The sequence below is a fragment of the Marmota flaviventris genome, chromosome 11 (assembly GCF_047511675.1).
Source record: "Marmota flaviventris isolate mMarFla1 chromosome 11, mMarFla1.hap1, whole genome shotgun sequence".
Lineage (NCBI taxonomy): Eukaryota > Metazoa > Chordata > Mammalia > Rodentia > Sciuridae > Marmota > Marmota flaviventris.
This window is the reverse complement of record NC_092508.1, coordinates 89,735,951-89,880,129: the sequence shown is the minus strand read 5'-3', so window position 1 is coordinate 89,880,129 and position 144,179 is coordinate 89,735,951. Positions and strand designations below refer to the sequence as shown.

The following is a 144,179-nucleotide window of genomic DNA, read 5'->3' as shown; positions in this document are numbered from 1 at the left end:
TAAGGAATGGCTAAAAATCATACATTGTGTTTAGGAATAAGCAAATTGCAAAAGATTGTAACAAACTTAGCTTTCAGAAAGAGGTAGGAAAGTAAACCAGATTATAATTCAAAAGTTAATAGCAGGTACAAAAAAAATAGATGAAAAATATCAACATCTCATGCAAGAGACTAACATTAGTGAGAAGAAAGATTAACCCCCAAAAATCAACACCACAAATGAATACAGCCTATTCTAAGCTATTGGCTTTAAATTTTAAAAAGAAAAAGGAAATAACCCTTCATCTTTTAATCACCATTAACTATTCCTTTTGAGATTAACTTAATCTCAAAGACACCTTTGTGAGGACTCTATTATCATCATTCTAGCACCAAAAAGTCATCAAATAACTGGGAGGGGATAGCAGAGATTTTTTTTTAATGCATATACCAAAGTATGCAGAAGAGCATTGCTAAAGGTTAGGTGGTTTCAATCAATACTGCATGTACTCAGCTGATGATTAGAAAGTCAAATTTTAATTAGAATCCTTATGGATTTGAAAATTCTTAATTATTGTTACAGTTTTATCCTTTACTAAATTTCACTCTTTTCAAGCACAGTAGAGCCTTAAGTCTCTGGTGCAATGCAGGCAACCCTTGCAATTCATTAAGAAACGTTTTCTCTCAGAGAGCTTAGAAGTGTCAGAATTTATGAACATACAAACCCATTTGATTTGATTTGGTCTCTGGAGCATGTTTGCTAATGCACAAATATTATTCATTAATGTGCTAAGGGTGTTCACTAAAGCTGAGCTGTGGAATTACCTTAACTTCAGCAGAAAAGTGATCATTCTTTACAGGTCAAGAATGTTGACTATGAAAGTCCTCTTGTGGTGTAGAACTGCCCAATAAATAAAATAAATGTTACTCTTTTTGTTATTGTGAATGGGAAAATTATTAAGCTTGCATATTTTCCCTTGGAAATATTTTATTGTGCGCATGTAAACTGATTAACTTTTAAATTCTTCTTATCATTTCTACCAAGAAGAAAAATATATACTCAGTACATACTCTCTAGCAGTAAGAACTTTGATTCTGTCACATGGTTTAGTGCTTAGGAAATAACCATAGATTTCTTACTTTGTACATAATAAGATGAAATATATTTCTCTCATAAGAGAAACTCAGAAGTTTCCATTTTTAGGGATGGAATAATACTATCCTGGTCATATCATCTGGGATCCAGGAGCCTCCATTATTATTTTTCTGCCATCCTGAGAATGTTCTCTTGACTAGTAGTTCATTACATTCACATTCCAAGTAGTAGGAAGGACAGAGATGGTAAAGAGAAGTATATATTTTCTTTCTTTCTTTCTTTTTTCTTTTTTTTACATTTATAGTCTATTGAAATATCTTGTTTTGAAAGTGTGTATTAAAGTTCATGCAGTCTTTCTTTTGACAGTCTCTGCTTCTTCTAAAAATTTGTAAAAATTCTTTAAATACACTGGAGGAGTCAACTGTGTGGTATATGGACTAAGAATAGCTACTCTACTGCTATGGCTTATATTTTTACTTTCTCTTAAGGTTATCATTTAGAAGTTTAAGGCACCAGGTTTAGTAAAGTTTTCTTTATCAATATCTCCCAATTTAGCTAATATTATTTATATCCTATTTAAAGAACCTTTGATTTTTTATAAACTTGAGAATATTATTATATTTCTGTATAAATCATTAATTATTTTTCCATTTAAATAGATATGTGATCCACTTAAAACTGATTTTATTTATGGAGTGAAGTAGGGATAGGGATTCTATTTTCTTCCACAAGAAAATTCCAATGCAAGAGCATTATTAATTTACACCATTTTTGTACCTATATATTGCAGTGTTAAAAAAACAAGTAACTGTTATAAGATGAATTACCATATCCATGTGGATCTGGCTTGTTTCAAGGCCCTTCTATTTCTTTGGTTTATTGGTATTTTTATATAACAATATTACAGTGTCTGAATTACTGTAGTTTTTTTTGTTTTTTGTTTTTTTGTTTTTTTTTTTTAACAAATCATGGTTTCCGTAGTGCAAGTACTTCAGCTTTGTTCTTCAAGATTGTCTTGGCTGTCCTTAGTTCTTTATATTGCCATATAACCATAAAAATAAATTTGCCAACTTTTAAGAATTTTTGGTAGGGATTTTTATTGACACTGTACTGTTAAATCTTTGGGATGTTGGCATGTTAACAATATTGAGTCTTCCAACCCATGAAAATATCCTCCCCCAACTTTTTTTTTTTTACTTTCTTTATCTCAATGATGTTTAAGGTTTTATTTTTGTTGCAAGATTATTTGGTATAGATGCTTCCTATTTTGCATGGGAAATTTAATAGCTTTATATCTTATGTAATAGGAAATAGTATAGTTTAAGATTAATTTTCCTATTTGTGATGAATATATAGAAAACAATCAATTCTCTATTTTAACAACATGTCTAGTGATTTTGCAATATTCCCATACTAATTGGTTTGGATTTTTAACATGCATTATTATGTAATCTATAAATAATAACGGTTTTATGTTATCTCTTTTGTTTATTATTTGCTTCACATTGTGTTTTTATCTTTGCAGTGTACAGTTCTGGAATCTCATATTCAAGATGAATAGCTGTGTTGATAGCAGGTGTCCTTGGTATTCCCATTATAGGGAAAAGCTTTAAATATTTTACCATAAGTATAAAAATACACATTTTTCACTGAGACTGTTAATCAGATTAAAGAGTTTTCTTTGAATTTAATTCAATGAGTGATTATAATGACTAAATATTTTAATTTATCAAACAATTATCTTTTATCTGTTAAGATAATCTTATAACTTTCTCTTTGAATCAATTATAGTTAAGTACACATAAAATAAAATTTACTATTGTGACTATTTTAATGGTATGGTTTTATGTAATTAATCACACTCAATTATACAACCATCATATCCATTCATCTCCAGAACTACACTCTGTACCAATTAAATACTAACTGCCCATTCTCTTTTGTGGTTATTGTGACCAATGTTCCTACAAACAGGGGTGTGCAAGCATTCATTTTCATCCCTGCTTTCAATTGTTGATGTACATATCCAAAAATGTAATAGTTGGATCATGTGATAAATCTGTGTTTAATTTTTGAGAGTACCAGCATACTACTTTCTACAGCCACTGCACCATTCCATTTATATCTTTACATTTACTTATTTTTTAAAATAACAACTTTAATTTTTTTTTGTTAAAAATATCATATTAAATATTCTAATGGTGTGTTTGTCATTGTAGTTTTGAATTATAATTTTCTAATGATTTGTGTTTAGTGTCCACTTGAGCTACTATAACAAAGTATCATAATGTGACTACCTTATGAACAATACACATTTATTAGTCACAGATGTGGAAGCTAAGAGACCCAATATCAAGGCATGGAGAGGTTTAGTGTCTGATGGAGACCCACTTTCCTTATTCACACATGGTGCATTGTTCCTATGTCCTTGCATGGTGGAAAAGAGCAAAACATCTCTCTGAGGCCTCTTTTTTAAAGACAGTGATCTTATTTATGAGATTTCTGTTTTCATGACCTAATTACTTTCCAAGAGACCCCTTTCTAGAAACCATCATATTGGCAATTGTCAGGAAAACATTTAACTGTATATGTGAATGTTTATTTCTGGGTTCTATTTAATTTCGTTGATGAACATATGTGTTTTTTATATTCTGTGTCATAATGTGTTGATCACCATAGTTTTGCAGTAAGTTTTGAAATCAGAAAGCGTAAGATCTCCATCTTGGTTTTTTTCAAGATGTATTTGCTATTCAGGGTTCTTGAGATGTCATATAAATTTTAAGACTAGGTTTTTAATTTTGCCAATTATTATTGGGAATTTGATAGATAGTGCTTTGATTTATAGAACATTTCAGGGAGTTTTGACATCTTAGAAATATTAACTCATTTAATCAATAAATATATTTTATCTTTCCATTCGTTAGAATCTTCTTTAATTTCTTTCAGTAACATTTTATAGTTTTCATTTTAAATGTCTTTATCTACTTGAATAAGTTTTTTGGGGATGCAAATCAACTCAAGATGGCACCTGGAAGTTTGCCAGGAGGAGTGGTTTGTGAAGCAACGCCAGGGAGCCATTAAGATGATGAGGATTCCTTATTGGCTGACTGCTGTATCTAGATGATGTTAATTGAGTCAAGCTGTATGTAATTAATTAGGTATATATACCTCTGCTGCCCAGCAGAGAAAGGGCTCCCACTGCCTTGGGTGCCCACTACTTTGAGTTCTCACTCAGTTCCCGCTGAGTTCACTTGCAATAAAGTAGTTCCCTGTTTCAACCTTCAAGTTGCTTGTCACCCCCTGGATATTTGGCCCAGCAGCCGGACCGCGGCATAAGTTTATTGAATAGTATTTAATATTTTAATGCTATTATAAATATTATTTTTTTATTCCCTTTGTTTTGAATTGCTCTTTGTTATTCTGTAGAAACACAACTGATTTTTGAGTGTCAATTTTCAATCCTCCAAAACTTTTGAATTTATTTCTTAATTATATTTCTTGTTTTCACTACAGCTTCAATCAAACACAATGTTGAATACAAACAACATAAGTAGACATCCTTATCCTCTTTCTGATCTTAGAAAATAATGTCAGTTTCTTGTCATTGATTTTGATGTTGCCTGTTGACATTTTATATACTACTCATATTATGGTTGGTAGTATTTTTCTAATCTTCATTTGTTGAATGACTTTATAATAAATGTGTTAAAATTTTGTTAAAGATGAGATTATTATGTTAGTTTTTTCACTTTATTCTGTTAATGTGTAGTACTACATTTATTCTTGCATGTGCTTTGAATTGTTCTTGCATTCTAGGAATAAGTTTCACTTGGTTATTGGTGTACCTTTTCATATACTTTTGAATTTGATTTGCTGGTATTTTGTTGAGAATTTATATCGGCATTTGGTATAGGTATTGTTACACAATTTTTTTCTTCTACCTCTTTGCATCTTCTGTTGATTTCCTCTAGTGAATTTTTCAATTCAGCTGGGTATGTCAGCTCCAAAATTTCTGCTAGGTTCTTTTTATAATTTCTCTTCCATTGTTGACATTCTCATTCTTATTTATATTATTTTATTGATTTCTCTTAGTTCTTTGTGTTTTCCTTCAGCCCTTTGAGCATATGCAAAACAATTATATTTGATTTTGTCTAGTAAGTTTGATGCATGTATACCTTCAGGAATGGTGTCTATAGACATACATTTTCCCTTAACTTGGGACATGTTTCCCTGTGTATTTTCATGTCTGTGATCTTTTGAGGGATATTTAGAAAAAAAAAAAAAAGCAGTCATTATCCCATTCCTTGCAAACCATTATAAAAGACCTTTCCTAATTAATGGGCCTCTGAGCTTTTTCAATGATTCAAGGTGATGGCTTAGGGTTTTTGCAGGTCTTTTATGGGCAAGTATCATATCTGGGGATGTGTGGCTGCTTTTTATGTCTGTTTTGTTTGTTTTTTGTTTCTCTTGGATGTTTTTTACTTAATTTCCTAGTCTTACTGCAGCTTCTTCTCAGCTTTAGTTGTTGTATTGTGTCCCGCTGTTCATAGTGTTTTAACCCCAGTGTCTGCTGACATATGTTCGTTTGTAGCCTTCCAAAATTCTCATGTGCCCACAAAACTTCCTCAATGACTCCATTTTGAGAGGTGAATTATGCTATTATCCTCTGTCTTTGATTTTGACTGTGATACATCAGGGAGAGGTAGAACAAAGATTTTTATTTAAAGCCTTAATATTTTCTACTGTTTTGCATGTGGATAATTTTTTTTTCTGAGTTGGACATTCACTTCATTACTTTAGACCTTTGGTTTCTAGAACTTCTATGAAGATGTAGGTTCTGAAAATATATTTTTGACACTTACCTCTAGATAAGTATTACTCAATTCAAACCAATTAAATCTGTAGCTACATATATACAGTCCTAGGTATTAGTATGAGTTCTTCAGAACTTCATTGGTGATTCTAAATGTTTATGCAGAGTTGAAAAACATTATTATAGTCTTGGTAGGTTGAGAGAAGTGCAGAGTACTAGACTAATGATAACAGTTTAATTTATTTATGCTTTGCTGGGAGCCATTAGCCAAGTAGGTATGACAATTTCCTTGCCAGCGTACCCCATGTTGCTGACATGTTGCAGTGACATTGAATGTAGGTGACCTTGCTCAAGGACCAAGGCAGATTAGGGTGTTCCCGGTTTTAAGATAATCGTGTTTAGGGCGTTCCCAGTTTAGGTTCCAGGTTTAAGGTTTAAGATTATTGCTGCTGGGAATAGGGCGTATCCTGCTGCCTGAGTTCCCCTTGAGTTCTCACGGGATTCAGACAGTATATTTTGGAGATAGAAGCCCAGTGGAGGTGGATTTGGGCCGAGAACGTGGATTTGGGCAGAGAACGTGGATTTCCCCAGAACGTGATTGTAGACGGCTGGTGTGAGTTCGGGAATAAAGAGTTGCTGTTTGAATCTACAAGCTGTGTGGTGGCTCGTGATTGTGTGCCCAGCCAGACTGCGGCATTTGTGCCCAGCCAGACTGTGGCAATGCTTTAAAAATTTAATGACTACAAAGATATTAAAATGATTGAATGGATTTTTTAAAAAATAGAAGCTGAGAGTAATGTCAGCACATTGGCAGATTAGGAGGCTCTAGACAACCCTTTCTCATGGAAACATACAATAAAAAGCTGGCTTTTTGCCTTAGTCTCTTGTGGTTGTTTTCTTTTGATAATACCTGTCTAGCACCACCTGCTCCATCCGTAAATCGTGAATTGATGTTTTGACTCCAAGAGGAAACTTCAACCAACCTCCATTCCAGATTCCAATGTTCTTCTATTGTTGACTTTGCAACCTTTAGGATATATCTCCCTAGAGGGGAATGTGACTGATTTGGGGGTTCTTGTCAAATTCTAGTCACTCAATTTGTTATTGCTCTTATTTCTGGATATATTCCACCTCTTCCTGTCTACTAGGATACCCACAAGGTATCCTAATACATAGAAATAGGTCTAGTTTTAGCTATTTGCATCTTTTGTCTTTCTTTAGTCTCTTTCATTACCTCAGCTATTGTCTACCTTGGCCCTTTCAGGTTTCTGAAATCATACAACAATGTATATGGTATATATTCAGGTAACAAGAGTTACATATCATTAGCTGCCAATAAAAATTTATTTTGCATCCTGAAATTTCACTCACTAATCCTTCATGTGATCATGTGAAAAATAATGACATAAAAATCTACTATAAAATAAACACTATTAGTATAATACAAACTCTAAGAATAAGTTAAATTAATATTAACTTGGCCAAAGCTAATAAAAAAACCCAATTCCAGATTTTCTTTGATATTCTTTCTATTGACTTAACAGTTCTTTGTGCTTTCTCCTTTGAAGTCTGTTTCAAAAAAACTGAATGAAAGGACTATGAGCACTCTGAATTAAACATGTGAATAATCACATGCAGCTAATCACTTTTGCTGTTGATGGTATAAGTGGCCAATCATGCTGATAATTAGATACATGCAAGTGCAATTAGGCAATTATTAATGCAATATCTTACACAATACTCTTTTCTAGATGTGTCTAATTATATTCACAAATGATGGCATGGCATGCAAATTTACTACCTTCCTGGAAATAAAGTTAAGCCTAGTAAAGAATGCATACTATGAAACTTCAGTCAATTTTCAATTATAGTTAGGATTATTGAAGTAACAGGTTATTAGGCAGAAATTATGAATGTAAAGCAATATTGATTATATAGATAGATGGTACAGCTGTAGCTATAGCTATAGATACATATCTATCTTTCCTGTATAGGAGATCAATAATGCTGAATAACAGTGGAGTGATTTAGAACCAGGAATCCCACATCTGTATTATTTCTCCAGTTGTAAGAGTCAGAGTCAGAATCTGACAACCATCAGTACCACCAGCCTGCACACACACACATATGCACACACACTAGATGGATACATCCTAAGCAGAATTTCAGTGGTTTTTCTCCAAAATAAAACTATTCAGGCAGAATTGAAAACTGACTCAAAGTAGCAAGAACCACCTGGCAATTTAATGTGCTGTACTTTCCAAAAGAATCAAGTCTTCTAAAGAATGTGAATTATAATTAAAAAAAAAGAAAGAAAATGCACATCTAGGGTGAAAAGGGACTTTCTGCATTATGCTTAAAGTGAAATATTCTAACTCTATTAGTTTTTTTTGTGTATTCTATTTGTTTTGAATTCATGAGCTTTGAAGACTAGAAAACTATGCTCTAATATAGGCTGTGCCCATGTCACTTAACAGCTAATGAAGCTTAAGAAGTCATTTTCTTTTCATGAACTATAATTTCTTCATCTGTAAAGCATGAATAATACTGCCTACTTTTAGAGAATTTTTAAAGATCAGAAGCAACATACATAAATTCTAGCACAAAACCTGGAAATAATTGTTTTTATAAGTTATAGTTATTATTCCCATTATTATAACAATTTTCTTCCTTTTTGTATTTTCATTTCAGTTTTCAGCTTAAGGATTTTCTCCTGATTCATTCCCTCCTTTTTCATTCTGAAATGGAATCTCTACTATATAAAGAATTAGAAGACATGAACAATTAACCCTGTAGTAGGTACCCTACTAGAATGGCTCTCAATGACTTCTAATACCTGGTACACAGTCGACAAGGTAATCCTTTCTTTTTTAAATGTCAGCAAGACATAGTGACTCGCCTCTAATGCATTTAATATGTAAAAGTTATAGGATGTCACTTTCTAGATTAGGGTATAATGAGCCAACCTCATTTTGTACTACACTCCTTTTCCTTGAGGTTTGCTCACTCTAATGAATCAATCTGGGATATTGGCAGCTGGTCCATGGAGTATTCCACATAGCATACAGGAGGGAGACTTCAGACCAAGAGCTCATGAGAAATTGAGGCTTCCAATTCAACAATGTGTAAAGATTTGACCCTTGCTGACAACCACTTGACTGAGCTTAGAAGTGAATCTAACCACAGTTGAGCCTTAGAAGGTATACAATGTTTGACAATACTTTTATTCAACCATGTAAGAAGCCCAGAATCAATGGACTTGAACCATCCCTGACTCACAGAAACTGAAATAATGACTGTTAATTAGTTTTGGGGTAAACCATTAGATTTTAGAGTAGCTCAGTGTATAGCAATAAATAACTCATGGAAATCCACTTATACCATATTTCCCAAACTGCTCTATTTGTAATTCATTTTCTCCTGAGTGTTTAAAAAGAAACTACCTTTTATGGTTAACATATCTTCTTCCATACAAATGTTCTTTTCTATTCTGATATTTTCTTTCTTTTCTTTTTAATCTGCATCTAGAGCTTGAACCCAGGGATGCTTTGCCATTAAACTACATAACCAGACCTTTTTTATTTATTTATTTAGTTAGTTTGTTTTTGAGACAAAATCTCATGAAGTTGCTTGGGTCTGCCTAAGTTGCTGAGACTGGCCTTGAACTTGCTATCCTCCTTCCTCTGCCTCATGAGTCAGCAAAGGTCTTTTTATTGCTATTTTATCTCTATCTTAATTTCCAAAAAAAATGTTTAGGCACTATTTTTCTTCAAAGTATATGCCAAATGAAAGAAAAGATATTTTATGTTTCAGTAGGGGTATAAAATAATATATTTGAATAAATAAATTATGTAATAGAAAATAATTTTGAGCATCTAATTCTTGAAAAGACACTTCAGAAATATGAATAAAAATTAACTGCTTCTTTTCCCATGGAAATTACATTCTAATTAGGAAAATAAGATCTATATAGATCAAAAGTTTACTAATGTTCCAATGTAATGAATGAAACATGGGGTGCACAAACAGCAAGCAATCTAGAAATAAAGCAGAGAAGGCAATTTCCAGGGGGAGGAAGAGCATGCTGCATCTAGTCCTTTGAAACTGTTAGAACTAGGAATTAGCACAATTTTTATAACTCTGCTTCTGCCAATATCAGTGCAATATTCCTAGATCATTTCATCTCTGATTATCTATTTCACCATGGGTAGCATCTCATTTTACTTATGAATCTATAGAATGCTACATAAAGTTCAAATAGTTTCCCTAAAGTTAGCAGCAGGGTTAAAATAGACTAAGGTTCAGAACCATTAAATAAATAGGAATAAGAAATAAAGTCAACCATTTATTTTTTAATTAGCTTAAACAAAACAAAACAATCTATATCTATTATATTCTGTGTTTAATATTGCATAGATACAATATCAAAATTATAATTTGTTTTAAAAATTTTTCTTCACTTTTCAATAAGTTGTTTTTAATCATTTCCATGTTAAATTTCAGAAGACTTATAAAATATCCAATCAAATAAACATCTTTATTTGCTGGTACTGATGAAGTGTTCCTAGTAAACAATCTTCTATTATAAAATTGTAATGTTTTTAAAGAGAAATAGTTGAGAAGGATGTATAATACCACAGAATTATGACACTTTAAACAAAAAGAAATAACTAATAAAAGCAACTTGAAAACATAATAAACACTCAAAAATTCCTGCCAGATTTAGAAGTTTGGAGGCTCTTTATTAAATAACTTTAGTAATATCATGAGACAGAATTCGGAATTTAATGGATTAAGAGTGAATAGGAGGTGAGAAAATAGTGACAATGAGAATAGACTGTTTTTTAAAAAAAATTAGACAAAAAACACAAAGAAATATTTGAATATTGGTTATTGGAAGATATTCATAAGTGGATTAATGAGGAGGAGAGAGCAATGTCTGGGAGAAACTCTAAAGCAAAACTAGGAAGTACAGTCAGGTATACAAGAAAGAGAAAAGCAGATTGCCCTTGAAAAGTAGGGCTGCTGCATCTTCTGAAGGTAGAGAAAAGCCCTGCAAAGGGGACATTTGAAAGTGTGGTTGTATGAGGGGGTGTTGTATTTGAGAAGAATAACATCTTACCACTTTTTGCTTTTCAGAGAGGTAGAAGATGAACAGATGTATTGACCAAAGTCAAATAAAAGACATCTGTGGCTTAGAAGATGCACACTATATATAAGCTGTAAACATGTAAGGCTAACAATAGGCTTTTTGTGCTGTTCCATTTATAGGTACTCAGTATCATTACCATTTGTACTAAAAGCTACACAGGTAATTCATACTTGTAATTTCTTATTTACATAGAATATGATGACATTGAAGTGTTTTGTCTGATAAAAAGTTTGCTAACCATTGGTCTAGACTGAGTTCTGGATAGTCAAAGCCAGAAAATTAACTGTATATTGGTCAAGTAACTACTCTTGATTCAGGTTATCCTATGAAATGATTTTTTACATCTGAAATAATGTAAAATTATTAGTTGCTTTTATCTTTTGTGATATAGGCATACAGTGAGATAGAGGCTGAAGTAAATGGAAGACTCCAATATAAATGTCATTATGAATTTATTAGAAAGTTATTTCTGTTTTAGGTTGGGGGTGAAAGGGTGTGTTTGTCACATATTTTTTATATCAGAATGTACTTTAATGTCTATCATGAAAACATTTGCTGACCTTTAAATTTTGTATTTCAACTTCTTATATTCATGTCATTTGGGGGGGTAACAGAAAAAAAATTATTAGTTATGAATAGAAGAAAATTTGAGACCTGTAACAGCCTCAGAAATACCATAGTTTATGTTAAAGAAATTGACACATTTTGTTAAGTGGCCCATCAAATGGGCCTTTCCTAAAATCAAAGCAAGCATTTTGCATATGACTGTAGGTTAAAAAATAACTATACTTTTAAAACAATTGTAGAAATATTTTATTTTTTCAAATAATTTGTCCTGACATACAGGTGATGTCAGAGGTTATTCACGTAGTAAGAGACAATATGTGCACAAAAATGTCTTGGGTCCAGAGTTATGAAATGGGAATTTGAGGCTCAGTTCTGACATTTACTAAATCTTTGGTCTGGGGCAAGTGATTTAACCTGAGTCAGAATTTCTTGATTGTGAAAAAGGGATAATGTTTATTGCCCAGGAAGATTGTGTAAAAACCACAATGACATATATTTCTGAAAGTATTTGTTGAAATGTAAAACACTGTAAAATATCACTTTTATGTGAAGAGATCAATAGGAAACAATTCATCTGTAATCAGTGTGTTTCTGTACATTTCTGTCAGTTTGAAATCTCTTCATCCTAGGTTATATGAAAGTCCATGTATGTAGGTAGGCCAAGATAAAATTCATGTGAGACATAATTTGTTTTTCTATAATGCAAAAACGTTTAGGAAATGGTCCTATCAGTTAAGATAATGTAGGCTGTTGTTTTTTAGTATCCCTTTTCCATTTATGATTTTTTGAAGAGGGTACAGGGTATTTAGCTGTTATTTAACAAAGGGAGGATATATGAGTCATTTATTATTTAATTAAAAGAGTATATTACATATACATCAAATATTCTGTTAGTGCAATCATTGTAGACATATGTTCAGAAGGCACTGGTTATCCGTTGTTTGGATAACAAATAATAGTTATTACTATTATTATATACTACTAACAAAATAGTAATAACTGTTATTGATAAATTAATATATTTCCAGTGTTTCACTACCATGTTTAATATATATCATATATATGTAAATATACATATATATTTATATATCATTGATATATTTAGCATTTTGTTTTTATCCCCATGGGACTGATTCCTTAGGGTTTGATTCCTAGATAGCTGAACATGCTAGTTGTTTATACTTCAAACCTTTAGTTTCATTTACTTATTTTTTAAATCATGTCTTTAAAAACAATGGATTGATAGAATAAATGTACCATAGTAGGTGATCTCACTTCTAGGAAACTGTATTCTTTGTAAATATTCAGATTAGTTCATTCATTTGAAGTCCCCCAGGATACTCAGAACAGTATTTCAGAGAGAGAAAGATGGCACCTAATATTTTGAAATAAGTTCTTTATCAATTTAAAAGATTGGTTCATTCCCAGTGCTAAAGAAGTTGGTCTTTTCCAATGACTAAATAGAAAAAAAAATGGTGTCATGGCAGGGCTTATAAAGTTTCCTCATATGAAATAGATCATTTCAAGGCTAGTTGGACAAATGATAATGTAGGCAGAACACATCTACAAATTGGATAAACAGATGGACTTTTATTGCTGGAAATAATTTGTTCTTGGAAGGAACATCTAACACTGGTGACTGTCATATTCTGACAGCAGAGTGACATTTGGGATTGGAGTCAGAACTGATCTGGCACATTTCTGAAAGATGGAATCCCTGAAGCAAATGAGGATCAATTATTTATTAAGATAGCAAATTTAGTAAATTATTTATTTCAAATCACATTTACTTAGTTTTATTATTCATTCCTAAATGTATTACCTTTTATAAGAAATAAGTACCTGAGACTTCAGGTACTTATTTCTTATGAAAAGGTACTTGTTTATACATTAGATAATTGTAATGTCAAATGACTACATTCAAAAGCATTTCATTACAGTAAAAACTGTAGGCTGGGGTAAAAATCTGATGTCATGTGTTAATGCCCACTTAAAATTGATCTGAAAACTTCAAATTCTAGATAAACATAACACTATTGTTTACGTGTTTATGTTATGAACAATTTGAAGTTAGGAGCTACTAACATATTCCATATGGTTTATTTGTATTTTCCAGTGTTCACCGCTGATATCAATTATAGATATTCAGAAAATCTTGATGGTTGATTGACAAATTACCCCACCATGTTCAGTTATTGCCAAACTTGTCCCATTTTCTCTTTAGTACATGAGCTTCTTTGAATTCTGAAGTTTTAATGAGAATGATCATTATTTTAATTTTCTATTCACTCAATGGCCATGTTTTGAAAGTCCACAATGAGCTCAACACTACAAATAACTCAATACTGCTAACACTGCAATGGCAAAAGATGAATTGGCACTCTAAGATTACAATGTAGTAGACAAATGGCATGTTCTATGAAGTCTCAGAGGATGCAACCAACGTATTTATGACAGGTACTTAAATTGCAGGTGAAGGTAGTAGAGGGGAGGGTGAAGAGTCAGAGACATAATTAGACAATGTGAGAGACAAGACAGAATGGCTTTGAGGAGTAACAATGAAACCATTCAGCAAATACACCCATTAAAGATGTTTTATGGCATCAACTTGTATCAGGCACTATGACATAATTCAGAGCAGCAGTGGTGAGCAAGAAAGATACAGTTGCTACCATTGCAGACTTTGCAGTGAAAAGGCCTAAGTGTATGGTCTGGTTGAAACAGAGGACTGAGGCAAGTAAATGAGGTCAAGAGTGGCAGGCCTCACAGGATAAAATTCCCAAACGTACCAAATAACTGGACAATGCTTGATATAATAATAAAGGAAAAAAATCAATCTTCATAATATCTTTAAGTAACTTAATTTACTTGAAATAACTACACATAGGAAAGTCACAAATCCTTTATTGAACACCTACAATATACCTGATATTTTCTCAATATTATCTCCTTACCTATTTTTAAAGTGACCATAAACTTTATTTTGCAAATGAGGTCATTAAGATTAAGAGTTAATAAAATCTATAAAGATCAGATTACAAGTGGATGGTTAATTAGGAATTCAAAACAAGATTGCCATGTTCTAATGACTCTTGGTCACATGCATTTAGAATAAATCTTTTAAACCAAAAGGAAAAGAGAAAGTGATGAAAGTTTTGTCCTAAGATTTTGTGTTTCAGCACTTGATTAAAAAAATACAATGTAATAAAATGGAACTGCAAGAGTGAGAATTCAAGAGAAAAAAATAGTTAAATACATTTGTGGCTTTAAGAAAGTGCTTATTGCTTTTTAAAATATAGATGCTCAACCTGATTTTCTGAGCAAAATCTTCTCAGTTTCTATTACAGATTCCCCCTTCTGAGCATAACTCATTACACAACCTGTGCTTATTATAATTTATAGATGCCCATAGCTCCAGGACGGGAATGACCTCTGTCAATACTGTATAAATAAGACATAAGGCTGCAAGGATTTTCAAATCAGGAATGAAATTCTTTCAGGTGTTTTGCTGAAAGAGTGTCAAATTATAGTTTTATTTATTAAAGATAAAATAGTTTGACTAACATAAATGTTACCAATATATTATCTGTAAAAACAAAATCAGTGTCTGGAGTAAAACTGAAAAGAAAGAAAAGAAGAAGCACTTTTGAACCTTATGAAGAAATATCTCCCCTGGTTTGTGCTGGGAGAAAGTCAATAAAAGTTCAAACGATAATGTGATACTAAATCTCAATTACTCTTTGTGGTACCATTAAAACTATTACATAGTTTCATTTATTTGGGAAAGCATATTGATGGTTCCTCCTTCTTGGTTTTAGTAGTTACCTACTGGGGAAGCTGTAGAAAAGGCTATCAATTATTTCAAGGGTTTTGTTTAACACATTTTTTCTTTTATCAAGTGGTGACTTTGTCTACCATGAAACAGGAACCTATAGTTAAGCCATTTGGACAATGGAATGTGCAGCATATGAGCAATTGATAGAAAGCTCAACTAGTATGGATCAAATTAGTATAAAATAGTAGGTGAAAAATTTAAAACTTAAATATTAGACAGTTTTTTCTTTCCAAAAATGAAAGGTGATCCAATTTAAGCATTATAAACTGGGCATATATGAATTCCAATAATTACATTATACATGTAATTGAATATTAACTTATAGGTTGTTTTTAAGAGTGTAGTCCAAATTAATTGATGACTTGTAATGAGCATGAGGATCCTCAACTGCAGAAGGAAATAAAAAAAAACAGGCAGACAAAGCTAGAGAGAAGGTAAATAAATTTCTACATTGCTAAGATATTTTGCTTTATTATGGGGTGGGTAGAGAAGGACAAAGGGGGAGAGGAAGTAGGTAAATTAGAACATCTCACCTTAGAGAGCTTTATATATGATACAGCAATAGAATGGATAGATGTAATATAACAGATTTTCTTTATTAAATTTTAATTGCTAAGGAAAGATTTGAGGCAGTTAATATATTCATCATCCATAATATAAGTAGTATTATATTTTAGTTTCTATATTTTTAACTGGTTGTCTTAATTAACAATGCATCATTTATAACAGAAAGTGGAATAAAGACAAATATAAATACATTTCAGAGTCCACTAGAAAAAGAAATTTTTCTTTTGAAAATTTTTTCTAATAGGTTATAAGGTTAATAACACATTTTCATTATACAAATAATGAAAAATTTACATGAGCTAAAAACTAATTGTAACATTTTGTATCCTGTCCTAGAAATAACTATTATCAACATTTTGGCAAAGATTTTCTCAGATTTTGTTTCTTACATATTATTAATTAATATTATTTTTTATTTAATTTTCTTTATTAGTTTCATTTTGTGAGATAAGGGTCTCAGTCTGATCTCCTATTTCAAGTGATTTTCCTGTCTCAGCCTCTGAAGTATCTGGGACTATTAAGTGCATGTCATTACATACGGCTCTTTGTGAATATTTTTATAGGACCAGAAAATATGTTTTTCTTTACTAAACCACTTATCAAGAACAACATTTCTATGTTATAAAAGTCCTTGTGATTAGTATTTAATTTATAAATTAATCACAGTTTTTTTAATTGTTATAATAAGAATGAGAAAATTTAAATATCTAAGAGAGCAACAATTAACTTAAATCTCTGAATTACACAATAGCGGCCTGTGTAACAACCATAGAATCCAAGTCCAGCCTGATGGGTCCTAGGATTAATGTAACATGAAATAAAAGTCACAATCCTATCCAAAACTAATTCACCTCTTTGGGGAGTAAACAATCCTAAAAAATCAGAGTAAAGATTTTTTAGAGCATTCCATGTATCAGGCACATAGACCTCAGGGCAGCAGTTGTGAATGGGAAAAACATAGCAGCTCATACCTCCCACCTTCACAGTTCAAAGCTCAAAATTTACAATCCAGTTTAGCAAAAGAATTGCTGCAAATAGAGGAGGCAAGGGGCACTTAGCTTCAGATGTTCAAATTCTCAAATTCTGCCCTATGATTACTACTTTGCTCCACTTAAATATCTAATTTTGTATATTTGGTTTGATAAAAAAAAAGTTTACCATATTTTTCAAATCCATTTGTCAACTGAAGTACATTTGAGATATTTCCATTTTAGGGTGATTATGAAATCAGCTCCTATAAACTTTTATACACAGTTCTAGTGAGATTGTTGGTTGATGTGGGAAATGATGTTTTACTTTACAAAGGGACCATAATATTATACACCCTCTTAGGCAATGCATGAGAGTTTTATTTGCTCCACATCCTGTCTGTGCTTGGGACTATCACTTTCTTTAGTTTTGCTTTATTGTTTTAGATGTTCTAGTATCTATAAAATAATATTTCATTGTAATCTAATTTTCCTATTATTGATGATTCATGATGCTGAGCTTAATTGACAAATGGATTTGAAAAATATGATATATTCACACATGAAAATATTTCTTAACAATTGAAAACAAAGTATTGATACACACACACTATGGTTAAATCTCAAACATGCTTTGTTAAGGAAAAAAAAAAAAGCCAGACTTCAACAATTCCATTCAGATAACATTTTGGAAAAGATAAAACTACAGGGAAGAAGAACATATCCTTGAATGTTAGGTTGAGGGATCAGGAGAAGGATTTACTGTAAGGAGCTTACACAGGGCAATTTTGGTTGGTTGGTGGTGGAAATGGCCTGTATCTTGATTGTGACAGTAGCTGTGCTTATTTAAACTCATTAAACCATGTACCAAGAGGAGTATATTTATTCTGTGTAATTATAAATTAAAGTATGAACAGTGCGGGTAGAAAGCAGAATTAAATATAGAATAATCATAAAAATTAATTCAAGGGAATAAAAAAAAAAGAAAGTTTACCAAAATTAACCAGGATATGGAATAATTAAATACTCCCACTTTACCCTATAAGAGGCAAAGTAGATAGTACTTGAAATTTTAGCCAAAGTAATTAGACAAGAGAAGGGATACACAAATAGAAGGGATATAAATAGAAATGGAAGAAGTCAAATGATCACTGTTTCCAGATGATATGATCCTATATTTGGAAGCTCCAAAAAGTTCCACCAGAAGATTTCTAGAGGTAATAAGCAAATTCAGCAAGCAGCAAGATATAAGATCAATGTACAAAAATTAATAGCTTTTCTATGCACCAGCAAAAAATTCACTAGGGGTTGGGGGTGGGGCAAGAGAAAAAGTAATCATAAAAATCATTTGGGAATATAAGAGGCCCTAAACAGTCAAAGCAATCCTTAGTGAAAAAAAAAAAATGAAGCTGGAGGCATCAAAATATCAGCCCTTAAATTATACTGGAGTTATAATAACAAAAACAGAATTGTATTGGTACCAAAACAGACATGAAAACCAATGGAACAGAAGACACAGAGACAAACTCACATAAATATAGTTATCTTATACTAGACAAATTTGCCATAATCATATATTGGAGAAAAAATAGCCTCTTCAACAAATTGTGCTGGCAAAACTGGAAATCCATATGTAATAGTTTGAAATTAAAACCCTATCACTCATCCTGCAAAAAAGTTAACTCAAAGTGGATTAATGACCTACACATTCGACCAGAGACCCTGCACCTACTAGAATAAAGTGTAATCCCAACTCTCCATCATGTCAGCTTAGAAACCAAATTCCTCAACAAGACTCCTAAAGTGCAAGAAGTAAAATCAAGAATCAATAAATGGGATGATGTCAAACTAAAAAGCTCTTCACAGCAAAGGAAATAATCAAGAGTGTGAAGAGAGAACCTAAAGAATGGGAGAAAATTGTGTCCACCTGTATCTCAGATAGAGCATTAATCTCCAGTATATATAAAGAAGTCAAAAAACTTAACACCAAAAAAAAAAAATAATAATAATAATAATGCAATCAGTAAATGGACAAAGAAACTGAACAGACACTTCAGAAAAGAAGAAATATAAATGGTCAACAAATATGATGTTCAACATCTCTAACAATTAGAGAAATGCAAATTAAAACTATACTATAGTGAGATTCCATCTCACTCCAGTTAGAATGGCAATTATTAAGTATACAAATAACAATATATGTTGGCCAGAATTTAAGGGAAAGGGTATATCCATACACTGCTGGTGGGAATGCAAATTTGTACAATCCTATGGAAAACACTATGGAGATTTCTCAGAAAACTTAAAATGGAATCACATTTGACCCAGTATCCTTCTCCTAGGTATACAGCCAAAAGACTTAAAATCAGCACATTATAGTGACACAGCCATATCAATGTCTATAGCAGCTCAATTCACAAAAGCTAAGCAAAGTAACCAACCTAGGTGTCCTTCAACAGATGAATGGATAAAGAAAATGTGGTACATATATACAATGCAATATTACTCAGCCATAAAAAAGAATGTCTTCATGACTTTTACCAGTAAATGGGTCGTCCTTCAGATCCATCTTATGCTAAGTAAAATAAGCCAATCCGCAAAAACCAAAGGATAAATAATCTCTCTGATATGCAGATATAAACAGACAATAAGGGCAGAGGGATGGAAGAATAGAAGTTCAGTAAATTAGACAAAGTTTCTGCAAAGCAAAGGAAACTATTAGGATTGTGAAGAGAGAGCCTATAGAGTGGGGGAAAATCTTTTCACACTAGTCTTCTGTTTGAGGATGAATATCCAGAATAAAGAACTTAAAACTTCAAATAATCTAAATCAGTAAATGGAGAAACAAACTAAACAGACACTTCTCAAAAGAAGAAATACAAATGACCAACAAATATATTTTTAAAAGTGTTCAACATCTTTGTCAATCAGGAAATTACAAATCAAAATTACATTGAAATTTCTTTTCATTCCACTAAGAATGGCAGTCATTAAGAATACAGATAATAATAAGTGCTGGTACAGCACGCTTGTAATCCCAGCAGTTAGGGAGGCTGAAGCAGGAGGATCTCAAGTTCAAAGCCATCCTCAGTAAAAGCAAGATACTAAGCAACTCAGTGAGACCCTGTCTCTAAATAAAATACAAAATAGAGTTGGGGATGTGACTCAGTGGAAAAGTGGTTCTGAGTTCATTCCCAGTTCCAAAAAAATAAAAATAAATTAATTAATGCTGGCAAGGATGTGGAGAAAAAGGAAAACTTACAAACTGTTGGTGTGATTATAAATCTGTACAAACAGTATAGAAATCAGTACAGAGGTTCTTCAAAAGTCTAGGAATGAAAACACTATGACTCAAACTATCACTCCTCAGTATTTATGCAAAAGAATTAAAGTACACTATAGTCATATATGCATTCATACCATGTTTATAGCTACACAATTCACAATAGTCCAATTATGAAACCAGCCTAGGTGTCCATCAACAGATGAATGAACAAAGAAAAAGTGATACCTATACAAAATAGAGCTGAAAAGAAGAATTAAATTATGGAATTTGTAGGAAAATGGATGAAATTTGAGAGCATTATGTTGAGTGAAATAAGCCAGATTCAGAAAGTTAGGGTTCATATATTGTCTCACATATGTGGAAATAATAGAGGAAAAAGTAGGTGATAATAGAAGGGAGAGTAGTATAGTAGAAGAAGGGAAACATGAGAAGAAGGAAGAGAGATAAATGAGAGGTACTGGGGAATAAAATTGACCAAATTACGTATATGCATGTATGAAAATGTAAAAACAAATCCCACTATTATGTTTAATTGTAATGCACCAATAAAAATTAATTTTAAAAACAAACTAATAGTATTCTCAACTTAGTGGAAATTTCTGCCTTTCAAAGTTGGATGATTAAAACTGAAATATGTCTTTAAAAGTTAATAATACAAAATGCAAAAATCTAGTAGTGGATACATATATGTTACAAAATGATAAGAGTAATTGTCTCCAGGATCAGATAGTAGGCTTAATATTCTTTGTATACTATTATCTTTAATGTTGAATTTAATCATGCTTTGAGTTGGTATGGCTATACTTTTCTTTTTATTGTTTCAATATCTGTTTTACTTTTGAAACTGAGAATTCAATTTCTTCATTAATTCTAAAAATTTCTTAACCCTAACACCTGCATTAGTGCCAAAACAAATAACCATAAACTAAATAGTTTAAAATAATTGAAATTTATTTTCTCACTGTTCTGAAGGTCAGAAGCATAAAATCAAAGTATTAGTGTGTCAGTTCCTTTTGTTGAAATACATGCCACGCCTCTCCTCTGGCTCCTTGCAGCTCTTTGGTTCTTGATATTCTTTGGCTCAGATGAATCACTCTGATCTCTGCCTCTGTCTTCCCATGATCTGCCTTCTACAAGAACAGCCACAACTGGATTGAATGGTCCATCCTAATCCAGATGATCTCATTTTGGCGATCCTTATTGTAATTACATCTGCAAAAAGGCTTATTTCAAATAAGACAATATTTTGAGATTCTTAGTAGACTTATCTTTGGGGGAAGTGAGACATATTTAACCACTTCACATTTTCTATTGAAATATTATCTCTTCCCCCATTCTATAGTTGTCCTCTAGAATTTCAGTTAAGCATGCATTAGATCTTTGCATAGTATCTTTCCTGTCTCACAATCTGTCTCATAATTTCTATCTTTATATTCAGGATACTCTGTTTGACTTCTTCACATATGTATTACTAGCATTTACTGTTTATCAACTGCTCTGGACTTTGAGAAATAATTTATTCAGCTCATGGTTCTGGCACTTCGGTCTGTGCTCAGGTGGTTGGTACTCTTACTATGTGCTGGGCTTAGCTGAAGTAAAGTAAGTGTGCTGATGTATCTGTGATGCATTGCAGGGCCTGTTGCCTACTTTGGGATATGCCTGGAACAGTTCTTTCATCATTCATCATTTCAGCCTGGACTTATTTGTATCATGAAAGTATAGTTTGGAGAGCATGAAAAGAAGTTTTGTAATGCTATTTTGAAATCTGAATTTGGAACAAGCTTTCTGTGGATTCATTGACATACTGTTGGCTAAATCAAGTCACAAAGCCAAAATTTTATTCTTGTCAATTTTTAATTTCAGTGATCTTACTTCTCCATTTATATAAATTGCACTAAAATATGTTTCAAAGTTGTATCATTATAGGCCCTTTCATACATCATGTTTTCAATTCCATTTTTAATGGTTGTACACAAAGTCATACAACAAAGTGCACATAATTCAGTATTTTGGGGGTTTTCCAGGTCGTGCTATTATATAGATATACTGTAATATGTTTATCCATTCACCTTCTGAATAACATCTTCAGTGTTTCACATGAACTATTATTTTTTGCATTTATCTGTGTTTGGTTCTGGGATTGAAACCAGGGCTTCTCATATGCTAGGCAAGTTCTCTACCACTGAGCTACACTCCAAGCCCCTAGGTCTAATAATCTTTTTAAATGCTGCTATGTATGTCCATATTCAAATCTTCATATGAATATATATGTTTATTTGTATTTGGCTAAATACCTAGGAAATAATGGCTAAATGATGATTGATGCATATTTAACTTTTAAGAAAATAGAATGCTTTCTTTATAAAGGGTTGTATCATTTTGCATTCTGACTAGCACTATAGGGAGCATTCTAACAGGTGTGTGTTTGTCATTCCATAAAGACCGATTTCACTGAATGTCTTATTTGCTTATATCTATGTTTTTTTTTTTAGTAAAGTGTTCCAGTGTATTGCACAATTTTGTGTGGATTGTTTGCTCTCTTATTACTAATTTTAAACACTTCTTTATTTGTTCTTCATATACTTTATCAAAATATTATTTTCAATGACTTATGTTTAACCCCCACCATTCCTATAACTTTCCTTCTAGTTAGCTATTCTGTTTGTTTGTTTTCTTGGCAATACTGGGGATGAACCCAGAGGCACTTTACTACTGAGCTACATCCCCAGCCATGTATATATGTGAATGATAGGGTCACCTTAAGTTGCTAAGCTGACTTTGAACTTGATATCCTCCTGCCTCAGCCTACCCAATCACTGGGATTACATGTGTGCACCAATTCTCATGGCCTTCTAATTTATATCTTAATAATAATTTTTGAAGAACAAAAATTCTTAATTTTGATGAGGCATATTTTACATTTGTAAATTTTTTTGTTTTGGTTTTGGTGTTATATTAAAAAAGTTTTGGTTCTGCATATGAAGTGCTTGAAAGTTACCATTTCATGTTAAAAGCAAACAAAAATCTAAACACACTGAACAATAAAAAATATTCTTAGAGGACTGGGGGACTAGCTCAGTGGCAGTGTTTTCTTGGCATGTATGAGATGCTGGGTTGTTCCCCAGCAACACACACACACACACACACACACACACACACACACACAATCTTCTTAGTTCCATAAGAGAAATGAAGTCATAGGCAAAGCCAATACACCCCAAATTAGAGAAACAAACAAACAAACAAAAGATACAGGGAATCCCAGCACATCATAATGGAAAACCCTGAGAACTATATGCCAAGGTAGAAGAATCTGAAGTATAATTAGTGTATTGCTCAAGAACAGGTGTGCACAAACCTGAATGTAAAAATCTCCAGAAAGACTCAATCATCAGGGAGGAAGTCCCCACACTTTTGTGAATTTAACCTCCAGGAATTCAACCAGTTTCCTGTAACAACTACTGGAGAAAAATCCTCTTATACTGAAAAATCAAAGGTGTTGGAAACAAGAAGAAAGACAATCCTAGTTATAAGTAAGAGAGAGAGAGAGAGAGAGAGAGAGAGAGAGAGAGAGAGAAGGAGAGGGAGCATACTTGGTTGAATTGAATTCTATTTGTGTCCTGGTGTTCTCTGGAAGGTAGATCCAGTGAGGAGTTAATTGATTAATGGCTTGGCTCCTAATGCATATAATAAAATTTGAAAAAAAATAAATAAATAATTTCAAGATGAATTTTTAACCAAAGGGGAAGCAGAATTAAATATTTGAAAAATTTTCAGCCTACCCATATTGAAAAGAAAGATGTATGTTTAGCAGAGAATAAGGGTGTAAATAAGGGCACTATTTAATAAGGAGTTTGATATGGAACTCCCACCCCCAATAGAAGCCAGGTTCTGTTCATTAAGGTAATAGAGGACTGATCCTAGAGGCATTTCAGTAATGATTGAGGCTTCTCCCATCACAGGTCCAGATTACCCAAGGTCAGGGAACAGAATAATTTCAAAGTTATGCTCCCTGAATTCCTGCACAGTGCTCCATGGGTGCCCCAGTTGTGGCACATGTCATTGTACATTTCTCTAAATCCATAGAATGCACCAAATTACCAGTTAGCCCTGATAAAGTCTGTAGAATTTGGTGATAATAATGTAGTATGTATTTTCATCAACTGTAACTATTATATCCCTCTTGTAGGAGATATTCATAATGTGGAAGGCTATACAAGTGTGAGCACAGGGAATATATGAGAAATCTCTATATTCTCCTCTCAAATTTTGCTGTGAAACTTACGCCCTTCTTTAAAAAAAAAAAACTTTAAAAATATAGAGGGCTAAGAATGTGTCTCTGTGACACATTTCCTAGCATGGCAAGGCCTTTAGTTCAATTCCCAGCACTGAAAAAATGAACAAATGATTGAACAAATGAATGAATGAAAAGATATGTTAGAACATCCCATCACCTCATATATTTATTTATTTTGTTTCTTTTTTTTGTATATACTACATATTCTTTATCCACTTGTCTACTAAGGAACATGGACACTGGCTCCATAACTTGGCTATTGCAAATTTATTTTATTGATTTTATTATTATTTTTTAAATACTCTACAACAGTGAAATGCATTACAATTCTTATTACACATATAGAGCACAATTTTTCATATCTCTGTATATAAAGTATGTTCAATTTATGCCATTATACATGTACTTTTTTGCATTTCAATTCCTAATACACATATATACCACAATTTTTCATATTTCCGTTTGTATATAAGGTATGTTGACATCCAATTCAAGTCTTCACACATGTACTTTGTTTGTGTTTCTTTTCAGTGATTCTCCCACTATTCTCATCCTTGCCTGTTTAGAGGTAATGAATATTCTGATTTCTATAAACAACAAATAGTTCTTACTGTTGTTAATCTTTATATAAATAGAATTATATACTACCCCCAAAATTTGCCTAAACCATGGCCACAAAAATTTTCTCATATAATTCATTTCAGAATTTTTATTACTCTACCTGTAATTTTAGATCTTTGTTCTGTTTTTAGTTAATTTTTATATGGTGTAAGTTATGAAATCAATTTCACTTTTATTATTGCATCTGACTATCTGATAGTTCTGCCATTTGTTGCAAAGTCTATACTTTGTCTACAACATTGATTTGATTTATTTGTTGAAAATCAATTAACTATTTGAGCATGAGTTTACTTCTTATCCTCTAACTTTATTCTATTGATCTCTTTTTTGTTTTATAACACTGTACAATCTTTATTACTACAGTTTCCTATAATCAATCTTGAAATCAAATAATGTAAGCTCTCTTTTTCCTTTTCAAAATTGCTTTCACTATTTGTAGGCCATTTACAATTCTTTATGAATTTAAATATTTGTAATTTTCTACAATAAAGACATCTGTGATATTTTAGTGCTATTACTTTGAATCTGTGGACTAATTTTGTGAAAATTGACATCTTAACAATATTGCAGTTTCTGATCCAGAAACATTGAATAAGCCTCCAATAATTGTGGCTTTCCTGAATTCTTAATAATATTTCCAGGGTTTCTGTGTATAGGTTTAGAGCATGCTTTTTTTTCCAATTTACTTCTAAATAGTTCATACTTGATTTTATATAAATTATATTTTAAACATCAATTTCTTTTTGTAACTATTGTACCTAAAATGGAATTAATTTGTGCAAGTTAGTTACATTACTAAACTCATTTATTGTTTCCAATAGGGTATTTTTTAATTTGTTTTATTTTTGTAAATATCACAGGATCTTGAACAAGAATTATCGTATTATCTTCAAATAGAGAGATTTTTGCTTTCCATGTGTATCTTTTATTTCTTATATTGATTTCTCATACTGGCTAGAATATATTTATTAAACAAAACTGGAAGGAGAAAGCATTTTTGCCTTCTTCCTTACATCATGGAAATTAAAAATTATTTTTTAATTAAAACGAATTTTTTATAGGCAGCTTTGAGTTTGGTCTTATTTATTTATGCAATCTGAAAAGATGTGCTTTTTAATTGTAATCTTATACTCCCATATAGTTTATGATTATTGATGTGGCTGATTATAAAATTTCTTCCTTATAATTTATTTTCTAATGATTCTGTTTTTTCTTTTTCATTTTTGCACTTTGTCATATTTGGGGTGAATTGCATAATATTTTTGGCATTGTCATATTATTTGGTGCTTTAGGTTGAATGGTCTACATATTCTTTTCATCAAAATATATATTTAAGTGATTATATGCCATTTCATGTGTGGTATAAGAATCTAAGATCTGTACACCTATATTTGTTCTAGTCTTTGTGTTTATCTCATATAACTTACTACTTTATATGTTTTGAATATTATGTTGTTAAAGTTTTATCAAATATTGCATTATTTTATTTTTTCTCTGTAGCTTTTTTGAGGTAAAATTGAAGTACAATAAAATGCACATATTTGATATATGCAATTTGATCAATTTTGACATGTATTTAATATAAAAAGTATTTCCATTACTTTTTTAAAAAATGAAATTATGCAAACTGTGTTTCCTACATGATCTATTACATGAGAAATCAATCACCTTAAGATATATAGAACCCCACCCCCACATGTTAGCTACTTCAAAATTAAATGGCACACTTATCTCAGAGGTAAAGGAAGAAAGGACAAGAAAAGTAAATGAAATAAGGGATAATAAAAGCTTAAAATATCAGGATCTCTGGGATGAAATAGTATTCAGATGAACATTTATAAAACGTACTTGTATCAGAAAGAAACTAGAATAGCAATCAAATTACTTTCAAATTATGTAGTAGGAAGGAAAATAAATAAGAGTAGGACAGGAAACATGAAATAGAGAAGAAATAATATAGCTAAAATTTGATAAAATCAAACAAGTCTAATCATAAAAAGGAAGAACAAGGGAGCTATCAAAATAACCCTAGAGAGGTTAAAAATATATTAAGGTAATATTACAATTATATGCCAAAAAATGTGATAGCTTACATAACATGGTCTATAGTAGAGAAGGATCTGTGTGCTGCTGAGAAGAAAGTGTATTCAGTCACTGATGGATGAAATAGTCTTTATATGTCTGGTAAGTCTAGATTATCAATTATATATGTCTGGTAAATCTAGATTATCAATTATATATATAATCTTAAATTTGGTCTTTTCATGTTATCCCGTAGTTTTTGGTATTAAGGTCTGTAAACAAGTCTGGATGGCGCCTGGCATTTTGCCAGAGGGAGGGATTAATGTTAAAGTCTGTAAACAAGTCTGGATGGCGCCTGGCAAAATGCCAGAGGGAGTAGTTTGTGAAGTAACACCAGGGAGCCATTAAGTGTGGAGATTCCTTATTGGTTGACTGATGTATCTAGTTTATGTTAATTAGATAAGCTGTGTGGAATGTATAAATACTGCTTCTGTCCTGCAATAAAGGGCTCCTACTCCTGCTGTATCAATCTACACAAGTCGTTCCTCACCCTCTGGTTATTTTGCTGCAACCGAACTGCGGCATTTTGGAAGTTCTGTTCCTGGTTTCTTAACATCTTCTCACCATGCTCAACTCTATTTTCAAGATTATATATATATTTTTTGTAAATCAATGGATGTGTAACTGATGTGATTCTGCAATCTGTATACGGGGTAAAAATGGGAGTTCATAACCCACTTGAATCAAAGTGTGAAATATGATATATCAAGAACTATGTAATGTTTTGAATAACCAACAATAAAAATTAAAAAAAATAAAATAAAAAATAAAAGCAAAACAAACAAAAAAAGATTATATATTTTGTTTTCATTGACTGATGTTCTGTCTTCCAAGTGGTGTAGTCTGTTGGTGATACTTTCTATTGAATTTTTAATTTGGTTTATTGTTTTTTTCATTTCAAAAATTTTTGCTTTTTTTCCCCCCAGAACTTCTGCCTCTTTATTAAAGTGATGTTTTACTTCCTGTATTTTCTCTCTGATTTCATTTCTTATACTATACTTTCCTTTGCAGATCAATTTAACTATGTATATTCTAAACTCCTTCTCTGAGGTTTCTTCCACTGTGGTGTTGATGGATTCTGTTATTGGAATATCTTGGTTTGTTTGGGATGATTTGTTCCCCTGTTTTTTCATGTTGTTTGTGTGTCTACCCATCTAACAGTATGGATCAGAGGCAGTAGAGTTTCTACCCTGTGGACTTATAGTGTCTGTGAAGATTTCTAGTACCTCACTATTTAGGGGGAGACAAACAATAACAACAAATGCAAACAATATAAAACACTAAACCAAATAGGTTCTACTATGAAGTCTATAATGTTAATTATCACAATAAATAGAAATGATATGATCAGTTGTTGCCTACAATAAAAACAGCAAGTTTGCAAAAGGATTTATAATTCCAAATGATGGAGAGGAAGAGAACAGAAGTGCTGTAGGATGTGATGATAATGAGGGAGAAGGAGGGAAGAAGGAGTTAAAAATTAATTAAAGGGTGAGTGAAAGAACAATAGAGACTGGCTGTTAGCAGAAGAAAGGAGAAAATCAAGGGAAACAGGAGAAAAATATATATGAAGTAAAAGTTTTTAAAAAATTAAAAATAAAAATAAAAGGATACAAAACTAAAATATACTAATCAAACATCCTAATTAATAAAAAACTAATCCATGAAAAATAGCTGGCTTCAAAAAGGCTAGAAATGAGAAAAAAATTATGAATATGTAAAAATGTCCATGTAACATTAAGATCACAATTAAACAGAGAAATAATTTTTTTAAAAAATGTCCATGAAAAAAATTTCTTTCCATTGAAGTTCAAAAGATTCTCAATTTCTTTTCTCAGCAGTTGTCTGGAGTGTTTTCCCACCATCTGGATTGCTGGAGTGAAAGAGGTAATCCTGTATGTAGAGTTCCTGGAGACAGGTTTAGCCAGGCTCCAGGATCTTCACTAAATGCTAATTGGTCTGGAAATTTTAAATGAGCTCACCTCCAGCGCCCAGTACTTGTTGGTCCATGATAGAAGACTGTACCCAGGGATCTCTCCAGGGTTCCACTCATATGGCGGGGGACCCAGTTCTTAGTCCCCTAAATCATCTTTGGATCCCACATTTCCTGGTCTTGGGTTCAGTTTCCAAACAATCTCTCTCACCCCTGCCCTTCCAAGTTCCCGGCCAGATGTGTCTCTCCCAGCTGTTCCTGTAAATAGTTTGATTGGAGGGAGAAGTGGGTTTCCATGACCAGTTGTCCCCTGAGTAACCCTCTCTCCATGCTTGATTTTCTCCTGGTCACTTAAGCACACTCTATGTTGTGTGTATTTCCTGGGCCTGAATTTGGGGCCACACTTGAATTTGCCAGGAATTGGATCCCTCAGCTGCCAGTCCAAGCACTGTGGATGCAAAATGGTTCCTCCGAGTAAGGCCTGAAAAGATGATAGCTTCTTTTCCCTCACAGGGATATTTTGCAATGTGTCTTTCAAGTTTCTTTGGCATTGACCTTGATCTCTACATGGCTCTATACCCAGATATGCCTTGGGCCTCCCAAACATGTGGGTTCCTTTAATTCCCTTATCTCTCTGCTATGCTCATGGAGGTACTTCTTTGGCTGGTGCTTCTGGGCTGGCAGCAGCAACAGCAGCTGTGCCACTGGGGATTAATTTATTATTTTTTTATATCCAACCTCCTGTGTCCCTGGTCTGCTTTGAATGTCCAATTTTAAATTCCAATAAAGTCCCCTCACTTTTTTTTTTCACCCACCTTGCTGAGAAGCTGCCTAATCTGCTTTCTGGGTTTCACTCCACAGAGTAGGCACTTCCATGAGTTTAATGGCATTTAAATAATAAAAACTACTTTTCATATTTGCTGAAATACTCATCATTTTTAGAGATTCAGATTTCCATTGGGTGTTAATTTTTCTCTTAAAGACATAATTTCTTATAGTTTTGATAGCAATGGATTATTTAAGGTGTATGTGCCTTTTTTGTTTGTTTTGTGGTGTTGGGGATTAGAACTCAGGGCCTTATGCATGCAAGGCAAACACTCTACCAACTAAGCTATATCTGCAGCTCTGAAGTTATATGTTTTGGAAAAAGTCTTTAGTAATTCTTGGTTTTCGAGTAATGATTTCATTGGATATAGAATTTTTGGTTGACATATAAATTTCACTTTGTATACTTTAAAGATATTGTCCCACTGCTTCCTGGATTCCAATATTTCCTAAAAGTGATTTGCTTTCTTTTATATTTTGTCTTCTATATGGAATTGGTCTTTTTTTGTTCAGCTGCTTTGAACGCTTCCTTTTTGTTATCAGTTTTAAGAAATTTGATTATGATATGCATACATGTAGTTCCTGGCTTGGGAAGTTTGTTGACTTTCTTGGAGAGAGTTTTTAAAGTTTAAAGTTTCTCTACTGTTTGTTCTTTCAACCTGTCACTCTCCATTTGTGGGCACCAATTAAACACCATTTGACTTCTTGGATTTATTCCACATTTTTCTGACATCCTGGGTGATTTTTTAAAAGTTTTTTCTTCCTCTTTGTGTTTCACTTGTATGTTTTCCATTAATATACTGAGTTCATTAATCTTTTCTTTACTAACTAACTTTCTATTCCTCCTACCCACTGTGTTTTACACTTCAGATATTGCATTTCTAAGCTCTAGAAATTCAATTTGGGGTTTTTTTTTTTTTAAATAAATAAACAAAAACAACAACAAAATTCTTTTGTCCATACTTAACTATGATCAATTTTTCCTCTGATTTTTAAATGTGAAATAGGTGCATAATGAGTGATGAGCTAATTTTGCCATCTGTTCTTACTAGGTCAATTTGAAATAATTATGTTTTTTCTCCTTTATGATAAAACCATAGTTACTTATGTTTTCTATTAGTTTTCAGTGATTATGACTTTTATCATGTTGATTGATGCATATATTTTTATATGATGCATATATTTTATATTCACAAATGTTCTTGAGTTTTTCTGTGAGACTTATCTAACTAGGAATATTTTTTCAAGTTTGCTTTTGAATTTTGTTAGGTGGTATTAACATTATTCTATTCCATCCTAGGGGTAATATTTTTTTCTCACTACTCAGTCAAAATTATTTTGGGTACTTTATCTGTTACCCATAAATCATTAGGCTTCCCACTATATTTATTGGAAAACCATGACTATCTTTGGCCCTATTTGAATTTCAGCAATAGTTCCCTAAAATCCTTTTGTGAGGATCATGTTGACTCAGGCACTGATAAGTACTCATAAGGACTCAGATAAAAAAAAAATCTGAATATATCCAAAATTTCACTGGGCGACTTTTACTTCTTTATTATTGTGTACTTTGCATCCTTCAAATTCTGATTTCTCCAGATACCCATTTCTGTTCCCTTTACTCAGGGAGAGTGATGAACTTATCCTGGTCTTTCTCTCTCTGCACAGAAGCCTGAACATTCTCTACAGTCAGTGATCTGGGCAATCATAAAGCTTACTTTGTTTCTTGGCTACAAAGCACTGCTGTTTTTCATTGTCTGATATCCAATGTCATAATGACAACTTTTCCATATTTGTCTGGATATTTTTAGTATTTTTCAAGTAGGAGAGTAGATTCAGTCCCGTTTATATTTATCAGCAATGGAAGTCTTCATTTTTTAAGTGAAAACATACCTTAGAAATTTTATTTGTAGTGTATATCTTATAGTTTATATATGTAAGGTCTTTAGTGGTTCTCATTCAGTTAAGTACCATTCTATTTTCTGCTTTGAGATTTTTGAGTCTGTGATTTTCTACTAAAGAAGCACTGTTCTAAGGAGTCTAGGTTAGGGGATGTATCCTTCTGGAAGAGATTTTATTTTCCTTCTGCTAGAGTTCCTAGTATTTAGCAATTATTATTTTTTTTTAATAATTTCAGACAAGTTGCAAAAATAATTAACAGACTTGTATTTTCCCCTCACTATATTCCCTAAAAATTAATATATTAGTTTTTCTCCCTTTAGATATATGTATATATGTGTTTACAAAAACTCATCTGAGTTTAAAAATATAAATAAGTAAATATTAGTTTACATATATATAAATTTGTATGTGTCTGTAATTTGATTTTTTGACTTGAGGTTTTCTAAACTACATATGTATTCCTTATTTAGTCTGAACTCCTTCTAATTTCACACATTTTTCCAAAAAGTCTTAACTAAAACAAAGGAAAAATTTACATTATTTTGCTTTGAGGTCTCATTGGTGTGTGTTTTATGGGCATTATTTTCTTCAGCTGAGGATGTTATGGTTGAAGAAGGATGGATACATGTGATTTTGATGGACCCCAAGCATTTCTCCTTTCCTCAAGTAATGATAAATAGCCATAGCTTAAGGTTCCTGGTATCAGTACAGGTCAGTAGAACAGATATAGTTACAGTCCTTGCTTATCACTTTGGTTTCAGTGTTCTTTTCATTTTTGCCCTTTATAGGATTTATTCAACTTTTTGAGAACTCTGCGATAAATTTTAAGATATTTATTCAGCATTTCTATATGTTTAATAGTGCATGGTTTATTCAGAAAAAACAAAGCTGCCATATTGCCAAAACATTTTAAATGAAAGTCTTAAAGGTATCATTTACAACTATTCTCTGCAATATAATTTTGATTATTTTTATCATGAATCTGGAGAACAAAAATTAGCTAGAATTCATCAACCTGTTATATACTCTTCCTCATGAAGCACTGATGAAATCAATATACGTGACTTTAAGTGGCATCAATAAATAATTTTGCTAATAATCTTCCGCAACAATTAAATTGAGTCCTTGTTCTGATATTATGAAGATGAATCCTATCTTCATCTATAGACGTTTAGTTGTTTTCCAAACATTAAAGTTATTATATTTTTAAAGTTTATTGTAATGACACAATTTTGTATACAAAACAGCTAACAAATTATGAATATCTGAGCAACACAGTAAAGAAAATGAATGCTTAAGAGATATTTGATACTGAGAAATGGGTAAGTAAATTATTCATAATAATGTTGGTTATTTTAGAAAATGGATTTTTAATGGAAACAAATTTGGGGCAATGCCAACTCTAAAGTATTTATTGGATATGGCATAATTTGGCATTATAATCATTTTGCTCATACCCCATGTACTCATTGTTCATACTTAGTAAGTAAGAATGGTGTTAGAATATTTTGGCTTCCCATGTGATCTCCTGCAGAGTGAGTCAGTTGGTCAAAGAAACCACAAATCTCATCTTCTTCCCAGTTATATTTTTATAAGTTATAAAATTAGCTTTCAATTTTGCATTCCTTTTTATGAGCTTGGCTACTCTGAAAAAATATGGGAAATATTGGAAGATTAAGAAAAAAACCTGAAGCAGTGTGAACACATAGACTCTGGGATGTTATAGATACCTCCAGCTAGTTAGCCACTTGCTGGATGACTCCTATGCCTGAGGGGTAAAAGTAGCCATTTATTTACACCATTATTCATTTAGTCATGCACCTTCAATTCATCCTTGTGTTTAGTCACTTATTCATTCACTGAACAAGAACTTACTCTGAATCTCCTATATATTTAGCTCTGTGTTATTTGCTAATGATAAAGAGAAAAATTGTTATTCCCCTCCAGTTAATTTTTATTAGGAGGAAGGGATATGTGAAGTGCATAAACATAACCTTGCATTATAAAAGCAAAAATTGAAAAATGGATAGTATTCAGAGGAATCACAAAAAAGAGAGATGAGTTCTAGTTTACTCTGTTTAAAAAAAAAGAAAAAGAGGGAATGTGGATTTGCAACTCTCAATATCTTTACTTTTTCATTTTCTCTGAAATTGTATTCATGGTTTTGAGAGGGTTAGAATTGATCCTGGGCATATATATTAAAATGGAAGAATTTATAAATAAGTAACAGTTCAGTGAATAAAAAGGTCTTACCATGATAGCAATAATTTTAAGAGTATTTTTTGTTTAAAAATATGTTAGAACATTTATGTTTAATGATTTTAATCTTTAAAATATGTATACTATAGAGATCAATTTATCTCTTTGTATATGTGCATATGTATGTATACATTAAAATATCATGAAGAAATAATATTTGCTTTCTCAAGACAGTAAATTTCTGCTCAGTAATTATGCAATAAAATAAAGGGATCATAGAAATTTAATAGGCAGATTGGTTATTAGCTAACACTTTGGATTTCCACAAATGATAAGATCTCAAACTACTCATTTGCAATTTAGAAGTGTTCTTTCCAAAATTTGATTGCCTTTGTAAATATCTGACCACATGTTAAGAATTTTGAACATTCATTTATACTTTAATGCTACTGAAGAAATATATAATGTCTTCCTAATAAAGTCCTTGAAGGTCTTATAAATTTCACTCTAATGGCTGATACTGAGAAATAAAACAGTAATCAATTGCTTTAAAATGTTTGACAGAACTGACTAACATGAATTCTGTGCACATTCTTTAACTAGTTTATTGAGGGAAATAAAACAAAAATCAACACATGATAAGTATGTTCACTCAAAATCTCAAATTTTGAGGTGTTTGATTTTGTTCATCCATCCTGAGCATTACCAATGTGTAGTGCTTGGTAATGTAAGAAAGAATTTGACATAAGCCTATTTCATGTTGAATTAAATATGATAATTCATGAATTCAAATGACAGAACCAATGTATAAAGCAAAGGGATAATACAGAAAACGGAGGGACTAATTATTCTTGATAGAAGATAATATTTGTGAATGAAGTCTTGCTTGAACTGGATTTTGATTACAGATAGAAATTGATGAAGTAAATGGGGGTAGTGAAAAAGAATATTGGCTATAAAGTGAAGTAGAATAGCACATTTCAGAAGCATATAATTCAATGTCTTGAAATGCAAGGTGAAGGTTTATAGGAAGTGGTGAGGGACGAGTCTGAATACATACATATATATATATATTTGGATTCTGCAGGGTCATGTGACCCACACTATTGTTTTCCTCATAAGGAGAGTGGCAAGCCAGAAATTGATGTAAAAATAGTTACAAACAAACACACAATAATTTTTGATTGAAGAAATAAGTTATATAACTTATATTTCTAAGAGAAAACAGAAAACAGTTAAATCTTCTTGAAGTCATACAAATTTTAATTTTGGATAGAGCCACAGAGCCACAGGAGTTTTCAAGTCCAATTCCCATTTTGTGCAGATAAAGAAAGTAAAGTTCTTAGAAACTTAATGAGATTTTTCTTGAAGTTGACCACCAACCAGGTGCATTTCACTGGACTGGAATACAGTTGTCCTAATTGAAAGTCCAGAGTTGTTTGGAGATTCCAAATTGCTGTGCCTTGGGAAGATTGTTGTAAAATGTCAGGTCTTGGCACTGCTTGGTCCCAGCCATCATTTCCTCATAATGGCTTTTGTCTTCAGCTTTCATTAATGTCGCCTTTTAGGTTTCCTTGTCTTTTAGATGAATATTTGACATATGCTTTGCTAATAGGAATAACATTTGGTATTTATGTGGCTTCCTTTAATCTGAATCTGATTGAAAACAAAGTGAAATCTCGTGACTATCTACATCCCAACTCCAACACTAAAGTCCAAATACAGAAAACCTGTGCATTGGCAGAGGCCCAAGACTGAAGCAGAAGGAAGTGCCAAAGGTCTTATGACAGAGTCAAGGTTTTTGGCTTATCTGTGAAGGAAAATTAACACATGGGCTTTAAATGAAAAATACACCATCTTCATGCAAAATGCAACCACATTAATTATAAGGGTAAAGTCTATTCATATCTTATTTCAGAAGGAGGTGGGTTATTTTTCATTCTGGATGTACTGATTGTTATTCAATAACCTTGCTGGATTTTGCCCTTAACAACATTTATCAACTATGAGAGTTGCTCAGAAAATAAGTTTATAAGGTTAATTGCCAGTGCATTATGCAGAATGCAGAAAATGTGATGGTGGCTGAATATTCTACTGGCGTGGGAGAGACTATTTCAAAGGACTCAACTCTGATTGTTTGTGACACTTTGTATTTTTAATTAGGAATGGCTGTTCTCCTACATATGTGCTTTCTGAACAAGATACATGCTAAAATTCAGCTTTTTTCAAATCACAGGGTTTTTTTTTTTTTTTACCATGAAACAATCAAGATTAATTTGTTGAGTTGATGAAAAATGGTAACACCTAAAAATTTTAAATTGCTATTTAAGAAATGGGGGTTTCTACCAGTGTAAGTAGACTTGATTTTTAAAATATTCATATTTGTGCTTCTGAATGTGTTTGTGTGTGTGTGTGTGTGTGTGTATGTAATTATATGACAATAATAGACTGCTCAATTCCCTCAAAGATGTGGATATGCCATGGAGTGCATTGGCTATGGCTCACAGTTTTTCCCCCTGGTATTTAAATGAAATGTATGCTTTGAATGTTTTTGAAGTACATGATTAAGATATGAGCATCAGTCTGTCTACTTCCTGAGATTCATGAACTGAGTAACTCATATATTGAATAAAACAGCATGGAAAAAGAGAACACTCTGAACAGAAGCTTATGTCCACACAATTAAAATTGTATGGCCACTATTAACATCTATTAGTTAAACTTAACAAATTTGATTGTTCAACCATAATCTCAGTCTGTTATACTATTGGACATTCATTTCCACAAGCAATAATCAGCCATTTCATTTGTTTTTAGAAACTGAAGTTAAATGAAAACAGACCAAAAAAGAGGATTCCTTTTTGACATTTTTCTAGTCCCAGGAGAACTGGAGGAATCTTAGGTAGCCATAGCCACAAATTCTTGGACAATATGAACCCTGTCTACTTCTCTGACCCTTTCTGTTACCACTGCTCCCCCAGTTCACCATGTTCCTGCCATACCAATCATCTTCCTGGCCCTCAAACATTCCACACTTCTATTCACTGTACGGTATTTGTTCTTGATGTTTCCTCCACCTGAATAATCTCCCTTCAGGTCTTGAATTTCTAACTCCTGGTTGTCATTCAGATCTTATTAAAAAACAACCTCTCCTCAGGGAGGTTTTCCTCATAATTTAATCTTCAAAACCCCAGTTCTTAATGCCAATCACTTTCTTTTCTTTTTCTTTTTCTTTCTTTTTTTTAGTACTGGAGATTGAACCCAGAGACGCTCAACCACTGAACCACATTCCCAGTCCCTTTTTGTGTTTTATTTAGAGACAGGGTCTCACTGAGTTGCTTAGGGCCTCACTAAGTTGCTGAGGCTGGCTTTGAACTTGAGATCCTCCTGTGCTTCTGGGATTACAGGCATGCACCACTGCACCCGGCCACCAATTACTCTTTCTCCCTTCACACTTATTTCACTCATATCATAGTTCTTAAAATTATCAGAGAGTGCCTAATTATATTTCTGTTTACTTGACTATTGTCTCTCTTCTCCTTAAAATGCCAGGAATTTGTGGTGCTTAGAAATACAATATGTCCATGATTTAGAAAGATAATAGTTTTAAAAGAGTTGGTTAAGTTGAATAAAGAACAAAGGAGAACTTTTCATATTTTTCCAAAATGAATACATTGAATATGCATTTATTTCCTGCATTGATGGTTATGAAGTCAAACGTCCACAGATGTCAGGCAAATAATGTAAGTGTGTGAAATAGCCGAGGTATAATGACAAGTAGAGATTAGGAGGAATTAATCAAGATTGACACATTGCCTAACACTCCTCATTTAAACTCAGCTCTAATTAACTCTTAGTATGATGGGTTTGGACCCACAAAAGCCGTATTTTATATTAAAATTTTAACTCTTAATGTTTGTCAGGTGTTTTTTTTTTTCTTTAACACTTATTGGCAAAAATAAACTTTATATATATGCTATATAAATCTCTTTTGCAATCTTCCCTATAAAATTCAATGTGACAGTTGGCAGACTATCAAAATATTCTAAGAAATTTGGTAAGAAATGCCACCTCATATAAGGTATGTATTACCTGGCATTTGCATTCAAATTCAGTGATAAAAGAAACTAAAACATAATAGTAATTTGAATAAAACATAGATTTTTGCCTCATAATGAGATAGTATGTTGACTTCTTGGAGTCAATTATCTAATACCCTTCAACTTACTTGATTTACTATCTTTACAAATGAGTTCTACCTCATGTTCTCAGCGGCTGCTTTAGGTCCAGCCATAAGGTCTGTATTACAACACACAGAAAAAAAAAAAAAAAAAGATGGAAGAAAAGTTGTAAAGAATGTCTGTCACTCAACTCTAAAGAATTTTTTTCTGAAATCTGTTATATACAATTTCTATATATTCAGTTATATATTCAAATATGTGTACTGAGAGAAATTGGATATAAATACATATCCTATTTTTCATTTAGCCTCCAGGAGGTGGTACTTACAAGGTGCCATTCCAGGAGATGAAGAAATACCATGAGTAAGACTAAAAATATCTGCCCACATGAAATTTATATTCAGGTAGAAAAAAAGATAAAAGAAGGAGGTGGAACTGAATTGTATGTTGTGACATACATGGGTCAATTTATCCAGTTATATACCATAACATACTTTGCAACATCAAGGTGGAAAGCACAGAGTAAATTGTTGAAATTAACCAAGTGGGAAGTGTGGAGGGGCCATACCTGTAGTACAACTACAAAGGTGATTTTGAGTTGGAAGCAGTGGTACACAGTGGTCAGTGAAAAAGAGCAGATGTTTGAAGTCTTTGAGATCATGGTTCTCCTTGTAATATCAATATTTGTCTTTTAAAAAATACCTCAAACAGACTTTTTGGGACAACACATCTTTATTTTTAAAACTTTAATGTTAGTAAGAAAAAAAAAAACACACTATTTAGAGTTATAGGATCACAGAACAAGTGGATGGTCTTCCTAGTCTCGTGTTCAACAACAAATACAGTCCCATCTGGCCTCTGCAGTTTCCATCTCTGCTACTGAAAGATTCCCTATACTGTATTCATGAGGACAAGCTTTAGCATGCTCAGTGTCTGTGACCTACAATTTGGCAAGGCAGACAGCCATAGGGTGAAAAGTCATGTATTTTAAAAGCCCAGCATCTTTCAATCTTGAGGGGGAAAAAATGGTGCAAATTAGACCATATGCCTGTTCTCTGAATGTAATTATTACTGGCTCTAGCTAATGCTGCCTGAGTCGCAGATACAACTAATGAAGATCTATGGCCTCAGTTTGCACTGAGATCCTTTTTAATGGTGTAACCAAGGATCCATATCAGAAAGCAGGAAGCAACTTTAACTCTTTTTGTTCCAGATCATAAAATTTAGTAAATATCTTGTATATTGTATGATTTGTAGAGAGGTGTGTATATATCTCTAGATGATGGGTTAGAAGTGAAGTGAAGAAAAAGCAAGTCATTTCTAAGGGATATCAGGCTACTGTTTAGACTGACATTGTCATTCACTTTCCCAGAATGGCTACTTGTTATGATATTGCCTTGGCATGCCTTACAGATTGTCAAATCTCAAAATAGAAATATTCAAATGGGAAAATCCATCAAGATAAAAAAAACTCATATTCTGGGATAAATGGTTTTGCAACCTAGGAATGAGCCATTTTCAGTTGCATATCAACAGAGAAGCTCAGAAAACTGAAAAAAAAAATGGTCAAAGGCATCTGGTTGTTTAGAAGAGGTACATGTATTCACCTTTCTTGTGATGTTGAAAATGCTTCGAAGTTTCTTATACCTTAGTTTCCTCATTTATCAACTGAATATTGCACTTCAAAAATAGTAAGACCTTACATTTGTATAATGCTGAGTCTCTAGCAAGAATAATAAATCTTTCAATTCACTTTTGTTTTTGTTTGCCTTCGTAACTAATAGAATTAGAAATATAATTCCCTAGGAAAAGAGGAGTTTTCCCACACAAATTATCCACCACTGATATTGTTTCACACTTGTTTTGCCTAGAGCTTGGGGGAGAAAAGAAAGATGTGTGCTTATGCCATTTTATAGAGTTAAAGCTGTTTGATATATGAGGAGAGGAGTAGATTGGAGATAAAATGTGAAAGGTCATCAAAAAATGACTGACCCAAAAGGTAGTCAGCTACCTTTTTTTTTTTTCCTCAGCTTGGCTTGGTGAACAGAAAAGCTAGTTAGAAATATTTCTATGAATTAGAGCACAGAATCACAAAATTTGTATTAGTCACATGAAAACAATCGCCTGATGCAAATCTTCATTGAAACTCTTTAATTTCAATATATGTTAACTCATGAGAACTAGAAACCATTTGGCAGGGAACACTCTTTTCTAACCATCTTAATGTTTTCCATCCTCAAAAGTCCCTTTAAAAAGTACTTAGGATATGTTTGCGTTAGAAAAAAAGAAACATCTTTGCTGCAAGGTCTTCCTGTCTCAAGCTATTGCCCCCTTTCTTCTTATCTCATCTTAATTTCTCTACTTTTCATCTGGTTTCTGGCTGCACACCTCCACTGAAATATACTCATTAATCTCTCTCTCCCTTTTTATGCTTTCATCTTTAGTTTGTGCCTCTTTCTTTCCTGGAGGACCAGTAGCAATTTGAACTTGAAATATCCTTCTTTATTGAAATTCTTTTCTCTCTTTGCTTCTGTGGCCCTGGACAAAATCATTCACCTTGTGCTTCTTTGGATAATTTTTTCTGTCTCTTGGGGTGACTTGCCCTCTTCTTCCTCCTACATTTAGTATTTCTTACAACAGATATCTTTTGACATTTGAAGGTTAGGGCTAATTTTCCTAAGACTGATTCTCTCCTATGGGCTACTGTAATGCTTCGTGGAAGCTGCTGCACTGAAAGCTTTATGGGGTCAGTCCTGGAAGAGACGAGCAGGGTCACTTGGAAGAGACCTGAAGGGCAATGGTTCTGCCAGGACAAATCCCTGTAACCACAGGTCATGAGCCTCATGCACCAAGGATGCCTGCAGAGGGGAAAAAGACACCCCCACAAACAGGTACCAGAGAAACAGATCCGAACTCCACTACCGTTAAAGCCGTCCTTTTGAGACTTGGTCTCAGGTTCCTGAGTGCTCCACGAGAGGGAGCACTGGTGCTCTCAGCCAATCAGTGTGTAAATGTCAGGTTAGGTTTGCATCCAAGGTTCTGCTGCATTGTACTGTGGAATCTAAGTCCCTGGTCATGCCAGGGAAATGTTAGCACCTCACCAGTTAAAGATCTTAGAAAACCACAGATAAAGGGCCTGAGTCCTTCTCCAGAAGTCTAATGTGCTTGTGTGTTGCCAGATTGCAAGGAACTGAAGAGGCCTGCTTATGTCTTACCACGGTTTCCTTTTTTTCTGGGAATTTCCCCATTGGTTTTGTTTCAGAAGTCTGGAGTATGTGCTTCCTGATAATTCACCTTTGTTTGATCTGCAGCATTCTGATTCTCAAGGAATCCATCCAATCTCATGACTTCACTTACACTGAGTTCAAGGGCAGAGAGTGCAGTTTATTAAATCTTGTGTCACTTACTCCCTAAGCATGAAGACTGGAAAAGGAAATCATTTTGCTCTACAGAACTCAACATGCAGGCAGCATGAAGCCATGGACATTTTTTTTTTTAAAGCAGGAAAGTAATTCCATCTAAGCTGTTTCTTGAGATTCATTTTTTCTTTCAAGAATAGCTCCCTTTGTTTACTTCCTCTCTTTGTGAAAAGTGCAATCATTAACTCTGTCACCCAAGCCCAATACCTTGGAGTCATTTCTGAATCTCCTCTCTGTCATTTCCTGTGTTGGTGACAGTGGGATTAGGGGATATAATGCTAGTTATAAATTTTGATTGCTCTCCACTGCCATTTCCTGTTGGATGTCAGACAAATCCTGGGCAGAAACCAAACTACCTAACAACTGTCCAGTAGTAACTTTTACCTCTTATTGTTATCAACCTTTTACTTTTAAACACGTTGTCTCCTCATCTAAATTAAAAGCTATTTAAGGACAGCAACCCCGATCTGCCATGCCTAGAACAGTTTTGTGCATAATTGCTGCTTAAGAAATACTGCTTAATTTTCATTAGATATACAGAGTGCCAAGGTCAGTTGCCCTTCAGTTACATGAGAGTAAACCATAAGGGCAAGGGAAACACCACAGGGTACTCAGAAGTAAAAAGAAGATAAGAGGTGTTTAAAGATGTTACCCATTTAAAATATTTATTAGAATAAAACCTTCCTAAAAAGCTAATTTGCCACCCTGATCAGCTGTCATAAGCATACATCAACCTTGATTATACCTTATATCACTGATGTATTTTAGTCTGATGACAGTCTGCTTTCTAATCTAATGAAGAAAACCTCTGAATTTTCTGTTGGAAACATAAGAGAGTTCAGTGTGGGAATATTCAGGATGTTTTCTTATGCAGGTAAAATTCGTATAAACAATCTCTGGACAAAACACAAAAGGAGAACAAGGCAGACAGAATAAACAAGCACATATTTTCCTGGAGGGCAACAACTTGAACAAATGCCTGACCTTGTTTGCCGAGTTCAGGACAACATTACGAGATTTCCCCGTCTGAAATTAACGTCATCCATCTACACAACCTGCAAGTGACTAGAGAGACAGCGCCCAAGGAATCTGCTTGCACACTGAATGAAAACAGAATGCCCAGGTTACCTGGGTCTCAGATGGAAATATTTTCACAGGACCTCATCAGTGGGTGCTTGTTCTATCTGTAAACTCATTTTGTAAACTTACTAAGAAATTTATTAGAATGATATGAAATCTTCCACCAGGGGCCTGGATTTACCTGTGAAGATTCTAGCATTATCACATGTGTGTGGCTCTATACCCCAAAGACTATATGTATAAAGATAGAATCCAGTGTATAGAATTCCACCGTTTACCTTTCTCTTCTTGTCTCAGAAAGCCAAGGCAACATTTATTTGTATTCTCTCTCCATATCTGTGGATGACTACGTTTTACACGGTTTTATGTTTTTTGTAGCACAGAAACAACATATTCATACCTTTGATGGAAGTTTCTATGCACTCTCTCTTTCTGAGTCTGTATCACCCATGGCCAAACCAAAAAACACCTCTTAAATGGGATTCTATAAACTGTCCCCTTCCCTACTTGTCCAGCTTTATCTGGATTCATTGGGAATCTTCTTTTCTAGAGATGAACTATGTGCAGTTTTCTCAAATACCAGGTACCACATTCCAGGGCCCTGGCACATGCTGTTTCTTCTGCCTAGAATACTACTTACTTTCTGTGCAAATAATAAAAAAAAACAGGTGTGCTTGATTTGAGAAAGAGACTCAGATATATGAAGATTTCTCATCTTTATCATGAAGGGCAATAGGAGAAAAAAATGTATAAAAGTATAGAGTATTTTTCCCTCAATGTTATAGAAGGTATTTTTACTTTACCACTTTTCTCTGTGAAAGTTATGAGGACTCTTTGAGTTTTACTTTCTCATCTGTAAAAATGAGGATCATAATGTATTTGTCATGCAGTTGTTATGAGGATTAAATAGGTCATATGAAATGTTATGGGCAAAGTAAATACTAGGCTCTTTTTTTTTTTTTCTCAGACTATCATTCCTAAGATTTTAAGACTCTCTCCTAGTTAAGGTTCTTATGATTCTGCGAGTGTTATTTTCTCCCTCAGGACTGTCCAAGTACTGTTACAAGGACACATCAATCTCTTATATGTCTATGTTTTTGCATTTGCCTTCAGGAGGTTTACCTAAAACAATATTATTAATAAATAAAACAGAAATACCACCCAATTTTGCTTAAGACTTTCAGGAAACATGCAGAAGGTAAGGGTGGAGGTACTTTCAGAATTTAGGGACCTCAGTACAACTGTATTTCACAGAAAGAAAATCAATGAATAGGGTCTTTCTCAGCATTTCTCTTTTTTCTTTTCAGGATAACAAGCTCCTTTTTCTTGATTTTCCATATGTGTGTTTCTCATTCTTTTCTCTACAGATAAGTCTCCTTCCTACAGTTAGTAATTTTTGTTCAGCCATGACCTCAGCCCATCGGCACCTGTATATGATACCACTTTATAACCTTAGTGTCTAGCAGCAGAGGAAGAGAATGTTTTTGTTCCCCAGTTCCAATTCTCATTATCTGGTTGAAAATCTTTTTTCTATCATGTTTTAGGCAGGAAAACTAGGGTTAAATGGCACAATGTGGCCTCTGATGGTCACCCAACACCCTGATGAATGTCGAAGAAGACATTTTAGGAGTGAAGACAAAAGATAGCAACTGTATTAAAGGTTTTACTTTCAAATCTTAGCAGAATTTTAAACTTCTTAAAACTCTGATGAAGGTTTCAGGACCTATTGGAATATCCTAGTTGGATTAGGGATAGGATAGAAAATAGTTCCAAGGGAGTGATCTCAACTTCTGGGTCTGAGGAACTTCTTCTGACCTACTTTGGTTTCCAGTTCACTTTCTAGAAAGATTCTTTCTGCAAATTATTCTCTCCTCTTCATCTCATCTAGCTATCTTGGCTTCCTAAATTTTGTTTTGTTTTGTTTTGTTTTGCTTTTTGTAAAGAAGGACTGAAGAATAAGATAAAAGAGAAACTGTAAATTTCTGTCCCTCCTTTACGTCTGATCTACAACTAGGTGTTATGGAAACTAAGGTGCAAATCAGTGAGATACTCTGTTATGGCAGTGTTAGGTGCTCATGACAGGAACCCCCCTCCCCCACACACACACACACCAGCTGGCTGTGGTGGCCATTATGATATCACCCAACAGCACAATTACCCCTTTCCTATTATATATTCCCTATGTAACGTGGATGAGGTTGACCCACTCCACTCTCTGGGTGGGTGAGTCTAGACAGGTTTCTGCCTTATGATCATACTTATGGCTTTAGGAAATCTGCCTCTAAATCCATCAGCCATGATTTTCTTCTGACCATAGGGATTGGGTAAGAATGAACTTTTCAACAAATTTGGCCAATAGAACATAAAGATAACATTTTATAGGGAAAGACTTTTTTTTCAGACATATTTACTAAAAAGAAGGATCACTCTTGCTTTGGACAGGAAAGTATATAAATCAGATTGCATATTACCTTATTGTAACTATTAGCTTTATATGAAATTGTTGTTATGGAAATCAGATAGGAGAAATCAAAAGAAAGTGAGTCTTGATTATTATTGTTATTGACAGCCTAAATGTCCTAAAGCTCTTCCTACTTTTGTATTTGTGATCCATGTTATTTAAACCATTTATAGTAATATATTTTTCTCTTGTTTCAAAACCATCCTAACTGAAGAGCTGACTTCAGCACAAATAAAAGCATCTGTTGGTTTACATAACTGCTATATTCCTAGTATTCTATCTTTAAGCATGGCTAGATATAGGAACTCAAATGAAGAACATCAGGATTTGTTTTGTCTCTCTTAAGTCTCTCTTCTACTTCATTGGGTTAATTTTGTTGCTTCATGTATTGTTCCCAGAACTCTATCCTCACTCAACCCCAGTCCAAATAATGATGTTTATTTCACAAACTCTCATCCTCATGTCCCATGGAGCGAAGGAGAAATCCTTGTCTAAAATTCCCGGCCACCACCTCATTTCTTCTCATTTACTCTCATTCCATCTTGCATCTATCATTGAGCAATCAATGTGAACAAGAGAATATGCTGTTCAGACAGTTAAATATCTCCTTGGGAACCACCCAATAAACATGATAAGAATAAAGAGAGGGGTGGTTCTTCACAGGAAAGTCAGAAATGGTGATCAGAAGAATGGATGAATTATCGGCAGGAACAAAAATAGACATACTAAATATGGCATCATATCAAATTAAACTACATTAAAATCAAAATAAACCTTAAAATTTGCTAAGGGTATTAATGTCACTACTGAAAAACCAAACTTGAAAGTGCATAAGTGACTTTACCAAGGTCATATCCAGTGAATTGCAGAACACTTGTAAGTGGAACTCAGGACTTCTCCTTACTCATGATCTGTCCTTAAAATGAGAAGGAAGTAATATATCAGCAAGAAAAAGACTAAACTGTCAAGTGTCTTATTCAGGTTTCTTATACTGTATCACTTTGGGGTCATTAACCTCACTGAGAGAAGGAAGGTCTTTTGTTTGTTTCTTTTTTTATTCTGGAAGAACAAAAACAAATGTGCACATTTTCAAAAATGTAGTATAGTTTGGGAAAAATAAAATCAATGTATTAGAGCACATCTCTGTGAAGGTCCTTTCTATTTCTTGATATGTTTGCATTCTAATTCATTTCATTGTTAGATTTGTGCATGGATTTCTCCTGTTGCCTGATACTCACTGGAAATGAAGGTAGTTGCTTTGAGGTGGCCAGAACATTTTCTTCCATAAGAAGAATTCAATACAAGTCAGTGAGTTTTATCTGTCTTAGTAAAACATCTGAGTGCCTGGCTCTGAATTAGAAAGGCAAGACGGGGAAGGAAAACATGTCTGTGGTCTGCTCATTTCCAGGATAAGGAATCTCTTTCTTGTACCATCTTCCAACAACATGTAACTAGACTTAAACAACAAAAGGCAAAAGAAGTAAACAAAGACAGTTGTACAGTGACTAAAAGCTCAACAGCATAGATTCAGAGAGGAACAAGGAGGAAAAATGAAATATTTCTGAGAGAATTCAAGGGCTCAATTCAAGAGCCATTGAGATAGATTTTGAAATCATGAGGCTAGTCCTTTGGCTTCCAAAACTACTACGTAGGTTACTCACCTGACACTGTCAAAAAGAATTCTGAGTATCTTGTAGTCAACTTACATGGTGGAATCCCAAAGAGCTTTTGAAAGTACCATAAAGCTTGTGATAATACATATTTTTCCTTAAAGAATATGTCAGAGGTTCTGTTTTAAATCCTCTTTAATAGAAAATGAACATATGAAATTTTTAGACAGAAGCTCTACACAGCACAGAGAATGTCTAATATAATGACATCAGATTTTGTCCCAACAGAGGGGTCAACAAGTTTCAACGGGGGAACTTCAGCAGCAATAATTTTGTATCACTAATATTCCATTTGTGGAGACAGGAGAAGTTTGGTTGAAAGAAGGGAGGTAACAGCCATCAAGTTATTGGACTTGCGCATGGTTCATGTGAAAAAAACAAACAACAAAAAAGAGCCACGCATGGATGTAGCAGTTGTAGACAGAAAGAAGAAACACAGTGAGAGCATGATGTTCTGCCCATGGCTTGTGAAGAAAAGTCAGTCATCCACCCATATACTCATTTATCTCTCTCAAATATTTCTGAATGTTTCCTGTGAGCCAGAATGTTGTATTATTCATTTCTTTCTTCTGGAAGCAGTCTTGTAGGACATGAAGTGCATTGATGGGAAAAAAATATTTTTAAAAAGGGTGTAAGAAAACAGCTAAGAGTGTATGTAACACTCTTATCCATATGTACACATGTAATTTGACATATTTTTTAATGTTAATTTTGAAATCATTTTACATTTCCAGAGGTGTTGCATAAAGAATTTATTTACTTCTAGGAATTTGTTTTAGGGAAATAATCAGGCACACATGCACAGACTTATTACTTAAAGACATTAATTTTGACCTTTTTATGATAACAAAATTGTGAAATACTAAAGGAAGATAAGTTGAGGGCTACTTAAAGAAGTTAAGAGGAATTTGTGTTATTACATATTTTATAGCCATTAAAATCCTTAAATATTTCTATATTAAAACATTAATGTTATGATATATGCTTCAGACATACATAACACTTAATGAAAACTTATATCCATATGTGGTTATTTCTAAGAATACTTGTGGTGTTTCCTATATAGTATGTTTCAGGAACAGTAGTTTGATATATGGCAAGACTAGTAGAATGGTAACAAGGAAACATCGAGTCAGGACTGCTGAATCACAATCCTCTGTTTTGTATGGTATTATCTCAACTAAGTTCAGGTTTCTATGTAAGCAGAGAATATCGGAATAGAATAATATCTTCATGGATATATGCTCACTGCACAGAAATGCCACCTGCCTGCTTGCTGGGGGGCATGAGTTCCACAAATAGACACTGGGATTAAATGCTGACAAATCTCAAAGATGTAGCTCAATGAGTAAAATTCATATTGTGTGTTAACAACTGATACTAAATTTTTGAATAGGGGAATTTTGAAATAGGCAGAAGGAAATGGATGAAGGTGAACTTGCTTTAAAAAAGATGGGAGAAGTCACAGGAAAATCAAGACAGCCAAAATTTATTTCCAATTTCACATCTTTTCTGAGCATTGACTTACATTTTGGTCATAAAAAAGATCACATTTCTGGGTGCAGTGGTGCATGTCTGTCATCCTAGAGCCTCTGGAGGTGAGGCAGGAAAATCAGAAGTTCAAAGCAAACCTCAGCAACTGAGCAAAACTCTGTCTCTAAATGAAAAAATAAAAAGGGTTGGGGATATGGTTTAGTGGTTAAGTGCCCCTGGGTTAAATCCCTGGTTAAAAAAAAAAAAAAAACACAAACAAAAAATACATGTTTTCTGATCTATAAGTGCCCATTTTTTATTCAAAACTAAATTTAATATATTGATTTATGGGCATTCCCATTAGATTATAAGATTCTTGAAGGTGGAGTTTCTATTACACATAACATTATAATCCCAGTACCCAGTAACTTTGCAAATAAAATAATCTGAACATATTAAAGGAATCCATGCATATTTTTAGTAGTAATAAAAGAAAAGAGTACCTTTTGGAACTAGAAGGTACTCATTCAGCAATGCAGGCTCTGCCACTTCCTATCTTGGTCATTCTTTTTTTTCTCATTCCTTCACTTTCTTCATTATTTTATCTCTACTTTTGCCTGCCAACTAGATATCTTTGTTAAACAAAGCACAAACAGCAAATTTTGTACCTGTGCAAAATATCATGCAAGCAAGCTAAAATCTTGTAGACCTAATTTTTTTGTTTTTGTTTTTATCAATGGCAAACAATCATAATAGTCTTCATCTTGTTGAATGGTTGTGGATTTTCCAATGCAATAAGAAAAAAAATGTATTACAGCCCTCTTATACTGTTTTCACAGCATCTAACTTAGTCAATGATAAATGATACATATGGATCGTATTATGATCATGTATAATAATGCATTATTTTTGCTTTTCTCATTATTCAAATCACCAATACTTATTGAAAAATCACTGTGAGCCAGGCAGTATTCTAAAGATTGAAAATACAACAATGACTAATACTAAGTCCCTGTCCTGAGATCTCACCTCACAGTGTAAAATGAATCATGTGGTTGTCAAGTTATTTGTATGCACTCTTTGACTCAGATGACCTCTAAACAAATTACATTTTTCCAAAGTGCAGATTCTTTTTTTTTTTTTTTGGCAGAGATTATATATATATATATATATATATATATATATATATATATATATATATACACATACATATATATATATATATTTTTTTTTTCAAATGAGGAAAAAAGACTCTTAGAGATCAGGAAGGAGACCCGTCAGCGTCACATAGCTCAAAGGTGGAGGAACTGGGTTTAGAATCAGCTCTTCTGATATCCAGGGTTTGAAGTGCTAAGTCCTCACCACAGCTTCCTGGAGAACAATTTCTGGCTTCCTTAGCCATTGTGAAGTTTTTTTGCATGTAGATAGTTGTTCAAATTGGTGTTTTCTTTTGGGGACAGCACTAGTGGTGGAAGAGCACTATTCCATCATCTTTCTCTGCCCTCCTGGGGGCTAAAGTGCAGATCCTTAAAGATAAATTTGTCTAAGTCACTGTACTCTAATTCACCATTTCAGTGACTATTAGTCTCAAAGAGTGGGAACCATGTGAATGGAAGCAAAGAAATTTTGTTTTTCATTAAGATTCCATCCTTTTAAATGGAGATAGTATAAACCTTTCTCAATCAACTCAACCAGGCCACTGGACAACTGAAAAATGGCTTGGGTTAAGGTTTGTATCTCAGTACAGAATAGGTGAGACAACACCTCCCCAAGAGTTCTAGGCATGGAAGAGTTAGAGGTAAATAGACTAAGATTCTTCCAAGGGTCATGGAAAGAAAGGATATTGATGGGAAAGACAAATACAATTTGTGAATAAAGTTGCTCTTTATATAGAATAAAATCAGAGCGACTGAGTAGACTACCAGAAATATATCTGTCATTTGAATTTTTCTCTTTACTGAGTCTCACTCACAGCATTCAGGGATGGGTCATGGTAGCTTACTGGTAGAGCAGGGAGGTATCATTTTGATCCCTGTAAAGTGTTGATATCCCTGCAGTGAGGAAACAGAGACCATTGATTACACAAAGAGACAGGAAAAGACTGCCTCAAATCTTCAAGTAGGAATCCAAGGCAAAAGCTTCTAGGTGAGCCCTACAAAGTAAAAAAAAATTTCTGCTGGCTGCAGACAGAGATATGTCAGTTCACATGCTACTGTCAACCCAGCGGAATTTTTAGGTTAATACTTCAGTTAAAATAAAATGTTAGGGGATATCAAAAGTATACAAATGGGGGGGGGGGTGCGTGGGGAATTTTACTGATTGCTAAGGAACTTTCTTTTGGTTCCAAGTAGGGACGAGTAGATCTGTCATGACAAGTCTTTTTTAATTATCTTTCAAAAATAATTGGAGCTTAGGAGGTAAATCTGTGTGACAGCAAGTACAGGATTCCTGAGTGGAATTCTTTCCTTTAAACGTGAATAGTTCATAAGGTTGGCACCAAAGAGAAGCAGCTATTTCCCTTCCCTGTTTCCTAGCTACACACTGAAGCATGCTCCCACATAGGCAGCTGGAAATGAGTTCTGACTGGGGCAATTATATAAATGTCACTGTAAGCTGTTATCTTATCAGCTTTTTATTTTTTTTCTTTCAGAGTTCCAGCATCATCTTTCTGGGGTACTGGATTACCTAAGATAAAGAAAAGTATGAGATATATTGCCACAATAAGAACAAAGAAGCCTCAGACACTGGCTTTATAATATTAGCTACAGATGGGGACTGCTTGAAACCCAGCTCACTCATTGCTCCAGCGGTAATGATAGCCATACTTTCCAAAGACCCTTGACAGTGACTGATTTATCCATTACACACTCTGCATCTTACTTGAGGCAATTCTTTAAATGCAAGGTCACTACTTTGCATGGCACAATGCCTTTTAACATATATTAGGAGCACCCAGAATCTTATCAATAAATCTAGATTCTGTGAAACCCACTAACCTCTCTGCACAATAATATGCAAACCCAAGAGGGAGATCTCAGAGAATAACTACAGACTTGCCACTTTGTCTGACTTAGATATGTTAGGAATAGACAGTGCCTATGAAGTGGCCCACAGAAGAACAGGCAAGTGAAACAGATAAGTGCAATTTTGTACGTCGGTGAAATAGAGACGGATTTAGAGAAGCAAAAGTGACATGCTAGCTCTGAGCTACATTTTCCCTTAAAGGTTGGGGACAAAGTAATCATATGTTAATTCTTAGAAAACTTTAATTCAGGTACTTATGGTTATGACAGAGATGTACCTTTGTTTCTGGTTGTCATTTCCTCATTTGTCAGAGGATGGTACTTCACTCTCGGTTGATATGAATCTTGAAGTGCCTTGTTTGGTAGAGTGCACATACCTGCTGCACTTGACTTTCCTTGATCATTGTAAAATAAACAGAAGTGCCAAACACCCCTGGTGACCCTACTTTGAGAGTGGTTACAATTGTGACCATAACCCTTTTGCCTCTGCCACAAGACGACTTGTGCAACCTGGGGCCTGGTCAAAGCACAAGTTACGCCAACTGAAATCAACTTTCAATAGATACATGAGAGTGAGAAATACTGCTGTAAACCCAGATATTTGGGGGCAATTATTATTTTTAACTGTGACATAAACTTAGTAAGAGCTAATTGATGTGTGATTTCAGAATGTATCTGAGTTCAAAGTGCATTTGGTGGGAAATATGAACTCTTTTCCTATGCTCTCATACCACAACAATCAACTTGGTAGACTTATACAGTCTCAAAAGATGTGGGGATTTCTACCCTCCAGTAAGCAACAATCAGTTCTACGGTGGACACCAGCTGTATCCTCTTATGCAAGTCATTTTTTATATTATCTATATATACATAGTTTGGGATTTCAGAGCATAAAAGCTCAGTCTCCAAGACAGCCTGCTCCATGTGCCAGATGCCAATTGCAAGACCTAGGTTATCTTACCAGTGTTTCTACCACTATGTACTAACTGGAATTGCCACAACCCCATGCATGGGCATACTTCATTTGTCAGAATGGCACACAGAACTCAGGAAAACACATTTATTAGTTCAGAGGCATATTGGAGAAGGTATAGATGAAGAGATGCATAGGCTGAAGTATGGGAAAGAGGTATGGAACTTGCCCTTTCTGCATGTATAAACTTCCAGGAGTCTCTATGTGTTCAGTTCTCTGAAAGTTCTCTGAATGCTTCCTTTATGTTTTTTATGGAGGTTTTATTACATGGGAATAATTGATTAAGTCATGAGCCAGTGTTCATCAGCTTGACCTTCAGCTGCTCTCCTCTCCATGAGGTTAGAGCATGGGACTGAAAGTCCTAACCTTCTAATCATGCCTTAATCTCTTCTTGACCAACTCCATCCTGAAACTACTAGCCTTCATTCAACTTATTTGCATACAGGAAAAAAAAACTGTTATTGTGAAGATTACAAGAATTTTAGTAATTGGATGCAAGAAAATAGGGAGGAAGACCAAATGTATATTTACGATATTACATGCATCCATGTACACTTTTAGTGCATCAGGTTCTTCTACTGAATTCACTCATATTAGTCATTCAGTAACCTACAGCCACCTCTCATTTGTATTTTTGCCCTTTGTCCTTATTGATTTTTATGTTGTATTGACCTGTTGTTTTGGGTTTGTGTGGGCATCAATAAGAAGTGAATTTAAGTAAATTCAACAACAACAAAAAAAAGAAATCAAGAATTCAAATTTAGGTGGAAAATCTTAAAGCCTAGATTTCATTAAGATGGATGAATTAGCATAGGTAGGTCAGAGTGACTTTATGAACCACAAAGAGAAATGCCTTCTCACTGCAGTTCACTATCTAAAGAGATGGATTATTCTTAGACAGCCTGGTCTCTGCACTCATCTCTGAACAGAACATGTTATCACTGCCATGCCTTCCCTTTGCCTTGCCTCTTCTAGAACTCAATCATTAACGGAGCAACTGGTGTGGGCCAGATCCCTGTTCTCTTTCCTATATATTATCTTGTTGAATACTCACAATTATCCCATGATAATAAATAATTACCTCCTTATTATCACTTTACATAATAGAGGATAAACTGAAAGTCAATGTGTTTTAAATTTTATTTCCAACTTGGAAATAAAATTTCCAATTTTTGGCTCATGTCAATATAATTCCATCATATTGCAATGGTCTCTTCATTAACCTTAGAAAACTCTACCAAGAACTCAGGGCACAGATTAAGTACTGTTGCTCTGTGAAATCCTCTCCCATTCATTTAGCCCAAACTTTTCTCTTCATCCTTAAATTGTTATCTTGAAAATTTCTTCTTTACAGTATTTAAGCAAACATTGTATGGCTACTTTTCTAGATCTTATGTATGGATGATATCCCTGATTATCTCAAAATCCATTAGAATTAGACAAATGCCTTTCTCAGTCATCAACTGTGCTCAATCCTTTGTGAATGAGTAACTCACTTCCTTTTTCAGGAAAACTTCTAAGTGGAGGGAAAGAGATTGGATGGGACAACCCAACATCATTATAGATGATTACATTCAGTTAGGGTAAAAGGAGGGAAAAAACAGAAAAAGATGATACACAGCTCTTAAGAAGTATAAATGGCATTTAAATATTTTAGCATATATCTTCAAATTCCAAGTTTAAGATGTTTTCTACTGTACCATGTGGCCCTTTTGCTGGGTTCTCTCATTTGTATTTTTCCCCTAACATCTTTTCTATTTTCTAAATCAAGAAATTCTCTGTCTTCACTTTCCAAATTGCTCAAGAAAAATATATATTGGAAAGAAAACTCCCAAATTTATTATAAGTTGCTTGTGAAAAATTGCTTAAGAAATAATTATTCAACTCATTCAGTCTCATTAGCTTTCCCCTTTGAGGGATTAAAAAAATGGATCTTTCTAGCAAAAATCAAATTTGTGCATGACAGCCACTTGAGCTTGGAGGTCAAAGGATGAATTTGGGCTGCTTCAGTGCATTCCCATCCCTTCAATCTTTTGTAGTGCTTGCACAGCAGGTAGGATTTGAATGAGAATCTGCCCTTGCCTAAAATAAATTTCTAAAATAATGTAAAAGGCTGAAAATAATCAAATTTAAACTTGAGAGGAGACACAGTCAATGCCACTTCCAATGCTAATATAAACCTTCTGCCAATTCTTAGGATAGGAAAAGTATTTCAAAAGTGCCACATTTCATGAAGAAGGCTATTCCCCCTTTTGTGGAATTTGTGAATGCTGAAGGGTGGAGTAGGAGAGTAAGAAAAGCAGGATTAACTCTCCCAAGGGAAAAATCTCAAAAAAGATGGGGCACTTCTGCAAACGTGTGCAAGAGGATTCAGACAGATAAGCCTAAAGTTAATATCACCAAACACCAATATCCCTGTCAAGATTTAAGGTCCGGGTGACTTTCCTAGTGCAATTTCAATTTTAGCTTTTATGCTCTTGTTCTTACAAAGGCTTACTAAAACGTAAAGGACAAGAGTCAAAAATAGAAATGAACACTAGAAATGGAAATCAAAAGGAGAAACCTCTGGTCACCTCTTGTTATAACTTAGATTGTAAATAACTCTGTATTCAGGTATATGGCACTTACTTTTAGACAAAAACTGCTTTTTGTGCATTCAGAAAAAAACATGGTGGCTTTAAAGGACTGAAGATTTCTTGAGTCTTAGACTTCAGTGTCAGGGCAATGCTCTCTGAAACAGTGAGGTACTGACATTTGTTAAGATAGGGCAGTCTTGTTTTCTTGAAACACTTCTAATTTGCTGGGTATTTATGATCTTTAAACCCACAGAGGTAAAACACGCGATCAGATTTATTTGAAAATTTTGATCTTCCATTTCTATGTGGGCCATGCTTTTCCTCTTCAAGTCATGTGGTATCTGTCCCTAAGGGGCTTCCAACTGGCACATCCTAGGAAACAGTTCTTTCCTCATCAACCAGAGTCTTCAAAAGGTGTAATCTTAGTTTATACGTCCTCTAGTCCCTGGCACCAGAATGGAAAGTCTCACCAGCTTTCCACCTGAAGAGTTTAGCCCAATCTTTTGCCAATGAGGCAATGGTGTGTAGCGGGTATTAAGTTTCAGTGAACTAGAAAATAATTAATGATCACAAAGCTGTTCTTATGTAGTGAGGGAGAAAATCGGGATGGTATTTTCATGTATAGTCACTAATGCTTGAAGTATATGAGAATATTTTTGAAGATTATATTAAAAGAAACTTTAGTAAATATGTATTTGTATACTAATATTATTTTTTAAATAGAAAAACTGAAATATTTGTTTGATTTTCTATAAAAAGCTCTGGTTGGTATTAAAATTATAGACATTTAATTTGGAGAAAAATCTTACTTTGATTAGATCTTGATATTTAGGATATTTCTGTATTAACAATGATGGAAGCATACTGGTAACTAATAATTATAAGTATTATATGCCCATACATATTATATATACACTTATTTTTGCTATATCTATATTGGTCTAGGTATATATAAGTACATGTATATATAACTATGTATGTGAGTACATGCATATATAGATAGACGGATAGATATAGATATACATAGATATATAGCTTAACATACTAGTTATAAAACCTAAATTCTCATGTTTGTTTTAAAAATATTTCCCAAAATTCTATTTATTACTATTACTCTAAAAACACACATAGAAATAAAATCTTGAACTGTATACACATTTCTCAAATATGTCAGTTATATTTTTATTATTTATAAAACTTAAAAATATCCCCCTTTACCATAATAAAAAATATTAGGAGCCAAGAGCCCATCTCATGTGTGCATGTGTATACTCAGTGTCAGTCATGTAGTATGCACACGGTGAAGCTGTTGAATAAATGAAAGCGTGTTTTGGATAATAATGATACTTTTAAAAAAACACAAAGTTGGAAAGATTTTACTATTCATGGGAAATTATTAGCAGAACTTTCAAAGGGAAAACCTTAGAAGTCAGTGCACGTGCACACGCATGTACACACACACACACACAGAAGATTTCAAATACCTAAGAAATAGTGCAAGGTTCTTCACTGCAAGGAGCAGGGGCTAACTTTTGCTAGGGTAAACGGAAAAGGAACTTACTGGAAAGCTAACAAATGTCTTACAAAATGCTTGAAAAATCTGAATTTTGAGACCTTGATGTACAGGCAGGGAAACAAGATAAATGAGAAGCAGAAACCACAGCCAGTGTCCAGCAATCAGAAGGGTTGGAATAGACCTCTACTGACTCTGCCTTTACCATATGGTGATAGACACTAGGGTTATTGGGAGTCTGTGTGACCATTCGGCCAGGCTATTGCAGATTATGTTTAAACTCCTTATGCCCGTGTAGCATGCTCTTTTTAGGTCTTTAGGGAATAGACCAAGAAGGGGAATAGCTGGGTCAAATGGTGGCTCCATTCCCAGCTTTCCAAGAAATCTCCATACTGCTTTCCAAATTGGCTGCACCAATCTGCAGTCCCACCAGCAATGTACAAGTGTACCCTTTTCCCCACATCCTCACCAGCACTTGTTGTTGTTTGACTTCATAATGGCTGCCAATCTTACTGGAGTGAGATGGTATCTTAGGGTGGTTTTGATTTGCATTTCTCTGACAGCTAGAGATGGTGAGCATTTTTTCATGTACTTGTTGATTGACTGTATGTCCTCCTCTGAGAAGTGTCTGTTCAGGTCCTTGGCCCATTTATTGATTGGGTTGTTTGTTCTCTTATTGTCTAATTTTTTGAGTACTTTGTATACTCTGGATATTAGGGCTCTATCTGAAGTGTGAGGAGTAACGATTTGTTCCCAGGGTGTAGGCTCCCTATTTACCTCTCTTATTGTTTCTTTTGCTGAGAAAAAACTTTTTAGTTTGAGTAAGTCCCATTTGTTGATTCTAGTTATTAACTTTTGTGCTATGGGTGTCCTATTGAGGAATTTGGAGCCCGACCCCACCGAATGTAGATCGTAGCCAACTTTTTCTTCTATCAGATGGCGTGTCTCTGATTTGATATCAAGCTCCTTGATCCATTTCGAATTCACTTTTGTGCATGGCGAGAGAAAGGGATTCAGTTTCATGCTACATCGATGTTTATAGCAGCACAATTCACAATAGCAAGGCTGTGGAACCAACCTACATGCCCTTCAATAGACGAATGGATAAAAAAAATGTGGCATTTATACACAATGGAGTATTACTCTGCATTAAAAAATGACAAAATCATAGAATTTGCAGGGAAATGGATGGCATTAGAGCCGATTATGCTAAGTGAAGCTAGCCAATCCCTAAAAAACAAATGCCAAATGTCTTCTTTGATATAAGGAGAGTAACTAAGATCAGAGTAGGGACGAAGAGCAGGAGAAGAAGATTAACATTTAACAGGGATGAGAGGTGGGAGGGAAAGGGAGAGAGAAGGGAAATTGCATGGAAATGGAAGGAGACCCTCAGGGTTATACAGTGGAGGGGGTAGAGAGAGAGGAGGGGAGGGGAGGGGGGAGGTGGGGAGGGGGGATGGTGGAGGATGGGAAAGGCAGCGGAGCACAACAGACACTAGTATGGCAATATGTAAATCAATGGATGTGTAACTGATGTGATTCTGCAATCTGTGTATGGGGTGAAGGTGGGAGTTCATAACCCACTTGAATCAAAGTGTGGAATATGATATGTCAAGAAATTTGTAATGTTTTGAACAACCAACAATAAAAAATTAAAAAAAAAAAAAAAAGAAAATACCAACTACAATAAAAAAAAAAAAACTCCTTATGCATTTTTGTCACTCATGCAAATTTAAAAATCATTGGTAGAAGCCTCTTCTTGGTAAAATCAAATTTATATGTTTCCATTCAAGTCGCCAAGGGTCTACAGAAATTAATTTCTAAAGGAAATTACCTTCATTAGTTTTCATAATGCTCATGATGAAGAACTCCTACAAGTTAGGATGGACACTGAAAGAGTGACTCATATCCTTGACAGTCCTCTCTTTATACTTCCCCAGCACACAGGTATACTTTCATTTTCATATTCATACTTTATGGGAATCAAATAACTAAAACCCCCAATATAACATGAGGAAAATTGAAAACACATTCATCCCATTACCATAGAGATAAAATCCAAAATCTAGTTAGATCATTTGTGCAACTTGGTTCCCAGATGCTCTGGACTAGATGTCCACTAGTCTTTTGGTTTTATAACTGCTATCTCAAATTTTGTAAACTATTACTTAGCTACATTGTAGAGATTTCTCACTGGATTTAAACTTTTATACTGGTTTTAAAATTTTGGTAAAAGAGAAGTAATAAACTAAATATTAAAGAAAGTAACAACCAAATTTGTTGTTTCCTCAGATTGTCTTGGGACTCTCTTTATGAGTTGATTTCACTGTTACCTTTTCCATATACTTCTTCATATTTCCCTTTAACCAGAACCTGGGTTGATTGGATTTTTTCTTTTTTTTTGCAGTGAAGGATTCAAATCTTAGTCACCAAGGGTTAAAAACATTAAAAGTACTTGAACATATCAGGTTAGTGTGATATAAGAAGGCACATTGAGAATCCACAGGACTCCTGCTTTTCCTCCCTGCTCTCATTATACATCAACAATCTTATATCTTTGATGGTTATAATCAGTTCCACAATCTGAGTCTTTCTGCTTATTCATGGAGCACCTGGAGGATCCTAAAGCAGCCAGAGGAACAGGCTATACTTTCAATTCAGTGGAATCACCGGTGGTCATCTGGTGGAATTATTCTCCTTTAAACAAACAAACAAACAAATATATAAATAATTAGATTCAATGGCAATATAATAAGAAACAGAAACCCAAATCATAAGATTAAATCAGCATAGATTATTCAACTAACCATCTGTGAACTGATGTCAGTTGTCTTTTTTACAGAGATGTATATTAAATCTATCATCTATCTATATACGTATCTGTCTATCTGGAGTACAGAGGCACACGCGTTCTTCTCTTTCTGTCTTTCTCCCCCCATGTATTCAGAGTCAGTTATAGACTTGGCGTCAATATGAACATATGGGATAAGGAGGGAGGAGTCACCCAATCTAAAGATTCAGAATTCAAAGAAGAGGTTGCCAAGCAGTAAACTAAGAAGACAAGTATGATCAACTACTGAAGTGGTTTTCAATGTGGAAGCTCATGGGGAGAGCTCAGGGAAGCTGTGTCTGTGTGTAATCATTCTTAGTCATAAGGGAAGAAAATACGGTAGCTGGATAAAAAGCAGAGAGAGAGTTCCGGGAACTGCCAAACAACCTTCACCTGATCATCACTGTGTAGGACCATGAAAATAAGTTCAGGGAGAAATGACTGCTATTTTTCACCTCTGCTTTCCAGTCCCGTGCCATAATTCTACCAGAGGACCATCCGTGAATATTTTTTAGGAAACACTAAAGTAGAACAACATTGTTCCCTGTTAACCAAATTGACACAATGCAGCTGTCACATTGTGAGTCTGTATGTGTGTGTAAAAACTGGTACAAAAATAGATCAATATAGTAATTTTAGCTATGTATATATCACTAATGTTTAAATTGTGAATATTTACTCATGCCATCAAATTTTGCCCCCCCTCCAAATAAACAAACCAATCAACAACATGAGATAAGACACATTTTTACAGATAAGTAGCAGTAACTGTGTGTGTGTGTGTGTGTGTGTGTGTATTTTACAGGGAAGTGAATCGTGGGCCACATGCTTGCTAGGCAAGCACTCTACCACTGAGCTACATCCCCAGCCCTTTATTTTTATTTTATTTTATTTTTTGACACAGGGTTTCATTACATTACAGACACTTGCCTCAACCTTGCAATCTTCCTTCATCAACTCCCTCATAGCTGGGATTATAGATATATGATACTACACCCACCTAGATGTAATGTTTCAATTGTCCTTTCATGGGTGGAAAAAATTTAGACAGAAGGTGACTTTTAGGTAGAAGAAATAAACAAAAATGAGTAGAATACATAATGTGTTTAGAGAATGACTTTAGCTTGCTGTGGACCAAAAAAAAAAAAAAAAGTAAATACAGCATTTAGAGAAAGAATATAAAAATAAATTCAGCTAGATTGAAGAAAACCTTAAATTTTATCTCATGAAATTTAGACTTAATGCTGTAGGCTCCAGGGAGCCAATTAATATTTTAAATTTGGGAGTGGTGATCAGCTTCTTTTTCAGATAAATCAGTCATGAGGAAGTTTAGGCACTGAGTTAAGAGGTCCAAGGGACTGAAGTAGAGAAAGCCATTGAGATAATTGGAAGAGTTCTGGAGAGACATTACTCAGGATTAACTACAGCAGGGGCTGTGGGGAATGAAATGATAGAAGAAATTTGAAATTCATGATGGTTGCCAAATTCAATGGCTTGATCTCTAAATATGGAGACATGAACACAAAAATATGTAAAAGATGATTCTGAATATTCTATTTTGGGTGGAAGTGTGGAGAATGAAGCAAACTTAAATTCATATTAAAAGCAATTTAGGTTTGCGACATCAGAAAGAACATTACACAATCTATGTAGAATTGTTCCTGGGATTCTCAAGGAAGTTCCCACAGAGCCAATCCTCAGTGACCTAGAGAAGTCTTTTCCAGACTTTAGTGAATCATCAGAATTACAGTGTTGAGGTTTGAGGGGTGGGGGAGTGGGAGATGGGAGGATAGAGACAGGAAGGGAAGGGTTTTAAACATATCATATATTAGGTTTCATTCCAAATTTACAAAATCAGTTCTTGACAGAGAGCCTTAAAATGCATAATTTTAAGCTCCCTACAGTGGTTCTGATCATCAATGAGGTTTCAGAGCTTGGGTGTGGACTTTCATGATTTTAGTGGTGCCAATCCTGTCACAGCTGTGAATATGGAAAGCACACAATATATGCACTAGAAAGCAATGGACCCACTTATTGACACCCAACAGCAGGTCACTGATGGAGCAGAATGCAAAGAATAAGATTAAATAATCCCAAATGAAGTAATAAAAACAATTTTTTTCTAGGGATATCCAAAGAGTAATTTATAAGGTACACAAATAACAGTAGTAACAAAGCTTCTCTAGTGTAGATATGCAAATTTGCCTTTATGAACTTTGAACACTAGATCCATGAGGTGAGGATTTATGTTCACAAATGTGGCCCCAGTGGCTAATACAGAGGCTAGAAGGCTAGAATATAGGAAGTGCTCAATAAATAGTCACAGACAACTTTGACCATTTAATTTCACACATACTATCAAGTTTCATAAATTGTCTAGACTCTGTGCCAAGTGTCATGACATATAAACCAATAATACTGTCTCTAACAAAAGGGAACCAAAAATTGAGGAATAGGAGATGAATTTGTATGTGAACAAATATGTTCAGCAAAATGTTACAGATATGTGGATATGGAACTACGAGACCTTGCAAGGTCAGCCAGAAGTGGAGAACAGCAGTTAAGATCAGTCATATGAAGACAGAGATGACAATATGGTAGAGATGTGCAGGGGCACAATAGCAGCAGTATTACCTAGTCAACAGGAAGAGGGAAAATTCAGAGTTAAATCATTTTCTATAGGCCTTATTTATATATTGGTTAATGTGCATGTGCTCAGTTGTTGCTAAAATCCTATAACAACCTCTAGGATGTTCTGTTGGTCTATTCTGTGCACTGTGGGGTTATGATCTAGATGTGTGGTATCCTCTAAAAGCTTATGTGAGACAATGCAAGACCATTTAGAGGTGAAATGATTAGATTATGAGAGTTGTAACCTAATCCTCATTGATGTGGATTTACTGGACATTAACTACCAGCAGGTAGGCCATGGCTAGAGAAGGTAGGTCAGTTGAGAGATGCCTTTGGGGTATATAGCATATACTTTTATCCATGGTGAACAGAGCTCTATTTCTGCTTCCTTATTGCCATGACTTGAACACAGTCATGCCCCCACCCACCATGTCCTTCCACCTACCTTATCTTACACCCAGAGGTATGGACTCCATTTTCCATGGACTAAAACCTCTGAAACTGACAACCATAATACACTGTTCTTCTTCTAATTGCTCTTGCCCTATCTTTTGGTCACAGCAAAGAAAAAATTGACTAAAACAGAACTCAACTTTAGTAAACACAAAAAGAAGCTCTTCTTGGCACTAAGAGGAATGACTCTCTTGGGAAATAAGACATTCTCTCATTCTGATTTTTCTCATCACTCCTGCATATTTTCATGCAAATAAATTTTATTATGCCAACATTTTTGAAATAGTGTTTTGTCCTATACCAAAGTATTACAATGGAGAAAGGTACATTATACTAGAGAGTCTATAATACTACAGAGAGAAGTTCTCTAATCTACCAACCTGAAAGACTCAGGGCTTTTCTGCTATCCCATTGCAAGTTTTCAGCCTTCCTTGACATTGTAGAATAGACCTTAGTTAAGCAGAGTTTTAGATGAAAATTAGGGTTCACCAGGTAGATGGAGCAAGCAAAGGGAAAATTATTATGACATACATATAAGGTTATGTTAGGAAGTATTATGCAAGAAGGATTAGAGATTTAGAGCTCAAAAGAGAAGTATGATCTGGAGAAGAAAGACATGAGAGTGAGAATTGTACATGGAACTCTTCTTATGTGTCTGGCAGGCAAAAACATGGGTGGATGGTATCTGTCAAGGAAAATCCTAAAAGTGAGAAAAATATGGTATAATACTGGTACTGTAGGGTGGTAGAGAAGGAAGAGCCATTAAAAAGAAGTTGAGAAATTTTGAGTGGAACATTAAACTTAAAAAAAGAAAGTGAATAGTAAGTAGCAGTCTATGATCTAGGACAACCAAGTCCCTAACTCTGATTATCCATGGCCAAAGGGCAGTCAATATTTTAAAAAATAACACTATTCATTAAACCAGTCAAAACTGTTGTTGGAATAGTGCCCTACTAATGCTTTTTTTGAAACAAGCTATCCACTAAGTAAGCATGTTTGCCATTTTTTACCATTCTTTTGGTCTTCTCAAATCTTTTATTATTTTCTTAAATTCCTGAGCTAAAAGACCTCTTCAGGTACTTTAAATTTAAAAAAAAAATGCACGAAATTTCAGAGACTTAGTAATTTATTAGAGTTTACAAGAGAAATCACTTTCTCAGGACTACTTCACACCCAGAGAACTTTCAGAATTATTTGGATGGATGATATTTCTCTGTCCAAAAATAACTATTGATGATTGAGTGTGGCAAGTGTGAGTTCTATAAACTCAGGGGCTTGCATGTTGCTCTATAAATATTGTGGTAAGGGCATAATTGTACTAGCATAGCGTCTCAGACCTTGATATGTTGAGCTATAATACGAATAAAAATAGGAATTTTGACATTAACTATAAGCAGAACTGTCATATCAGGCTATTTGCACCCCTCATTGTAGCTGACCTTTAAAGAAAAATGAGTCTTAATGGACATATCTGCATAATGGCTTTTCCTTTACTTTCATTAAATGCTAATTGAGTATAGATTAAGAAAAATTTAAAAATTGATGTTTATGTCCTGGAGTATGAAGGAATTTGACCATTCCCCTATGAACTATCAACTTCCTAGGAAAGCTATAAGTTTTGCAGAAGCAAAGTACTTACTGCTCTTAAAACTAATATTTATGTGGGTCACTGTAGTCTTTGTAGTAGGGAGGAAAAACAATTGGACTTTATAGTAGGCTGAACATTTACAAAATTCCTTTGTGAATTTCTGTCACTTGGGTCAGGTGTAGACAAGACCATCACCTGTATCCCAAGTTATTGAGTAATTCACATAAAAAAAGTAATTCCCTTAGATTTAAATAACAAAAAAGACAGAGTCTTACAATCTTTTATTTTTGTTTTTTGGTACTAGGGATTGAACCCACAGGAGCTTAACCACTGAACCACACCCCTAGCCCTTTTTTATAGTTTATTTAGAGACAGGATCTCATTGAGTTGCTTAGGGCCTTGATAAGTTGCTGAGGCTGGCTTTAAACTCATGACCTCCCGCCTTAGCCTCCCAAGCCATGGAGATTTCAGGCATGTGCCAATGCACCTGGCTCCTATAATCTTTTTAATTATGTCAGGTTCCTACTGATGATGACTAGTGGAGTCATGAGTTTTGTATTTTTTTTTAATTTATTTTTTTTATTGGTTGTTCAAAACATTATAAAGCTATTGACATATCATATTTCATACAATAGATTCAAGTTGGTTATGAACTCCCAATTTTACCCCAAATACAGATTGCAGAATTTTTAATAAAAAATGTGGAAATTAAATAAGAAATTTCAAGTAAGTTGGCCAGAGACAAGGAATTGGCTAAGTCAAAAAGTTTTCTGATAAAAAGTCAGATTGTGATAAAACTAAGTTAAGAAGACACATAATTGGCTGCATACATGGTGATACATCATTGAGCTCTCACTAATCTTTTAATCTATTTAATTCAGAAAATTTAAATTAGATGTAGAAGAAACTCATGCTATTAACTACAGCAGTGGAACAACCCATTAGCAATGGACCATGGAGGTACATCTTTTTCCCCTCTAGTGATAAAGAGAGATCAAGTGTGCTGATTGATTGGAACATCATAGGTGTTTTTTAATTGCACAAAGAAGTTGAATCTAATTTGCTTTCCTTTATGTGAATGGCATTGAAATGGAGTGAAGAAAAAAAGTGCATCATGTAGATCACTCTACCTTATAATATATTCTGGAATCAGGATAAATGCTTTTCTTGAATAGATTTTAAATGACTTGGAGTGGAAATGGAGAAAACATTACTCTATCTCAAGCTATTTGCTAATCAGTGATGCTCTGTAACTTAATGCTTCTTGCTATGCACATGCACACACATGCACATGATATATATTATGGTTTGATTATGAGGTGTCCCCCCAAATCTCACCTGTGAGACAATGCAAAAAGTTTCAGAGGAGAAATGATTGGGTTGTGAGAGCCTTAACCCAATCAATGAATTAATCCCCTGATAGGAATTAACTGAATGGTAACCAAAGTGGTGGGGTGTGGCTGGAGGAGGTGGGAATTGAGGCATGGCTTTGGGGTATATGTTTGTATCTGGCAAGCAAAGACCACACTCTCTGCTTCTGATCATCATGTGAGCTGCTTCTCTGGAGCCCTAAGGAATAAAGCCTACTGTCTATGGATGGAGACCTCTGAAACCATGAACTTTTAAATAAACTTTACTTCCTCTACAATTGTTCTGGTCCAGTCTTTTAGTCACAGCAGTGAAAAAGATGTCTGAAACAACACATATGTATGCAAACTGCTATTTCTTTTCTCCTGAATATTCAACACAGTTGGAGTTTTTGAATGGCTTTGTTTTTCAACTTAAGTTTAATCTTTTCCAAGAGTTCTTATTTAAGAACTTCTTTGCCAGGTATGGGATGCACACCTGTAATCCCAGCATCTTAAGAAGCTGAGGCAGAGGGATTTTGAGTTCAAAGCCAGCCTCAGCAACTTAGCAAGGCCCTAAGCAACTAAGTGTGACCCTGTGACTACATAAAATACAAAGAAGGGCTGGGGATGCAGCTCAGTGATTAAGCGCCCCAGGTTCAATGCCCAGTACCAAAACCAAAAACACTTCTTTAACTAAAGTAATAGTCCAAATATTATTACCCAATTTTAATTAATTAATTGAACTTAACATTTATTGAGGCCAATTTTATGTTTTTTGCCTTTTTTCCTTTAATTATTCTGCATGATGAAAATGGAAGAACTACCAGCCCAGTAGATTCTTCTGGTGGTCAGTCTTTGTCATCCCTGAATGCCTTGTACCCTAATAGTCCCTGCAAGAAAGGGGAAGCTTAATAAATATTCATTGTATATCTATTTATTAAAAGATTGAAATAACAAACTTTTATTACAAACTTTTATTATTGGTAAAATGTTCTAAAATATATGACTTATATCATTAATAAAGTCACATTTCAAACAGTAGAAAAATCATCTCTAAACTCAATTAAAAATCCTTTATAAGTGATGAAGCAGAAACTCACAAACTAAAGAAACACTAATATATACATAAGTGTGAGCACATGAAAAGCCAGGAAGTGGGCCAGTTACTTTGTGTTTCATGAAATGTTTGTTTATTTCATCATTAGCCATGGCACATAAATAAATTTATGTATGGAATCAGATAATGCATATTCTTTAAGTATTTATCATGTATCCATCAGTCCCTAATCTTTACCTATATCCACTTAAAAAAAAACTAATCTTAGGTAGATGAAATTTAATCCTCTGAATATAGTTTTTAGGAAAACAAGCATTAAAAACAGTGTTTGGGCCCTTCAGAAAAAAAATATTTAAATAATCTTTAAAACAATATTTTACAGTGAAAATAACATAGGATTAAGAGGACTGTTTAGATCTCTTAGAGAGCTAAAGGAATGGAAAGAGCACCATTCATACAAAGAACAAAAAAAGTGAAGTCAAGAATTTTCATGAATCTGAGTTGACATTACTGGACAGTAAACTAGTTCAGAATCTAATAAATGCAGGCACCAGAACCTAGGGAATACCAACCCACTGACTTATTGGGTAGACATAACAAGATGCTGATAGCAAGAATTCCTCTAGAGGGGGTGGATAATCGGTACGGGCTGGCCACACATTGGCAAGAGAGTGTGAACCCCTGAGGATCACAGTATTTAGGGCATTAATACTAGTCATGGTTTTTCTTCATGATCTCCACTTGCCCTCACAGAAGGTACTGGTAAAGGTAGCAAAAAAGTAGACCTTATGGTACAGACTAAGGGTAGGGAAAGGGCAAACACTGCAGGAGAAACACAAACTGCCCCAGATTTTCTTCCCCAGGTCCCTTTCAGAGTAGAAGCTTTCATCTATGGGAGAACAAGCAACAAATACCATCATTCTAAGAACATTTAAAAACATATTGCCAATGAAAAAGGGGAAAGGTGACTGCTTACTGTAGAGCTAGGAATATGTGTGAGCTCAGAAGATCCCAGATAGGGGCAGGTGAACTTAGCAGTCTCCAAGTCCCCAGGGAAAGTGTGTCTGCACTATGGGCCACTCACCCACAACAACAACAACAAAAAAATAACTGCAGGGTAGCGCTGAGAGAGAGAAGTAAGAAGGACAAGAACATAGAAAGACATTCCCACCGGGGTGCAACATCTGAAGCCAAGCCAATGCCAAGAAAATACTCTCTGCCAAACTAACCATCACTATGCATCATTAAAAATCTCCAATACAACACTACTTCTAATTCATTGGCTTGCCCATTGGGCCTACAAGATTAAAGAGCATGGCCATCTCCAAGCATAAGGCTTGTTTACCTCAGTCTCTAGCGTTTTGCACAGTATCTTTGGCTTGCAGGAAAAAAAAAAAGTGGCATAAGAAAATGCAAAACAAAACCAAACCAAATAACAAAAACTCCTCCCTAATGAAAAAGAAGTCATCAGAATAAAATTCAGATAACACATACAAATTAGAAGTTTCTGACACAGAATCTAAAATAACAATGAATAATACATTAAAGCTTTGGTTAGAAAACCTGTGAAATAACAAGAGTAATTTCAGCAGTGAAATGAGAACTCTAGGCAAGAATGAAGTAGAAATGATAGAAATTAAAAGTTATGTTAGAAATGTTCCTTCAGTAGACTGTTCATCAGTAGACTTAGTACAAAAGAGAAAAAAAAAAACAAGTAAAAACAAAGAATAGGAAGGATAAAGAACAGGGTAAATAAGACCTAGTGAATAACATAAAGAAGTTTAATATATGTATAATGCAATCTGAGGACAAGAATAAAAGAATAGAAAAAATATTTTTTAAATGATCAACATTTTCCAGATTCTACAATTGTGTTTATGGGATATTAAGGAAATGGAAAAAGTATAAGAAATAATAAAAAACTATGATAGTCCAGTATTTGGGGTGGTATGGGCGTGGGAGTAGGATTTGACTAAAAGGTTGGCATGAAGGAATTTTAGTAGTTATGACGCTATGCCATAAGTAACTGTGGTGGTTGCTGCATCCCTCTAGGAATCTGTCAGAACCCATAGGACTTAACACCACAAAGTGCATTTTTACTATGTGCAATTTTTCAAAAATTCCACCAGGATGTGGGGGAAACTCAAAATGAAATGTAGACAGTGACAAATGAACCTGCCTGATTCATAAATCAATCATGTAATCATATTGAAGGGCCTGTGGGGAAAGGAGCTAACCTAAGTTACTTTAGAAAAGAGTGTTTTCACTGGATATTGTAGGGCTAAGATCAAGGGAGCTGTGAATAAACATTATATTAGGTAATTGTGTTTTTTATAGGAAGAAGAACTATCACCTTGAAACCCATATAATTTCTAGGGTTGTAGGCCCTAGAAATCTAAGGCCCAGATTCTCACTGTTGGAAAAGTAGCTACAAATTAGGAAGACAGGAAAGGAGAAAAAATAAATCCTGTAATTTTAGATATAGATGTGGATAAATCTGTACATATCAGCATAGACAAGAACATAGATATAGATATGGATATAGATTCCAAATGTAGGTTGGAGTTGGTGTTATCAATATGAATTCATGTTTAGGATACAGAAATAAAAGTAGATGTGTATGGATGGATAGATTAGTTATACACACACACAAACACACACACACACACACTCTTAGCTTTGTCCTCTGAGAGGACTTCAAGCACTGTCTGCTCCAAAGTTTGAGCAATAAGCACAAACCATTGGTTTCTAAATACTCTTCTTCAATAAAACTAACAAGGTTTTCTGGAGAAGTGGTGATTTTAATAGTTGCTCAGAAAAGATACAAGGTAAGTCTAGAGCACTTTGCATTATAGAAAGTAGTGTCCGGAAAAAGAATCATATATTGAAAAGAAATAACATCCAGTTTAAAGCAGGTCCCAACAGTCAATGCTGGAACAATTTGGAAAACAAATTAAGTACAAATCACATTCAATTTTAGTCCCTGCCCCCCAATAAAGTAAATTTCCTTTAGACTACTTTATCTTATTATACCAAAATATTTGAGGCTGGGAATTTCATAAAGAGAAGAAATTTATCTGGCCTACAGTTTGAGAGGCTGAACTAAAATATATGACTCTGGATTTTGCAAGGACCTACTTGGTTATATCACATCATGGTGGGGGGCATCATTGTGGCAGTTGAGTGCAGAAAACATATCACATCACAAAACCTGAAGCCAGAACAAGGTGAGAGGTAATACTTGGTCTTTTCATACCAATACTTTCACAAGAATTAATTCAGGTTATCACATTTCCTTACAAGGGCATGCCTCCAATGATCTAAACACATTCCAATAGGTGAAAGTTAATAGGACATTGTTAATTTGTTCCCATGGTAATTATGCACACTAGATTGGCTACAATAAAACAAAACAAAACACCTCCAATATTATGTACTTGAAAGGATGTGAAACAACTAGCACTCTCACAAGAAGCATACAACAGTACTACTTTAAAAAATAATTTGGAAGTTTCTTATTAATTTAAACATACATCTGCACTCTAATCAGTAATGTACCCCAAAATAAAAAAAATGCATTAATGAGAAAGATTCTTCTAGTGTCTTTTTTCAGAAAAGTGATATAAACAACTGATATATCAATTAAAAATTACATGAATACGCTATACTCTCCTGCCACATGTTTAAGTCAAAACTCACTTTTTTCCTACATACTCTTATATTAGACAAACATGCCAAAAACATGCACTGGAGAAAAGATAACATCTTCAACAAATGGTGCTGGGAAAACTGGAAATCCATATGTAACAAAATGAAATTAAACCCCTATCTCTCACCATGCACAAAACTTAACTCAAAATGGATCAAGGACCTAGAAATTAAACCAGAGAGACTCTGTCTAATAGAAGAAAAAAAAAAGTCCTTAATAAGACTCCTATAGCGCAAGAATTAAAACCAAGAATCAGTAAATAGGATGGAATCAAACTAAAAAGTTTCTTTTCAGCAAAAGAAACAATCTGTGAGGTCAATAGAGAGCCTACATACTGGGAACAAATTTTTACCCCTCACACATCAGATAGAACATTAATCTCTAGGGTATATAAAGAACTTAAAAGCTAAACACTGAAAAAACAAATAACCCATTCAACAAATGGGCTAAGGACATGAACAGACACTTCTCAAAAGAGGATATACAATCAATCAATAAATATATGAAAAAATGCTCATCATCTCTAGCAATCAGAAAAATGCAAATCAAAACCACTCTAAGATATCATCTCACTCCAGTAAGAATGGCAGCTATTATGAAGACAAACAACAATAAGTGTTGGCGAGGATGTGGGGAAAAAGGTACACTCATACATTGCTAGTGGGACTGCAAATTGGTGCAGCCAATTTGGAAAGCAGTATGGAGAGTCCTTGGAAAACTGGGAATGGAACCACCATTTGACCCAGCTATTCCTCTCCTCAGACTATACCTTAAGGACTTAAAAACAGCATACTACAAGGACAAAGCCACATCAATGTTTGTAGTATCACAATTCACAATAGCTAAACTGTGGAGCCAAACTAGATGTCCTTCAGTGGATGAATGGATAAAAAAAATGTGGCATATATACACAATGGAATTTTACTCAGCATTAAAAAAGAATAAAGCCATGACATTTGCAGGTAAATGGATGGCGTTGGAGAGGATAATGCTAAGTGAAGTCAGCCAATCCCAATAAAACAAATACTGAATGTTTTCTCTGATATAAGGAGGTTGACTCATGGTGGGATTGGGAGGGACAGCATCGGAGGAATAGATGAATTCTAAATAGGGAAGAGGGGTGAGAGGGAAAAGGAGGGGGAAGGGGATTAGCAAGGATGGTGGAATGTGATGGACATCATTATACAAAGTACATGTATGAAGACTTAAATTGGGTGTCAACATATTTTATATAGAGAGATACAAAAATTGTTGTATATATATATGCATTAATAATTATAATGCAAAAAAAAAGAATAGCATTACCTTAGATTAGGTAGAGGGAAGTGAAAGGAGGGGAAGGCAGGGGGATGGGGGGATAAGAAAGATAGTAGAATGAAACAGACATTATTACTGTATATATGTATGTGACTCTATGACCAATGTGATTCTACAATATGTATACTCAGAAAAATGAGAAATTATATCATATATATATATATATATATATATATATATATATATGAGATATATCAAAGTATATAAGTGTATTCTACTGTCATGTATAACTAATTAAAATACGTATTTTTTTTAAAGAGTCAACTGAGATTCCTCAGATATATCTTGGGACCATGTGTGAAGCCTCTTGGCTCTTTTAGCTTTTGTCTACCTGTGGTGCCAATCTGCCAGGATGGGTCATGGTTCTGATGACCATATGTGGCTTCTCTTGGAAGCATCAGGGACATTTCCTCTCCAATGTCCCTCCTCTTTACCAAATGTGCATTGGTTGGCTTACTGTTGTCTAGGGTCCTCTTGATGTCTCTGAATGGCAGATCAGGTGACTCATTAGAATTGCAGGGCCTCTAGAGAGGTCCTGTCATTCTGTGGGTCTTGGATGGCCTTAGAAGGCAAGGGTCAAATTGTTGGCTGCCTTTTCCTTGGCTTTTGACTTCCTTGACTTCGGTCTCCCAGTTTTTGCTTTTAAACATCCAGCAAGCCAGTTTCACCATTCTTAAAGTGGGAATATCAGGTTATGACTTCAATATCTATAATTCTGCAGTTACCCCTTTCATTTAATTTAGATTAATATCAGTACCGGAAATCAGCACTATATACTATCTGTCCTATAGGTTGATGGCTTACTATCTCAAATTAACTCAAATTGTTTTATTAGAAACAGTACCTCTGCAAAACAGTAACAGGAAACAGTTATAAAGGAAACAATAAGTAACAGGAAACAGTTATAACAGGAAATAGTAAGTTATAAAGCTTACAAGGAAAATACAAAATAAAATTAACACAGCAAAACCATATTCAATTTGTGTAATAGCTATCAGCCAAGAAAAAAATACTTTTATAATTGTAAACCTTTACTTAGTTATACATTATATTCCCTGTTTATTTTGATATCACAGTAATCTTTACAACAAAAAGCAATCTTTTGATTACAACTTTAAATAAACTCAAGTCTAGTCTACGTTGGAGCCATTCTAACATGGAGTAAGACGAGAGGGAGAGACTTATCTCAGGTAAAGTGAGGTTCTTGACAAATAACACAATACAACATTAGATCTGAAACTTGAATAAACAAAAGCTAAGAGACTGTTGAACTCTCTTTTTATGGAAAAAGTGGCAAAATGCTTCCATGTGTTACAATGCCACCTTTAAACAGATCAGGCTCTCCTTATTACCTTCCAAAATACATTTAAATTCCTATTTCAGTATGAAGAATAACACAATAGTCTATGTATAATTTATTGATAAGAGGAACAAAGTCAGTTTTGACCAACTTGATCTTAAACACCTGGCAAGAAGGTATAGTCTAAGCACAGCCCTACATGTATATTTAAAGAAAAAACAATGATATTCTTAATGCAACTGGGGAGAATCACAGCCTCTGGGACAGGAGTTCCTTGTATTTCTCTATTGCTAACAAATCAGTAAAACTCTTTTCTTTTTCAAAAACAAAAAACAAAACAAAACAAAAAAACTAATAATAAAGAAAGAATTACATGGATAAACAATTCTATGTTGATATAATAGACTACTAATTAAATATAAAGGAAAGATGGTAATAAGACTTAAGCTCAAAAATACTAATTTAAATACAAACCAGTCAAAGATGCAAATACTGTAGCATTCTAAACACTGAAAGTAATATATGGTAATAGAAATCAGAACAATGGATAAATCTGGAAATAACGAGTGAGAATTAATTAGAAAGTAGGGAAAACTTTTAGTATTTCATAACTTAATAAATGTGATGGACTTCCATGACTTTATAAATTGGTTAAAACTCATTAAAATATACATATAAAAGGAGTAAATTTAACTGAATATAGTGAATATAGTTAGGTTATGTCTCAGTAAAAGCATGAGTTTCCTGCATATCTAAATATATGTATAATCATAATAAATGTAAGTGGACTAAAACTGCCATTATGCTAAGTGAAGTTAGCCAATCCCAAAATACCAAATGCCGAATGTTTCATTTGATATAAGGAGGCTGATTCATAGTAGAATAGGGAGCGGGAGCATGGGAGGAATAAACGAACTCTAGATAGGGCAGAGGGTTTGAAGGAGAAGGGAGGGGGCATAGGGTAATTAATGATGGTGGAATGTGATGATCATTACTATCCAAAGTACATGTATGAAGTCATGAATTGGTGTGAATATACTATGTATACAACCAGAGATATAAAAAATTGTGCTCGATATATGTAATAAGAATTGTAATGCATTCTTCTGTCATATATAAAAGAAAAATTTACATAAAAAAGTAATTGTCAGACTTTGCTTAAACAAACTTCTCTTGTATGCTGTGTTTAAGCAACATACATAAGATTGAAATGTAAATTGGAAAATATGTACCATAATTCATTTTGTTTAGTCTTATTTATTTTAGAAAAAGTAGGCATTGCAGGTGAAGCAAAACTAGAGATAAGGTAGATGACTACATTATAAGTTTAATCCACCAGAGCTATTTGAAAATTAAATGAAGTTATCATCCATATATAGCTATTTAAAAGAAGATGTGGGGAAAGTAATATAACAATTTTTCAAACATAAGTCAGTAGTTAAAAATATTTTCTTCCTGCTATATCAGACATTGTAAAAACTCAAAGGAATGCAAATCAGATAGAAAATATCTAGAACCAGTTTCAAAAAATCAGTTTTATGATTAATTGCCTACATAAAACAATTTATATCAAAGTACTAGAATCAAAGTAATACTTAAGTGTTATATCATATTTCTTTTGAGTATAATAAAAGTTAGAAAATGATGTATTATAAAGCACACACAAACACACAGACAAGTGATAAGGTCAGAAAAGAATATAGGAAATATTTTTCAAACTTACAAACTGGAGAAGAGACAGATATAAGTTGTTGTGAGAGTCTTCAAATAATCATACAATTTGATTTCTATTAAAATCAAAGGTCTAAAAAGTTTTGACCATCTTTACAGTGTGTGCAATCTGCAATTGACTTCACTTTCCTTGAGTTCTACAATACCACTGCCTATGACTTGAGACACCTTATTAAAGTTACTAAACCTCAGAAAAGTGGAATATAGAAACCAGAATAGCTACTGTATAGAGTTTTGTAGGGATTGGGGAAAGAATGCAGAAATATAAAAATATATACTAAATGTTTAAAACCTCTTTGGGACAAAGGGAATTATCTATGAATTATCATCTTATTATTTTTATCTTACAGGATGTTGATGAAGAAATCTATTTACAATTAGGGAAGACATGATTTAAAAAAAAATAAAAAGTGATCATGTAACTGGGGATTTCTTAATATCCAAGAAAAGGAATACTACTTCCATTCAGAGTCAATATCTATGAGTTTAGAAAAATAAATGTCAAGCTTCTCAGGGAAGAGACAGTGCAATCCTCTGGGCAGGGGCTTTGTAAGGGACTAAGGCTCAAGGGAAATGTATGGCCTTTTGGAGAAAAATATAAATAGAATGAAGGAAGTGGTTAGATCAATTAAAGGTGGAGTTAAAACTAAAGAAATCATTTTGAACACACACACACACATGTTTTTGAGCTATGATCTCAACAAGAAGGATTTTAAAACAACAAGACAAAAATGTTAAATAATCCTGGAATTGTAAAGTGAAGCAAAATGTTACATCCCAAAGTAGACTATAACAAATCATACTAAGAATAACATAAGGATTTAAAAACTGTGTTTGGAATAAAAAGGAGAACAAGGAGGAATATATCCAGAGTTCAAGTTGTAATGTTAATAGCCAATAGACACTAAGCTGAGGGACACAACTTTAATTTTGCTCCATTTTCTCTTCCAAGAACAATAATCTTTCAACTAAAAATGTCCCCTTAACTACTGAGGTTATGAAGACTGTTTGAAGTTTCTAGAAAGAAAACAGGAAAAGGAATAGCCTACAGATGGATGAATTACTTGGTTTCCAAAAGGGTAAACACTAAAGATGCCCCAGATTATAGCACCTAATGTAAACTCCCTCAAATACTCAGTCCATATTACAAAACAGATGGTCAGTGAACATTCACAAAAGAAAGCATATAACATTTGGGCTCAGCATGATCTCAGTAAATGAAACATGACAGACTAAATTTATTTCCTTTTTTTTGATACAGCTACCAGAAGGCTAGATGAGAGAAATGCCCCAGAAAATAATGCATCTGGATTTTAGAAAGCAATTTGACAAGTGTCTCAGCTGTCCTTGCAGACACTAGAGCAATGTGGGCCAGCAGACAGTGCACTGGCTGGATGTGAGCCTGATTCTGTGCTCACATCCAGGGTGATGATTTATGAATCAGGGTCAGGCAGGTAGAAACTATCTCACACCATGCCCAAGTTGTAGATTATTGGCCTTGTTTTGTCCAACCTGTATATCAATATCTGCTTGCACTCTGCTGCAGCTGTTTGTTAAACATATCAAAGCAGAAGAGAAATTCACTAACATTTATTCTGCATAGGACCACTATATGTTTGTCATAATGCATACATTAACAAAATTTATTCTTACAATAACTTTATATGGTATAGGTATTATCCCCATTTTAGTGGGAAGGAAATTGGAACTCAGAGGTCTGAAATACTCATCCTATAGCTAATGTTAATCAAACAAGGAAATAAGTTTGCATAATTCCAAAGTTTATGCTTTTCCACTGTAGTGTGCTATCTCACAATAAAGATCAACTGCACAATGTGATTATCATCAAAATTATCGCTGGGTTCTGCGATATTTATACATATAGACCAGATTAATGGAGATCATGCTCTGCAGTGATCTGGCCATAAACAGAAGCACATGTGCAGAGAAATGCATAATGTGCAGAGCATTGAGAGAACAATCAACATGGGGAAACCAGTTACATGATTACTTGGATCAATAGCAGACATTTGAAGCTATTATAGTAGTTTCAAAAAATACCAGAGGCTCAATGAGAGAAAGGAAACATACAGTGGGATATAAATAGTAAGATAGTGAATCAATAAGACAGGTCACTATATGAGAAGAACTTTGTAAATAACAGGACTTGCAAGGAAGGGAATATTCTACTTTGTGAGGTAGCAAACTCTCTATAATTGGACAAATCACAAGGATAACTGTTTGGTTTTTTTTTTTGGTATGTTGCAGTAAAGATTTTTTGCATTTAATGTAAAGTTAGACCAAATAACTCCCAGAGACTATAAATTTCTATGCATATTCATCCACAGTTGCCCTGTACTATCTCATATTCTCAGATTTTAAAATTTATTGTGGACTACACTAGCAAGATAAGTGTATATTAATAATAGTATTACCATATCATATAATAATATACTATAAATAAACTAAAATTGGATAAGTCACTTATTTTATTCATTTCAAAGGGGCCCTTGCTTCACCAATACCTTACCAAACCTACCTCAACATGACCCCAGGTCAGCCCCAAGGCAACCCATAGAGAAGCAAACTCCTGCCTGTCCAATGGTATTTTTCTGTCAAGACACTACTCAACTCTTCTTTCTTTGAAACCACTCCAGTCTACAATAATCTTCTATTATGAAAACTTAACAGTATTTTTATTTTTTCCATTATTTTTTTAACTATCATCTTGTGTTATGGCTTTTTTAGCAGTTTTTTTTTTCCTTCTGAAGAGAAAATGGCTTAAATACTTGTTGAAACACACATAGTTCTATTTTATTAATTAATCATAAATAAAGGTAACACCTAAATGCTTCCAAAGCCTTAAATATATTCATAATTTGAAAAAATTCTAGTTTGACTCCTAATACAAAGCTATAAATGCACATTAAAATTAATTAATGTTTAGTGAATGATCTTAAATTACATTAAGAAATGAATTTGGGTGTGGTGTTTTATATCTTATGGGTTAAGAGGGATACCAAGAAAGAGGGTAAAGTGATCTTCCACAGTAAGTCACTCCAGGTTAGCTCACAGTAATTGCTGAAATAAGTCTTATGCAATTAAATTGTATTCCTTTTAACAATGTCTGAGTCCAAGACTTAATTTAAAGCCACATCAATAAAGACAGCATGATGAAAGTAAAATTATAAACATATAAATAAATAGAAGTAAACAAAGAATTCAGAAATAGATAAACTCAGAAAAGATGTAAAGATAATTTAGGGAGGAAAAGGAAATCTTTTCAACAATTTTTTTCTGGAATAGCTGGTATTTGTAAGAGAACAAAAATAAAAATTAACCCTTACCTAGCAACATACACACAGTAAAATAAATTGAGCTGGCATGGTGGCATATGCCTGTAATCTCAGCAACTTGGGAGGCTGATTCAGGAGGGTCACAAAATTGTCTCAATATTTAAAAAATAAAAAAAATAAAGCCACAGAGATTGTGACTCAATGTTAAACACTCTAGGTTTAATTACTAGTACCAAAAAAAATAAAATAATAAAATAAAGTGAATGAAGTGAATCATTGACATAAATGTTAATGTTGAAACAACAAACCAAGATAGGATGAACATAAAAGAATGATTTTTGAGGGCTGGGGCTGTAGCTCAGTGGCAGAGCACTTGCCTAGCATGTGTTTGATATTCACTGGGTTCAATCTTCAGCACCCCATTAAATAAATTAAATAAAGGCATGTTTTCCATCTACAACTACAAAAAAGATTTTAAAAAAATAATGTTTTATGAACTTAGGGGTAAGCAGATTTCTTAGTACACACACTAAAAGAATCACTTAAAATGAATTCTACTTCATGAAATTAAACATGTTGCTCTTTGGAAGGTATTCATTAGCATGTGTAATTATTATTAAATAAAAATAAGATAAAACTTTAAAAACAAGATTAAAATGAGGCTGCATTTTATATATATATATATATATATATATATATATATGTATATTTAGTAAAGAATTTATATCCAGAATATATGAAAAAAATTCTTATAACTCAGTAACAATAAGAGAAGTAATCCTATTAAAAAATAGGCCAAATATTTTGAGACACTTTACAAAAAAAAATATACAAATGGTAAAAAAAGAAAAAGTGCATGTAAAGATGGGTAATATTACTAGTCTTCAGATAAATGCAAATGAAAATCCCTTTGAGAGAGGACTTCCACTTCTCACCAAGATGGAGAGATTTCATCTATCATTCGAAATAAGAGCAACACTACCAAAACGAAAAATAGAAAAAATGCATGAAACAATGTTTTATCAAAACCCGCACACAGGCAATGAAGTACTGTGATCCCTGCATAAAGGCAAATAAGCAAGGGAAGCACTTTGATTGGCCCAGCTCACTATTCTGAGATAATGTTCAAACAATATCACCGGGGGAAGAAAGCCAGGCAAAGTTTGGCAAAATACTAGAGTTGAAGAGTCAGGGGATCCAGAGATACTACAATGCCTAGAGTTTGCAGGACAGAAAACTGCTGAGGAGAGAGAAGATAATAAGAAATAAAAAAAAACTCAAGAAGTTTGCAAGATGTCTTCCCTGAGCATTCAGCTGATTACTGAACAGGAGCTATGTGTGAGAAATACCCAAGGCTGGGGAATGAACCACCAATAGAGGTAATGGCACTCAATGATCACAAAAGGCTGGAAATAGTGCTTACTTCCATTGTAAAACTGATGTCCTCACCCTCCATCAGACACTGGGTAGTGTGCACAAAAAAGTTTGTCTCAGTACTGAAGAGTAGTTAGTCCTACAGTGAATAACGTATCTGATCTACCTAACAAATCTTGAAAGTGAATCTGAACAGATTTAATTGTTTCAAAGTAATTTAGAAAAATAATATCAGAACAAAATTCAAAAATATTTTTAGGAATACCCAAATTTCTGTACCCAATGAGGTAAACTTTATAATTCCTGACATCCATTCAATGTTACTAGACATTCAAAGAAAAAAAGGCCAGAATATGGAACTTACAACAAAGGAAAACTTAAAAAAAAAAAAAAAAAAACTAACCCATAATTGGCAGGTGCTAGAATAATAAACAAGAACATTACAAAAATTATTTTAATTAATTTTGTATACTCAAAAGTCATAAGCTGGGTGAGGTAGGTAGCGCACACCTCTAATCTCAGTGGCTCAGGAGGCTGAGGCTAAAGGATCACAAATTAAAAACCAGCCTCAGCAACTTAATGAGGCCCTAGGAAACTTAACAAAACACTGTCTAAAAAAAAAAAAAAAAAGCCAGTGATGTGGCTCTGTGGTTAATCATCCCTGGGTTCAATTCCTTGTGCAAAAAAAAAAACCAGAAAAGAAATCATACAGGAAATATTTAAAAGACTCATATTCAACTTCTTCAGAAGAAAATTAAAATGTACAAAATGAAAAGTACCCTGGATAGGATAGGATTAACAACAAATATTATATTGGAAGAAAAGATTATTGAACTTGAACAAATAGCAACAGAAATTATCCAAAATGAGACACAATACAAAAAAAAAAAGGGAAACTAAAAATATCAACAACAACCACTACTACAACAAAAGAGGGAATCAGTAAACTGTGATACAAGTGATCTCATATATATATACATATATATATATATATATATATATATATATATATACATATATATATATATATACATATATATATGTATATATATATATGTGTGTATATATATATATATATGTATATATATATATATGTATATATATATATATATATATATATATATATATATATATGTAATACATGCTCTCAAACAAGAGAGGGAGATTTTAAAAAAAAAGTGCCACATCAATGTTTGTAGATGCCCAATTCACAATAGTTAAACTATGGGACAAACCTAATGCCCTTCAACAGATGAGTGGATAAAGAAGCTGTGGTATTTATATACAATGGAATATTACTCAGCCTTAAAGAATAATGAAACTATGGCATTTGCAGGTAAATGGATGGAGCTGAAGAATATGATGCTAAGAAAATTAAGCCAATCCCAAAAAACCAAAAGCCAAATGTTTTCTCTGATAAGTGGAGGCTAATCCATAATGGTGGGTTAGAGAAGAATGAAGGAAATTTGGATTGTGCAAAGGGGAGAGAGGGGACGGGAGGGTTGTGGGGATTGGAAGGACCATGGAATGAGAGGGACATTATTACCCTATATACATGTATGATTAGTTACACTACCAGTGTGACTCTGAACCATGTACAGCCAGTGGAACGAAAAGTTGTGCTCCATTTGTATACAATGTGTCCAAATGCATTTTACTTTCATTTATAACTATTAGAACAAATTAAAAGATAATTTTTTTAAAAAAATGCCAGTGCAAACAAACAACAACAACAACAACAAAACCCAATAACCTCTCTACCCAAAGCCCTGTAAGTAGGGGAATAGTTTTGGTTTGGATGAACACAAGTCCACAGATGCCAAAAGTCTGCAAACACCAAGAACAAAAAATGAAGAGAAAAGTGACACCAAGTTTCATCATAATTAAATGCCTCAAAATCGCTGATAAGCAGAAAATCAAAAATAAAGTCAGATTAAGATGCACATTAGATATAGAAGATAATATATATATGCATATATATATGTATATATATGTGTATATATATATACATATATATGTATATATATATGTGTATATATATATATGTATATATATATATATATATATATATACACATATATATATATATATGTATATATATATATATATATATATACACATATATATATATATATATATATATATATATATCCTCAGATCACACATGGGAAATAATGTAAGTAAAAAAGAAGTGAACAACATCACTAAAGTATCAAAAGAAGAAAACTGTCAAGCATGTAAGTCCAAACCTATCAATAATAGCTTCAAATAATTAAGGAAAATGAAAGACATTTCCAAGCATGTAAAACTGAAAGATTTATCACCAACAGATCTACACAATGAAAAATGTTAACTGAAATCCTTCAGGCAAGAAAAATAACACTCCATGAAAATATGGACCGACATATGATAATGACCCTAGATGTGGTAGCTGCACTATCCACTCCAGTGCTGGAACTCTACAGCAGCGGTGGACAGAACTCACAGAGACAGCATCTTTGGTCTTCACAGATGTGCCATAGGTACTCCAGCCTCAGACCTCTGCACCTGCCCTTCTCCCTTCCTGGGGCTCTTCCTGTAGATATAGAAATGACTCCCTCTGTTATTTCATGAAGCCATCCTGTGTTCCAACATCATTTCCTTAGAAAGCTTTTTTCTCACTGAATTAAGATAATGCTCCCTATAATCTTTAAACCCGCACACTGTTACAACATCGTTTTGATAAAATATATCATATTTAACTTAGCATTCTACCTTCTATTTTTTTTATCTGTCTAAAGGTTGCACTAGGGGTTCACTTCATGAAAATGTGTCCAACTATACATTTTCATATTTTCTATATGTGCATTATTCTTCAATTACAAATTATTTAAATAAGAGCATAGTAAGACAAAACCATATTCTCATTAATTAGCAAGATTAAAATTACAATAACCGTCAGTACCAAGTATTGAGGAGGCTGATGTGTATAGGAATGGAATATCGTACTGAAACTTTTGAAACTTGCTGTGGCAGTTTTTTAACTGTTTAACCTCTTCCTAACTGTTCTATACATGGAATTAAAATATATTCTATACTACTAAATTAAAATATATATTCTCTCAAAGACTTACATATAAATTCCCCTGTAACTGTGTAAGAACTGGGAATAACTACTCATTTAATGGTGACTATCAATTAAGTGTTCAGTGGTAAAATAATATACATAATTTTACATGTTTAGATTCTACTTAATAGTAGAAAGAAAAGAACTACTGTACATGGAAAACTATGAGTATATCTCAAAATTAATAAGCTAGTGAAAGGCCACACAGGGGAATATACACTATATGATTCCCCTTATATACAATAATAAAGCTACGAAGTAACCTAAAGTGATGAAAAGCAAGTTGATGGTTTCCTGTATCAGGAAGCAGACAGATGGCTGCAAAGGGGTTTGAGGCAACTCTTGGAATAATATAAAATATTTTGTATTTTGATTGCTCTGTGGGTAAGTATCATTCAGCACCCATCAAATTGTTCCCTTTAAATGAATGAATGATGTTATACATAAATCATACCTCATAGGTGTTGCTCCAGAATTTAGTTTTGCTGGGTGCTCTAGTGTAGAGAGTTCCTATCTTTTGTGCTTTTTTCTCTTCTTACGTTTTTTCCCCATCCTTGGCCACAGAAAGACACAAATTACGCACAGAACTTTCTCATACTTGGCCTCAAATTACTTACAGGCCCAGGTTAGAAGCCTGAGTATGCGTTAGTCAAGATATTTTCTCTTGAAACTTTACTATGCTAAGAAATTTATTTTTGTAGCTTCCAATATGTGACACTGCCCGACTTTAGCTTTCCCACTTTACTGGGGAAGTGAAATAGCAATATGCTAGTAATGGATATTCATTGCATAGGTGCAATTACCATTCCAAACCACACGGATCAGAGTGAATTCCATCACCTGAAGCCTTCTGCTATGTATGTGAAACCCATAAAAATGGTAATTTGAGAAAAGGCAGGATTTAGTAAGTTTGGGGAACAGGGGCCTGCTCTCAGGGCATTATTATGTAATGAGAGTTTGTTCTCACAAAGTAAGGCTTTTAACTAGCAGTTTCATTTGCCAAATGTGGATTCCCTCTGGATTGCTCTGTTAGCACGCCACAATGCAATCATGCAGTTTTCCACGAGATGAAAGGTGTTGCTGCAGAGGCAGCCAGACTTTCTCTCTATCATGACAAGTTCTACGAGCAGACCGATCAATTTGGCTCTTCCTTTTTTGAGCTGGAGATAGTTCCCTTGCTATTGAAAGCATCTTTCATTTGTTTTGTTTTTTTTTTTTTAAGTCTTTTTCCTTTTATTTTCACCTCACCACAGTCTTGTAGAGTAAATGGAGCAGGCATTATTTAATTTTGATGAGTAACAAATAAACCCACATCATGGAGATGAGTGAAGGCTGTCAGACCTGGATAAGGATAGTTGCAGTGCCAGTTTTCTCTAAGTAAGTCATAATCTACTGGAGCTTCATGCATATTCCTCAGCAAATGAATATGCACATACTCACCTGACAGAGAGCATATAGCAAGGATAAATACAATATGCATAAGGCGCTTGATATAGCTTTCAATGTTATCCAAGATATAAGCTGTATAATGCAAGTAATAGCAAAAAACACTTGCATATCTTATGTAAATTACATTATGAAGAACTAATTTCAAACTAAGAGCCAACCATGCTAGTTAAAGAAGGGTTTTATTAAGTATCCGAGGGGCGGGGAGACTATCATGCTGAGAAAAGCAAGAAATAACCAATTGTTTTGAAAGAAAAAACTTAATACCTCTATGAGTACTGCCAAATTCTGTGTATAGGGAAAGCCAAATAACTGCCAGGTAGGATGATAAAGCATTACATTTTTAAGACAAATGTAGACGTAGCACAACCTGAAAAACTCAAATATCTTAGGCTCACTTAAAGCAATTGTGAATTGACAGAAACTAATGACTGCAATAACCCTTAAAATTAATGAGTGTTACACAGAGTTCATTCTCTGATTCAGCAGCTACTCTGCAGAAGCTCATTCTATAAAACGATGAGAGGTAATTTGTAACTTATTTACATAATCTTACATTTTGAATGTGATGAAAGTGATGGCTAGGACGTCATTTTGGCAGCAGATTGGATTCCTTTGAATTTAATAGACGGTACAGGGACATTCCTATTCTGGATTATTTTGTTACATACTGGTATAACAATTTTTCATTATTTATAATAAAACAATATATTTTCTAATATACCTTCAGAATCTTTTCTATGGAGGCAGGACAATTATTCTATTGGGTTTAAAGAGGTGCTACAGGCAACACTTCTAAAACAAGACAGCATGTTCAAGAGAATTCAGAGGCTGTGAACTCACAGAGATGCTGGATTGATTCTCTGCCCTAATGTGTACTTTGTGTACAATTATGGATTAAACATTCAACTTTATCAAGCCTGTTTCTTTACCTATTTAGTGAGATACTAATATTTCACAGGGCTATTGCAAAATTAAGATTTGTAAATTGCCTATCGTATAGTAGGCACTCAAGAAATAATGGTTATACTTTGAGAACATGGAAGAAAAATAAGCTATGTGCTTTCTAATGCTTCCTTTTCCTAATATTATTTTCCTCCTGTCACTTTTATATGTTCGTATTCACTATTTTTTTAACCAATAGTGATTACTATTGACAAGATTAACACAACCCATAGTGCTCTGCAAAATTATCCTAAGACTAAAAATAACTACAGGTCCTCCCTCATGTTTCTAAGGACACAGAATTCACAATGTACTTGGAGAGTTATTTATTGACCAGTGAGGTAATCCAGATTTGTAACCATCAGTGCCACCTTCCTGTGGTGGGTTGTTCCCTGCAGAATCAGCAAAATACCTTGGCAAACAACTGAGACTACATTATTCCTTCAAGGTCCAAATTCTTCCAAATGTTGGGGGTGGGCGGGCATTGAGGCTTTATTAGAACAGTGACTACTTTCTCTCTCCAAGTCACCTGACAAATGTCTTAAGAGAGACTATGCTGGAGATGGATTGTGACTTCCAAAGCATCTCTCTCTCTTTGGAAATCTAAAGACACAGAAAAAGGAAATAAAAATCTTATCTTTTTCCCTTTCTTCTGTCCTTCAACAAATATATTTTGAGAAAAGAGGATACAGCACTACTCTAGACACTGAGGATAATAACAACAAATAGATGTGAACAAGGGGATTCAGACAATCAATAAATAAACAGGTAGCTATCCAGCATTTCACATGAAGAGAAGCAAAGAGCAGTTTCAGGAGCATAGGGACCCCTTGGGTAGGGGTTTCTTGTTGATACTTTACTAAATGTGGTCAAGAGGTTTCATTGAGAAGATGATGTTTGAGGAGAGGAATTGAGAGGGTGAACAATGGAAAATATGGAGAAGAACATTCCGACTTCACTGATGAAAAGCATCTTTTTCTTGCGGCCCATCAGTGAGGTAAGAATGATTAGATAGACTAAGGCAAGGAAAAATTGAGCTCTAGAGTTAATAAGAAACAGATTGCTAAGGGTCACCTAGGTGATGGTCATGACAGAAGCTTTTATTCTGGAGACAATTGGAATCTATGCAACAATTTAAGCAGTGGCCTGATGTTTTTGGCATTCAGATTTTTAAAACACTACTCTGATTTCTCTTTTGACAAGGCTATTTGGAAAATCTAAGTAAAACAAGACCATGTGCGGACAATTGCAATAATCTACAAGAACCTCAGCAGTAATTTGTACCTTAATAGCAGCAGAAGAGTTGAGGGAAAGTATTAAGAGTCCATGTATTTTGAAGGTAATTGAAAAAAAAAATAAGCTTTTGGTTTGGTTTTCGAATATAAGACAAAGAGAAAAGTAAATTTTAATCTTACTAAGTAGTAGAATAGAAGTAGACCTTTAGAAAGATTGAGTGGGGTGGGGAAGGTTTTGCATTGGTAGAGGAAAGAAAATATGTTTGTTTGGACTTTTCAAATTTAAGACCTGTTAGACATCCAAGTGTGGATCTGAACAAAACAATGCATTACACTTTTCCTGAAAATGTTATATGTCCATTTAAAAAGTAAATATTGCAACAGTCTTTAAAGTCAGCATGGTTAATATTGTATACAGTTCTAAATTCTCAATATAATATTAAAACATCTTTGAAGGACTGTAATCCTCTCAGTTTTCTCAGTGGAGAAAACTTAAATAAGTTATTTAATATATAAAATTTTAGAAGCAAAATCTTAAATAAAAAAAAAATATTTCAGAGCTTACCTCCAGGCCCTTTGTAAACCTGACCATATGCTCTGCCTTCTTTCAAAAGATAAGAGAAATGGCTATAAGCATGCATTATGTGGCTAAGAGTTTGCAAAGCTTACTACCTTTAATCTTTGCAAAAACCCTACAAGCAACGAGTTAGAATTTCTGTTTGAAAAAAAATAAGAGAATACCCTTTAACTAATTAAGGGGCTTAACAAAGATGTTCAAATAACAAATAGAGCTGAAAATCAAATTCAGAATTCCTTGCAATTTTTTTTCATTAAAAAAATAAAATAAAATTTAAAAACTGAAGAAATTTCACATTTGGTTTCCCACAGAGTGATGAAACTAGCCATGCAGAGTCAAAGCTAAACTGACCACTTAGACTAAATTGAGAAAGAGTGATGAGATTGAGCCTGGGTTGCAATGTGACTGTCATTTCCTCCAATCTTTTTACATCATGCCTCATCAAAGAACAGTCTTATTGTATGATAGATTCCTATGCTATTATGGAATTAGTTTCAGACATGTTTCAATCTACTATTTACAGACAATTTAATTTGTATATTCAAGATTTGCTCCGTAGAGATTCTCTTCCAGTTCTTTCTTTTTCCCACAGGACACTTAATTGTTCTATCACCTCCATGTGGTGCTTCTCCAGCCATGACTCAAAGACTTTAAATGACTGTATTTATTTTAAGAGAAACTTTAGTGCCTATAAAATCAGCATGTTCTCCTGCAGCACATCTGTTCTCTCTCTGAGTTTTATATTATCACTTTGCTAGAGATTTTACTTGCTAGATCAAGGGAGTTTGGTGTGCTTTGATTCAACTGGATTCCTATTGGTAGTGAGTATAATTAACACTTAGCATATACTGATATTTTTGTAATCGTATGATCTTTACCTGTTCTTCAACTCTTCGGATCTGGAAAGTCTTCCTCTATGACAAGGAAATGATTGTCTTTTCATTGCAAGGAGGCACCCTGGCAGTGAACTTTCCTGGTGTCTTCTTTTAGTTACACTTCAGACTGGCAACATATAAATGATTTTATCTATTTACATTTTACATACATCTGTGTATTGGGTTACTTTCTTATCTTGTATTTACTGTCTTTAGAACCCTTTCTAACTTGGGTGTTTTAAAATGAAGAAAATGGTGGAATGATTTTTGGTGAGCTTTATGTATTTGCACCAGATTCTGAGAAATGACTCCATATTGCCTTAAAATGAGCTTTGTTGCTCAGCGACTTCTTGGCAGAACCTTGTTTAAATTTAATGACTGTGTTACTGCCTTTGCATACATCACTTAAAATAAGAGCTGAGATCATACTAATTCTTAAGTTTAGATGTAAGTTTAGATTAAATTTAGTGTACTCGATGCACGAGATCAAACCCTTAAAATCTGGTAAAGGTCAGCCAGTCGTTTTCCATCTTTCACGTTGCTGTCTAAAGTGTACAGCTTCCAAGGTTATAAGAGCAGAGAAGGAAGAGGTGTGGGAGGTCCTTGCCTGCACCTGCCACAAAGTGACAACAACTCTGCTCACAGTTCATTGGCCAGGAGTACCAATATGGCTCCAATCTAAATGTAAGGAAATTCAGTGAGTGCCAAATCACCAGTAAGAAGGAAATTTCTATTTCTCCTTCACAAGTTAGCATCAAATTCCTCCATATACCATCTGGATTCTATTGCTTTAAAGAGAGAAAATCCCAGGCTAGTAGTTCTGCAACTTATGGAATTTTATAGCATACAACCATAAAATCCTAACAATGAAATTCATAGCTGGAACACAAAACATTGGAAGAAAGTAAATTGTTTTAAGATAAGATTATACACATATAAGTGAATATATGTTTAATGGTATAAGACTATTTATTCTTTCTTATAGTAATTATACAAAAAGTATTAATGGTTTCTGTAATTGTGTATCATGGGACTTGGCTTATTTTATTAGTAAATAATTTTCAATAATTCATAAACCTCCTTTAATTCTCAGTTGGAACTGAGTAACAATAATATTAGAAACGAGAGTTGTAGTTTAGTTATCTTGCTTTCAAGTTTCATATAGGTGCATAACATTTTTTAATGTATAAGATTTCTTAAAGACAGAATAAATTTCTAAAATATCAATTAAAGATGGGTTTTACTTTAAACAAAAATATTATAGGCACCAAACTATTTGGGTTTTTATCTTTAAAATATTGTCAGCTCACAAGTGGATTTTTTTTTCCTTAAAGGTTGAAGTCTTCTAACATAAAACAAATTTGACAAAAACTGTCAAAAAATAGCTGAACAATATCTGGAGGGTAAGAAAGAAAAGCATCACATTTAGTTTCTTTGATTACAGTCAGTTCATTTGGGTTTTTAATGTAGAATTAATTAATTCAGAAATATTTTTACAATGGCAATACACATCCAAAGATGTCAAAAATGAGAAATAAAGCCATTTCCAGAAAGCTAGCGAGTACAAACTAGCAAACTAGCAAATGCAAGTCTGTATTTATGTGGACTGAAATTTTACTTCAGTTTATACTTTATCCAAATGCTTGCTTACACACAGACACATGGGACTAAGATAAGTAACTTTTCAAGTTTCCAGTGAATGTTTGATAAATCCTTTAACACAGTTACTAAACAATTACAATGGTATAGCCCAATTGATATGCACATCAATGTAAACATACTTTACGTAGTATAAAAAGTTGATGCATTTCTGAAAGTCCACAAGATTATGACAGGATTGTGTGTGTGTGTGTGTGTGTGTGTGTGTAATCTGACACTGCACAGTTGAAGTAGATTCATATTTTGGTTCTTAAAAAATAGTACAATTAATGGAAACTATTTCAATCCAAATAAAGTTTATTGTGGTCCTGTCCTAGCCCATGTATTGCATAGCCACTATTACTTATACTCATGGATAAGTAGCTTCTCTAAGCTCATGTGCTAGAATTAGTTTGTAAGAACAGTACCCTCGATTTTCTGTCAAAATCTGTTTTTTTTTTCTTGAATTTTGAAAGAAAAATTTTAATGGACAATAGGTTGCCATTACTATCTGAGGTTACTATACCTAAATAATTCTCTTTAAAAGTTCTCCAATCCTTATTCTGCAGTAGATGATTAAATGATAAGTTTCTGTAGAAAGTTAAAAAAAAAAAGTGCCTTAAGGATGCTCATTCAAACCTATTTTGAAACAGAAAAATAAACTTCAATGAAGAATTAGTAAAATTAATTATGTCATACCAATATAATGAAGTCTGTGTAGATACAGCTGGGGTTGGGGCTCAGTGGTGGACCGCTCGCCTGGCACACGTGAGGCACTGGGATTAAACCTCAGCACCAAATAGAAATGAAATGAAGATATTGTGCTGACCTACAACTAAAAAATAAATATTTTTTTTTTTAAAAAAAGAAAATCTGTGTAGGTATAAAAATGTGTTTTATATGTTTTATATTTATAAATATAAAATGCATAAAATGCATGTGTATTATTGTAAAATATATTCTACAACTTGCTTTTCATGTATGATTATTTTATCTTTACATAACTATATGTCATCAATTTATATGTAAAAAACAATATGCATCTTGATATTAAATCTTACTTTATACATATATTATAGATTTAATATATATAAATTATATATATATATATATATATATATATATATATATATATATATATAATTCTAGGATATACTAGATATAGTAAATGTGTATATATGTTATATATGCCCATATGTATACATAGTAAGTATGTTATATGTTACATATATGTACATATGTATATATGATATATATATACACATTTTACATACACTATATGCATATATTAAATTCCAAAATTTACATCTTAAGTGAAAGAAACAAATTTGCATAATCATTTGCAAAAGATGACCCATTTGTGTAAAAAAAGGAGAAGTCAATAAGAATCTATAAAGTATGCTACCTTACCACATATTATGTATTCCTATGCAGAAATTTCTGAAATAATACACTAGAAACTATTAATCTTAGGTAGCTACCACCTAGAATTATTAATGAAGAATCAGAATTTTAGGATCAGAAAATATTTATTGCTGACATTTACTGCTCTGTGTTTTATAGTTTGATCTTACAAAAAGTTTATACTTAAAAATTATTTTATATTAGGATCAATATTAGCATTTAGTTGGTGGCATGTATGCATAATACTTAAAATCAATTGTCAATATTCCAGATGTTCTGAAGAAGAATGTACATGAAAAACTATATCTATATCTATATCTATATCTATATATATATATATATATATATATACACACAAACACACACACACACACACACATGCCACACGTGCACACTTGGCAATGGAGATAAATATTTTTTAGAGTTTTAGAAGGATTCATCTATTTCTATTTCTTGAATATTTTATTTTTATTTTTAAGTATTTTAAGGATTCAAGAAGGTACACAGAATATAAATGTGTATGTGAGTATATAAATTACAACAAAATGAAAAGCTATGTAAGTTTTCAGCCAGGACAAATAAAAGGTAATGGGCAGCTTTCACTCTCTGGCTCACTACCCCTTTTTTCTCCAAAGCTGAGCCTTCTAACTTTTCTCACTTCTAACTATGTGGCATAGTGTTGCTTCTAAGTATATTTTAGGATTTACTTTTTTACTCAATATTAAGTTTGTGACATTCATCCACGTGATTGTGTTCATTTTTATTTGACTATAAAGTCAATTGTATAAATTTACTATTTCTTGTATACCTTATTTACTATAGATGTATACTTGGAACGTTTCCAATTTGAGGATAATATACAAAATGTCACTGTGAATATTCTTATATACAATATCCTAACTATATGCATAGTGAGTATACTTTTGGGAGTAGAATCGACAGATCATAAAGAATGCATATATTTAATTTTAGTTGTTACATTCAAATATATAGCTTCCCAAAATGGTTATAAAATTCACACTCCCACCAGTGATATATGAGGATCCCAGATGCTTCACATCTATTGTAAAACTTGGCCTTGTTGAGTTTAGCATAACTTTTAATACTAATAATTACAGGGTTTTTTTTTAAATTCCATAAAGAAGAAAGTAAAATAGATTGTCAAATATATGTATTTATTTTGTATAGTCTATACATGAAATTAAAACCTCAATCATGTGGCATAAAAATTGCCAGAAACAATAAAACTGATAAATTAACCTTTATGTGGTGACATTTGACACACTTTTTATATCTTAAATTTATGCAACTGACTGTATAGTCCAGTAAAAACGAACACAATCACATGGGTGAATCCCACAAACTTAATATTGAGTAAAAAAAAAAAAAATCTTAAAAAATACTTACAAGCAACACTAAGCCATATAGTTATAAGTGAGAAAAGGGCTCAGCTTTGGGGATAAAAAAAGTGTGGTGAGCCAGAGGGTGAAAACTGCCCATTACTTTATCTTTGTCCTGGCTGATAACCTACATAGCTTTTCATTTTGTTGCAATTTATTTACTCACATAGACATTTTTATTCTGTGTACTTTCTTGAATCATTAAAATACTTAAAATGAAAAATAAAATATTCAAGAACTAAAAATAGATGGATCCTTCTAAATTTAAAAAAAAAAATTACACTTAAAAAATATTTACCTCCTTTGCCAAGCCAGTATGGATAATAAGAAAACAGTAAAGCATTCATTGTTGAGCCAGAAACAAGAAAAATAGGTCATGGACAGTGGTTTGTTGTTAGTGTTTGTTCTATTCTGGAGTTGACACATGGCAGACTCTACCATGGAATTGACACATGACAGACTCTACCATGGAACTATTCCTCTAGCTCATTTTTTGGTGAGATAGGGTTTCTCTAAGTTACCCAGGCTGGCACTGAATTTGTGATCCTCCTGTCACCTTCTGAGTAGCTAGGATTCTAGGTGTGCACCACCATAACCAGCTTATTTTTGAATAATTTTTGCCCAAAGGTACTATGGAATGCATTCAGATAAGAAAAAATTAGAAATTAAAAACAAATATTGAAAAGAAGAGTTCAAAAGATATATGATTTTATTTAAATAATAAAGTTAAAACTTTTATTTTGCTTGCACATATGCTATAATTTTATCAGTGTGACTGATAAAAGAGAAAAAAACATAAATGAGTAACAAAGGTATTAAATTGTCATTGACATCAAAATCAGCAGCTACCATATGAAAGATAAATGGGAAGAAAAATCATTTACCATAATAATAACAATAGAAAATCAAACTCTTAGGAGTATAGTAAATAAAAAAAAATTAATCACACATGTATGAAATATTTTAAAATACTAGTAAAAGACAATAAATGAGTCTCAAACAAATGAAAATAAATACAGTATGTTTGGATAATAAGATAAAATCACAAAGTTTCTAATTTTTCTTATATTAATTTATGTTTGTTGAGATCCCACTAAAAATCCTCTATTTGTTCTTTTAACTCTGTATTTTACATGGAAAAATGTACTAAACAGAAAAACTTTGAAAATTCTAAACAGAAGAAAAATGAGGAAAAGACTGAAACTTCCACATACTGATACATGTATTTTAAAGTCTCAAAGTTAAAAGACAATAGAGAGTTTTATTAGTAAAGAAACAGACCAAAGTAAAAGAGTAGAAAATCCCAAAATAGACAAAATATGTATGGGCACTTATGTATTACTATATCATAAAAGTAGCACCTGAAATTGGGTGGAGACTAGATATAATTATCCAATAAGAAGTATTGATAGGAGAGGGATAGAGCTTTGAAAATATTTTAGGTAGACACATAATTTTATTTGTTTGGTTGTTTGTTTCATGTGTGTTTTGTTTGTTCATTTTGCAGTGCTGGCAATTGGACCCAGGGCCTTTTGCATGCTAGGCAGGCAGTCTACCACTGAAGCGCACCTTCAACCCTAGACCAAAGATTTAAATAGGATAATAATTGATAATTTAAAGAATAGAAGAAAACATGGGTCTTTTCTTTATGGGATCAAAGGAGGGAAAAAGTCCTTCTAACTATCTCAGAACCCAGAAAGCACAACACAATAAATTGGTAAATAGTTCTAAATCATCGAATACTGAGAGAGCAGTTTCCTGTCACAGCCATAAAAAAAAAAAAAGAACAAGTTTCTTAAATCATATTTCAAACATATCAGAAAACTGTAAATGATAAGAACTAGCTAAAATAAAAACACAACTTGTTAGACGAAGTGAAAATGACCAGCCACTTTCTTCACTAGAAGAATTTATCAATTCCAGGCATTGCCTGAGGCATGACCTAAGCAGAAGTACTCTCCTGGAATACTGACGTGATAGATCACTCTCTTACAGGAGCCCCCAGTGCTCACCTGACTTTTCCCCTGAGAAATTTGTTGCAAGTTGCAATAAAGCAGAAAAGTTTGAGGGCTTGTTCTGAACCACCTAAAAAGACAGTAAAATCTCTGTCTTGTGGTGTTTACAAATCAGAGTCCTGCTAGAAGAGGGACCTGCTTTAAATAGACCAAGTCTCTTTCTTCCTGAAGACATGTAACAGTGTGGAAGCTAACATGGTAAGCTCAAAACCTGCAAAGCACAGAACCAATTCTTTTGGAATGTTCATGACTAAAGCGACAGAAACCACCACATTGAACCGAAACAGAGAAGAAGACCAGGCCAAAGAAGAAAGACAAACCAAATTGTAGTTCTAAAACTGCAATTCAACATAAATCAACTCAATTCCTAACTGGTTAAGATTACTACTGGTTTTACCTCATTTGTTGTCTTGATCAGTTTGCTATAACAAAGTACAATAGACTAGGTTGACTATAAACTACAGAGATTTATTTTTCACAGTCTAGAAGCTGTAAGTCCAAGATGGTAGATCAACATGGTTGAGTTCTAACAAGTGCTCTCTTTGCACATTGCCTACTTATTTTTATACACACATGGAAGAAAGAGAGCAGACTACCTCTCTTTATATAAGAGCATCCTCTTCCTATAAGAGCACTAATCCCAGTTATGAAGCCTCCACCTCAAAATCGAATTACCTCTCAAAGCTTCACCTCCAAACACTATCACATTGGGAATTAGATTTCAACAAATGAATTTTGAGGGGGCCCAAACATCTAGTCCATAGCATTTGACTAACAGAGAAAAGGAAATTGCTTTCTGGTGGAAAGTAGCAGGATCTTTAATTCTCTTACACACCAATCTGGCACAGAATTAAAAATTAGAAGAAAGGTTGGGGCAAGAAAGTATGGTCTATGGTCAAGAAGAAAACACAAATAATGAAAGTAAATGATGATCACCATTCTCCAAACTTCTTCCTAACCATAGGTTGGGTGCACCAATGTTATCATGCAAACTGATTATTTTCCAGTGAGGAATTCATCTGAGGGACAAATTCTATCTGATCCCCATCACCATGCCAGAAGCTTTCACAGAATGGTGCCATCCTCTGAAGTGTTCCATCTGTGCCTTCCTCCCTGGACAGGAGTCAGACCTTCACTGTGGTCTTTATCCTCTCCCTGTTTACCCCTGCTTTTTCGTAAGTTTCTTTCAAAATAAATATCTTACACATCTGATTCTATCTTGTCCTCTCTTTCCCAGAGGATTAAAAAAAAGACACATAGTGTAATAAATTTAAAGCTATTACCTTGCCTATTGGGAGTCTAACATAAAGGAATCAATGTTCTGAAGCTAACTTTAATACCAGTCTAGAAAAATGTGAAATAGAGAGCAAATCTTTTATTGAAAAAATGCATTTAAGCCAGTGTAAGCTCTACTGTATAACATTATTTGCTATTTCTGATTATGAAGGTCATTGCCAACTTCTATGGCTTAGAAATTTGAAAGTTTTGTGCAATAGAAGTGAGGACTAGACCTTCAAAAGTGAGTTATTAAAGGTTAAACATGTAGTGAGAGGTCTACCCACATCATATTTGGCAGAATACAATTCCCCCTATAATATAATTGAATAGCTCTAACTGGCCTGATTGAGATTCCCTTGGAGCTTAATTCCACAATATTCATTTCCTTCCACCATCTGTTGATGGTGCCATACCACCAGTCCCTTGAGCAACCTCTCCATAGACCAGTGATTACTAACTTCTAGTGCTAAATGAAAACATTTCCAGAGATCTAGCACTGTCTCAGGAATTGAGAGGAAATAATGGCACAGACACACCAGCCACCCACAGCTATGGAATCTTACAATTACTGTAGAGCTCCTAATCTACCAGTTTTCCCTGGTCACATTTTGTCAGCTATACATGTATGCTAACAATGGTCAGTTTAGCAAGTTGGCTAACACACAAGTCCAGGTAGCCAAATAGACAGAAATATATATGAAGTTTTATAAAAATTTCAGGATACTGGCTACCAAGCGCTTCCCACAAAGTAGAAAGAAATCTTGAATTTCAAAAGTAGATTCCAAGGCCCTTCCTTGGTCTGTCAGAAATATACTTCTGGGCCAGAAAAGTGAGGTGTCAAGAGTGAGGTTCAGAAGTTCCTCAGAGAGCAGGGAGTACTTGCAGAGAGCAGTGCAGCTTGCACAGTGTTCTCTGGGGAGCCAGGCATGGTTGTTCCTGTACTAAAGGTAACAGAACAGAGCCTGCTGGGAAATATCCCAACATATGTCTCTTCCTTCTAAAAAAGATCATTTATCCACTTACCTGAAGGTCAAGTTGACAGTGATTAAAGTTGGACACCTGTGTTCTTTCTTTTATCCTAGGAGCATGTCCTCACCTGCCACTTCCCTGAAGGGAATGAATGGATCAGAGGCTAACTAGTTTAGTTCTTTGTTGGTGACTAGAAGATGTGAGAATGCACAAAAAGAAATAACTCTGTAGAAAATGGCTGAGTGATTTATTCAAAAGATACAAGATCTGAACTTCATACTTGGGATCTGGTTTCCACCTAATTTTTTCTAACTTTTCTCATGTACCCCCATGTTATGTCATCTCTTTAGTCTTAGATTCCTCAACATAAAATGATAATAACATTTTCTCACAAAATTCTATGATGATCTAAATGAATCGTATAAAGATGCCTAATACTGAATAAAAGCACATTAAATGTTTTTATTAAAATTTACTCTAAAAATTAGAAAATAATAAATTTTATACTTCTCCCCTATTAATGGACATAACACAAATATCTCAAATATCTGTCATCTTTATTCTTATATGCTTTGTTTGTTATCAAAATAGATGCTATATTTCCTTGGGGAAAAAATTTAATTGTACTGACTACAGAAATTTAAAGACTTAAGAGGTCAAATGTCGATTCTATTGCAGTCTGTTACTATAAAACTGAGTAATGTGGTGCTTTTGACTAACGTTATCTCTCTAAAATCTAGGACATCACCAGGAAAATCATAACTTATAAATTAAGAGTCAGGGAAAGGGCAAGTAATTAACTAACTTCATTCCAGCTCTTTTCCATTTTGCATCAATAATATTAATATTTGTGTGATTTTATAGCACATGCTGAAACTATATCTAAGGCTCCTCTCTAGAACATGTGACTTTCTATTAAATGACATGATATAAATCTGAATAAAATGAAAGAGAACTTCACTTGCTGTCTCTGATTGACAAAAGTTAGATACTAACATCACTCAGAGCATTGAGCAAAATCTTCAAATTGGCAATTGTTCTCAAGGTGTTAGGGAACAATAATAAAACACAGTGCCTCTGGCTTATACCAGATTAATGTTATTTTCCAAAGAGGTGCTTTCTAGGTTCTGTCAATTTGAAAAGAAAGTATTTCTTTAGGGGTTTACAATAGTACACATGTGCCCGTTTGTGTGCATAAAATCTTATGGCATTTCTCATCTAATTATATTTTATTTCAGAGTGATAGTGATGTCCTTAGAAAACAGAAAAACTAAGAGTGACACTGCATTTCTATTTCCTAGAGTTGTCACAATTTCCACCACAGATAAGCACAAAGTTGTGATTTACTTTGTGTCCACAAAAAGAGTTGATTTTGGAAACGGTCCTGCCACCAGTAATTTTGTAATAATTTTAAGCAACAGTGAACTTAACATTATTTCCCCACCTTATTAGATTTTAAATCTTTTAAAAATGATTTTTTTTCCTTTTGAAAGAACTTCACAGAAAATAAAAATAGAGATATTTGTCAGAGACCTTGCATATTCTACTAACTATAAATTGTTTATTTTTCATTAAGTAATACTTAATTCTGATGAATGTAGCATCAGACTGGTGATTAACTCTGCTAATTGAGTGTCATGATGAGGAAGTCAGACTTTTCAGAAGAAATGAAACCAAAATATTTTCATAACTAAAAGCCTTGAATGAAGCTCAGAGTTTTGTTTAATTTTTGCTAATTTTTAATTAATAGACTTAATTCTTTTTTAAATTTATTTTTTAAATTTATTGTTTATCCTAATTTATTATCCATGAAAGCAGAATGCATTTCAATTCATAGTACACATATAGAACACAATTTTTCATTTCTCTGGTTGTACAGAAAGTAGCGTCACACCATTTGCGTCTTCATATATGTACTTCAGGTAATGACGTCCATCTCATTCCACCATCTTTCCCACCCCCGTTCCCCATTCCTTCCTCTCCTTTAATTTTATTTTAGTGTGATTTATCAATTATTCTTTTATGGATTATATTTTTGGTGTGTCTAAAAAGTCTTTGTCAAATTCAAGGTTATTTAGATTATGAGTTAACTTTTGGAAAGATATGAAGTCTATTCTCTCTCTCTCTCTCTCTCTCTCTCTCTCTCTCTCTCTCTCTCTCTTTTGCATTGGATGTTCATCGTGCTCCAGGATTGTTAAATGATTCTTTCGCTACAGGATTGTTTTTGCTTCTTTTACAAATATCAATTGAATATGTTTCTGTGGGTTCATTTCTGGGATATCATTCTGTTCCATTAATCTGTTTGTCTATTTTTTTTTAAACCAATGTTACACTATCTTGGTTTATAGGAAATCTCGAGATCAGGTAATGCCAATATTCAGAGTTACTTCTTTAATACTGTGTTGACTCTTCTGAGCCTTCTGTCTTCTTTACATGAAGTTCAGAATCAGTTTGTCAATATAGGTACAATAATGGAATTTTGAATGGGATTCCTTTGCATCTATAACTCAAGTTTAAGGACTGATCTCTTGATAATACTGTCTTCCTTCCACGAATATAAGATATGTCTCCAATTATTTGTTTTGTTTTTTTTTTTCATCTTTCATATATTTTGTCTCTTTTCTCATGTAGATTCTGACAATAGTTTGTTAAGTATATGGCTTTTTTCATGTTAAAGAGAATGCTAATATAAATGGCAATGTGTTTAAATTTTATATTCCACTTGTTATTTCTGGCATATGGAAACTTTTAAATATTGACCTGGTATCCTGCAAAATTTTATAATTGCTTATTAGTTCTAAGAGTTGTTTTCTGTCGATTTTTTGTATATTCTGCATAGACAATCATCTATGAATGATGATAGTTTTATCTATTCCTTTTGTATACCTTTTTCATCTTTTTCTTATCAGGTTAGCTACAATTTCCTTTATAAATTATCTCCTGTAAGGTTGAGGTTAGCTGTAGAGTTTTTTGTAAGTTTTACCAACCTGAGAAAATTCTCCTTTATGCTTAGTTGGATGAAAATATTTATTATGAATTTAATTTTGTCAAATGTGTGTTCTGCTTCAAAAGATAGATCATATGATTCTTTTTTGATATAAAAGTTTAACATTAATTCATTTTCAAATGTTGAACCAATCTTTCAGACCTGAGATGAATCACATCCAATCATGAACTACATTTATTTTCATGCATTGTTGGGTTTAGTATACTAAAAATTTTTTTGAGAATTTTTAAACATGTTGATGAGAGATTTTGATGTGTAGATTTTCTTGTTGGTATGACTTATATTCTTTTAAAATAAAGATAATGCTTACCTCATAGAATAAACTGGGAAGCATCCCCTCTGTTTGTATATCTTTCCAAAAAATTATACAGAACTGATATATCATCATGAAATGTTTGGTAGAATTCACAGTGAACCCTTTAAGTTCCAGTGTTTTCTATTTTGGAATATTATTAACTACTGATTCAATTTCTCTAATAAATATCATTCTTATATTACCTATATTTCTTTGTGTGATTTTTTTTAAAAAAATTGTTCCTTTTCCAAAGTTGGTCCATTTCATCTAAATTATAAAATCTGTGATTATAGAGCTTTTTCTTTTAATATTCTTCTATTTTTCTTTCTTATTTCACTATTCTTTCTGTTTTTCTCTTGATACCAATTAAACCAGTAATGATAGCCCCTGTTTCATTTCTGATGTTAGAAATTCATGTCATCTGTGTTATCCTTGGATTTATCTTGACCTTTTTTAAAGCCTGTGTGTGTGTTTGTGTGTGTGTGTGTGTGTGTTTCCATTCTTGAGAAAAGGTATAAAAATGTATATTGTGGAAGATTAATGATGCTTTTGCTTCTGTTGGTGAACAATGTGTACAATAGGGAGAAATCCCATTAATGTTACCAAACCCAAGCATGCACTACATGGAAATCAAGAGAATAATATTAATTATCATAGTTTTGATGGACTACTCTGTAGGCAAAGCCATCAACACAAACTTTTTCTCTTTTTTTCTAGATTCTTACATGGGAATTCACCAAAATTTACAAAGAAAACTTATATTCCTATAAGTTAAATATCAGTCATGTAACTAACAAGGCGAGGCTTTGAATCCTTATTTTTTAGACTCAGAAAACTATCCTCCTTTAACACTTTATTGCTTATAATGATTCAATCCCTATTATCCTGAGCTGTAAGTTCTCATAAAAAAAGTAAACCTAGTATAATTTTTGCCCTTTAGCATAATATGAAGTAGATGGCTATGTGGACTACAGCTGCTTGTCTGCTTATTAAGCTATTTTAACATTATTGTCTACTCCTAAGACTAGAGTTCTGGTAAAGAAAAAAATAGGGCTATAATCTTAAAATATTAACAAAGCTTTTTTGAAAGTATAAGTAATTTTCATAAAAAGTGGCATGTGCTATATAAAAATCAATGAACAAATATGTTTGATCAAATATATTGATGATATGTCTAGAATTCTGCACCAGTTATGTGGTATTTCATGTCATCAGTGGTGTAAGTGGTTACAAATTAGTCACAGAGATGAGCCAGATGTCTTAAGGTCATTCTTTTCATTGATTCATCTTAATTATTATAATTATTACATTTGTCAGTGACAGCTCTAGTATTAGAGGCTTCTAGATACATCCACTTAAATCACTTCTAGAAATAAAATTGTTTTTTAAGTTCACATGGTTTGGGGTACATTTTAGCAAAAGTCTTTTAAGTACATTTGAAGAGACACGTTAAATGCTACAGAATAAATGTTTAGCACAAAAAAAAATGGTGCTCAAATAAAAAAACAAAACAAAAAAAAAAAAACGCTCTTACCATAACCTAAAGATTGTGATTAATTTGATACATTTAAAGCTTTTATAAATTTTCACATAGGTTAGAAACAGCTTTGCTGGGTTTTTAGGTCCAAAGCTATTTATTTTCCTCCTGTAGATGTATGAGAAACAGGGACTTGATATCAAGTATAGAATGCATGTTTTATTCAAAGCCATTCTCTATTGCCACACTTGTCGGGAGAGCTCCCAAGAGGAGGTTAACAGAAATTGACAATACAAGCTGGGAGAAAGATAGAGGGATCCAGAAACAAAACAAAGAGAAGAAATCGGAAAAAGAAAATGAACAAACAGGATATCTTCAGAAGCAGTGACTCCTTCCTTTGGGAATAGTCACAAATCTCCCATCTGAGTCTTATTAGGTTCTCCTTGTTTGAAACAGGAATGAGGCTAGTAGAAAGAGTGTGGAAGAGTGCATGGACAGAGTGTGTCTAAATGACAAAGAGGGACAGATTCCTTCAGTGACATATTGGAGATCCCTTTATCATGTATTTCAAGTGTCTTTATTTGACTTTTAAATCCTGATAAAAACTTTGCAATTATACTATCTTGGGAAAAAAATCCCCATAGCATTTTTTAATTCCCAATTGACATAGGTGATTTCATATTTTCGAACAGTCTGTCAAACTTCTGACAGGTGTAACTTTTCTCCTATGGAGTACCAGAAAGACACTGTGTGGGAACATTGTGCTGGTAAAGCAGTGAGCCACATTAGAATTTTGAGATGCTTGGGAGCAAGTGCCTTTGCAACTGCATATGGATGCTGGTGGCTAAGGGGATGACTTACAGTTTTAGGGTCTCTGCAAGCAAATGCTTCTCAGTATCATGTACCTAAGCCAATATTGCCCAGGAAGCCCTTTCCAGTGCCAGGGAAGCTCATCCTGGAATAATGAAATCACAGTCTCTAAAATGAGACATAATCATATTTCCTATTTCATTTGAATAAGTATACAATGTTTAGAATAATTTTCCTAATCTATTGATAAGGTCAAGGATATTGGTTTGATATGTGTTGGTGGGTACTAATAGCAGAGTCCCTGGCCATCTAGTTTTAGTTCAAATCTATCTACTATGAGGTACTATCTACACTCTTAAGAGGGGTGTTCATGTAGGTTTTTCAAAGGCATCAGAAATTGAGTTTAAAAACAAAGGGCATTTCCAAAGATGAGTGGAATCAGACATTCAAACTGATCTCCAGAATGAGTATCGTCTGCATAATCAATGCTGTTCCACTTGATGGTCCCTGTTCCAGAGAAAGAAACCGCAAACTATAACCTACAGACTAAATCTGGCCCACTGTTTATTTATGCATCTCCCATAAACCAAGCATAATATTTACATTTTTTAATGTTAAAAAATAGCAAAGAAGAATAATATTTTTTGACATAGGAAAATTCAAATTTTCATAGATAAAGTTTACTGGATCACAGTCATGCTCATTTGTTTGTATGTTGCTTTCACACTACAAATCAGAGTTGAATAGTTGCTATGAAGACCATATGGCTCACAAAACCTAAATATTTACTCTTTAGACCTTATATGAGTTTCCTAGGGCTGCTATAACAAATGGCTTCAAATATTGTCATGAAACAACAGAAATTTAGTCTCTCACAGTTCTGAAGGCTAAAAGTCCACAGTAAGTGAGATGTGCCCACTCCAGAGGTTCTGGGGGAGATTCTGTGCCTTGCCTTTGCTGGCTTTGGTGGTTGCAATGATACCATCTCTCTGACCTCTGCCTTGACTTTTCATCAGCAACTCTCTCTGTATTCTATTCAAACACATATTTATCTTTAGATTTAGGGTTTACCAGAATGATCTTTTTTGATATCCATAACTTAATTTTATCTGTAAAGGCCTTTTCCTTTCTTCCCCAATAAGTTCACATTTATAGGTTTTAAGTGTTAATAACTTCAGGGAAACTGCCATTCAACCCACTAGAATCCTTTATAGAAAAAGGTGTTGTGGTGTTGTATTTTAAATCCAAGTCATGGAAAATGGGAATGTGGGAGAGAGAAAGGGTATATATTGTGAGAACTATTGTGTTTTGCCTGTGAGGGTTGCTGTTTCTCCTAAAGGGATAAGGAAGTCTGCTAGTAGCTGGATGATCTTTACACACAGTTGAAATGATGCTATTTTGAGAAATAAAGGTATTAAGTCCACCTACATGTAATTCCTTATTTTCTAACAATAACTCCTTAAGTATACCATATGCCAGTGGATTGAAAACTGGCTTAGAAACTTGCCTACAAAAAAATAGCTTCTCATTTAGAAAACACCAGTAGATACAAAATGATACTCTGCTGATAGAAGCTATAACAAAGTAGTAGATCTGGCTCAATTAAGACAACCCACTTATAGCTACATCTTATTTTTATTTATTTCATAGAAATATAAAATTTGATTATCTCCAATTGTCCCCCAAAAATTTAGTTCAGAGAAATTAAGTCTTTAGGAACACGAAAAGGTATCTTAAAAGGCTCTCTAGGAACTTAGAGGTTAGAGAGGACTCAGAATCCAGTGGCAGGCCTCCCTCTGTGTTTATGAAGCCTATGGATTTTTCTTGAAAGATCCCCTCTAAGAGGACATACACTGAGTATTCAGCTGCAGCACCTCAGGACAGCTAGAACTCTGCCAGGAACTGTGGTGTCACTATAGGCAGCTGGCTGATCACAAGTTAGGACTCCTGCTGTGGAGAAAAGCAAAGGGGAGTTTCTGTCAAAAGAAACGGATGGACTATCAAGGAATCAGGAAGTTTGGATGTCTTACTCTTCCTCCAATCTGTGATGAAGAGGATACAAATTTTTGTCTCTCAGTCCTAGTTAGGTGAGTAGACTAAGAGGTAGAAATGCCATTTTCCATTGCATCAATGCAGACATCAAAGAACCTAGAGTAATGTCCTAAAATTTGAAAAACAATGATGGAGAATTCCCATGGAAATGGAAATTTAGTAGTAATAAATATGAAATAGATTTTATTTTTCTCTGTAGAAGGAAAAATGAATTTAACCCAATGAATTTTACTTTGCTACTGATAAGACCTGTGGGACATCTACAGGGTGTTATATATGTCCTAAAAAAAAGATGACAATTTAGCATAGTTATATAATTGTAAATATATAAATATATACACACATGCATATATATATATATATATATATATATATATATGCATATATATATATATATATATATATATATATATATGCATATATATATATACTCAAGCAGGAACAAACTTTATTTCCAAATTTATATATATATTTATTTCCAAATATATATATTTATAAATATATATATATATATATATATATATATATATATATATATATATTAAATATACACACAGGAATATTAGCCATATTAGTATGACTGTTTAAATGTGTATATAAATGAAACTTTATATAAAAAATATATGACTAAGTATAGGTAATAAACATAACTATAAAATCAGTTGGATGGAAGGAAATTACAACTTACCTGATATGAAATTGTTGAGGAGGGAGCTCAATAAACTCACTGAGTTACCTGGAGTTCCAAGGCACAGGGTTGGGACCAATTGCTATGAGAAGTTAAGACCGTTTTGTTGTTCAGGAACATCACTTCAACAGGACCTTTAGATGTAAAGACCAAGATAAGTATTGACTATTTCCTTGGCAAAGACTTAAGTGCAATGAACAAATCTAAAATAAGATGCTATGATCGTGATGCCATATTCTTAAAAGGAATAGATTTCACTAAAATAGACTTATTTTAGTGAAATCACACTCATGCAAGCTAAATAATGTTTTCCTCTAAATCTAGATTTTTTTTCCTGCTCCTGCTTCAACATTATATTTCTTCACAAGATAGACATTCTTATTTTCTTTTTCAAACATTTGTTGCAAGATATTGAAGATTTGGAATCATAGTTCTAGGAGGTACAGTCCTGGTCTGTCATACTAAGGAAAAGAATGTGAAAAGTAACAAGCCTGATTCTGCTGATGGCTGTACTTTAACAAGTATCTCAGGTCTGTTGTCATTTAAAATAGTAAGTTAAGGGAAGGAATACAATAGATACAGTTTTTAGGAGGCTGAGGTTCACTTAGGGAATGATGGCTTTGGATAAGTGGCAGAAAGGCTGGGTTGGGTGCCTTGGGGTCCTACCCCATGGTGTGAGTGGGTGAAATATTTGATAGCAACATGCATTGCTGAAAGCCATAGCCAAGTAGGAATGACGCATGGCATTTTTGGTTGAAAGGTGACACCAGCAAGCCATTGAGATGATAATGATTATGTTAAGATGTGCATTCAATTGGAGATTAGACCCCTACTGTCCGCCTGGGCCTGCTACTTTGGAGCTTTCCTGGGACTCCCAGAGAGTTCCCATTGGTTGGGGAAGTGCAGTAGGAGGGAATTCCGGAGGAGGGATTTCCTGTTGGTGTAGTGTGTCCCGGGAGAAGGCCGCGTGCGTGGCATTCGCGGGAATTTTGGAAATAAAGTTTGTTCCTGCTTGAGTGGCTCCTGATTTTGTGCCCAGCCAGACTGTGGCAATGCATTGCTCAGTGCATGCTATGAGTTTAGCAAATCACATTAAACCTTCATTGGACTTCTTCTTGAAGACAAAAGAGGCACAGTTCTGTTTCATGAGGATGAGATGAACTGAAACATTAGGGACAAAAAAAAAAAAAAAAGAGGGAAAGAGAGAATAATTAGTAATTAATTCAATAATTCTTCATTATATGTTAGACTTGGGTTTGCCTATCTTAAAGCAGGATTATCTAAATGAAGAAAGGATTAGAAAGCTCTCACTTTCTAAAAACAAAAACAAAGCAAAGATAAACTTATGATAGAAAACTGCTGGAGAATAGGGTGTATAAGGAAAACAAATCACTTGCCATAACAGGAACTATATGTAGGACATCATCCGTCCATGAGAGAGTGCATCTTTGACTGTCTCTTCTAGATAACACAAATAATGAAGCAGCAGAAGCCCTAAGTGTCATGTGGAATAAATCAGGATTCTGTCAATGACCACACATAGAGTGGCAAGTAATTAATGGCTTAGAAAGGAAATGCAAAAGTAAATAGATGAGGAGGTGCATGGTGTGAAGTAATTTTGTGTTTAAAATAATAAACTGACACATCTAGATCCAGACACTTCTTTTAGTCTTTGCAAATATCAGAAAGAGGCTTCTGAATCGATAAGGATGTTTGTTTATCTTGAACATGAGCCAAACAGTATCAACAGTTGGCAGAGGATTATGCATGAAAAAGGAGGCTGGGGAATCAGGGACATATGTTTGTTGTGAGAAAATGCTATTGCCCATGCACAGGGTCTTCCCCAGAGGGATCCAAAGGAGAATGGGGCAAATCAATCACAGGGTATAATCCCTCCCCTGTCAATTATATATAGCTGAAATTGGATTAACTTGAACAACTTTTTTCCTTAAGAAAAGAAGGAAAAACAAACAAACAAACTATTATAGGCTTTACTGGGCGCCACTCCCCAGGAGAGCGCGATGCAATGCCACCATTGCAACACCAATTCCTTCTGGACTCTTGAGCGCGCTGCTCTGAGCATTGTCACCCTTTACATCAGAAAGCTGTAGGGCAATAAGGAGTGGGGTGGGGGTGGGGGGGAAACAAGAAGAAAAGTAGAGGAGGTAGAGTAGAACAAGAGGAAGAGGAACATGTGGTGGAAAAAGTTCTTAATCATCTGGAAAAGTGGAGAACCTCCTAAAGTGGAAGGTTTCTCAGGTGAGTAAAACACACAGGCACCAGAAAAAAACCTGGCCCTCATTGCTGAGCTTCTACAGTTGCAGAAAACAGCAAGTGAGACATAAATCAGACAGAGGCAAGTGTAGAGCTGGATTCTGATTCTGAAGATAAAGGAAAAGTGAGCAAACCAAAGAAGAAAAAGAAGAGTCAGAAAAGCCACGGGACTTTGCCCTGGGGTTTGGAGCCCGAGCAGATTATTGGAACTACAGACTCCAGCCCAGAACTCCTGTTCCTAATGAAATGGAAAACTCTGATGAGCTGAACCAAGGAGGCCAATGTCAAGTGCCCACAGGTTGTCATATCCTTCTGTGAGAAAAGGCTGATGTGGCATTCCTACTCCTCAGAGGATAATGACAAAAACAATGACAATCCTGAGTACCAGCCCCTGTCACCTCTGACTGAGTATTTAAGTAGGGAGGGAAAGAGTTCAACTGTCTTGACCCCATAAGGTGGTTTGAGAAGATGTCCTTTAAAGAGCCAGTTTATTTTCTGTGCCCTGCAGAAGCCCCAGTGCTTTAAAGCCCATTCCAAGCTGTATAATTTGCACACTCATCCTAGTAGGAGTGAGTGTTTGAAGGCAACCCATTCTTCACTTTACTGAGAAAGGCAAAGGGAATTCTATGAAAGGCAAAATTTGAAGACTTGGGTGTGTGGGAAGGCAAAAAAGGTACTGTTGATCTTCAAAGAGCATCCCCACAACCCACAGCCTTCTAACCCACAGTGTTAATTCTGCATTTTTACAGCTAGCATGTGTGTAGTTTTTGTCTATTACTGGTATATTATTTGGGGTGGGAGGGATAAGGTGGTGAAGAAAGAGATGAGTAGGATCATTTTTGTTAAAATTTGGGGCCTGATTGGGAAAATGGTGAAACAATGGAAAGAATAAGTAACTAATGATTTGGTTCTATGTACAGAATATTTTACCTTAAAAAGAAAAAAAAAGTCATTGGCACCATAAATGAGGACTGTGAGAGACTGTTTAAAAGCTGTGAATGCCTAAAACCTATAAGCCAAGGTGTTCCCAGTCTGAGTTAATGTTGTTCCCCACAAAGGACTAAGCCAGTTCCTAAGTAACCAAAGCTGCCATTTTGGAGATAGAAATTGACTGAGATGGGAAAGTCTTTTATTGGAGAGTAGACACAGGCAGATTATTTTGTCTTAAAGGTGCTAATTCTTGCAATTAGACCTAAAGACCCTTTCTTTTCCAATTACGAATTTATAAATAAAATCAGGTTGTCCATTTAAGCCACTGGCTGAAGTACAAGGGGAGAGGCCAAAGGGGGGCAAAGAGGAAGAGTAGGGAAGGAGGAGGGGCCATACTCTTGGGATGGAAACTTCTTGGAGCCTCTGCTTTTCGAATTTTAAACTCTGAAACCATTAGCAGCAGGGTTCAGTCACTGACAGCAAGAGTTTCATTAAGTGAATTCAAGGGTTGAGTGGTTTCAAAAGCCCTGGTCTCAGGAGATTCGCTTTCACATTGGGGCAGTGGTTTACTTTAAACACATTAAAAATTTTTTTTTTTTGAAGAAAAAATTTAATGGATCAACTGCTACCCAAAATGCTGTCTTAAATCATGAAATCCAAAAGTTCCTGATATCATGTAGACCTGCATCTAGAGCTACATCGTAAAATCTTTTTAGGCATGTCTAAAGTTTCAGTGAAATTTTTGTTTAAATGGAAACTTCATACACACTATCTGTTTTTTTTAATTTTTAAAATTTTTTTTTAGTTGTTGATAGTCCTTTATTTATTTTATGTGGTGCTGAGAATTGAACCCAGTGCCTCACACATGCCAGGCAAGTGCGCTACCACTGAGCCCCAGCCCCAGCCCACATTATCAGTATTTGACTTAATAAAGCTATAGATTTATAATCACTGAAAAAAAAAAAAAAAAAACAGTTTATAACTTGGAAAAGGGTGGCAATCATGAAGAGCAGTTTTTAGACTGACTGTAATAATAATAATATGTGCTGATTATGTATGCCAGGCAATGTGTTAAGAACTCTGTGTGCACTGTTTTACTTCATCTTCATAACAAACTTTTAAATGGATCATAAAAATATCCATGTTTTATAGAAAAAAATAGAGGAATAGAAGTACTTTGCTCAAGTACAGAAGTACTGTCACTAGTAACACTATAACATCTATTAAACACTTACTTGATGCTAGTAATTATTATAATTTCTCCTACATTTGGTCACATAATTTTCATTTTTCCCTACCTGTGAATACTATTATTCCATTTTTTAAATGAGAAGAGAAAATGGGTGACTTGGATTCTAAATCTAATTAGCAAATCCTTGAGCCCATATGTTTAACTTTGGACTAGCCTGCTCATGTGTTAGTGCCCACAAGCCTGCCAGAAGAAGACACACTCAAATCTCTGTGTGCCAATTTATCTGATGATGAATTTAAGCCTCTTTCCAATTCAAGTGGGAACTGAAGATGTTTTGATACAGTAAATAATGATAGGACCCAAATTTTGCAGTCAGTTATTATTTTTGCATGTTACCATTTTACACATATTATTAAAAGTGATCAAGGAAAAAAATCAATGTGAAGCTAGATCAATATAAACTATGACCATTGACATTTTCCAGGAATATCACGCATGATATAACATTTTAAGTGAAGTTTATAAAATACATAGAAATTCATTTTCCTTAATAGAAGACTAGAATGTGTGGCACACACATCTCAGTTTCCATTTTTTAATAAAATTTTTACCAATTCCCAAGGACATAAAATATGAACTTTGCATGAATACAAAGACTTAAATTTAATGATTTGAATCATATGAACTTGCCATTATAATTAAGAAATAATGACATATTCAAATGATATTTTCAGAAAGTAAAATTAGTTGTCAAAATAAATTTATCTCAGCGTTTTGCTGAAAACATATAATTTTACATAAAATATGTGGTTAGTTATTTATCACCTAACATTTAGTGATCCTCACTGAGAACATATGCACAGAGTATGTGATATAATACTTGGATCTCAGCACCTGCCATCGCAGTCACTTTTATATAAATAATTTCATTATGTTACCATAAAAATATAAGCAAAAATCTTATGCCAAATTTACAATTATATAATTAAATTGATCAATTAAAATATCTCACATTTAAAAATAGAAACCATATGAGTATAAAATAAAGTCTAGAGGGGAGTTAGGATTAGAAGTAAGACTATTTTAAATATTTCGTTTCCTATTTCTAATTATAAAATAAAAAGTGTAATTATTGCAGGAGATTCAGGCATGGGCTTCAAAACATTTATAGACCTCAGAATATCTTAGAGATATTTGAAAGATATGTTAGAAGCAACAGCTCTTTTCAGCAATATTTTAATTATTTTTTTGTTGTTATTCATCTTTTTCGGTTATGGACTAAATTTACCCATTGAGGTTTTCAATAAAGTAATAAGTGTATAACAGGCTTACTTCTCTGAGGATTCCAATCTCATTGAAAGTGTCAAATGTTGGTATAGAGCCATAAAATCATTAACCATACACCCTGACATAAGATTAGTTCTCTTTAAATTGTACTTATAATTTCTAATGCATTACAGGATTCTGAAGTTACTCTATAATGTTTTTCCTTCTTTAAAATAAAATCATAATATTTCCTGACACCAGAGAAGTCATCTTCTGAAAAGTCAACAGAGGGGAAAAGCAAACTTCATCCAATCATCTATTTTCCCTGTTTTTGAAAATGAATGAATATATTTATATTCTGATAAAAATCTACTCTCCTATTATCTCCTCCTAGATATGAGTGAATATTTATCAAATATTATGGAATCAGATTGATCAATACACTACCTAGTCTCCCTGATTCTTTGCTTATCTAAGAATGAGTTACTATGGGAACAGTGGCAGATCTGTGAATAGCTCTGTAAAAATATTCCACTTAAACAGGGATTCCTAATATTTCATTTCTAAGAAAGTTTGCTTAAAACCTGACATTTTCAAAAGCCAAACATTTAAAAAGTCATATAAAACCTATGCTTTCAAAAATGTTTCTTAACATTAGAAAGTAAACCTATGATTAGGAAATCTACAAAATACGGATTGGCATGTGGCATGTGAGATACTCTGGTAAACTTTTTGGCTGGAATGCAAAATGATTTTATTCATGGAAAATCTGTGATGATGGGGACAAGTAAAGACAGTCATATTTTTTCAGAACTAATAACCAATTACAATAAAAAAGAATAAGCAGTGGAGCCAGTAGTTTTCTTTATACATCCTTACAAGAGGCTTGATCATAAGGAATATGCATCTCTATCCACATCTGGAGAAGTGTTACATGAGCCCCCCTCAGTTTATAAGTCTATTTTGTAGTAAGTTTGCCTCTACTCCAAAGAGAATATCCATAAGTGGAACAACTGAACTACTAAGTTTTCAGTAGCAACAGTACACTTCATATGCTGTTCTGGAGTGATCACACTTCCCAAATGGTCAGAAATGAAGCTCAGTGAAATTATTAAATATTTTCTATAAATGACACAGAAAATGGTTTTAATTAGCCATATCCTCAAAATAATTTGGCATTTTGTGTCATTGATGACAAATATTACAAATATGAAAACGTTTCAGAATCCATTAAGTTTCACATTTTTTTTCTTAGTGTGGTTATCAATTTGACCAGCAAATGCTGCAATAATTTCCTTCTTCCTCAGTATTGAGGAAGAATACTTGACACACAGGCAACACCAACAAATATTAACTAAATGCTCTCATTAAGTAGAAAGAATCAAAGTTAAATAAATAGAAAATAATAATTTTTAGTGCCCATTTATGTGGCGCAGGTGTTAGACTTCACATTGTTTATTTTGCTTCTTCTCAACAAATATCCAAGGACTTTAGAAAGAGTAAAATGAATTACTTAATTAATTGCTAACAATCTGAATTAGACATTTCATTTTTAAAATAAGGAACAATAGAGATAATTTTATTTCACCCTTAATTCTTTCACGTTTAATTACTGTCTTTGGTAAAGTACTCTTATCATGCATAAACTATTTTTCCATGTCAATTATAACCTATTATAATCAAAGTCATCATTTTACTAATTGTGTAGCATTTGAGTACAAGAATCAAGCATAAAGACTTGGTCAGGAAATATGACATATAAGAAGGCATTTGAGGAGTTGATAACAAAAAGAAAAGTTTAATTATAGTTATTGATTATACTACCATACTAAGAATGAAAAAGTAAAAGGGAATGACAAAAGGTTTTTTCTTGTCAGTAATTTCAAATAAACATTCATCTTCAATTGCTGCTTTCCTAGAACAGTAGCAAAATGAACTAAGGTGCTTGGGTTCTTGAACCCTGAGAGCTCCATTCTGATGTAAATTGATTTCTATTGTTTCCCCTATTGAGAATATATGTCCCTAATGCAGGCAGTCTTACATGATTTAATTAGCGAATACCAGTCAAATGTATTCAGAGTTTATACAAGAGTAGTGGATTCTAGCAACATTTACAAGCTGTTAGAAATGATTCTTTACATTGCTGCCAGTTCTGCAAAACAAGACATGCCACCATGTTAGAGGATCTTAGCAACAGAATAACATTCAAACTAGTTTTCCCAGATTTATGAAATGAAACCAACAATACTAGAAAAATAAATAAACTTTTTAATAAATGGCGATCGAGCTGTGATTTTTTTTCTGATCCAGTGTCCTATGCTTCTCATACTGAACTTAAAATTCCTTCAGTATTCTTAATTTTGGCTTTGACTTTATTTAAATGACATTTGATCCTAGGAGAGTTGGAAGGGAACTAGTCAAATATGTATAAATATTTTCTTAAAAGATCTCATATTTATTATGGCAAAAACAAATGCACTTATCTTTCACTGTCATGGGTTCAGTTAATTTTGGTTCAAAAAACACCCTTTAGTTCCTCTGATAGATTTATAGGACCCAGGTACAGTCCTCTTTCTTATAGGAGTTTATGTTAACTGTGACAAAAAAAAAAAATTAAATTTTACTCATCAGGGAAAACCATTCATTAGTATTTTGTTGATGTTTGTTTTGCACTATTTTTCACTGAGATCAACCACATTGCATGTCTATCAAGTTCAGGTATGATTTCCTTGGGGATTGTGTTTATTTGCTGTTTTCTCATGAGTTCCAAGCACAGGGTCCAGCACACAATGTATGTGAGTTGAACAAATGTCTTCCATGGAATGGAGCAGGATTCTTTGTTCAGGTGTTGGGTGTTAGCAATCAGGAGGATTGCTGAAATATAGGTGTCCATTACTCTCCCTTCAGGATTTTAGTGCTTCTGAGCACCAATATGTTTATAAGAATTTGTTTCTATTCATTTGTACAAGTTTCTTCTATTTCATTGTTTATGATATTTTTGTTTTATTGTTTCCACTCAAATTGTTTGATATGAATTGACGAAGGCTCTTCTCACTGTATAAGCATGTAATCAACAGTAGAAGAAGAAATTTTATATTGTCACATTGGAAAATCTTTTAAAATGTCAAGGAAAGAATTCAGAAACAAAAATGCACAAGTCTATCTGGCCGGCATGATAAGTTATGACTTTATGCTTTCAAGCAAGAACGAAAGCATTAATTCCAACAGCTTTGTTTTTTTTATAACAGTGGTTTATCACAAATCCTCAGCGTCAATTTTTAAGCATTTGCCAAACTGCAGCCTAGACTCATGGTAATGATTCACTTTGAATATTCAAATACTTGAGCTCTCTATTGCATTTCATAATTAATCTTATAACAAAATGATTTTGTTCTCTATTGGTAGTTTTGTTGTACCCATGTGGTGTTTCTTTAGAGATCCTTGTGCTTTTGATTCTGGTGGGAAATGGACTTCTCTCTGAACAGATATCTGCTAGTTATTACAGAGATACAAAACATGAAACAGCATGTCTGTGGCACCTCTGAAAAAAACAGCTAAAATAACAAAATATCTGTTGGATGGATGTACATTTTCTATTATTTTTTTCAGGAAAAAACTCAGCTCTTTTATGACTTAAGATAGTCTCAGGGAGTTATATAATCTACTTGAAATTTGCAATAGCAATAGATTTGCATAGAACTAAAAAACTTGCTTAAGAATATCCAAAACCATTTAAACAGAATTTGCTAATTTCAAAGGTTGTTGATTTTAACTCCTTATTCCAATGTTCTGAGTTCATTAATTACTACCCATCTTTGGAAGGCAATCTTTCTTCAGTGTTGCCATTTTTGACCATGATAAACATGGCATTTTGGATTCTATGAAATGATGTTCCAGATCTGAGGCTCAGATAGACAATGCATCAAAAATCCCCTCTAATTCAAGAAGATTTGATTAAAAAGTAGAATGAGTTGATAATGTTTCTCAAGGAAACATGAGAAAAAAGAGTAAAACCATAAATCCTAACCAGAGTTAACATAATGAATAATCTCATTATTTTTATGTAAACCAAATGTTGGTTCATTTACCAGATCATATTCAAGTTATGAAACTGCATTATTTGCAACTTTTTGAAATAGTTTGTATGCATCTAAGAAACAAACACAAAGGAAAAATCAAAAGAATGAAATGTCTATGTTTTCTTTTCTCAAAAACATTTTAGAGGAAAAAATAGTAGTTAAATCAAATATTTTGCATGTTTATTAGTGAATTTGATTTAATGTTGCAAACTTTTACAGAGTCATGGACAAGGATCCTCTCCCAACCAATCTAAGATACGCATATATGCAGTGGGGAAACAAATGCAGGAACCTATCTGAGGAGCAAGCCAGGGGTCCACCACAGCATTCAAATGAGTGATGTGCCTGGAAGAGCACTCAAGTAAAGCTGATGATTGAGGCAAACTGATTCAGAGCCTGAGTTGTTTTTGTTTTGTTTTGTTTTGTTTTTAATAAGTGCGTTAATGAGGCCAGAGAAACAAATTGTATACTGTTTTTCAGAAAAAACAAAACAACCCCAACATGACAAATTCCAGCCACCTCTTTGGCTAACAAGGAGGAAAAGAAATGCAGAATGCCTGTATTTTGAAATATTTCTCTAGCAAAATAAACACCTCAAAATCGCCCATAGTAACATGAAAAATGAGCATTGTTATCTTTTGTGAAGGAGACATTTATGAAAGAGAATATAGTCTAATCTACTTTGATAAGAAATTGTGCCTATAAAATAGCTCATTAGAAATAAAAGTGAAAAGTACATTTTATTACTAAATGAAAGAAAATAACTTTGGTACCTGATACAGAAAATTGACCCAGAAAGATTTCAATTTCTCAGTTTTTATCAATGAACTGAATTAGATGATCACAATGATGCCTTGTAACTTTAGGACTTTATAAGATTTCTTAGATTGCTAAAGAACCATAATTCTCAGGTCACAGAAGTTACAAAGATATCAATAACCCATGGTTACATCTGACTTTTCCTCTGCATCATAAATAACAGTAATTTCAGAAATTTAGGTGAAATAAAAGTCAGCTGCAAACCTGATCAAAGAGACGAAAGATTGAGACCTTTCAGTCACAAAGTTTCCAGAGTTGATCAAACTCATACATTTGAAAATTCAATGATTTTTACAGGATGGAGTGTAAAGTGTTTGGCCCACTAAGTAAAATGAATCCAAATGCCGCCTTCCCTCATTGAAGAATTAGACAGAAGGATCAAGGATTTTTTTCACAGTTGCTTTGTGAGCAGGGGTGCCATAAACAATCACATATAATTTTATTTCCCTGCTCATTATAATCATTGCTATTACCCACAGAAAGAGCTGCTCGGAGGACGGAGAAAGATACAGAAACTTTTGGAAAACATGAGCATATGTATAAAGATTTCCTTTCTCAAAAGGTCTACTGTTAGAGGAAAAGAAGGGAAGAAGGAAGAAGAGGGAAGAAGAGAGGGAGGAGGAGGGAGGTGGCGGCGCCCTGGCGGAGGAGCAGGAGCTGGAGGGGGATGGAGAGAAGGCTCCTGGGTGGCATGGCGCTCCTGCTCCTCCAGGCGCTGCCCAGCCCCCTGTCAGTCAGGGCTTAACCCCCGCAGGATAAGGAAGCCTGTGTGGGTACCAACAATCAAAGCTACATCTGTGACACAAGACACTGCTGTGGACAGTCTCAGTGCTGCAACTACTACTATGAACTCTGGTGGTTCTGGCTGGTGTGGACCATCATCATCATCCTGAGCTGCTGCTGTGTCTGCCACCACCGCTGAGCCAAGCACCGCCTTCAGGCCCAGCAGCGGCAACATGAAATCAACCTGATTGCCTACCGGGAAGCCCACAATTACTCAGCGCTGCCATTTTATTTCAGGTTTTTGCCAAACTATTTACTACCTCCTTATGAGGAAGTGGTGAACCGACCTCCAACTCCTCCCCCGCCGTACAGTGCCTTCCAGCTACAGCAGCAGCAGCAGCTGCCTCCTCAGTGTGGCCCTGCAGGTGGCAGCCCTCTGGGTGCTGATCCTACCAGGGGCTCCCAGGGGGCACAGAGCAGCCCCTTGTCTGTGCCCAGCAGAAGCAGCACAAGACCCCCAAGCATCGCTGATCCTGAGCCCTCTGACGTGCCAGCTGACCAAGCAGCCACCAAAGCCCCCGGAATGGAGCCCAGTGGCTCAGTGGCCGGCCTGGGGGAGCTAGACCCAGCGGCCTTCCTGGACAAGGATTCAAAATGTAAGGAGGAGCTACCGAAAGATTCCATCTCTGAGCATGGCAGTGTGCTCCCCGATAGCAAAGACAAGACACCTGGCAGACATCGCCACTTCACAGGTGACTCAGGCATTGAGGTGTGTGTGTGCAACCGGGGCCATCATGACGATGACCTCAAAGAGTTCACCACACTCATTGATGATGCTCTGGATGGGCCCCTGGACTTCTGTGACAGCTGCCACGTGAGGCCTCCTGGTGATGAGGAGGAAGGGTTCTGCCAGCCCTCTGAGGAGCAGGCTCGAGAGCCTGGACATTCCCACCTGCCTCGGCCACCCACGTGCCTGCTGCTCAACACCATCAATGAGCAGGACTCGCCAAACTCCCAGAGCAGCAGCTCCCCCAGCTAGAGTAGGCCCTGCCTGTGCCCAGAAACTTGGCAAAGCAACCAGGGTAAGGGAGACTCACGAGAGAAGCATTAAGTGACTTTCAGAGGAAGTGGTACAGCCACTTTTTTTTTTCCCTTCTCCTCTCCTGCTTTTTCCTACATCTCCAAGTACAGTTTGGGGTGTGGGTGCCTCTCCCTCACAAAAGCACAGTATTGTGGAGGGCTGAGAAGTTGGTTCCATGACTCATTCCTCATCCCCACCTCATCCCCTTCTTCCCCACTTTCAAGTCATATCTCACCTACCTGCTTTGGTCAGAGAGATGTGTTTTAAAGCCCCCAAAGAAGGGGACTGGGACTGTGTCCTGTGATGATTCTTGGTGATGTAGTGGATTTATGCTCTGGTTTTAGTTTAAGAGAACTTTGTTGTGTCTCAGTTCAGCAGAAGCAACCCTTCTTAGCCCTGGTTGAAGAAGGAAGCCATAGAGGCCTAGGGTTTGTCAGCTGTGGCTGCCAGTGTCTGCACAGCCAGAGTTGAGCTGATTCTGTGGGAGGATGAGAGCTGGTAGACAGGTTGGTAGGAGGCTTGTTGATCTCTCAAATTCCAGGTGACAAGAAAATGTACCACTGTGCATCCTGGAGGGGCCCCTTCCTTCCCAGCAGGCTCAGGTGTGGAAGAGTAGACTGCCTTTTCTTTCTTTTTATTTATTTATTTTTTTTAACAAACAACAAAAGCCAGCTAGAAACAAGAAATTTACCAGTGGGCTTGCAAGAATTCTCTTCTGGACAAGGGAAGTTTGTGCTTTCCCAGGTTGGCCTACCACGAACGTGGCTGCAGTTGAGACAGAGGGAGATGTTTGTGTGTGGGCTTGGAGTGGGTTAGCTCTGAGCAGTAGGCCCTAAATCTGGGAGTGGAGAGAAGTGCAGCTTCCTGCATCTCTGCCCTTTGGTCTGTGCCCACAGGTGACCAGTGTCCTTGTCCATCCCTAGCACATGGTCTGCAGGACTTTGTATCTCCTTGTACTCTTATGAACAGAGGGTCTGAGGAAGCTGTGGGTCCTGGGAAAGGCAGCCCCGTAGTCTGGTTCTCACACAGTATTTTTTCTTTGATTCTGAATAAGTCTCTTGTTGTTGTGTGTTTGATTGTTTGTTTTAAACTGACCACTTGGAAGAAATCCCTTGGTTATCTGTGGTTCTCATGCTCTGTCCCTGTCCCTAGCCCACTGGGGTCGGGTGACTCACTTTTCTGTAACTTATGTAAGGAATTTTGGTGGCCCAGGTGGGAGGGTGGAGGCAGCCTCCAGAAGGACCACAGGATCCTTATTACTGTCGTCTGCTTTTGGACAACCGGTTGAGCTTTGATAGGAAAACTCTGAAAGGAGAAAGCAATCAGCTGAAACTAACATTCCCCATCCATCCCTGTTCATATGAAAAGTTTGGTTCTTCTCCCACTTTTGAATGATGATATTCAGGCTAGGCATTGATGTTATAGTAAAAAAGGAAAAAAAAAAATATATATATATATATATATATATATATATATATATAAAAACAGACAAATCCAAGGCTGTGAGGTGAATGAGTGTCTGTTTGGATTACACAGAACCAAAATTCATGTCGAACAAAGTGAAGTCTGTAGACAATGACTTTGAATGATCTGTAGTGTGTGTGTGTGTGTGTGTGTGTGTGTCTCGTGTGTGAGCCCCACACCCCGTGTTCCTGTGAAGATACTTTGAATGGCAGCCAACCTGCTCACGTTAACCACACGTCTGAAGCAAACATGGCCCTCTCAAGGTAATTTATTTTATGCATTTACTGTTTACTGAACAAACGTCTGACTGTGTACTCGAGTGTATTTGGCAGCATTGTCGACGGCGCCCCCCTGTGTTTGCCTGAGATACTGCGCTCAAGGTAGAGGTTCCACTCTGCTCATCACTGCAATTTGCACATTGCTCCGTGGACGCTCAGAGGCATGTGTTCTGTCCCTGTTAATGGAAGCGTGCTCTGAACCTGTCTGCCTCCCTCCGCTACTCATTGCCTTCGATCTCAGCCCCCAGAAGGTGTCCACAACCACTTGGGACAGAAGGCAAAAGTGGAATTCAGACAGAAGCTTGATTGGCTCTTCAGTGACAAGCTTGGCCTTGCTGTGGCCCAGACATCAGCCTGCTCAGAATTGCCAGGAGGCTTTGGCAGACTCATGGTGCCACAGCACAATCCTTCCTTTGCTGAGTTCAGTGGACACAGGCGGACTGACGTGTGGCCAGAGGGGTGCCACAGCACAGCAGTCCTCAGATGCCTACCTTCCACCTTCCTTTCGAAATCACAGACAACTCACTGAAGTGTCTCCAAGGAGAACAAGTTTTACCAAAAGGAATCCTTCTTCATTTAACTGATCAAATGGATGAATCTGACCCTCTAAGTTTCTTTCCCCAGCGGGGAGCTGGTCTGAGTGTTGACTGTTGGCTTCACTGAAGCATCTTACCCTGAAGGCCTGAGAAGAAGCACAGTGGCCAAGCTGGGCTTACCTAGTAAGCCGCAGTTGGCCACGGCTGCTGGAGGCTTCCTGCTCAGAGAAGGAGACAGGGAACTGAAGGAATAGTTGGGGGTCAGAGAGACTAGGTTGAGTCTGGTTTTCCAGATGAATGAGAAGGAAAGGATTGGTGGAGGGTTTGGTGCTACAGTCCGAAGATTTGCAAATGCTAACACATTCCTGTGTGAGGCACATCACCATTTGTCAGTTATTGTGAATATGTGTATTTTAAGCAATAAGATTCAGCTGGTCAGATTTTTCTGGGCAGTCTCAGTGACGCATTTCCTGTGCTGTGATTGTTCTGAAGACAGAGTGGCTCTAACCACTGTGAGAAGCCCAAATAAAAATTCATCCAAAAAAAAAAAAAAAAAAAAGGTCTACTGTTAGCTTTTTCTCTCTCGCCAGTTCCCTCCCCTTCTCGTTTTCTGCTTTTCTCTCTCTCTCTTCCCGCCATATTATTTAGTGAAGGCCAACGACATGCCAGGATGTGAGCTCTCTGGATGACCTAGTTAAAGTCGGCTTGCACTTCCTCAGTTCAAAATCAAAGACCCATGAGGCTGAGCGAGGGCTCGGGAGGTCGTTTATCTCAGACCCCTGCGTTGACTAGTAGCTGCTCCAACCCTTCCTAAACTGAGGTTGGAGAGTCGCTTGCAAAGCACCCCAGGGTGCTATAGAAGCTGTGCTGGTGGCTCAGTTCTCTGCATTCTCCTTCGCAGTCAGGGGCCAATCAAAGTTCCCGAGAGGTGGAAAGGCCACTCTACCTTTAGATGTTTTGCCTTTCAAACGAACTCGAAATGAGTTCCTCACAATGAGCGGCCATTTAAAACTTCCTAGGCGATCTGAAAATGACAGAGATTTAACTGTTACTTTAGAGAACTATATTTCACTTGTCATATCAAGTCTTCTTTCTGTTCCTTAAAATGGCAGTTAGCTTACCAATCTTCCATTTTCTCTCCACGTTGGCCATGTAGTGGATGTCTGGGCATCATCTAGTCAATAATTTCCTCTCATAATGATGGAGGTTGTACAAAGGAGTTAAGATGTTTGTCATAAAATTCACAAAAGCAATGAAATATATTTATTTAAATATTTTAGGCAATTGAAAATAAAAATACAGCATTCACATAATGTATAAGCAATATGCAGCAAAATTAATAAGCACCAATAAAAAAGAATACACACACACACACACACTTTTTTTTTTCCCCTCTTATTCAGGTAGGAGAAAAAGTGAGCCAAATGATGATAAGTAAATCTTCTTGCAGTAACATGAAGGTTTGTCTTTGGAACCTTGAATTTAGGTATTGCTCATAATAATAGGAAGATCGTGGTGGATTTTAAATAAGGATGCACCTAAATTAGTGTGGTTCAGAGCTCACTTATTAATCATAGATGCCCATTATATACAAAACTCATAGCAGGAGTGGCAACATCAGTTTTTAGCTATGAATTTTTAATTGCTATTTGGGAGATTTTGTATTTATATGCTTATTTTTTCCAATTTCAGTATTTTTATTACATATTTTAGGAGTCAGAAAATGGTTTTCTCTACAGGTACAGATAGAAATTTTTTTTGCAAAATTTTGCAAAATCTCTCTGTCACTCTATTCAATTCTACCTTTGCAGTGTGAAAGCCATCATACAGGATACATAAAATAATTAGCATGCCTGAATTTGGCTTTCTCTGAACAATAGTCGGCCCATAGTCTGCAGTTTTCCAACCCCTATCTTATATCATAAAATTACAAAAAATATTAAAGATTTAAATGTAAAATAATAAAACTGTAAAAGTACTAGAAGAAAACTTACGAGAAAAGCTTTCTAATGTTAATGTTAAAATATATTTTAATTATAAGCCCAAACTCAGAATTCAAAATAAATGATAAACTTGACCACATGCATTTTTTTTTAAAAAAAATGGCAAAATGCTGACAAAAACTTTAGAGAGCATATTTGCAACTCATAACATAAACACTAGATTTATGTCTTTACTATATTGAAAAGACATCCTCCTAAAAAGCAAAAGAGCAAAAAATAGGAAGATAATTTACACAAAATATATAAAATGTATCTTAAGCCTATGATCTCAAAGCTTAGCCTCCTTCATAATAGGTAAATTTGAAATTAAAATAATCATAAATTACCATTTTCACCTGTAAAAACAAAAAATAAATAAATAAATAGAAATGTGGTAGCACTTATATTTGTGAGTACCTTTGGATATAGGAGATTTTGAACACTGCTCCTGTTGGTTTAACTCAATATGTTTTCTATGGAGATTAATCAACTTTTCATTTAAATTTTTATGAAAACATAAAATAATGAACAGTTGATGTATATACATTTTCATTGACATTTAAAAACATGTTTTGGTTAAAATTGAAAATTTGGTAAAAATCTGTTAATGTGAACTGAAGTAGAAAGACTGCTTGATTAGCATTCATGAGGCCCTGGGTTCAATGGCCAACATTCAATTAAAAAATAAAGAAGATTTAGTTAAGTAATATATAAAGCAACTGCAGACAGTTTATACTCATTTCCTCATAAATTAGTACAGTTTCATACAAATAAGAATTTTTAAGCTTATTATTTAAATGTCTTTCAACCTGCATTTTGATGACAACTTTTCAGAGCTCTGACATCACCTAAAGGCCATGGCATAGTATTCCTAATTCATCTAGTGTTGTTTAATTCATTAAAATTTTCTAATTGTATAAGTATTTTTGTAATGAATGCTACAGTTATACATTTCTGGTTTTGAGTTTCTTGTTTTCTACATTTTTCTAAAACTTTAATTTTTGAAAAATTCCATAACTCACATCATATAAAATTCTCTACATGACTACTTTTAATTTTCAATTATCACACAGCCTTGCTCAATGTTCTTTAGGAGAGTGTATGACTTATCTGTATCTTGCTATTGTCATATTGTTGTGTGAAACTTTTAGTGAAGAAAAATGCAGAGTTTTTAGATAGTGAAGCCTGGAGAAGTTAGAGCAAATGCTGAGGGTTTTGGGTTACAAATTTAAGAATGTGATATCCTATCAGGAAATCAACCTTCTGCTGAATGTTTTTAAGCACTGAAATAAACAAATGAGATATGTGATTTAGAAACTTAACTGAGATAATTGAGGGGAGACTGGGCTAGAGGCCAGAGGAATTCCCCGGAGAAGGTTCAAATAGGCTAGTAAAGGAGTCCACATGAAAAGACTGACTGACTAGAGACTGGAGTTAAGAATCAGAAAACTATTAAGGATGTGTGAGTTTATGGGAAGGGTATTTAAAAGATTATAATATATTTTATAAAACTATATAACTACTCTGATAGGTCATTGTCCTTGCTTTCTGGAGAAGAGTTTTAAGCAAGGACATGTTTTTCACCCAGTTTAGATAATACAGCCATCATTTGCACAACATACATTTGCTACTTTAACAAGTTGTAAGCATTAATGCAGTGCTGCCCTACAGAGAGGCCCTATTTCTGCTAATTCATAGGTAACCTCATAATTCAGGTAAGTTTTCTACTTTGAAGCCTTAAAACTGTTCTCATGAAAGTAAAGGTTATCTCAATTTTTTTTTTTATGAAAGTATTATTGCAAACTGCACAAAATGCTACTTTGAGTGTATAAAAGCTTTGTGATTTGGGGTAAAAAAATGGTTTGGAGCAAATAATTTAAGAAATTCTTTCATGTTGATGTTGATATGTCTTGCACAATTCCAGACTGCTGATCAGATAGGACATTATTGGTGTTCTTCACTTCATTAATAATAGACACCATCACTAGTCCAAAACTCCAGTAATGTTTGCCTAAGTCAACCAGACAGTCTGAATACAATTAACAGCTTAATACTTCCTAATTGTATAATGTGTCCAGATTTACAAGAGTTTCTTTTCCCAGCGATGTCAAATGATTAGTGGGGTTGATGCAGAAGTATGATAAGCACTGAGTAGTAGGTTGGCCTTGTTAGTCTACATGTTCCTATATTTCTCTGACCTGGATATAGTATTCAATGCCAATCCATCAGTGTCATCACTACAGAGAACATACAGTTGAAGTTATTAGGGACTGGACACTCAGGTTTGAATCTAACTTCATCACTTAAGGTTTAGTTGACTGTGGACAAGTTAACAAGTTACTTAATCTCTCAATAACTCAGTTTTCTCACATGTATATTTTAAATGACAATAGTACTTTTTGTGGTATATTGTTAGTATTAGGTTAATAAAGGCAGTTAAAACGCTTAGAATACATCATAGTAAATAGCATCGAATAAATTATTAATTATTAATAATTTATTAATAAATTAATTATTAATAATAAATTAGTAATTATTAATAATACTTCTTCCACAGGGTAATATATTTGGCTGAGGTCATTAGACAGATTTCTAAAAATGAATATAAATTACTTTCAGATAAAAATCACGGTTTCTGGAAATTTCTAATTCAAATGAGCTAAGTTGATTTGACATCTGGTTAAAATTTCCATCCAGAAGTAGGAAAGGCAAGTTTATAAGGCAAGGAAAACCCTAGGGCAAAAGGAAATATGTATATCAGGAGCACTGATGTCCATATCTCTTAAGATATTTTTCATATTACTTTACAGAAGCTTTGTGTGATTGTTCTTTTTTTTTTTTTTTTTTTTCAGACATTTGCTCTGTATTGTGACAGTATTCAGCATGGCATATCACCAGCTTAAACCAAAGGGGGATTCTGATTTTTTTTCAGGAAAATACAGAATAATATATTACAAAGTTCGAAAAATTATGTGATTTAATAGGAAGGCCAGAAATCAAAGTATATTTTGACCCTTTCCTTCAAATAATTTTCTGTAATAAATAGTTAATTTATTTCTTGAAAAACTTCCACAAACCTTTTCCTTCTCATCATCTTTTCCCTTAGAATGGAAAAAAAAAATCTATTTCAATATATTTTTTTTGTAGGTCAAACAGCACTAAAAAAGATCTGGGAAGTTTAGGAAATAATTTAATAATGAACAGAAAAAGAGCTCTGAGCAAAGAGCATCCATAGGAATATCCAGAGGTCACTCAAGGGACCACTGTTGCTTGACATACATTTTTTTCTTTAAAAGAATTTTTATTTCCCAATAAGAATATTGGTATTCATTATTCCATGAACTTTGCTACTATTATGCCTTTGTGTAAGTTCAAGAATACTGCTTTGGTGGGTTCATGTGTTTTATACTGACTTTGAACAGCCATGATAGTTGCAATAAAAAAGGATTTGGAAAATGAATATCTTAAAAGACCTCTTCAAGTAATAAGGTATTCTTCAGTATGGGTAGTGCTCTGGCTAATGCATGAAATAACTTTATGGGAATTAGGAATGGAAAAGTTCCAGGGTAAGACAAATGGCCAAGCAACAGAACTATCTCTTTAGTGACCTTGTATAGTGCACAATCTATGTAACTATACATGGCAGCTTGAACTTTGAAGAAAATAAACTATTACTTGACAATTATTCTTTGTAACTTGATAGTAGAGGTAAAAAAAAAAGTGTTACTGAGAAATCAGTTAACATGTTAAAAGTTTAATTTCTGGTCCAACAAAAAATTAAAAGTATTTTACATAATTGTATATTTTAGTATAGAAATTCTACAATCATCTCACAACTATATCTGTTTTGCATATTGTATTAGACATTTATTCTACTTACTATGTATTCTTGCCCAAAAAGTGTATTTTGAGGAAATTTGTTCTCAATATTAGCCATAAATATATATGCTTCATATAATTTTAGTGTCATTTTGATAAATAACTTCCATTTTAAGAAAATCATTTGTGCTAATTTGTGCTTATGTTTTCATTATTTAATTCTTAGTTTATAAAAACATAATTTTTTAGCAATCACCTTTTTACAGTCTGAGCTCAAATTTTTGGAATTTCAGTGAATTTACCAATATTTTTCTCTCTGGAATTTTTCATGTATTATTCTCCGGATCTGAACATTTTTTTTTCTCAATTTCTCCCTCTAATCCCCATATGTTTTCTAGCTAATCCTACTTACCCACCACATTTTATGTTACAGGTTACTTACTATGGAAGATAGTGTCATTTTTCCAATAGCCAAATCCTACTTGATGATTTTTTTAAAGGAAGAAAGGATTTTATTTAAGTAAAGGGTTGATTTCAAAATGGTGTTGTACTTTCACCAGCACAGTGGTATCAGTCAGCACAAGATTGACTTAATCTTGGAAATTCCATGCACTTATGTCAGAACCTCACTTTTTTCATCCTCTCACTGTTGAGGCCTATGACATCATTCTGGCAAATGCATTGGTCTGCTCCCCTGATGAAAAGAATTTCTTCAGGAAAAAGCATATGATCGTTTTTCTTTCTTTAATGTGATTGCATGAGCCTGCAGCATCCAGCATTCAGCATCCACTCTTACTCAAGACTGAAAAAACAGCTAGCTAAAAATGGCAGAGCAGGAAAACAAAGGTCTACTTTATGGTATCACTGAGTCCTTGATGACAACTACTAAAGTTTGGTTCCACATTTATTATCACCTGCCTCTCATTTTTTTGGTGTGATAATTAAGCATATTTATTTTAAATCACTGTCTGATAACCAAATATTTTTATTTGTAAAACAATATACTCAGATAGTCTGTTATTCTGTTTTTTTTTTTTTTTTTTTTTGACCGTTTACTCTATTGTTTCACTTCATTTGGGAAACATACACTGGATTACCAGTGTCATAGTAGGTGTCATTTCTATTTTATATAATTGGAATAGATTCACCCTCTATCAAGAAAGATGTTGGAGAATATTAAAATTTCCTATTCATCTAAATGGATAACTACTACATTCTAATTGTTAGAGTAAATAATATGTCTATCTGTTCTTTTCAATATTTTATCGTTGGCTTCTTACCCGGTGTCTGGTCTATAAATAAGACTCAATAAATATTGAGAAAGACCTAAAATCTTGTTTTTTACTATCATCAATAATTTTGAAGTATTCATATGCCTACACCTTATTATATAATTTTAGTCGTAGAATTGCTGTATAATAGATGATGAACCTTTTTGTGCATCTTTATTATAGTGTTCTTATTTTGACACCATCTGCTATCCAAAGTTGGTCCAAACTTGAGACGGTTTGAGGTTTGCTGAGAGCCATAGCAGAGTCCAAATGAAGCATGGCATTTTTGCCAGTATGGAGTGGTTGAGAGGTGACCCCAGCAAGCCATTGAGATGATAATGGTTATGTTAAGCTGTGTATATTAGACCCCTGCTGTCTGCCTCGGCCTGCTACTTTGGAGTTCTTGCACTACTTTGGAGTTCTCGTGGGGATTCCCGGAGAGTTCCCATTGGTTGGTGAAGTGCCGGAGGAGGGATTTCCAGTTGGTGTGTGGGGTGTCCTGAGAGAAGGCCGCGTGCCTGGCGTTTGCAGGAGTGCAGAGAATAAAGGAGTTCCTGTTTTGAACCTACAAGGCTGTGTGGCGGCTTGGTTATTTTGTGCCCAGCCAGAGTGCGGCAGAGGTTCAGTTTTTCACATTGCCAAGTCTTCTCATAAATTTTGATTCCAGTTGCAAGTTGCAACAATTGGAGTCCCCACGGCCACTCTCAATTCAGACAGACTGTCTACATATTCCAGGGTCTACATGACTACCTTCCCATTTGATAGATTACAGATTTCAGGAAAGCACTATTTTTACCATTACTTTTACTATTGTATTTATATAAAAGGTGAAAATTAGGAATAGCAAAAGGAAGAATCATAAGGCAGAATGTGAGGTTAGAAAAAACATTCCAAGTTTAAGCCTTTTGTGTGTTAAAGGAAGATATTACTGTGAGCATCTAAATGTGGCAATGTGCACAAGGATTATTGCCAATCCAGGATACTCACCTGGCTCTGGATGTCTTTAATTGAGGCTTCATTAGGCAGTCATGATTGATTAATTTCCCACATAGTTAAACTCAACCTCCAGCTCTTATCTCTAGAGGTTGAGGTTGTATTATATAGTCCAAAGTCCCAACTCTTTAATCAAATGGTCTTTCTAGCATGGCCAGCCCAATAATGAGTCATCTTTTTAACATAAACTTTCAGGTAGGGTCTGGTAAGAACTGAAAAGCTGATTATCTATATAAAGACTTTGAACCAGAGCTGGAAATTGAAGCCTTTCACCTGTTTTTCTTTTTTTCCAAGTACAGCATTATCAGAACATGTCTTAGCCCTTACATATTATCTGTACCTGGTTTTGCACTATAATATCACTGTAGTTACAAAGACTATATGGACCACATATTCTAAAATACTTACATCTTATCCTTTATAGAAAATGTTTTACAATACCAGGTCTGAATAATATAAGCCTCTCATCACAGGATATGAAAAGCCTCTACTTTGTTTACAGGAAGGCTATTAAAACTCATAAAATAATGGACTATATGCACAAATAAAGCACCACAGAAAGCTTTGAAGGAAAGGACAGTCTCATGGAAGTGGTAATATGCACCAGTTTTCAATTCTTGTTTATAATGTAGTATGCTACTTTTTAAAAATATAGAGTGATTATCTTACTGTTTAATTTGTATGTGTACACATTTTTTAAGAGGATGATTGTGTACTATAAAATAAATTTGTAGCACATATATAGACAAGCTCTAATTGTTACAAAAGAAGACTTAAACAGACAAATGATATTGCACTTTTAAGAACTGTGGAAATGATTTCTAAAAATTGAATAATGGGGGGAAGTCGAGTTCAAAAGCTGAGTAAATGGAGATATCTTGGTCAGAAAATATAGTAGCATTATGACATTTGTAATTACCAAATATGTCAAGCATTGATAAAAGGATAGAGAATAACTAAGTAAATGCTTATATATTGTATGCATCTCTTTCTTCAGGTCAGTTTTTGGAGAAAGTTAAATCCAGTTAAGGATGTACCCATATATTTCCTGTGCATGTTTTCGTATTTCAATTATACCAGTATATATCCATTAATGTACATAGTCTTATTTTCAAGTATTAAATTTATTTATGCTATAATACTTTATACATCTTTCTTTTAAATCTTTAAATATAATTTGCTTTAACTCACTCAGATTGATATAAATTCAGTTTATTTATATAATCTGTTATACAATCTATATTCATGTAACTAATATTAATAAGGGCTCACAATTATTATATGCCCATTATGTGTTTGATTATACATGTTGAACTCTATATTAAACATGTAATGTTTTACAACAAAGACATGTGATTGGTACAATTTTTATTCCACACATGAAGAAACTGGAGCATAGAGTTACATTTTGCTCAAAGTTGACAGAGCTTGACTTCAAAATTGACAGTTTGGCTCCCAAAGAAGCATCACTTTTAATAATTATGCCAAAAATGTCTGCCTTAAGCACGATTTAATTATTATCCTTGATGTCAGTGGGAATTTGGGCTGATTATGATGTTTTCCATTATAATATTTTACTAAACATGATTGAGCATGTCTTTTCTTGCCAGTGTGATAATTTCTCTAGGTTTATAGCAACAGAATTGCTGAGTTTTAAGGTCTGTGAGTCTCCAACTTCATTAGATATTGACAAATGTGTTCTTCCAAGTAGTGCACTTAAAATCACATCAATATATACGTAAATGTAGGTGGTATTTGCAGATTCAAATGTGCTTTTTTTCACCTCATATGATGGATTGAAAGTGGTAGCTGCTGGCTTTTAAAATAGCTATTTCTTTAATTACTAGTGATTTTGAACAGCTTTACATGTTTATTGATCATTCATATAACAGAGGAAACTTCAGCCTATTATTTGCAAGTGCTACTCCATAAATAATACTTTATATGTGTACACCACCTTCTTCAGAACACAAAACACTGATGTTTTATTTCTATATTATAATGCTTACATCTAATACCTCTCTTATGCACCATCCTACCTTTCTTTGTTTAATCCAAGCTCATTACTCCAGAAATCCTTCATTTTCTCACCAGTTTTCCAGACTCCACTGGATTATTTTTATCAACAGTCAAGTATATTGTTTCTCATATAAAATAATTTTTATTATGTATCACTATAATGCACTAATGAAAACATTTTAACAAAAGAGTTTTTCAGATCTCTATTTTTCTGACAAACTACTTTTCTGGTGTTTTGCTTCCCTTTGTAGCAACATACCTAGAAAGTTTCATTTACTCTCTTCACATACTCTGATGAACTCACTCTAATCATGATTTCTACCTCCTCACCCCATTAAAAATTCTGACATCAATATCACCATTAAAATAATAAGCTCAATTTTTGACCTAGAGGTAGCATCTGAAGTATTTGATCATGTCCTTTGTCTTTATCTACTTTCCCATTTCTCTTCCAAGATGACTCCGCTCCTCAGCAGTATAGTGATACTCCACACTCCCTTGGTATGAATCCTACCTCAGTATTCTTTGTCTTTCCATTTCAGTTTTTGTTGTTGTTGGTTCTTCTCCTTACTCTCTAAATTAGATTATTTTATATTTTAGCCTTTGTTCTCACTCTCTGCATTCATTCATTGCTTTGGAAATCTCATCTATTCTCATAGATCTAAAAAATTATTATATTTCAAATATATTAAAATTCTTTTTCCCACACATGGTACACCACCCGATAGCCAACGTGTAAATCCAGTTATCAACTTGTAATCTCCAATGGATGTCTAGTAGACATTTCATACTTGATGTATTTGAAAATGAGTTCTTTATAATCTGTCCTCAAATCTGCTTTACATATACCCTTTCCCACACCCTTTTTCCCATGTTCATTCCAGTATTAATTTAGTCATCCTTGAATTCTCATTTTATTTCATTGCCCATACCCAATTGGTCAGGAAATTATGTTGCCCAAAATCCAAACATTTCTATTCCTTCTACCGCAACCACCAAAATTCATTCCCAGAGCTATTAAAATATCCTCCCAACTGATCTTTCTATTTATTCTTTTCTCTATTGGAGCCCATTCTCAACACAAGGCCAAGGTTTACTGTGAACCATTCTCAGAATTGGAATCACATTTGAATCTGCTTGGTGAAGGAGAAAAACATCTTTGAGCAGAGAGAGAAGTGGAGCTGTGATACAGTCTCAGGAAAGGTCAGTCAATCCCACAAGAACTTCTGAAGCTGTGTTGGCATTCTTTCCAAGATGTCACATTTAACCATTCATGGAATACAGACTACCCCAGAAACAGAATGAGACTTTGGATAAGTAGGCTTTCTTCCACTGAGAGCAAATATAGAAACCCTTAATAGCTGAAGACTATCAAGGAGCAAAAAAAAAAAAAAAAAAAAAAAAAAAAGTTGCCAGAAGCTGTAAAATGAACCCTTCAGTACTAATGAAGAATACAGTTAAAACATCATAATATCCACTATACAACTCATTGGAAATGATTAGTCTTAGGAAATCAGTAAGAGAGGAGGTTAAATTTATGTCTTATTAGAATATTTCTAAGATAGTTGTCTTTCCAACAAAATATAAATAGTATTCCTTTCTTGCAAATTTTAATTATAATGTGTGTACCAAAAAAAAAAAAAAAAAGTACACTCGAATGCACTTTCAAACAGCATATGTGATTGATGATTCAAGAAAAAATAGGCCTACTGTTTTGTGATTTTCTCTTCTCAGTGGCTGTAGGAAGGTTTTCTCATTACCAGATAGTTTTCAACATTGCTTATGAATGAAATCAGTTTTATAACTAGTCATTTAGTTTAAGACTAGTTTAAAGACTGAAGAGTTTAGAAAATTTTAGGCCTTTAGCCTAAAGATTTTCCTTTAGCTTAAAGATTTCTTTTTTCTTAACTTAAGACACATTCAGTATAAAGAAGAAGGGTTTTTAAAACTTTTTGACCACTGCAATTCATTTTTTCCAGGCCACCACCAACCATTCCATAAAAATGATTGGCCCCTTATGCTCCAGATAGGTTGCAAGACTGTGGGCTTGCTGACTTGAATAAAGTTAAACACATAGGGTCTCAAGAAGTTCTGCAATTTGGTGAGAGAAAAAAGTAAAATCATATTTTTTAATGCAGCTTGATATGTTCATTGGCAGAGATTTGCCCAGAGTCTTGCTTGAAGGTCACCAGAGAGGAGTCCTGGAGGACAAGTAAGGTTAATCAGTTGAAGATCAGAGGTGCAGATAATGTTTCAGACAGAAAAAGTGGTGTCTGCAAAAGGTAAGAGGTCAGAGAGGACACAAAACACACTGGATATTGGAGGGGTCAATAGTCCAAGGCTGAAAGCTTGAGGGGGACAAGCTGGGACATGACAGAAGCTTGTGACAGAGGCAGAAAGGAAGGCAGTAGTATTTATGATTTTTTTTTTAAATTAGAATTTTCTTAGTGTAACAGTGAGTATCCTTGGGAAAAAAAGGAAGTTTTGCACAGAAGTCAAAAATTGTAAGATAATTCTTTTCTTTATTAATACTTTATAACATATTGAAAGCATCACCATTTAAAACTATGTGCATACTTCTTAATTCCCAAATTAATTACAAAAAGTATTTAACCCTTTTGTATATGATTGCAGATTTTACAAAGAATCCAATGAAAGATGTAGATCTCCTTCCTTCATATAAATGAACATAGGCATGCATGTAAAATTTTATGTAGTTAATTTCTAGGTGTTTATAGGTTTGCCAAATCTCACCTGTTGTTGCTTTAGGACACTGAATCAAGAATCTAAGACCTACTTTGTATCTATCAGTTTGATGAAATAGAAATAGTATGTCTTTCCCCTCCCTCACTTACACAATAATAACTTTTATTGCCAATTCATTCATCTGGTGACACCCAGAATCATGAAATACTACATCACTTGACTTCTGGGCAGGGCCAGCTGTATATCACCCTGGTCACATAACCTCTTATCTATGAGTGTATAAACTTTCAGAGCGAAGTGCCTTTTCTTATGACTCTTCTAAATCACTCAGATGGTATTATAGCCTTATTTTCCCCTGTTTTGCCCTCACTGGAGTTGGAGGCCAAATGTGAACACAGCTTCAAGAGCCATTTTGCTGTTGTAAGTATTGGTGCTTGAAGCAGGAACCCCATCATTTATAGTTACGAGATGTCACAATAATTTTATTGGAGGGATAGATTTCGCCCATGTCGTTGGTGAAGCAAAATTAAATAATTACCCGTACACTTTTAGATACTTTTCCTCTAGCTGGCACTCAAAACAGCTGTCTTTTGCTCTAATGTGCAGTGGAAATCTTTTGTTAAAGTGAAAAAGATGAAAAGGTTTTCTTTGTTTTTATTTTATTTCTCATCTATCACTTCTATATGCCCTCCATTGTAAGCTTAATTTTTACCAGCATACACAAACTCATTTAATGAAATGCCTATATTTTGAACAAATCTTGGATAATTATAAACCTAGTTAATATAAAAATGAATAACTCTTTTCCAATTTGGAAAAATGCCAATTCCTTTTCAGACATTTTGATCACTACAGTATGAACCTCCTGTGATAGAAATGAATGCTACTTATGAAATTTCCTTCATCTACAGATCATCTAACATTTTCTTCCATGAAAACCAGGCTGAAAAAGTCTGGGACACAAAGTCTGGGGTTGTGTATTTTTGGACAGTCATGTTTGTAAAACTCAGAGGCTACTGGGAGTTAGTTGTGAATATGGACTAACAGACCACATCCACTAGCAGAAACCCCAATAAAAATTGTGGCTACGTATAATACTTTATTACCTTGAGCCATGTGTTGAATGCACAAAAAGCTGTCTATGAAGAGTGACTATAAAGTCACTCAAAAGTCTTTTTGTCCCAGAATGTTTTCATCTCAAGATAAGCCTTCCATGTATTAAAGACATGCCTTTCAGTCAGAAACAGTTTTTGGAAAACTTTAGGAAATTATGACATTTAAGCCTACTTGTTAGCTGCATTGAGATAAATTAGTTAAGTATATCAGTCTCATCCAGCATGATTCTGAGGGTATATGGTCCAAGAGAGGTCAAAACCACCATTTTATCTGCATAAAGACACAATGTGAATTTTCTGATCTCTAAAACATGTCAAGATAAAGCTAAGCCAAGAAGTAAAGACAAACTTGGCTTATATCATTCACAGTTTTTTTCCCTTACTGTACTAGATTTTTCTTTATCCATTTATATAATTATATTCATCTGTATATTTATTCTCTCAATCTTAACCTTAGACCAACAATCTACTTAAGGCACTAAAAAAAGGCATGTTTTTTACCTTTAGAGAGCTTACATTGTGTTATTATGGATGTAATCACACATAGTTCTGTGCAATAGTCAGAACATCCCATTTCTAATGCAATCATTTCAAACTGTTTATTGAATTAACCATGACATGCAAGTGCAGACATGTTAGTCATATCTGCCATACATCATCATGTTATAAAAATTATAAATTAACTTAAAATTTTCAGAAATCTAGACCTAATGTATGAATTAGATATTTGCAATTTCACAACTTAGGAATATGAAAATACAATTTTCTCTTAAAAAAAACAATAATTTGAATCCTACTCCTTTAACAGCAGAATCTTAAACACAGGGAATTTTGTATCTCTTTCCCGCTACCCCACCCACCAGGGCATTGTCTAAGTTGAGTGAAGGACATTTACATGGAACCAAAACTTTGGTTAGACAGGCAGTTCATTGGATATCAGTGTATTGCAAAAGGCCCTTGCACTCATCCAAATTCAGCTATTCTTTAATGAGCTGTATGCCAGGCTTTGGGGCATACAAATTATTATTCCAAGCAATTCTCAGTATGTAGATCTATTTTAGGTTACCTTTGGCCCTCTCAGCTGAGTTTCACTGTTTCAATGTATAGCTTATTTCCCTCCTCCCCTTTTGAGAGTGTTGTATCCTCTTGGCTCTAAATAAGAAGTGAGGTAATATATCACACTGATTTTGGAATCTAATCAGAATTCTAATTTTGGATTTGCTTTTCTTCTATGGGATTTCAACCTGCTTTATCTGAACACATGATTAGAGTTACAAAGTAAACACCAACCCCCTCCCCCAAACCAGAAAATCACCATATTCAAACATTGACCAATAGGCAGAACAGGACAATGATCTTTAAGAGAAGGGAAGCAAAGAAGATCAGTCCTAGCATCCTCCAACTTTTCTATTGGAGTTGAACTCCAATGACATGAACTATTCATGCCTTAAAATGAATTGGCTCATGGGGAGTGCTGGTGCATGCCTGTAGCCCCAGCAACTAGGAGACTGAGGCAGGAGGACCTTGAGTTTGAGGCTCATCTCAACAATTTAGTGAGGCTCTAAGCAATATAACAAGACCCTTTCTAAAAATAAAAAATAAAAAGGTTGGGGAATGTGGCATATTGGTAAAATGCCCCTGGGTTGAATCCCTGATTTCCTAAATAAATAAATAAATAAATACCGAGAGAGAGAGAGAGAGAGAGAGAGAGAGAGAGAGAGAGAGAGAGAGAGAGAGAGAGAATATTGATTAGCTTCTTTAATTCACATGATATTAGTATGCATCTCATCAAATTTCTATAATAATTAAGTAAATCAAATCTTAGTGCTTAACAAATAAAATTTGGGTGAACATATCTATTGTTATTGCAATTTATAATTTCTATATAAATATACAACATCATAATACATAATATATACAATATATAAATATATGCCTATATATTGAAAGACAAATTTACAACAGACTTAGTTATAGATCTAATTATCTTTTATTCTCATTTCATGAATCAGTGTAATATCCTTCTACAAAATATAATGGGTGCTCTCAGTGAGCAAGAGCAGAACAGAGCGTGGGTTTTATAAGGAGGAGACAAGTAAGCAGAACAACAGGAAAAAAAAAAGCTGATTGGTTAATGTCAGGTAACATCAAGATACTCATTTGGTAAGTGTTAAAGCAGAGAGGACTTCCACATTAGACTGGCTGGGATAGACTAGAATCTCTTGTTCTCAAAAAAACCTGATCTGTTTTGAAGTCTACCTAATTCCTTAAAGTTTCAGTTTGGTTACACAGCAGTTAGCATGAATATAACCATTTTGGTTTAAATTGCTACAACAGCTCAGTTCAAATAAGGTCCTCTTATAATTTTTGTTTAACACCTATATTATAATAGACATTATAGTTATTTTTGTACATCATTGTTCAGTGTTGTTTCACCTCAATGGTGTCTAGAAAGGAGTTTCTTAGACAGCAATAGACTTCTTTCTATTTACCCTTATCTGAGTCACTCTCTAATTTTTGTTTTGGAAATGTCTTAAAAAACCTAAATTAGTAAATCCTCTCAGGTAAACTGAATGTTTAAAATATTTAAATTTCAAACGTTTGAACATGTTAATTAAGTTTATAATGATTAAAGTTAAATGATAAAACCATAAAAGTTGGAAAAGCTTTGAATAATATCTAGTTCATACTACCTTCATATAGTATATCATATAGAAAATTGTTTTGCAGATACATGATGATCAAATCTACATTTAAATGCCTTCATGAAAGGAGATGCATGAGGCTCCCTCAACAAGCCCTTCTTGAGTTTCACAAACATTAATGCCTGAATTAAGGAGCTTCTGTTACTGCTTGATTTGCCCACCCTTGTAACCCCAGCAACTAAGGAAAGGTTGAGGCTAACCTCAGCAATTTAGAGAGGCTCTAAGCAACATAACAAGACCCTTTTTAAAAATAAAAAAAAAAAAATAAAAAGTTTGGCGATGTGGCTCATTGGTAAAGTGCCCCTGGGTTTAATCCTTAATTACTACATTCATATAGAATATCATATAGAAAATTTGATCAACATTATTTGATCCCCCACCCCATGAAGGAAAAGGAAAACACAATTCCTTATCTGAATGTCAGGAGACACTAAATAAAACCTACTGCTCTTACTATTAGGCAGGCTTTCTGAAATATACTGTAACATTTGCAACTAATTGTAAACATGTTTACGACCTGTGATTTGAATAGTTAACTTTTAATAGTGGTAAATGTTTCTTCTCATTAGTTTCTTAACCCTGAAATTTAGTAAGTCACTCTCTGAAAGTAACTTCATAAATTTATATCCTTTGTTTCAAAGAATTTTTAGAATCTGAGTTCTTACTTTAATTATTTCTTTTCTCCTGTATTTTCTATGAAGTCGAAAACTCTCATCCCTTCAATATGACACTTCTAGCCTATTTCCCAGACTCAAAATTGTGCTTGTTCTACTTAAACCAGAGATTTCTTGGAGACAAAGAAAACTGAACTGTTATATGTATATGTACAAATACCGGAATGGTCTGTCTTCGGTTCTTCTTATAATTTATTAATAAAGAGTAGATAATTATCTACAATGTTTATATGGAGGAAAATCAATATAACTAAAATAAGCATGGTTGAATTGAAATATACTCCCACTACTTATGAACTATATAATCTCATAATTCTCTCCAAACACCAATTTATTCATGGACAAAATTGTGTATATATTTCATTGTGCTAACCATTCACAAGATTTTAAGATGAAGTTCAGTTTAGATAGCAAATATGAAAGCACTCTACTCTGACCTTCAATTTTATTATTGTGAGTATGTATTACCCTTACCATATGTACTACCCTTACCATATCAAATCCACATGCTATACACAAAGAAACACTCTTTACTTAATATTAACGTAATAGTTTATTTTAATTTCAAAGATTAAAAAAATAAATCCTCCCTGACACTTTAATCAAATAATAGGACACATGGATTATAATGGTTTACAGAATAGGAAAAAAAATTCTTATCTCATTTATAGGGAGTCTTAAAGTAATGCTCTTCCAAAAATTAATTAATGAATCGTGGAGCAGCCTTGATTTCCATGCTACAAATTGCTGCAAATTCTAGGCAACAATTAAAAATAGAGTGTTGTTGAGCAGTGAAAAAGACCATTTCATTTTTCAGCAGCATTCTCCTCCTATCTTTTGGTCAAAATTTTGTCCAATGCTTAATGTTGATCAAATTATTAACTCGAGATTTACCATGAATAATTGCATGATTTTGTCTAATTTGGCAGTCAGTATTCCATGCATCTATTCAAAGTGCAATTCATATGAATTAAACTTAAGTTGTTTAAGATTAAATAAAATTAAAAAGTCAGTTCTCAGTCTTAACACATTTCAGGTACTTAATAACTCCATACTTAATAACTGGATTGGACAGTATAGACATGGTACATTTCCTTCATCATGCAAATTCCTACCAAACAGTACTGGAACTTTTGAAAAAATTAGGATTTATTCTAGAGCTAGAGAGAGAAGGCCATGTTTGAAAGTTGGATATGTGAACAAATTGTTTTCTACCATCAAGAAATATGAGCAGGTAGAATTCAAGTGTGCTATGTGCTGCATCTGCCCCACCAGTTTTAAGGACCAAAGATTGACCCATCATACTAATTTCAATCCCAGAATTCCCTACTCTGTATACCTCTCTCCTGCACTCTATTTTTGCTGGCAAGTAGAGACATAGCAAGGAGATATGAATAATATCTCTGAGTTAGAGTTGGTCCTATAAATTGGACATAAGACAACTACTTAAAACTAAAAATAAAAGAATGTCTCCAAAGGTAACAGAAAACATGGTTGAATTATACCATTCTCCAGAGCAAAATAAATGTGTGCATATTTTAATTTCTGAAACTACAAATGCATAGTTTTGTTTTCATATTGCCAGATATCAAGTGGAAACATATTTTGTATTTAGGAAGAATAGCCCATTGTTTAAAACTAATGGTCTGCATCATCTCTATGGAGACATTCATAAAAATCCAATGGGAAATTGAGTTTGTGCATAGTTTAATCCCTTGTCTTCAAGGCAAATTAACTATCTAACCAGAAGCAATGCAATTCCAATTTATGTGTAAGAGCACCTAGCTTCCCTTGGCTCTCCACTATGTTCCTGTTCATCCACACAAGATGCAGCAGACCCCCAATTCTACTTAAACTATGCAAATTATTTTAAAAGACTGAGGTAAAGAATCACTGATAAGAATTAAGACTTTCTCATATAGATGGAAGAGGTAATTTTGATTATATTAAAATTATGAAGAAATGAATGTGAACTTGGGAAAAAAATGTTACAATGCTTCTTGGTAACTGAGATAAAGGATGATCTTTCTTATACAGGAAAAAATAGCAGGGCAAATATACCTCTCAGGTCACAAGGCACCAAGGCAATTTACTCCTGTCCGTATTTTTATCAATGTTCCTTCATTTATAATCCCTGACCTCTGAGAAAATCTGGACTTGTCCCGTCCTCTCCCTAGCTGAAGGTCATGCTCTTCTTCTGTTTGCTGTGTCTGAAATAGCTGAGTGCTTTTATCCTAAATCCATGCTTTGGTTCCTGGACCATCTAAGCATCTGATTAGCTCCATCTTTTATCTCCCATCTCAGTGGCTTTAGACCTTTGGCCCTGCTTTTTCTTATGTTTCCTCCATGTTCTGATTGATACAGAACAGCAAAGGTTGACTTCAGAGTCCTTAGAGGGCAGACCTGGCCTCCTTGCACTCCACTTAATATCTAGCCCAAAGAATTCTGGTCTCTGGAGAACTGTCACCCATTTTTTAAAACATATTTTTGAAACTTTTTATTTCTTTGTGCTATTTTTTATGCTTTATTAATCATTAATATGTAACATGAATGAAAAACTGAGAGCATACTAAATGTAGCCATAATAATGGACTTCTTATAGTTACATTTCCTTTTGCATATTTTATAACAGATGTTAGCCTCACTCCTTTATTTTGTCTGATACAAATTTTAAACTGAATCTACACTTCTCACATTCAAATATACTTATGATTTGCATTTTCTTTGATAACTTGCTTAATCACAAAATAATAAACTTCATATTGATAGTTTGCATATTATTTAATATATATTACTCTAATTCTTTTATTAAAACTTAAATCAACAATATAAAGTCAAAATATGTGTTCATCTTTTTAAAATATGTAAGAGTGCTTTAGAGAGTTATCATTTTTTTCTGCATTATAGATTGCCATATTAATCCCAGTCAACTTTCTTGAAATCCCTTACCATCATGATGTCATATAAAAGAACACAGGATAGGGAGCACTTGAGCACTGAGAAGACTAGACACCTGCAACTGAGTCTTAGGTTCAGTAATAATGAACTAGATTTGGTCATGCCCTGTAACTTCCCATTGTCTGACTACTAGGGTTTAGATATTAGGTGTCCCTCAAAAGCTAATGTGTGAGACAATGCAAGCAAGTTTAGAGGTGAAATGATTGCATTATAAGAAGCTTAACCTAATCAGTGCATTAATCCCCTGACAGGGATTAAGTGGGTGATAACTATGGGTGTGCAGGATGTGGTTGGAGGAGGTGGGTCGATGGATTGATGAGTGTGTGCCCTATTTTGTCTGTGGTGAGGACAATTCTTTTTCTCTCTGAATCCTGGGTCTATGTCCTATGCTGCTTTTCTTTGACACCCTTTTCTGCCCATGATATTTTGCTTTAACTTGGGTCCCCAGAAACGGAGCCAGACATTTTATACTGTGACTTCTTAAACTCTGAGCCCCAAAATAAACTTTTTCTCTTATATTTGTTCTTGTCAGGTCTTTTGGTCACAGTGGTGAAAAAACTGACTAAAATCTTCACTCTTCTTTTTTACAAGACTAGAGAGTGTTGTTCAAGATGATTTCAAATTCACTCTCATGTTCAAAATTTTATCATTTAACAACAAAAACACAAAAAACCCAAATTTTAGAATATGCAAAGGACTTGAATAAGCATTCTGCAAAGAATATATTCACATGCTTGACAAGCAAAGATTTTCAGCATCCTCAGTTGTTAGGGAAATGCAAACCCAAATCACAATGATATAGCTAGTCTTCTTACCTAGACTTGGACATAATTAATAACACCAATAACAACCCAAAACCTAAAATAAAAAGTATTGTGAAGAGGTGGAGAAACTGAAACTGTCACATATGACTAGTAAGAATGTAAATTGTGAAACCTCTGTGGAATACAGTTTGGCAGTTACTTAATAGTATATTCACAGAATTATCATGCATTCAAAAATTTCTACTTCTATTTATTCATCCAAGTGAACTGAAAAGAGGTATTCAAACAAAAACGTATACCCAAATATTTATCAAATCTCTAATCACAGTAGCCAGATAAGATACAAACAACCTAAATGTCTTTCACCAAATGAGTGTCTACCAATATGTATATATCCATACAATGAAATATAATGAAGCCATAAAAGGAGGCACACAAAAATGACTGTGGACTCTTTCCACTTACATGAAATATCCACAAGAGGAAAAGCCATAGAAATGGATTATAGGTTAGTAGTTGCCAAGGAATGAATCAAGGGAAGGGGGAGTGCAGAGTAGTCACTTACTGGGTACAGAGTGGTGATGAGAAAGTTCTGGAAGTAAATAATTGAGATGGTTACACAATATTATGAATGTGCTTGATGCTACTGGTTGTATACTTTACATCTGTTAGGATGGTAAATTTTAAGTGTATTTTATTCACTTCATCCTGTAATATGAGAAGGCCCTTACGTGGAAAGAGAAAACCTATCTTTGGTCATTGACAGCAGTTGACAATGAGGTTTTTTGTTTGTTTATATAATTTTTGTGACAACAAAAAGCATAATAGGAAGTAAACCTCTGAAAAATTAGTTTTCAAAGTAAGCATGAATGTCTGATCTTCAGGAAATCAAACCTACGCTGGCGACATGGTACCTTGTTCTAATTGCTAAGTGGCCTCCTCTCTTTCTCTTGTCTTTAGCCTCCTCTTTCTTCTGGGCTTTCCCATGATTTAATGTAAACGTAAGCATCTCTCAGTTGTAATGTACTTTTTTTTTTCATTATGTTTTTTACCAGTACTTCTCACACACTATTGTGTTTTATAATAAGTTTGAATGATTCTAATTAAAATATTGGCAGATAGTGAAACAGTATATTTAGGTGCTCTAACTATACTCTCATGTTTGTGAAAATTATCAAGTGTATGGTTTTTGGTATAATGATGCAAGTAACTGAGCTAGTATCTGGGTTTACTTTAATCTTCTTTAATAAATAATACTCATGTATGCACATTTAGTAAAATTACCAGCCCAATGACAGACTTATATAATGTACTTATAAATAAAAATTATACTTATATTTTACACATATAAATATATAATTTTTAAAAATTCTTTGTCTTGGAGTTACCTGTTTGCTATTTATGGTTGATTTAATTTTTTTTTCATTTCTAAGGATAATTTCTGTATAAAACAATGGTTAGTTTCTCATTTAATTTAGGCCTTGTAGATCAGTCCCCATCTTGTTGAACATTCTTTCCCAGGTTTTAAATTTTTTTGGCCTCAATTGACCTCCTCTATCATTTCTGGTTTATTTCACATTCTGGGTGGTCTATTACACCCCAATGTTCTTATGCTGTCTGTCTCCACTGATGTATTTACCCTATCTCTACTCAGCTAAGGTGGTACCTATGATAGCTTGGGTTGAGGCTCTCTGGGAATGTGCTCCACTTACAGAGAAGCAGCTTTGCTTCTCTTGGCTTCACTACAGATCCAGGTTTTATATATATGAACAATCCATTTACCTAATCAAGTCACATCTAGAGAAGAAATTGACTCTTTTCCTTAATAACCTGGGCATTATATTTAAGGACACAAAAGCTGTGGGCAAACTGAGGATAATATCCTCATCTATCAGTGGGTTCTTCCTTTGGCTCTCACACACTTCACATGTACACGCCTATCAGGAATCCAGACAAGAAGCAAGATACGTACAGTGTCACTTCCTCTTATTTCTCCAAAGAATTTAGAGGAAACTAGTATGATCCCAAACCAACACTACACTCAAAAATTTGATACTAATACAAAGGTTTCTCAACTAAGAACAATACAACAAATTGTTATTCACAGTAATGTAAATTTTTTTGCATCCAGGGGGAAAAGTAACTATATTAGAGTTTGTTGTCATGTAAATATCACTAAATTTTATATGTAACTGAGAATTCTTTTCAGCTTTTCTATGACAGATTGACTACATAAAACAACTTCATTTCTTGAATTCTGTTTTGAATGAGTTTTAACTTCTTAATGTTTTCTATGTTAGTTTATGAGATATTAAATCTTTGACACACATATTCTTAACCTTTTGGAATGGAAATTGTTTATGCACACTTATTCCTATTTAAGGAACTTAATTGGTTTCAGAAAACTTTACTTCAAGAGTTGCTTAACAAATGAAGGGGATGCATTCTGGAAAATGTATCATTAGGTGATTTTTGTCTGTGTATCACAGAGGGTCATTATACAAACCTGGATAATATAGCTCAATTGCTTGATATAGCCTCTTTTTAAAAATTTCACTTTTTAAAAATTTTATTTATTTTAATTAGGTATATATTACAGCAAAATGCATTGGGATTCATTGTACACAACTGCAGTACAACTTTTCATTTCTCTGGTTGTACAAGATTTAGTGTCACACCAGATGTGAAGTCATACATGTACCTAGGGTAACGATGACCATCTCATTCCACCGTCTTTCCTGCCTGTGTCCCCTCCCCACCCATCTCTCCACTTTGCCCAATGAAAGTTCCTCCATTTTTTCCATGCCCCATCCCTGCCATTATTTATCAGCATCCACTTACATTTGGCTTTTTTTTTTTGTGTGTGGGGATTGGCTTACTACACTTAGCATAATACTCAACAACTCCATACATTTGCCTGGAAATGCCATAATTTTGTTCTCTTTTAATGCTAAGTAAAATTTCATACCACAGTTTCTTTATTCATTCATCTATTGAAGGGCATCTAGGTTGCTTCCAGAGTTTACTTATTGTGAATTGAGCTGCTAAGAACATTTTTGATGTGGCTGCATTACTATAGTATGCTGATTTTAAGTCCTTTGGGTGTAGACCAAGGAATGGGATAACTGGGTAAAATGGAAATTCCATTCCAAGTTTTTTAAGGACTCTCCATATTGCTTTCCAGAGTGGTTACACCAATTTGCAGTCCCACCAGTAATGTGTGAATGTGTGTTTTCCCCATGTCCTTGCCAACACCTATTATTTGTATTCTTGATAGCTGCCTTTCTGACTGGCATGAGATGAAATCTTAGAGTAGTTTTAATTTGCATTTCTCCAATTACTAAAGATGTTTGACATTTTTTTCATATATTTTTTGATTGATTGTATATCTTCTTCAGAGAAGTGTCTGTTCAGTTCCTTATCCCATTTATTGATTGGGTTGTTTGTTTTTTTTTTTTTTTTGGTGTTAAATTTTTTGAATTCCTTATATTCTGGAGATTAGTTCTCTATCTGATGTGCTTGTGGCAAAATTGGTTCCTAATATGTAGGCTCTCTCTTCACCTCATTGATTATTTCTTTTGCTGAGAAGAAGCTTTTTAGTTTGAATCTATTCCATTTATTGATTCTTGATTTTATTTCTTTTGCTTTAGGAGGATTGTTAAGAAAGTCAGGGTCTAATCAGACATGATGAAGATTTGGGCCTAATTTTTGCTCTATTGGGCACAGATCTCTGTACTAATTCCTAGGTGCTTGATCTACTTTTGAGTTGAGTTTTGTGAATGGTTCAAGATAGGGGTTTATTTTCATTTTGCTGCATATGGATTTCCAGTTTTCCCAGAACAATTTGTTGAAGAGACTATCTTTTCTCCAATATATATTTTTGGTGCCTTTGTTTAGTATGAGATAACTGTATTTATGTAGGTTTGTCTCTGTGTCCTCAATTCTGGACCCTTGGTCTACATGTCTACTATGGTGCCAATACCATGCTATTTTTGTTATTGTAGCTTTGTAGTGTAGTTTAAGGCTTGGTATAGTGATGCCTCCTGCTTTACTCTTCTTGCTAAGGATGCTTTGACTACTCTGGTTCTCTTATTTTTCTAAGTGAATTTCATATTGCTTTTACTATTTCTATTCTATAAGAAATGATATTGGGATTTTTATTGGAATCACATTGAATCTGTATAGTACT

General features: G+C 34.1%; 2 pseudogenes; both read left to right on the top strand.

Annotated features, from left to right (window-relative positions):
• Positions 1-41,099: 41,099 nt before the first annotated feature.
• Positions 41,100-107,070, top strand: LOC114108516 (chromobox protein homolog 1 pseudogene; annotated as a pseudogene).
• Positions 107,071-115,530: 8,460 nt separating this feature from the next.
• On the top strand, positions 115,531-117,078 carry LOC114108517 (WW domain binding protein 1-like pseudogene; annotated as a pseudogene).
• The last annotated feature ends 27,101 nt before the right edge of the window (positions 117,079-144,179 follow it).